Source organism: Miscanthus floridulus, chromosome 8 (assembly GCF_019320115.1).
Source record: "Miscanthus floridulus cultivar M001 chromosome 8, ASM1932011v1, whole genome shotgun sequence".
Lineage (NCBI taxonomy): Eukaryota > Viridiplantae > Streptophyta > Magnoliopsida > Poales > Poaceae > Miscanthus > Miscanthus floridulus.
In genome coordinates, this window is record NC_089587.1 from 32,160,808 (window position 1) to 32,303,835 (window position 143,028).

Here is a 143,028-nt window from a genome sequence, read left to right on the forward strand (position 1 = left end):
ACGAGAGACTGGAGTACAAATTAGCAAGACCTTGCCAGATTTCAAACTCGGTGACACCACCATCCGCCCCCTGAATGATAAGTGAAGAGCGAATGGGAAAACTTCCAAGACAAATTTAAAGATTCAATCATGGTAGTGTGGTAGTGCCTAATAGGAGCATCAGAAAATACAGTAACCAACTTGAATGTCTAAAAGATAGGTGTGCCTAAATGAAGTAAACAATATGCTTTAGTATATGAATCTTTTTAGATAATCAGATGTTTTTAGATAGAAATGGAATTAGAAGTTGCTTTCTGATAACTAATCAGTTTGATACTTGTGCACATTGAAACAACAAAACATACCTCTATAGCGTTCTTGCAAGATGCAGAGGAATTCTTTTGGGCCTGAACGAGAGCCAGAAGAGCACGGTATGCTTCAACTGCTTCCATAGGCGATGACTGAGCAACCTTCAACTTTGCCTTTACCCTAAGTAAAGATCCTTGATCCAACTTTGCAGTCTCATCTAAGGCAGCGTCTGTTGCGACTTCTGCTTCCGAAAATCTCTGTTGTGCAGAAAGAACCAATGCTAGCAGCCTCCAGCCTTTCGAAACTGACCCACCAGTTGCTTCTATAAACTCCTTGGCGCATCTCAGGGCAGCATTCATGTTCCTTTGCTCAGCATATTCAACTCCCATGTCAAATATTAGGTCTGCGTTGTAGCGGTTAAGACTAATCGACTCTGTAAGTGACTTCAAGGTTTCTGTCTGCAATAGAGATCTTTGGTAGTCTGATGAAACAACCTTGGACTTATTACCTAGACAAGTCCCTAAGAAATGGAGGCCGACACTCTTCAGATGAGAATCCGATGATTCAGCAAGTGCGATTACTCTTCTTGCATATTCAACACCCTCAGAAGAAATATGGTGGTCCTTACTGCATATCTTAGCAGCTAATAATAAGGCAAGGATGTCATTTGGATTCTCAAGCTTGTTTAAAGATTTCCTCAGAAAATTCAGCGCGATATCTTTCTGACCAGCTACATAGTAGCAAAGTGCTAGTGTGGCCCATCTCTCGGTGCGAGGATATATTCCAGGTAAAACCTCTTCAAGTTGTTTTGCAAGAACCAGTGGTTCACCACAAAGAGACAAGACATAGGTTAAATGTTCCATCACTGAAGGATCCCAATGGGTCTTGCCCTGGTACCAATTCCTAAGTACTATCATCAAAAGTAGAAGAGCCTCTTCCACATTATTCTTTGGAACAAAACAACCTTCAACTTGCTGAGCCATGCTGGGAGGGCTCCAATCTATATTGCTGTACAACAGAAAAGATGCATATCTCTTTTGAATCCTAGTCCGACATTCATCATCAAGATTCCATGGACTAAGAAGAGCCCGTCGGTAAGAAGCTAATGCTTCCTGGTGGGAGCCAGCATGTTTCCAGGCTTCAGGAAGAAGTTCTACGGATTTATTGACAGTTTCCTGTAACTTTTGCTCGATATCAGGAGTACCATTCTGGAAAATACTTTCAACAGAATCAAGTACACTTTTGCACTGGTTAGCAGCTTCTGCTCGTTCCACAAGTTTTTGCATTAGTCATCAAAGAGTTCATAAGAAGCATAAGAAAGAAGTTGTCCAATGATATGTAGTGATTTGTACCTGTCGATTTCCCTAGCTTTTGAAGGGACAGTGATTTCAAGTAAATGGCTTCAAGAACAAGGCTAGCAGGATTATTTTGCGAGACAGAACTTGGTAACTCTGATTTTGTCCGCCCTTTCTTCGATGGAGTCTTATCAGAGAGGGATGGCTGAAACTGCTGAATTGCAGCTTGAAGGTCAATTCCGTCAAATACACGAAGGGCAACTTCCACATTTCCTTTCTGAAATTCCAATCTTCCGAGGAGAGCTCTTGCTTCCTATTATCAATATACATTTGGATAAACTCAACCTCAGGAAACAAAGAAACATCATAGTATAAAAACTGGGATACACTGAAGAATCTTCATAGGTTAGAGAGCACACCTAGTACTAAATCAATCATGATAGTACAAATTTGCATGAAAGCAATGGTGAAAAATTCTTGAATTATTTTTAGCATATTGTACATGTCATTTATCACCTTACAAAATTTGAGTGTGAAACGCAATTCAAATGTGGATAAAAAAAAATTCTCATTAGGGGAAGTTAAGTAAACTTTTGATTCGAGTGTCAAATGAAAAAGTGAATAGTCCGATGTAGTAAAATGGACAGTTCCTTTTTTTTTTTTTTGCTAAAATAGGAATATATTGAATGCTTCTTTTTTGTATATTTAATTTGTGTTCTACACCTTTGTATTCAATTATATTTTTATTTCATTTTTATATCATATTTTGCATAAAAAGGTTATTTGAATTGCAACTTTGATCTCCTACATGTATTTTGGCTTCAACAAACTTATACATCCAAGTTATTGTGTCTTTCCCCTGGCACTTGGGTAATTAATTTATCAACATGTAGTGTGAATTTGCTTTATTTTTTCCCTGACACTTCTTTTGTTGGGAAAAGTCATGAGAATAAATGGTGGCAATCGATGAGGGGAACTAATATGAGAATTTGATTTTTAAATCCTATCCCTTGTTTGTTTCATGAAGGAAAATAAGAAGGGGAGTTTGAGAAGGCATTCATATCATCTATTTGGTGTATGGATTTTGAGTAGGAAACTACAAGAAAAGGTCATGGTAAACGGTGATGATGCATTCAAGGTCCACTAGAATCACATTTCGCCCTCAACCACCACGTCTACCACTGGAAAGTAATCGATGAGAATCTCCCATTCCCATCGCACCAAAACTTCGGCTCTCACAAAACAAACAAAAGAATTCTAAATTGGTACCTCTAAACTCCAATTCCATCGTCCTTTCAATTACCAAACCAAACCTAACAATTCCATTGAAATTTAGCATGGTTGCTTGTAAATTTATCAGAACAAAGGCAACCATTTCAGTCATAGTATAGGTTTTTAATTTCTGATGTTTACCACTAGCTTATACGATCCAGCTTATAAGTGTGGAAGAAGAGTAGTTGAGATAAACTGATTGAAAACAGCTTATAAGATTATTATGTAAGGACTATATAAAGCTCGCCTATATAACAAATTGGTGATCGTAGTGATAGCAACATTTATGACCTCCAACGCCGACAAATTTTGTTTGCGGTTCGCGTCATCCACACTTCATCTTGTACAGAAGAAACGCCTTGGTGATCAGCTTCAGACCAACCAAACATGACAGACCAAAATTAAATTAAAAAAAAAAAGTGTCAGATTTCTGACCTCATAATTAAGGGAGAGTCCCTCGGGGTGAGACGACTCAGCGCCCGCCGCTGGGACGACGCTGCCTCCGCTCGCCTTCACCGGCCCGTCCTCTGGCGCAGTCACCTCTGCCTCTGCCTCTGCCGATGGATCCGACACTGCCTCCGCCGGTGATGTAGCCTCTGCGGGGGGCACCTCGCCTCCATCATCGGGATCCGAAGCCATGTCTCCTGTCGAGTAGAGAGGCGTTCTGTTTTGGCGTCAGACTCAAATGGGGAGAGAGAGGAGAGATGGGCGGAGCATCATCCATGAATGGTTTGTTCTTGACATACAGGCGTTCTCACCGCATGCAGTACTCTATTTTTAGGAGTTTGCTAAAACTTTAATTCTTTCCTATATTTGAAATTATTAGATGTTCCTTTTGTACCTATTTGCATTTGTATTTTTCACCATTAATGTCGATAATATACTTGTATATAATTTATAAGACTAATATGTTATTAAAGCCATGAAACTTTGACATACGACAGGCAAGCTTAGAGCACGCCCAATACAGCATATATCCACGGTGGTCTTAGATAAAAGTTTAGTTCCATATAGATTAAAAGCTCAAAGACAACCAAACTCACATTGGAAAACACAACTAGCTTTTTTACTTCTCTCCACCCATCACCTTTTTCTTTCTTCTACTCTCTCACATATCCCTTTCTATCAATGTCTTTAGCACAGAGCACCAGTGATCTGCAGCTGACAATCTGCAAGCCACTACTTTACCTCCACCTCTACTATGGCATCTAGTTGGCTGGTTGAGGCTACAAGCTATATCACCGCGTTGGGGCGCCGGTTTTAATTGACTGGTGACTAGTATAAAAGGTCACAATGGAAGAGATGAGTGCAATTTTGTTAGTTGTACCTTGTACGTATAGTCCTTTTCACAATACCTAGCACAATGAATTGATAATAAAGGCTCCGTTCGGCAGGACTTATTGCTGCTGCGGTTGATTTGTAAAGCTGATTTATTGTGAGAGAAAAACAATGTTCCATGGCTAAAAAAGAAGAACTGATTCTATCCAATTTATGGAGAACCGAATTAATAAACCAAAAGAGTAAAGTAGCATAAACCTCTTGTTCGGTGAATATGTGTCCATATGACCCAAAAAAAAATCTTTACGCATTACATGACATCCTTAAGGTGATGCCCTCGAACTCGATGCTCAATGAACCACAACAGCGCCGGGTGCACCGTGTTGCCCTTGAGCTGCGTCGTGCTGTTGTTGGTGAGCTCCAGCAGCCCCAACGGCCGGCGTGATGATGACTGCCGTCCAGCGAGAGGGGCGCGCCAGTGGAAGCCCGAGTAGACGAACTGATCATCTCCAGCGCTGAGGACGATGAACTGCTCATCCCTCTGTTCTTCCTCCCTTCCGGCATGATGCCATGGCGGCGTCTCCGACTTCCACGAGCAGAGCGGCGGCCTACAACGAAGAGGGTCAAGCAGCTCCGAGGCAGAACAGGAGAAGGCGGGCCCAATAGCAGCCGCGCTAGGGCCCAAGAGGAGGGTCGATCCCAAGCGTTAGCCTTACCACACCAGGCCCTAGCTATCTCGCTCGGTCCCCACCCGTATCGAGCCAGTGTCTTGCTGTCCGTCCGCATCAAGAACCGCCGCCGCTGACCGACTGCCACGACGCTGCCGCGCAGCGCAGGGGCATGGGCGCATAATAAAGGATGGATTGGGGGATGGTGGTGGCGAGCAGGTGAGCGGCGCTGACGCTGGTGCGGCCATGGACAGGAGTGATCTCGAAGGAGAGAGTGCAGGAGTTAGGAATTCTGCTATTTAATCGCGGTGAGATCGTCGTTGTATCTTCATTTCCTGATGACATTCAGTGGAATTTAGCGACCAGGCTTAGTGACTTGCCTCTTCATTTCCTGACGTGACTCTCTTCATTTCCGGACGACTGTGCCATCCAGCCGGAGCGGCGCAATTTGGAAGAATTAATGTGGGGAGAAGCAAAGAGACATGATATATGGTTTCAATTGGCGGAGGAAGTGAAGCATACATGTACTGTGGATACTGGATACAGATGGATGGGGATGGTTAGGCTGCCGTGGGACCTGTAGTGGTGGGACCCTCGATGACGTGGCTTCACGAAATCGCAGGAAAATATGCTAGTGGGGTTCTCTTATTTAGGTATAGTAGATTTCTTTTCACGATGCTTCTTCACAAAAGATGGTCTTCTTTGATTTAGCTAAACAGTGAGAACATGATAGTCAATTGGTAGTTCTTTGGCGACGTCTTCACACCGAGACCTTAGTGTTGAGAGAGAGACAATTTTTTTTTTCTTTTGTAGAACCCTTGAGCCTCGTGATTATATTCATGTACTGATGTACATATAACTGCGAGAGTCCTTGTGAGAACCAACAGAGAAATGAAGAACACCATATCAACATTTCTGTGGCACTCTGAATGGAAAAAAAATATCAATGTTGTTTGGGAAAATACACTGTTAAAAAGTATAAAAATACTAAAATGAGGAAAGAAAATGCATTAATGTCAAGAGAAAAGTAAGTAAAAGTAGGATTAGTGGAGAACCAGCTGATGTGTTCTTGATGCTTGACGATGAGCAGAAAACTACAGTGTGGACCGTGGAGTAAAAGGAAAGTTGTGTGTGTACATAGAGTTATAATGCAGAGATCCAAGGTAATGGTGACTTTGATTTTGATGAAGAATTTAACTAAAATCGATAACACCACCTTGCAGTAGTAAGACTTTTTGTGAACTAAACTTTCTTCTTTGCATGGAAAGAGAATATATGTTCGCAAACATAAACTTGGCGTTTCATACTTACTTTATGCAAATCTGCAAATTTGTCCATTTTTCCGTGAATTAAGTCCCTGGTCAGATTCTGTCACGCACAGCATTCTCCAAAATGTTACGTTAAAAAAATGGGTTTTTTTGGAAAGGCGCCATTACAATTCTTGAAGATTGAAAATATACCATTACAATTCGTCTAATCGCAAGCGTGCCATTATAATTTTGCGATACTTCAAAATCTGCCATTGTGTACGCCCGACGAACACTTGGGCCCGCTTGCAGGTCCGCGTGGCATACGGCGGGCCGTATTCGTCCGTCGGCCGTCTTCATGTAAACGGCGATGTGAACATCGCCGTCTCAACCCCTCTCTCTCTCTCGCGTGCTCCCTGTCTCTTTCCTCGGCCAAAAACCCTAGGGTGCGCTCCCGGCGGTGACTTCGGCAGTGGCGGCGGCGACCACCCGACGACGACATAGCAGGCCAAGGCGACGGCGCAAGGGGGCGACTCGACCGCAGGCAAGGATGAGCTCGAGCTCCACCGCTGCTGGCACTCGAAGGATGCAGTACCCCCTACTGGTCTGTCCCGAATGCCATGTTCCTCTAATCAGAATCGTGAGCAAGCAAGAGCGCTCGAAGGATGTCCCATTTGTCAAGTGCCCGAACAACATAAAGGTAGGCTTTGTTGTGCTAATTGAATCTTCATTGTTTGGTTTCTATTTGACTGATTTAGGGTGCGCAGGGTGATCCAACAACTTGTGGCTGGATCCGTTCGGAGGAGCAGTACGAGGCCTGGTTTCTAAATCAACAAAAGGAGCAGCAGATGCAGGTCCAGTTGCCCCTTCGTCATCAAGTTGGGGATGGTATTGGTGATTTCAAGCAACAGCTCCGTGAGATGAGGCAAACACTGGACATTGTTGTTCAAGACATTTGGAAACTGAAAGCGCAAATTGGAGACATGCATTCTGTTGTTCCTAGTCTAGTTAGTAATGCAACACAGGACATGGGTAATAAGAAAATGCAGATTGTGTTAGATGTATCTGTTGTAGTAGGTGTCTTTGTTGGTGTACTAGTAGGTGTAGTTGTTGCCCAGATGATGAAGTGACTGTAATGAAATTGATCAGCATTGTGCTATGTTTTTTATGAAATTATGTAAGAATTCCAGCAGCATCTTGTCTTGATTTTGGATGAGGAGAACAAGGGCTAGCAACATTCAGAGTAAAGTAGATCAACAACAGCAACTTAGAAAGTTGGCAAGTTCAAATGCCTCAATACATAGTAGAGTTTACTAGCTAAGCAACAGAAGTGCCACATTACATATTAGTAGTTCATAATCATTACAGAATGATCATAAAATGGCTATAGAGTTCACAAAAGATGTCCCATGCTGTCCATCAAGCATTGCAGATTGTGGCTACTTAGTACCACTTGCTTGTGGAGCAACAAAGACCAGCTGCCTGATGCTGCTAACAACAGTTGTTGGTGGTGCAGCTGTTGCCTTCTGTAGCTTTTTTTTATAGGTGTCTTCTTCTTCTTCTTAGGATTAGTCTTCTTCTGAGTCTTCTTCTTCTTCACCTGGGAAGGTCCAGCGACATCTTCAGTTGTCCTCTTCCTGCAGTGGAATCACAGGAGTAGATTGATGATAGGAAAAGAAAATTTGGAGAAAAATGGCAACACACAAGTAGTTTGAATACCTTTTTGAAGACCCTTGTCCTATTTCTCCATCCTCCCCTAGTTCTGGGAACTTGCAGGTCTTGGGAAAGTGCCCAAAACCACCACATCTCTTGCACTTGACCTTCTTTTGAGTGGCCCTCTTCTCCAAACTCCCTCTAATTCTGGCAACCCTTGGTCTGCCTGCACCTCTGCCTAGTAATGAAGCGTACACTTTGAAGCCAAGGTCGACAATAGGCCACTGTGACCTGTCTGGGATAGGCTCAACCCTATCTTGGTAGGCTGCCTTAAATCTAGCAACAGAATAGTAGTCGTGTACATAATCCTGAATCCTTATCCCTCTGTTTGAAAGTATCCAGGCCAAAGCATGCTTGCAGGGCTTTCCAGTCACCTACCATGGATTTGATCTATTGCTAACTTCATACCTGACCAAGCCTTTGAATACTTCAGCTTGATGCCATAATCATCTTCCAACTTCTCCTTGCAATCCTTTGCACGTTTTGTTGGATTTTTCTTGAGCCAATCTCCCAACCTGTCTGCACACCAATCCTGTGATGCCATCTTTCCTACTACCAGTTTTGTAGTTGGACAGTCGTGATCTGATGGAAGTACTTTGATCTGCACATAGAAAACAAGTCAGGTCAAGCAAATAGAAATGTACATAGAAAACAAGTCAGGTCAAGCAAATAGAAATGCACAAATGAACTAGTGCATGGTCAGTTACCTGTATTGTCTTTTTATCATGTAGCCTAGATGCATGTATGCGCCAAGGACATCGCTCGGCCTTGCACCTTGCAATATACCTTGTTAGGTCAGTTTTGGTACCATCTAACTCAAAGCCTTTAGTCACAGCGTAATGCCTGATAGCTTTCCTGAATGAAACAATATCAGGAAATAACTCCCCCTTCTCAATCTTGGGGTGCTCTGGGTCATGGATCACATGGATCTCTTCAGGGTCTGCATTATTGACCTCTGTCTCAGTAGGAAAAGCATGAGCATCATCATTAACAGCATCATGAGAAACATGTGGAGGTGAATTACTATGAGGTTGTGAACTGCTATGTGGCTGTGTTGGTGGTATTGGCATATACATTCCCTCATCATCATAACCCACATACTCTTCATCATTATCAAACATATCGGGCTCCCTGTCAGGCTCAACTTCAGCCTCCATGGGAACCTTTGGTGCATCATCTGCCTTAGATGATGGCTGGTTAACATTACTGTCAGTAGGGATTGCATTGCCAATGTCGGGAGGAATCACACATAAAGGTTCTAATGCATCAAACTGATCAACAGAGGCAACAGATTGATCAAACACTCCTACAACAATCTGGCAACGCATCTGATCCTTATACATCTCAAATATGTCATTCATCTGGAACTGGTTTTCTAGTCTGACATCTTCACACACCCTTTTGTCATAGTACCAAGCAGTTGGGCACTAAGTACGAGACCATTTGACAGCATTGCGCAAGATGGTCATCAGTAACTCAAATGAAAACGAGCCTATCTCCACATCCCACTTAATCACAAAGCCCTTTGTGTAAGCTTTCCTACCCAAAGAGTCTATCGTACAGAATGCTTCCACTTTAATCTCTAGGGAAAATAGTGGAACCCTAGCATCAACCAAATCACATCAAAATGTGCACATCTCCAGCGACAATGCATAAATCGAGGCCTAATCTACTCATCTCTATGCTCAGCAAGGAGAGAAAAAGTACCTTTCGTCGCCGTCCACCATCGGCGACCCGCGCGGGGGCGCGTCCGCCATTGACGCGCACGCTACTCCATTGCTTTCCTTCGACTGGCCCCCTTGCGCCGTCTCCTTGGCCTGCTGCGCCGTCGTCGGGATCGTCGCCGTCACCACCGCCGAAATCGCCGCCGCCACCACAGCCTAGGATTCTTGCTCGGGGAGAGAGACAGGGAAAGTGAGAGTGAGAGAGAGGTGGAGACGGTGGCGTTCACCGCGCCGTTTAGATGAAGACGGGCGACAAACGGATACGGTCGACCGTATGCCACGAATGCCTGCAAGCGGGCCCAAGCGTTCGTCGGGCGTATACGATGACATATTTCAAAGTATCGCAAAATTATAATGGCACGCTTGCGATTAGACGAATTGTAATGGTATATTTCCAATCTTCAAGAATTGTAATGGCACCTTTCCAAAAAACCCTAAAAAATTAACAAACATAGAGGAATTGCTAGTCTCACAGAGAGGAGGCACTGCCTGTGTAGTCGGAAATTGGTGTTGCCCTGAACAAATGAGAAATCTATGGCACCAAAATAGATAAGTAGGAACTGGTTAGAACCATGGATGCTTTCATATTTCATCAGACTGAACCATCGGTAAAGAAAAAAGTAGATCTCCTTGCCCTTATTGATCAATAGAATTTGTACGTACTGTTCTTTTGGTTAATCTGTAGCTGTAAAAAAATTCAGACATAGGATGGTGAATCGAGCAGCAAGAGTAACAAAAGAAAAGATGCATACACTCATCCAACGTAAATGAGATGAGAATTTGGGTACCTGTGTGACCCGGAAGAGCCTAATGAAGCACAAACTCTGCGGAGATTCCCTTGTTGGCAAATTGTTGAGCACCTTTGGAGCTATAGCACAATCGTGAAATCATGAAACCTGACAACTAATGAAGCATAAACTCTGCAGAGATTCCCTTGTTAGCAAATCGTCGAGCACCTTTAGAGCTATAGCGCAATCGTGAAATCATGAACCCTGACAATTGCAAATATGAACCTTAGGGATAGGAGAAAGTAGGAGATGCTAAAAATTAGAACGGACACTTGCCTGGCCACTTGCCTGAATGGAGGGTGATGGCAGAGATGAGAACGTGAGGATTTTAACGCGAAGGCAGTGGCGGCGGATGAAGCAGTTTCTTCCGCATCTTGCGACTGGATCGGATAAATGCCGGCATCATGCGATTGGATCGGATGAATGCTGCAGTCCGTTGCAGGAGCATTTGTGGGTCAGGTAAGTGGAAGGAATGGTGGGGAGGAGATCAGACGGAAGCAGGAAAGGAGAAGAGGGAGAAGCAGGCGAGTTGGCCGATGGTGTTCTCCTCGAGAGTTTCTGCGCCGCCGGGAAGGAGAAAAGGCCGACCCATGGTGTTGTGTTGGCGTGGACAGATGGTGACGTGGCCGCCGGGAAGGAAAATATGCTAACGAGGATCTCCCTATCTAGGCACAGGAGATACAAACGTAAATCTTTTACGGGTTCGAGAAAAAAAAAATTACTTACAGTTACAAAATTTTGACTGAGAAAGACAAAACAACCTACATTTTGTAATGTTCGAGGGCGTAAAATTAATCGATTGGTTATTGTGAGGAACAAATAATTAAGAAGACTATTTTGAAGGCAAACAAGGTAGAAACAACATATTTGTTTCGGCTGAATTGGCTTATAAGTCAAAAGTACTGCTGGTTGGTTTGATGTGAGAGAAAAATAATGTTCAAGCTATGTATTATAAGCCAGATACGAGTAATCCAGCCGAAACGAACAGGCTGAAAGTTCTTTTCTTTTTGCAATTATGTGTTTTGGCAATTTGCATGGCTCGAGGATATATATGTCCTGCCCATATATTACGCTTGCACCGAACCTACCGTGTGTTTGGCTGGCTTAAAGCCAGCCGGCTGGCTCCATTCGTTCTCCGGTCCACACTCCACAGGGATATCCTTTGCCAGAATGCTAGTTGCCATCCTTCAGAAGTTCGGATCATCTGAAAGGAGATCGACGAAATGATTAAGGGCTTGTTCGTTTTGGCCCGGAACGCCCGGATCGTGGCCTGATCCGCCCGGATCGAATAGGCCCGGTTCGAAGCCAGGCCGGATAAGAATGGCCGTTCGGTTAGATACAGCCCGGAATGCAAACTGGTCAATCCGGGCCTTTTCCCCCCTCTTTGGCCCGAAACGGAGACGAACCCTCCTATCTGCGGAACCTATCCTGGCAACGGTGTGGCACGCGATTCGCGACGGTGCGGCACGAGGCGACGGCGCGGGGCATCGCGAGGGGACACGACGGCGCGGCACGAGGCGATGGCGACCGCTTCCCATCGAATGTCTGCGCTCTCCGCCGCCTTCTCGCCGGTAACACATCGGCCTCGTCTTCCTTGCCCCATTCTCTCCCCGGCGCTAGGGTTCTCGTCGGCGCTAGGGTTCTTGCTTGCCTGCGCTCGATCTGTCCCTAGGTGAATGAATGGCTTGCTCGCCCGGTCGGTCTGGTCTTGCGAAGAAAGGCGCCACTCTTTGCCTCCAGTGACCAAATTGCTCGTCGGTCTCTTTGGTTAGATGCATACTTAAAGCTGGATCAGAAAAAGGAAGAACGAGAGATATGCATGCTTTTCGTTCGTTTGCTTTGGGCAGATGGACTCCTTTGCGGTGCATCTCAAGTTTGTAAAATACTGGAGTCTGGATTATCACATGAGTGATTTACCTGGTTGGAGGATTGCTGTTTCACAGGGACATGATCAATGAAAAATATTTAATTCTTCTATATCAGAATCAAAGAAGATGAGAAAACTTTGTAGGTGACTATGGTTTGGTATGTGGTGGTAAATAATAACTAGCTGCAAGGTATGGAGCTCATACTCCTGCAGCTTGGAAATGTATCCTGTCACGAACATTATAACATCCATCAGGGCGTTCGGCTGGTAGCCTTTGGGCTGATTTTGGATGATTTTGGATGATTGAATAGTATTTTGTGAGAGGGAATAAGTTAAAACAAGCTGAAACAAGCGGGAACAAGCCGGAACATGTCTTCTTTTGGAAAAAAAAATATCTGAAGGTCCGTAGATCTTACCTTGTAGTGTACAGGGTAGCTTCTCACTACTTGTTCTCAGTGATTTTTCATGGTTAGCTACCTTATCTCCTTCAGCTGCTGCTGGCATTATTGTCTAAAACCTTTTGTGTCAGTATATTCAGAACTGATCTGCAAGAAATGCTATTTTCTTTTTATTGGCAAGCTTATATCCACTATCCGCCTGTTTAATTTTGGAACTGACTCGTGGTTCTATGGTTTGGATTAATACTTCAGTGAATCATGGTTTTGCGATTTGGATTTATATTTTAGTAGATGTCCCTTTGTATTCATTGCCTCTTATAGTCAGTTGAAGTATTATCTGATTAGCATTGTCTTGATCCAGAAGTCATCTTCGTTAGCATTTTGGAAGCCCTTACTTTTTGTTCTGATTCAATTACTTTTATTTCAATGACCAGGAATAAAAGCTTTTTAACTTACTAAAATGTATAACGTGTGTTACCATGTATCAATTCTGATTTCTGAAACTACTAATCAGAAGAACTGTTAATTTGGATATATCAAGTAGTCTGTATACGTGTGTTAATTTGGATATATCAGAGTATGTATGTATTGCATGCATAGGAATAGGATCAATATACAGCCTTGTCTTGTTATCGGCTATATATACTGGTTGTTGGGTTGTCAGTGTTATTGGCAAGGGTGCCTACCTTTAATTTGTGTGGGGTAATCTGTTTTATGCATAGAGCAGGAGCAATCTGTTCATATCCTAGCTAGATATGACAGCCCTGAACCTCTTGATTAAGACCCGTTGGATGCGTGCAAAGTTGATTAACGCAGGAGCAATTTGTTCAGGGTTCAGTTTCACCACATGGTTTCTTGTTACTTGTATTATTATCTACATGATATTTCTTATTTTTATCAAACTAATAGTTTGTTTGCACCCCCTCTCACCTCTTTCCATTGGTCGGCGATTGCTATATCATAATGTCCAACATTTCCGTTTCAGGTTTTGGAGAACCTAAGGATACTGAGGTAGTACAGGGTGCCCAGAACGTTTGTGTTTCTATCAAGTTGCTGCGTAGAACCCTTGCATTTTAAACATTCAGAGATCTAATAGAAGATTTGTGCCAGATGTGATCTTTTAGAAACAAGAGATTACTACAAGATACAACAAGTAGAAGACCTCTTTCAGAGTTTCAATACCTTGATTTTTGTTTGTTAGATGATCAGTGATTTGGATCGTATAAATTCTTGGGAACTATCGACTGTAACTGTTGTAAGAGTATGTTGCTGCTGATGCACTTTTACACTGGTTGCAGACTTGCAGCTGCCTCTGATGCACTTTTGTCAGTTAAACATCTGGATATGTATACGCATCATATTCTTAGCCCTGGATTCATCCCTGGCTAACTGAACAATCAAATAGGAGCAAAGGGATTGGTTCTGCTAGGGAATTAAATCTGCCCAGAGAACGAGTGAAAACAAGGGGATCAACTAATTCCAAGCCTAGATTGATTCTCTCCTGGATTGATTCCCCAGCTGCCGAACGAGGCCTAAGCAGATTGGAAGAAAAAGAACGGAGGAGGAGGAGGAGAGGCAGTTTGGTGGTTCCCACCAGAGGAATGCAGGGGTCTCCCACAGACGAACGCAGGTTTTGCACTTTTGCAGGCCGAGGCCCGTTCCAGTCCGTTAAGCATTGCAAGGCTGCTTAAGCCCGCATCACTTGAAGCAGGAGCCCACAATGTCCATAAGGCCTATTTTTGCATGTGGGCCGAGCAGGTTGGCCCGCACATGCTTGCATTCCTATTGAGATGGCACAAAATCTCGGTCATCAACCTTGGACCACGTACGGCGCACCTAGCTAACGTTGTTCCCTCGGACCCTGCCGGGCGCGGCGCCGGCCGGCCATGCATAAGGCTTTTTGAATATTCGTATATTTACCTTAATACACGTGTGTTCAGGTGGATGATGGTGAAACTGAACTAACTTCCACTCGAATTCACCTAAATAGGTATAGGTTGATGTGATCTAAACCAGACCTAGTGCATTCCGGCCTCCGTCATTCCTTCCAGGATGACGGCGACAGCGTGCTGCGGCAAGTCTGGAGCGCTACCTGCGAGACAAGCGCAACGTAACAAAAACGCATATGCACACACAGCAGCACGCGGCGCGGCAGCTCCAGCGCTTGATCTGGATCGTCGTCGTGCTCGTGCACGGCACGCGCGCGACGATGCTCTGTGTGGACCTGTGGTACAGTACGTGCATGCAGGCACCAAGCTAGCTGCATGCCATGATGATGCACAGGAGCACCAAGTACTGGTCCAAAAGCGGCTCTCCGTCCGATCGTCGGACGTGACAGCACGCGCCCCAGCAACATGCAAAGCTGACGGGTCTTCTTAATCTGTGTACTCCCCGTCCCATATACAGGCCCTTTTCGGTTTAGTTCATATTCGGTGTTTTTTTAAATAGTATTTTTTGTCACCACATTTTAGTTGAAACAGTATTTTTCAGTAAAAATTCAGCAAACCCGAACGAGAGTCGATTTAGGACTTACGCACTTACCAAGGAGAGAGAAGAAAGTCCTTTATACCCCTATATGGTCTCTCATGTTCCCTGTCGCCTTTCCATCCCCATCGAGATTCCATCCGGCGTTGGGGCTTCGCACCGCACCGCCGATGGCGCTCGCCTCCACGACGCGTATCGCTGCGGCGTCGGACTGCTTCCCCGGCTCCGTCGGCTACTCCAAGGCCAAGCTCGGATGGCGGCGCTACGGCTCGGAGAACGGGATAAGGGCAGCGAGAGGTTGTGGGCGGGCCACCGGGCGATCGCACGGCAGGCACTAGGGTCGCGAGCAGGCTGCCACCGAGCTCTCTCGCACGGAAGAGATCAGGCGTTCATCAGCGAGGACAAGGGATACGCGCGCCATCGAATCTCCGGTGTAGAGGTCGTGCCCGCTCTCGTCGACGGCCTCGCCTAGCGCGGGGCCCCTCCTAGCGCCGGTGGGCTCGTCCGCCCTCGCCCTCGCTGGAGGCCTCTCTAGCGCGCCACAGGGACTCCCCTAGATCCAGCACGGTCTCTGCACCCACTACGCCAGCCCCACAGTCACATCACCAACGCAGGAGAAGGAGGGCGACGACGACGGAGAAGAGGAGGGAAGGCGTCGGAGGAGGAGAGGAGGAGGGCGGAGGCATGGGTGCGTAAAGGCCTGACCGAGGAGGGTGGGAGTAAGTGGATGGATGGATGGGGCTCTACGTAGGTTGTAGGGTTGAAAGGTCCTAATATGGCTAGAGGGGGGTGAATAGCCTATTTAAAAAACTACAAATCAACTAGAGCAATTTGATTAGTATGACAAATAGCAAAATACAAACTTGCTCTAGTTCTACAAGGGTTGTAAGCCATCTATCCAACAATTCTAGTTGCAATGATTACTAGACACACAACTTGCAAAATTACTACTCAATAAGAACTCTCAATCTTGCTACTCTAAAGAGCTTCACTAGATGAACTTAAAATAACAAAGCAAGCTCTCAATTCTAATTACTCTAAAGAGCTTGCCACAACTAGTTTGCAAGAATATAAATGAGTGAGTAGGGTGATTATACCGCCATATAGAAGAGTGAACTAATTACAAGATGAATACTAAATCAATCACCGGGAGAATACCAAAGGGCAAGAGACAACCAATTTTTCTCCCGAGGTTCACGTGCTTGCCAGCACGCTAGTCCCCATTGTGTCGACCAACACTTGGTGGTTCGGTGGCTAAGAGGTGTTTCACAAACCTCGTCCACATAATTGGACACCGCAAGAACCTACCCACAAGTGATGTAACTTAATGACACGAGCAATCCACTAGAGTTACCTTTTGGCTCTCCACCGGGGAAAGCACAAGACCCCTCACAATCACCACGATCGGAGCCAGAGACAATCACCAACCTCCGCTCAACGATCCTCGCTGCTCCAAGCCATCTAGGTGGCGGCAACCACCAAGAGAAACAAGTTAATCCCGCTACGAAACACGAATACCAAGTGCCTCTAGATGCAATCACTCAAGCAATGCACTTGGATTCTCTCCCAATCTCACAATGATGATGAAACAATAATAGAGATGAGTGGGAGGGCTTTGGCTAAGCTCACAAGGTTGCTATGTCAATGTGAATGGCCAAGAGAGTGAGCTTGAGCCGGCCATGGGGCTTAAATAGAAGCCCCACGAAATAGAGCCGTTGGGCTACTCACTGCACTGAACATGGGGCGATCGGATGCTCTGATCATATCGACCGGGCGCTGAACCCTAGTGTCCGGTCATGCGATGTGTGCCATGTGTCCCCTCTCTTCAAATACTGAGCGCCCGATCCCAACGGTTAAGTGATGACCAGACGCGCTGCTGTGAAGTGACCAGACGTTGGATCCCCAGCGTCCGGTCATTTCCAGTAAGCATCCATTCGTGGAAATCCACGACCGGACATGTCCGGTCATGCTTGACCGGACTCACCCGGTGTCCGGTCACTCAACATTTCCTCTATGCGCCTCACGTTAGCATACGTTAGCACTGACCGAACGCACCCAGCCAACATCCGGTCACTCTTCGCACCAGTGTCCGGTCATAAGACCAAGACGCGTGCTCACTGCTGCTACTGATCGGACTCTGAACCCAGCGTCCGGTCACTGCTCCACCAGCGTCCGGTCACTCCGTGAACCCCTATCTTTTCTGTATAGGGCACCGGAGGCACCGTCGGACTGTCTGTACTCTATGGGTGGACACTCCGTCGGTGAAGTTTCTAACCCTTGCTCAAATGTGCCAACCACCAAGTGTATCACCTTATGCACATGTGTTAGCGTATTTTCACAAGCATTTTCAAGGGTGTTAGCACTCCACTAGATCCTAAATGCATATGCAATGAGTTAGAGCATCTAGTGGCACATTGATAACCGCATTTCAATACAAGTTTCACCCCTCTTAATAGTACGGCTATCTAACCTAAATGTGATCACACTCGCTAAGTATCTTGATCACCGAAACAAAATGACTCCTACTATTTATACCTTTGCCTTAAGCCTTTTATTTTTCTCTTTCTTCTTTTTCAAGTTCAAGCATTTGATCATCACCATGCCATCACCATCGTCATGATCTTCGCCATTGCTTCATCACTTGGAGTAGTGCTACCTATCTCATAATCACTTTAATAAACTAGGTTAGCACTTAGGGTTTTATCAATTAACCAAAACCAAACTAGAGCTTTCAATCTCCCCCTTTTTGGTAATTGATGACAACCCTTTCACAAAGATATGAGTTGAAATTTAATTGAATTCATGTTGCTTGCCCAAGCATATTTACCATGTGTAAAGGATATGGACAAGTTTCATAAATCCCAAATGGTAGCAATTGCTCCCACTACATATGTGCTAAGAGTTTGGATTGTAGCTTACACTTCTGCTTAGATAGAAAATATAGGAGACAATGTCTACCAAATGATGCTAAGGTATAAGAGATAGACCTTTGAAGCGTGATACCAATCGGAGTGCACCAATATACCTTCCTTAGCACCATTAGTAACTAGACATACACAAAAACTAGAATACCCCAAGAGATCAACATTACAAGCAAGGGTCTAGTTTTCATAGAATGAACATAAGTCTAGTTACTTTAGCCTGTGCATGCTTGTTTTTTATTTCATCATTCAAGCCTATAACTAGCATCACCACACAAGCATGAATATTTAAATTTAGAACTTGTGCCATGCAAGTAAATATATGAAATGCACATTTAAATGCAACATACAAGTTTATGAGCTTGCTCCCCCTACTTATGTGCATTTTTTATTTTTTCCTCTTACAATGTCATTTCATTTGTTTGCTTCTCCTATCTTACTATCTTTGTGAATTTCTCTCCCCCTTTGTCAACAATTAGCACAAAAAGGTGAGCTCAAATTATAGATAGGTTGGGGTGAAACCATGTGAAATGAGGATCATTTTTCTAATTTGGTTCAATCAAGATTACTTGCAAAAGATATTTAACTCGGTTTAATCCAAGGACAAGCTTTTTTATACCTCCAAATAAGGGTTATCTTGTACCATGTTGAGTTAAACACTTGTAGCTTATTTTCTAGATCAAACACTAGGTTTACAAGCCCACAAACATGTCATATGCTACCACTAGATCATTTCAAACATACAAGCAATAGTGGTACCATACAAGCATCAAATTCATTTGATTTTAACGAATGAGCCTAGAACATGATAAGAAAGACTAGATGCACTAAACAAGTCCTTAGCAATAGATGGATGACATGTCAATCAACTTTACCTTGCTTTACTCGAAGGAGAGGCATGTCATATAAGTGGGGGTGCATCAATACATATTGGAGAATGTAACACCCTAAAATTTGAATTCTTTTTAAAATAGTAAATTTGATTTAAATATGCAATTATATGTGCAATTCAAATTAGGAAATAATATTTCTTTTATGAAATTAAAAGAAAATACAAGAATAGAAACATGTTGATGCATTCATGCTATTGCATATTTATTTCTGTGACGGGTGGTTTTGTTCAAATGCTAAAAGATTTAAAAAAAATCCTTCCATCTCCTCTCCTTTCTCTCATTTGGCCCGCTGGCCCCTCTTTTTTTTTCTCTTCTTTCCGCGGCCCAGCACCAGTCCCAGCCCAGCTTGCCTCCCCTTTTTCCCACTCGGCCCAGCTACGCGCCAGCAGCCCAACCGCGCCAGCCCAGCCGCACGCTCCGCGCCGGCCCAGCTACGCGCGGCCCAGCAACTGCCGTCGCCGCGCGCCTTCGCCCCGCGCCCAGCCGCTGACTGCCCGGACCCGCTTGTCGGCGCCGTCTTCACCGTGCGGCTCGGCAACCGCCCACGCCTGGCGCTGCAGCAACCGCCGCCACGACGCGCGTCGTGGGAGCGTCCTCCCCGCTCCCCGGCCGCTACAAATAGGAGCCGAGCCCCCCCCCCCCTCACGCGCCCCCTGCTGCCCCCGCTCCATTTTCGCCTCATTCCCGGCCACAACTGCCACACGGAGGAGCTCCGAGGATTGCCGTCCGCCGTCCGCGTCGCCGTCTTCCCTGAGCCACCGTCGACTCCATCCTTCCCCACTGTGAGCTTCACCGTGGTCCCCTCTCTCTTCCCATGCAGTTCATTTCACGTTTCGTGGCTTATAGCGCCCAATCCGCGAGCGCCGTGAGCTCCATGCCGCCGGCCATGGCGCCCGCGCCCCGGTTTTTCCCTCCGGTCGTCTTCTCGACCTGTGCGCGACCCCCTTCTTCCCCCCGAGCTCTCGGGTGCCCTCGGTTTCCCATTTGGCGGACCCTAGCCCCCCTAACCGAGCTCGCCGGCGTGATCTTTACCGCCGGCCATGGCTAGCCTCGCCGGTGTTACTGTTCCGGCCGGCCGAGCCCCCCAGGCCGATCCTAGCCGTCCCTCGTGTGATCAACGGCCAGGAATAGAAGATACCCCTTAACGGGTAGATTTGCTAAAGAGCCCTCCTAGTTTCACCGAATTGAACCCGCAGTCCAAGGCGTATTTCCTCGAGTACGCATTCTCGTTTTGAAAGCGTAAAGTTCACTGTTTAAGTCAAAAGTACGCTTTCAGTATTTACAGAAATGCCATTCGAACTGTTTCGCTTATAAAATTGTCGTTTTAGCTCCGAATTGATCCATTCAAATCGCGTTAGCTTCGTAATTTCATAAGCTACATGTTGGAGCTACTGTTAGTCAAGTTTGGAACTTTTTAATTTCATGATTAGATTTAATTAAATATAGGACTACTGGAAAACCCGTTTTAATCATAACTTTCACATTTTAGCTCCGTTTTTCGTGAACTTCGCGTTGACGTGATCGTAGCGAAACGTAGATTAGTTTTACAAACATTTTATCTTGATTCAATACTGTTGGTGTACTGTTCTAATGATAGGAATGTTTGACTTGCATGAATACTTTTGGAATGTTGTATGTTGCCGTGTTGGTCGCGTTCAGACGGTGAGGAAAACGTTGGAGACCAAGAACTCTTCAACGACCAGCAGGACCAGCACGAGTTTGTGAACCAAGGCAAGTATGACATGGGCCTTCCTTGATGTCCTATTTCACTCTAATCGATTACTCATTTGCATGTGTCTAATATTGATACCCGTAAGGACATCCTAATGATTGTTATCCTGTTTCTTGTCTCCTATGGGTTAAATGCATATGGGTAGATTGCTAGTGCTCTAACTGAACTTGATATACATATTGATGAATGATACTATGGAACAAAGTGAGTAACATGAATTATAACAACTGTTCCATAGGGCGAAGTTGCAAATGACCTTTGTTCATGTTGCTCCCGGCCCTCCATAAGGACTTATCTGTCGGCAAAAGCTGGGACTGACAGTGCAACCGGGAGAGTCATATGGCTCTGACTTTAGCTCAGTAATAGGACCTTTCCTAGCTGGTTAGAGGTTACCTTTTTGGCGCAAATGGGGCTTGCCACTTTGGGTATAGGGCTGCCTCTGTTCTTATGAGTATAGCCGCGATGGATTTGTGCCATAGGAAAGGGGGGTCCCTACATCTACCTGCCAAGGAAACCTAGCGGCCCTAACCTGTTAGGGAAACCTATGAAATGGCTTCATAATGTACCCTGCCCGCTCACCTTGGAAGTGACATGGGAGTAATTAACCCGGGCATAAGGGGATCACGACTCGCGGTGAATGTGCACCACCTCTGCAGAGGGTAACAAACTGTTATAACAGCCATGCTCATGGTTACGAGTGGCCCGGAAAACTCACAGAATAACTGTTTAACTGTTGATGATCATTTAAAGTTGTTCAACGATGATATATGGTACACCTGACCTTGATATTTGTTCTTATGGGAATTAAATGGGAGCTTAAGCATATCTTGATAATACTTGAGAATAAAAGTTTGACCAATTAAAATGCTAACTGCAGTAAACCAGAGTCTATCCTTTTTGAGCTTCATAACCCCATGTTAGCTTGCTAAGTACGGAATGTACTTACACTTGTTTATCTTCTTTACTTGGATAAAAATCCCGGATGGGTAACAGATGACAACGGGTATGAGGATTTTCCGGAGGATTATTAGGCTTGTGGTCAACCAGTTGACCTTCCCTGTGATGACGGCCACGAGAGTTTATTATCTTTTTATTATTCCGCTGTGATGTATAAGACTAAGTTATATTATAACTCTGATGTATGAGACACCGTGATGATACTATTGTAATTTGTCAGCTTGTGTGTGATTGTTTCTTGGGCACACACGAGTTTTGTGCATTCAATTTTATCCTTAAAATTAGGTGTGACAAATTGGTATCAGAGCCGTGTTGACTGTAGGACGCAAGCCTAGTTAGAAAATGGTCGTTTTAGCAGCTTTGCTCCTCTGGTTTCTTGCTTACTGACTTATCCTTGTTACTTTATTAAAACACGTTTATGCTTTTCATACCTTAATCTATTATTTAAAATTGTTGATTCTAATTTCTATATCACTTTAAATCTATAGATGTCTCATAATCCGAAGACTGCTCGACTCAGCACCGCCGGCTATCGTGCCATGTTCACCCCGCGTGCCCCACCAGCGGAGAGGGAGATTGTGATCATCTCCGACGACGAGGAGATGGCTACACCGACGCCTACACCTACTCCTACACCAGTCGCCATGCCCGTCTATCCTATGGTGGCTACACCTGAGGAGTCGACAGCTACTTCCCCTACACCTGCACCCTCCCCAGCTGCCCCCGTGGAGGACGATGAGATTGGCTGGAAGTGCAAGTACTATTTCAAGCCAGCTCCAGAGACAGCTTACTATCACACTCTCCTCACCCATGTGCTAGACGACTACTTCCCCGACTTGCACGCCTCCATCAGCTACCACTGCGTCGAGTACAAGCACCCACTGGAGGCTACCTTCTGGAAGGTAGAGCTGGTGGTCACCACATGGAATGATATCATCAATGGACATGAGGTGGAGACTGTCCACAGTGCCCCTGCCAGGAGAGCCCATGCTTTGGATGGCATGGAGGATGCAGCACAGAATGCCTACATCCACTACCATGGTCGTCGCTTCGAGGCCATGAGGGAGGATCGCTTCAGGTTCCTTCCTCGAAATGATCATGAGGGTGTTTGGCAGGTTTTGGCTCCACCAGAGAATGACCCAACTCTGGAGGCAACGGTGCAGCATGTCCACGCTATGCAGGGAGTGGATGATGAGGTCAAAGGAGAACTACGTGCATCTCAGAGAGCGCAGAGACGTCTTCAGAAACAAGTGGATGAACTTTGAGCACAACTGGGACAGCCTTCCATCTACAAGAAGAAGCGCCGTTCCTTCACCATGATTGACACCGCTCTATAGGTGTTAGGTGCCTTGATCTAGATTATCATGTCGTTAGTTCGTGTCCTTATTTAGTCTTGTTGGTCTTGTGAACTTGGTTGATTAGATGTTTGATTTGTGAACTTGGTGGATTTGGTATTTTGCTTGATTGCTGGAAGTTTGTGGGCATGTCCACAAGTTCCTTAGATTGGAATTTTAAATTTAGAATGAAATCTTAATGCAGAAGTATCATTTTATCTCATCTCTGCTGTGCTGATTTCTAGAGCAGCCTGTGTTCTTTATTTGGTAACTCGAAATCTGGGATGATAAAAATTCTGAAATTTTTGTGGAGATAATTAGACCTCTGTATATTTCAAGTGTCTTTGGAATCACGTCAATAGCTATTCCGGTTTGAGAGATCTAATTGGCACAAGTTGATGTTCCTGCGCTGTCTGGAACTCAGAACAGTATCGGTTTAGCTCTATTTTTGGCTATGTGTGAGTTCGAATCTGTAAAAGTGGTCTAAATGAAAGTTGTAGCTGATGTCCTAAGCTTTCTAACGAATCTTGGTGCACCTCTGTTGGATCTCGGAAACTTGAGTTATAACAGTTTTACTGAACTGCTGAAATTGAATCTTGCCCAGAAAATTTTCAGCATTGTTTCTTATCTCTTGTAAGCTCTCTATAATTGAAAAAAAAAATCTCTAAATTTTGCACATTTGTTGGAAAACAGATGGCCGCAAGAGGAGGAAGAGGCAGAGGCCGTGGTCGTGGGCGTGATGCTCTTATGAATCCACCACCGCCACCTGTGACCATGGAGCAGATTTTAGGAATACAAGCGCAGCTGATGCAAGCTATGATGCAGCGCTTGGACAATGAACCTACAAGAGGTCCACCAACTGTCCAGGTTAGAGATAAGCGTGGAGAGTTTATGAAAGGTTGTCCACCGGTGTTCACACATGCCACAGACCCTATGGAGGCCGATGATTGGTTGCGTGCTGTGGAGAAACAACTGAACATAGCACAATGCAACGACCTGGAGAAGGTGTTGTACGCTTCCGGGCAACTCCAAGGAGTTGCTCAGGATTGGTGGGAATCATTCCAGTTTGGACGTCCCAACAATGCTCCTGATATCACTTGGCAGGAATTTAAGGACAGTTTCTGATCATACCATATTCCTGATGGACTAGTGGAACTGAAGCAGGAAGAATTCAGATCTCTCAAGCAAGGATCAATGACTGTGGCGGAATATCAGGACAAGTTCGCACAATTATCTCGCTACGCTCCTAATGATGTGGCAGATGACAAGGATAAGCAACGCCGTTTCCTCAAGGGACTCTATGATGGACTGTAGCTCTAGCTGATGTCTAATACTTATCCTAACTTCCAGTCTTTGGTGAATCGCGCAATCGTGATTGATGATAAGCGCAAGGAGATGGAAGCTAAGAAGAGAAGGCTCTAAGGGCAAGCTTCTAGAAGCAACACTCGCCCACGTGCTTATCCCCAGCAAGGATTCCAGCAGAGGAATCAAGGACCAACTCATCAGGGAAACCGTGGTCAGTATCCTCAGCGGAACCAGTTCCAGCAACGCCCTCAGTATCAGCAACAGTTTGGAAATCAGCGTCCTCCGCAACAGACTAGCAATCCTGCAACACGCCAGGGAGTGCCTAATAATGCTCCTGTGAAGAGTGGTGCACCCAACAATCCCAATGCCTGTTACTGATGTGGAGAAGTAGTTCACTATGCTCATCAGTGTCCTAAGAAGCAGAACCAACAAGCACCTCAGAACCAGGCCAACAATCAGAAGTTCAACGCTCGACCACCTCTCACAGCGAAGGTGAACTATGTGTCATCTGATGCGGCTGAGGAGACGCCTGAGGTCATGTTGGGTACGTTCAGTGTCAACTCTATTTCTGCTACCGTACTTTTTGATTCTGGTGCTTCGCATTCTTTTATCTCTCAAGCTTTTGTTAGAATGCATAGCATACCTTTGTGTGCCATAAAAACCCAATATTAGTGAATTCCCCGGGAGGTAGTATGCCCGCTTCTTATTGGAGCCCCTCAACTAGCATTTCCTTAAGGGGGGTAGACTTCAAGGTGAAGCCTATTGTGTTGAGAACAGTGGGAATTGACCTTATCCTAGGAATGGATTGGATGAAACAACACCGGGTAGTGATTCAGTGTCAGGAGAAATATGTGGTTGTGACATCACTCAATGGGGATAGAATCTGTGTAGAAGTAGTAGTGCAAGCTCAGCCTACAGCCACAGTGAATCAGCTAGATGGTGAAGTCAATGAACAAGATCGTGTCATGGAGGAATTCCCGGATGTCTTCCCCGATGACTTGTCAGGTATGCCACCTAACCGAGACATTGAATTCATTATTGAATTATTACCTAGAACTACACCAATAGCTAAACGTCCATATAGAATGGGAGTTAATGAATTAGAAGAGCTTAAGAAACAACTAAAAGAGTTGTAAGAAAAAGGTTTCATATGCCCTAGTTCTTCCCCGTGGGGGGCACCCATGATCTTTGTGGATAAGAAGGATGGTAGTCAATGGATGTGTGTGGATTACCGCTCACTTAATGAGGTTACCATCAAGAATAAATACCCTTTGCCTAGGATAGATGATTTATTTGATCAGTTGAGAGGAGCTCATGTGTTCTCCAAGATTGATCTCCGATCTGGTTATCATCAGCTTAAGATTCGGAACTCGGATATACCCAAGACAGCATTCACTACATGGTATGGATTATATGAGTACACCGTTATGTCTTTTGGATTGACCAATGCACCTGCATACTTCATGTATTTGATGAATAAGGTGTTCATAGAGTTTCTAGATAAATTTGTGGTAGTGTTCATAGATGACATACTAATATTCTCCAAGACTGAAGAAGAACATGCGGAACACATAAGGATGGTCTTGCAAAAGCTTAGAGAGCATAAGTTGTACGCTAAGTAGAGCAAGTGTGAGTTTTGGTTAAAGGAAGTCTCTTTTCTGGGTCATGTTGTCTCCAATGGTGGTATAGCAGTGGATCCAGGCAAAGTGCAAGATGTACTGAATTGGAAACCACCAACTACTGTAAGTGAGATTCATAGCTTTTTGGGATTGGCTGGTTATTACTGAAGGTTCATTGAAGGCTTTTCCAAGCTAGCCAAGCCTATGATAGCTTTGTTGGAAAAGAATGCTAAGTATGTATGGTCAGATAAATGCCAGGCAAACTTTGAAGAGCTAAAGAAGAGATTGACTACAGCTCCAGTATTAGTTTTGCCCGACTTAAACAAGAACTTCTCTATATATTGTGATGCATCCTGTTTGGGTCTTGGATGTGTGCTTATGCAAGAAGGAAGAGTGGTTGCATATGCATCCAGACAACTAAGGAAGCATGAGTTGAATTATCCTACTCATGACTTGGAGTTGGCAGCTGTGGTTCATGCTTTGAAGATCTGGAGACATTATCTGATTGGACATAAGAGTGATATCTATACTGATCATAAGAGTTTGAAGTATATCTTCACCCAATCAGATCTGAATTTAAGACAACATCATTGGTTAGAATTGATCAAAGACTATGATTTGGAAGTACATTATCACCCGGAAAAGGCAAACGTCGTAGCTGATGCACTTAGCAGAAAGAGCTATGCCAATGGAATTCAGACAACACCTATGCCAGCAGAGTTGTGTGCTGAAATGGAGTATCTCAACTTGAGCCTGGTCACTAATGCCATGGAATTGGTGATAGAGCCTACATTGGAACAGGAGATACGCAAAGGACAATTGGAGGATGAAAAACTTAAAGAGATAGCAGAGAATGTAGTGCTTGGAAAGGCACCCGGATTTAGAATGGATGAGAATGGAACTCTTTGGTTCGGGAAAAGGATATGTGTACCGAAAGTGAAAGGTATCCGAGATGCAATTCTGCAAGAGGCCCATGAGTCTGCTTATTCTATACATCCCAGAAGTACCAAGATGTACTTGGATCTCAAAGAAAAGTATTGGTGGTATGGTTTGAAGAGAGATGTGGCAGAATATGTGGCTTTGTGTGACACTTGTCAAAGAGTGAAAGCTGAGCATCAAAGACCTGCAGGGTTACTACAACCAATGAAGATCCCTGAATGAAAATGGGAAGAAGTTGGCATGGATTTTATTGTAGGATTGCCCCGCACTCAAAGAGGTTATAATTCAATATGGGTAATAGTGGATCGACTCACCAAGGTCGCTCACTTTTTACCAGTCAAGACTACATATAATGGTGCAAGATTAGCAGAGTTATACATGGAACGAATAGTGTGCTTACATGGTGTTCCCAAGAAAATTGTGTCGGATAGAGGCACCCAATTTACATCGTAATTCTGGCATAAAGTACATAGATCTTTGGGAACAAAGTTGAATTTTAGTTCTGCTTACCACCCGCAAACCGATGGACAGATTGAAAGGATCAACCAGATTTTGGAAGATATATTGAGAGCCTGTGCACTCTAGTATGGTGATAGTTGGGATAAGAGTCTACCTTACGCAGAGTTCTCGTACAACAACAGTTATCAAAAGAGCCTCAAGATGGCACCTTTCGAGGTGTTGTATGGACGTAAGTGTAGAACGCCTTTGTTCTAGAATTAGACTGGAGAAACCCAAGTGTTTGGTCCCAATGTCCTTAGAGACGTGGAAGAACAAGTAAGAATGATTAGAGACAATTTGAGAGTGGCTCAGTCTCGACAGAAGAGTTACGCTGATACCCGCAGAAGAGAGCTAACTTTTGAGATTGGTGATTATGTGTACCTGAAAGTGTCACCAATGAGGAGTGTGAGAAGATTCAATATGAAGGGAAAGTTAGCCCCAAGGTATATAGGACCTTTTAAGATCCTAGAGAGACGTAGAGAAGTAGCTTATCAGTTGGAATTGCCTGAGAGCTTGTCCGGTGTGCACGACGTGTTCCATGTTTCCCAGTTGAAAAAGTGTCTGAGGGTACCAGAAGAACAAATTCCTTTGGAAGAACTTGTTGTCAAGGAAGATCTTACTTATGAAGAGTACCCGATAAAGATCTTGGAAACTGCCGAAAGAGTTACGAGAAGCCGAACAGTAAAGATGTGCAAGGTACAGTGAAATCGTTATACAGAGGATGAAGCTACTTGGGAAAGAGAAGAGGATCTGAGAAAGACTTATCTCCAACTGTTTGAGTAAGCAATCACCCGAATCTCGAGGTCGAGATTCATCTTAAGGGGGGTAGAATTGTAACACCCTAAAATTTGAATTCTTTTTAAAATAGTAAATTTGATTTAAATATGCAATTATATGTGCAATTCAAATTAGGAAATAATATTTGTTTTATGAAATTAAAAGAAAATACAAGAATAGAAACATGTTGATGCATTCATGCTATTGCATATTTATTTTTGTGACGGGTGGTTTTCTTCAAATGCTAAAAGATTAAAAAAAATTCCTTCCATCTCCTCTCCTTCCTCTCATTCGGCCCGCTGGCCTCTCTTTTTTTTCTCTTCTTTCCGTGGCCCAGCACCAGTCCCAGCCCAGCTCGCCTCCCCTTTTTCCCGCTCGGCCTAGCTACGCGCCAGCAGCCCAACCGCGCCAGCCCAGCCGCGCGCTCTGCGCTGGCCCAGCTACGCGCGGCCCAACAACTACCGTCGCCGCGCGCCTTCGCCTCGCGCCCAGCCGCTGACTGCCCGGGCCCGCTTGTTGGTGCCGTCTTCACCGCGCGGCTCGGCAACCGCCCGCGCCTAGCGCTGCAGCAACCGCCGCCATGACGCGCGTCGTGGGAGCGTCCTCCCCGCTCCCCGGCCGCTACAAATAGGAGCCGAGCCCCCCCCCCTCACGCGCCCCCTGCTGCCCCCCGCTCCATTTTCGCCTCATTCCTGGCCGCAACTGCCGCATGGAGGAGCTCCGAGGATTGTCGTCCGCCGTCCGCGTCGCCGTCTTCCCTGAGCCACCGTTGACTCCATCCTTCCCCGCTGTGAGCTTCACCGTGGTCCCCTCTCTCTTCCCATGCAGTTCATTTCGCGTTTCGTGGCTTATAGCGCCCAATCCGTGAGCGCTGTGAGCTCCATGCCGCCGGCCATGGCGCCCGCGCCCTGGTTTTTCCCTCCGGCCGTCTTCTCGACCTGTGCGTGACCCCCTTCTTCCCCCCGAGCTCTCGGGTGCCCTCGATTTCCCATTTGGCGGACCCTAGCCCCCCTAACCGAGCTCGCCGGCGTGATCTTTGCCGCCGGCCATGGCTAGCCTCGCCGGTGTTACTGTTCCGGCCGGCCGAACCCCCCTAGGCCGATCCTAGCCGTCCCTCGCGTGATCAACGGCCAGGAATAGAAGATACCCCTTCGTGGGTAGATTTGCTAAAGAGCCCTCCTAGTTTCACCGAATTGAACCCGTAGTCCAAGGCGTATTTCCTCGAGTACGCATTCTCGTTTTGAAAGCGTAAAGTTCACTGTTTAAGTCAAAAGTACGCTTTCAGTATTTACAGAAATGCCATTCGAACTGTTTCGCTTATAAAATTGTCGTTTTAGCTCCGAATTGATCCATTCAAATCGCGTTAGCTTCGTAATTTCATAAGCTACATGTTGGAGCTACTGTTAGTCAAGTTTGGAACTTTTTAATTTCATGATTAGATTTAATTAAATATAGGACTATTGGAAAACCCGTTTTAATCATAACTTTCACATTTTAGCTCCGTTTTTCGTGAACTTCGCGTTGACGTGATCGTAGCGAAACGTAGATTAGTTTTACAAACATTTTATCTTGATTCAATACTGTTGGTGTACTGTTCTAATGATAGGAATGTTTGACTTGCATGAATGCTTTTGGAATGTTGTATGTTGCCGTGTTGGTCGCGTTCAGACGGTGAGGAAAACGTTGGAGACCAAGAACTCTTCGATGACCAGCAGGACCAGCACGAGTTTGTGAACCAAGGCAAGTATGACATGGGCCTTCCTTGATGTCCTATTTCACTCTAATCGATTACTCATTTGCATGTGTCTAATATTGATACCCGTAAGGACATCCTAGTGATTGTTATCCTGTTTCTTGTCTCCTATGGGTTAAATGCATATGGGTAGATTGCTAGTGCTCTAACTGAACTTGATATACATATTGATGAATGATACTATGGAACAAAGTGAGTAACATGAATTATAACAACTGTTCCATGGGGTGAAGTTGCAAATGACCTTTGTTCATGTTGCTCCCGGCCCTCCATAAGGACTTATCTGTCGGCAAAAGCTAGGACTGACAGTGCAACCGGAAGAGTCATATGGCTCTGACTTTAGCTCAGTAATAGGACCTTTCCTAGCTGGTTAGAGGTTACCTTTTTGGCGCAAATGGGGCTTGCCACTTTGGGTATAGGGCTGCCTCTGTTCTTATGAGTATAGCCGTGATGGATTTGTGCCATAGGAAAGGGGGGTCCCTACATCTGCCTGCCAAGGAAACCTAGCGGCCCTAACCTGTTAGGGAAACCTATGAAATGGCTTCATAATGTACCCTGCCTGCTCACCTTGGAAGTGACATGGGAGTAATTAACCCGGGCATAAGGGGATCACGACTCACGGTGAATGTGCACCACCTCTGCAGAGGGTAACAAACTGTTATAACAGCCGTGCTCACGGTTATGAGCGGCCCAGAAAACTCACAGAATAACTATTTAACTATTGATGATCATTTAAAGTTGTTCAACGATGATATATGGTACACCTGACCTTGATATTTGTTCTTATGGGAATTAAATGGGAGCTTAAGCATATCTTGATAATACTTGAGAATAAAAGTTTGACCAATTAAAATGCTAACTGCAGTAAACCAGAGTCTGTCCTTTTTGAGCTTCATAACCCCATGTTAGCTTGCTAAGTACGGAATGTACTTACACTTGTTTATCTTCTTTATTTGGATAAAAATCTCGGATGGGTAACAGATGACAACGGGTATTAGGATTTCCCGGAGGATTATTAGGCTTGTGGTCAACCAGTTGACCTTCCCTGTGATGACGGCCATGAGAGTTTATTATCTTTTTATTATTCTGCTGTGATGTATAAGACTAAGTTATATTATAACTCTAATGTATGAGACACCGTGATGATACTATTATAATTTGTCAGCTTGTGTGTGTGATTGTTTCCTGGGCACACATGAGTTTTGTGCATTCAATTTTATCCTTAAAATTGGGTGTGACAGAGAAGTTAAGTATGTTCAATTCATTCCTTAGCTTGCAAAACCTCTTTTCATCAAGTGGCTTGGTGAAGATATCGGCAAGTTGATCTTCGGTGCCCACACTCTCAATACAAATGTCCCCTTTTTATTGATGATCTCTTATGAAATAATGGCGGACATTAATATGTTTTGTTCTTGAATGTTGAACCGGGTTGTTGGTGAGCTTTATGGCACTCTCATTATCACATAGCAATGGCATTTGCTTGAATTTAATTCCAAAGTCACTCAAAGTAACCTTCATCCAAAGTAATTGAGCACAACAACTACCGGCCAAAATGTACTCTGCTTCGGCGGTTAAAAGTGCTACACTATTTTGCTTCTTTGATGACTAAGACACAAGTGATCTTCCCAATAGTTAACATGTGCCCAATGTGTTTTTTTTCTCAACTTTGCATCCTGCATAATCGGAGTCCGAATATTCAATCAACTCAAACCTTGCTCCTTTGGGATACCACAATCCAATATTTTGTGTATGCTTCAAGTACCTCAATATTCTTTTTATTGCTTTTAAATGACTTTCTCTTGGTGAGGCTTGGAATCTAGTACATATGCATACACTAAACATCACATCCGGTCTTGATGCGGTCACATAGAGTAGGCTTCCAATCATAGACCGATACATCTTTTGATCCACCATATTGCCACTAGCATCACTATCCAAGCTTCCACTTGTCCCCATTGGTGTACTAATAGCTTTACTATCATCCATTTCAAACTTCTTGAGCATGTCCTTGATATACTTGCCTTGACTCATAAATGTGCCATTCTTCATTTGCTTGATTTGAAGACTAAAGAAGTAGCTAAGCTCTCCAATCATGGACATCTCAAACTCACTTGCCATCATCTTGCCAAACTCCTCACAAAAATCTTGATTTGTTGACCCAAAAATGATATCATCAACATAGATTTAGATTACAAACAAGTCATTTCCAAGCTTCTTGGTGAAGAGAATGGTATCAACCTTTCCCATCTTGAATCCCTTAGAGAGTAGGAAATCTCTCAATCTCTCATACCATGCTCTAGGTGCTTGTCTTAATCCATACAAAGCCTTTCTCAACTTGTAAACATGGTTGGGTTTCTTTTCATCTTCAAAACCGGGAGGTTGCTCAACATACACAAGCTCATTGATGTACCCATTGAGCAATGCACTCTTCACATTCATTTGGTATAACCTGGTGTTGTGGGCAGAAGCATAGGCTAATAAGATTCTAATTGCTTCCAATCTTGCAACCGGGGCATATGTTTCTCTAAAGTCAAGACCTTCAACTTGAGTATAACCTTGAGCCACTAATCTTGCTTTATTCCTTATTACTATCCCATCTTGATCTTTCTTGTTCCAAAAGATCCACTTGGTTCCAATCACATTATGATCCTTAGGTCTCTCAACTAACTCCCATACGTGATTTCTTGTAAAGTTGTTTAGCTTTTCATGCATAGCATTGACCCAATCAACATCCTTCAAAGCTTCATCTATCTTCTTAGGTTTAATGGATGACACAAATGAGAAATGCTCACAAAATGAAGCTAATCTTGATCTAGTTTGCACACATCTTGAAATATCACCAATGATAGTGTCCAAGGGATGATCTCTTGCAACATTGGTTGGTTGAAGCACTTGTACTTGATTGCTTGTATTTGATAGATCACTTGGTTGAGATGATGAACGAGCCACTTGTTGTTGATCTTGCACTTTGTCATCACTAGTTCTTGCTTGAACTTGATCATGAGAACCACTAGCTTGCACATTTAAGTTAGAGAGCACTTGATTCTTGTCATCTCCAACATCAATCACCTCTCTAGGCCTTATATCACCAATGTCCATGTTCTTCATTGCATTGACCAATTAAGTGCCTCTTACATAATCTAGATTCTCATCTTCCTCTTGGGAACCATTTGTTTCATCAAACTCCACATCATGAACCTCCTCGAGAGTACCACTAGCCAAATTCCAAACTCTATAAGCCTTGCTAGAAGTGGAGTAACCAAGCAACAAACTTTCATCATATTTCTTTTCAAACTTGCTCAATCTAGTGCCTTTCTTCAATATGTATCATTTACAACCAAAAACCTGAAAGTATGCTATGTTGGGCTTTCTTCCATTCAAAAGCTCATAAGGTGTCTTCTCCATCATGGGGTGACAATAGAGTCGGTTGCTATAATAGCAAGCCGTGTTGATTGCTTTGGTCCAAAATGAATGACTCACATTGTACTCACTCAACATTGATCTTGCCATATCAATCAAAGTTCTATTCTTCCTTTCAACTAAGTCATTTGATTGAGGAGTGTACTTGGCCGAGAATTAATGTCTAATTCCAAATTCATCACATAACTCATCAATTCTAGTGTTCTTGAATTCACTACCATTGTCACTTCTAACTTTCTTGATGGTTGTTTCAAACTCATTGTGAATGCCCTTGATAAATGATTTAAATGTTGCAAACACATCACTCTTATCAATAAGAAAGAATACCCATGTGTATCTAGTGAAATCATCCACAATCATAAATCCATATTTGTTTCCACCAATGCTTGTGTATGTGGTTGGTCTAAATAAGTCTATGTGCATCAACTCAAATGCCTTAGATGTGCTCATCATACTCTTCTTAGGATGTGTGTTACCAACTTATTTTATAGCTTAGCATGCACTACATAGCTTATCTTTCTCAAATGTGACATCTTTCAAGCCTCTAACTAAGTCATGCTTAATCAACTTATTCAATTGTTTCATTCCAACATGACCAAGCCTTCTATGCCATAACCAACCCATGCTAGACTTAGTGATCAAACATGTTGTCAATTGAGCTTCTCTAACATTAAAATCAACCAAGTATAGATTTTTATATCTAAATCCTTTAAATATCAAGTTAAAGCCATCTACACTTATAATCTCTACATCATCCACACTAAATATGCACTTGAAACCAAGATCACATAATTAAGCTACCGACAAAAGGTTGAAGTTCAAGCTCTCTACTAGTAGCACATTGAAAATGCTCAAGTCATTGGATATTACAATCTTACCAAGCCTTTTGACCTTGCCTTTTCCATTGTCACCAAATGTGATACTATCAACCCCATTGCTCTTGTTTTCATTGATTGAATTGAATATTCTTGGATCACCGATCATGTGTTGTGTGCACCCACTATCAAACACCCAATGCCTTCCTCCGGCTTTATAATTAACCTATAAAAGAAGATCAATTCTTTTTCGGTACCCAAACTTGCTTGGGTCCTTGAAGGTTAGTTACCAAGGTCTTTGGTACCCAAATGGCCTTCTTCTTTGGGCCCACAATTGGTGTACCAATGAACTTAGCCTTCACACCATTGGCACCCTTAACAAGCACGTAACAAGAATCAAATTTAATTGAGGATACAATAGGTAGCTTGTTCTTGTTAATCTTGCAATATTGCTCTACATGCCCAACTTCCTTGCATCCATTACAAAACCGATCATTGCCCTTCACAAAGTTAACTTTGGGAGTGACAAAGGCCGCCTTGCCTTTCTTGAGGGTATAGCCTAATCCCTCTTTGTTGAGAGAAAACCTTTGGCTACCCAAGCACTTTAGCAAGCGGGCATCTCCATTATAGGCATTGCCTAAGGCACGAGTGAGCTCATTCACCTCCTTCTTGAGGGTCTCATTTTTCACCATTAATGAGGCATCACAAATGAGACCATCACTCAAAGATGAAGTAGAAGTAGTAGTGCTACAAGAAGTGTTAGTAGGAGCAACTATAATAGGCTTATAAAAAGATTCATCAATAAGATCACATGTTAGTCCCATGTCACATGATACAATCACTTGCTCCTTCTTGGCTTCCTCTTTGACTTGCTCGATGAGAGAGGAGTGAGCTTTCTCAAGCTTAGAGTGAGCTTTGCCAAGCTTCTCATGGGCTTCCATTAGCCTCTCATGAGTGGCATTGAGCTCATCAAGGGATTGCTCAAGAAATTTGACTTTCTTGTTCAATTCCTTGCACTCCTTTCTCTTCATTTCAAAGCAAGTATGCACTTGCTCACACATGTCCATGAGCTCCTCCTTAGAGTACTCATCATCATCATCACTCCTACAAGCATCACTTTTACATTCATCATCATCATCACTAACATTATATTTTACCTTGGTAGGTTTTGCCATGAGGCATGTCGAAGGAGTGTCGAAGATGGAGGGCTTGTTGTTGATGGCGATGCTTGCTAGTGCTTTCTTGATAGATTTCTTGCCATCATCACTAGAGTCATCACTATTCAAAGAGCCATCACTATCCCAAGTGACCACATAGCCTCCACCCTTCTTCTTTTGGAAGGTTATTCTCTTCTCCTTCTTCTCCTTTTCTTTCTTAGCCTTCTTGTGCTTCTTCTTCTCATCCTTATTATTATCACTATTGCAGGGACAATTTGCTACAATATGATCATGACTCTTGCAATTGTAGCTTATTCTCACATATTCTTTACTTTTGGTGTGATCTCTTCTTTTTCTTGCATCATAGCCCTTCTTCTTCATGAATTTTTCCATCTTGCATACAAAGATGGCCATAGCTTCATCATCAATATCACTAAGATCATCATCATCACTTGATTCTTTCTTGGACTTGCCCTTGTTCTTGGATGATGATGAGCTAGCCTTGAATGCTATACTCTTCTTCTTTTCTTCTTCTTCCATCTTGTCATCCTTGTCATCTCCTCCCTTTCCACACGGTATGTCTCTTGGGTCATGACATCACCTAGTACTTGGTTAGGGGTAATCTCCTTCAATCCTCCTCTTATGATAAGCAATCTCAACATCTCAAATCTTAGAGGTAAGCACATCAAGAACCAATGAGAGACATCATCATCCTTGATCTTCTCTCCCAAGGCCTTCAAGTCATTTACAATCACTTGCAACTGATGGAACATTTCCAGAATGCTCTCATCTTCCTTCATCTTGAAGCTTGTCAACTTATCCTTGAGAATGTACAACTTAGCACTCTTCACCACCGGTGTACCCTTATATGTTTCCTCTAATCTCCTCCACACCTCATTTGCTCTTTTACAATCCTTGATTTGCTCAAACACCTTGGAATCAATGGCATTGTATATGGTGTTGAGAGCCATTATATTGCATTGCTTGTTGGTCTTGTCTTAGTTGGTGGGGTCATTAGGATCAATGATAGCATAGTCATTCTTGGTCACCTCCCATACTTGATCATTGATTGAACCAAGATACATCCTCATCTTTCTCTTCCAATAATCATAGCATGTGCCATTAAAGAACGGTGGTTTGCCCCCCACATGGTTGAACACAACTTGAGCCATAATTTGATACCAAGGTTGTTAAGCCTTCAATCAAATGGTGACCATGGCTCCGATACCACTTGAAAGGTCCTAATATGACTAGAGGGGGGGGTGAATATCCTATTTAAAAATCTACAAATCAACTAGAGCAATTTGATTAGTATGACAAATAGCGAAATGTAAACTTGCTCTAGCTCTACAAGGGTTGCAAGCCACCTATCCAACAATTCTAGTTGCAATGATTACTAGGCACACAACTTGCAAAGTTACTACTCACTAAGAACTCTCAATCTTGCTACTCTAAAGAGCTCCACTAGATGAACTTAAAATAATAAAGCAAGCTCTCAATTTTAATTACTCTAAAGGGCTTGCCACAACTAGTTTGCAAGAATATAAATGAGTGAGTAGGGTGATTATACCGCCATATAGAAGAGTGAACCAATTACAAGATGAATACTAAATCAATCATCGGGAGAATACCAAAGGGCAAGAGACAACCAATTTTTCTCCCGAGGTTCACGTGCTTGCCGGCACGCTAGTCCCCGTTGTGTCGACCAACACTTGGTGGTTCAGCGGCTAAGAGTTGTTGCACAAACCTCGTCCATACAATTGGACACCACAAAAAACTACCCACACGTGAGGTAACTCAATGACACGAGCAATTCACTAGAGTTACCTTTTGGCTCTCCACCGGGGAAAGCACAAGACCCCTCACAATCACCACGATCGGAGCCAAAGACAATCACCAACCTCCGCTCAACGATCATCACTGCTCCAAGCCGTCTAGGTGGCGGCAACCACCAAGAGAAACAAGTTAATCCCGCTACGAAACACGAATACCAAGTGCCCCTAGATGCAATCACTCAAGCAATGCACTTGGATTCTCTCCCAATCTCACAATGATGATGAAACAATGATAGAGATGAGTGGGAGGGCTTTGGCTAAGCTCACAAGGTTGCTATGTGAAAGCTCTAGTTTGGTTTTGGTAAATTAATGAAACCCTAAGTGCTAACCTAGTTTATCAAGTGATCATGAGATAGGTAGCACACTCCAAGTGATGAAGCAAATGAAGATCATAGCATGATGATGTTGATATCATAATGATGATCAAGTGCTTGGACTTGGAAAGAAGAAAGAGAAAAATAAAAATCTCAAGGCAAAGGTATAAACCATAGGAGCTATTTTATTTTGGTGATCAAGACACTTAGAGAGTGTGATCACATTTAGGTTTGATAGCCATACTATTAAGAGGGGTGAAACTCGTATCGGAATACGGTTATCAAAGTGCCACTAGATGCTCTAACTCACTGCATATGCATTTAGGATCTAGTGGAATGCTAACACCCTTGAAAAAGTTTGTGAAAATATGCTAACACATGTGCACAAGGTGATACACTTGGTGGTTGGCACATTTGAACAAGGGTGAAGTAGTTAGAGGTGAAATAGAGTTGGTCGCAATGACGCTGGCATCGGTCTACTGACCGGACGCTGAAGGGCTGCGTCCGGTCGAGTGGTCGGTCTACATAGTGCTTAGGGTTAAACACCGAACGCTGGGCTGTGTCCGGTCAAGCATGACCGGACGCGTCCGATTGGCAAAAATAGGATTTGGACCCTTACTGGAAATGACCGGACGCTGAGGGTCCAGCGTCCGATCAACTCTGTCGGAGCGTCCGGCCAACTTTTCGACCGTTGGAATCTGACGAACACTATTGAACATAGATGACACGTGGCTACCATCGGGCGACCGGACGCTGTGGAGCAACGTCTGGTCAGTAGGACTAGAGCGTCTGATCACCCCGATCAGTGCCCAGTGAAGGGGTACAACGGTTCTATTTCGTGGGAGCTTCTATTTAAGTCCCATGGTCGGTTCAAGCTCACACTCTTGGCCATTTGCATTGACATAGCAACCTTGTGAGCTTAGCCAAAGCCCTACCACTCATCTCCATCATTGATTCATCATCGTAGTGAGATTGGGAGTGATCCAAGTGCATTGCTTGAGTGATTGCATCTAGAGGCACTTGGTATTCGTGTTTCGCTGCGGGATTTGCTTGTTACTCTTGGTGGTTGCCGCCACCTAGATGGCTTGGAGCAGTGAGGATCATTGAGCGGAGGTGGTGATTATCTTCGGCTCCGATCGTGGTGATTGTGAGGGGTTCTTAACCTTTCCCCAACGGAGCACCAAAAGGTACTCTAGTGGATTGCTCGTGGCTTGTGTGATCCTCATCTTGTGTTGGTTGTGCGGCACCCTATTGAGGGTTTGGCGTGTGATGCCAATTAGCGCATGAACCTCCAAGTAAGTGAATTGCCACAACGAGGACTAGCTTGCCGGCAAGCAAGTGAACCTCGGTAAAAAATCATTGTGTTCATCCTTTGATTCTGAGGTGATTGGTCTTCATTGTTATCCACACTTGTGATTGATTGGTTCATACATCTATATGGCGGTATAATCTTCTTGCCTACTCTTGATATTACCGCAAACTAGTTGTCAAGCTCTTTAGTGTAACTAGTTGTGAGAGCTTGTTAGTTTGGTTAGTGTAGCTCTTTAGTTAGCATTTGAGAGCACACTAACTTAGTGTAGTGATATAGCTATTGTGTGGATATACTCAATCTAAACTAGAATTATGGTAGGTGGCTTGCATTTTGATAGGCTAGCACAAAACTCGCTTCGCCTCATAATTGTCTAATCCTTTTGTTAAGTGTTGTTGTAGAAATTTTATTAGGCTATTCATCCCCCTCTAGCCATTAGGACCTTTCACTATGTCAATGCGAATGGCCAAGAGGGTGAGCTTGAGCCGATTATGGGGCTTAAATAGAAGCCCCCACGAAATAGAGCCATTGCGCTACTCACTGCACTGAACACGGGGTGATCGGACGCTCAGATCATATCGACCGGATGCTGAACCCCAGCGTCCGATCGTGCGATGTGTGCCACGTGTCCCCTCTCTTCAAATACTGAGCGCCCAATCCTAACAGTTAAGCGATGACCGGATGCGCTGCTGCAAAGTGACCGGACGCTGGACCCCCAAAGTTCGGTCGTTTCCAGTAAGCATCCATTCGCGGAAGTTTCACCCCTCTTAATAGTACGGCTATCTAACCTAAATGTGATCACACTCGCTAAGTGTCTTGATCACCGAAACAAAATGACTCCTACTATTTATACCTTTGCCTTGAGCCTTTTGTTTTTCTCTTTCTTCTTTTCCTAGTTCAAGCATTTGATCATCACCATGCCATCACCATTGTCATGATCTTCACCATTGCTTCATCACTTGGAGTAGTGCTACCTATCTCATAATCACTTTGATAAACTAGGTTAGCACTTAGGGTTTTATCAATTAACCAAAACCAAACTAGAGCTTTCAAGGGTGCAGTTGGTGGGACAGTCACATAGAACGATAGTTTATCTGGGACACGATTCAAATGCCTCCACGACTCTTTTTTCTGTACGGAGGGAGCAATGTTGCGTCCTGTTTGTTTGGTTTATAAGTTGTATTTTTTAGTTAACTAGGTAGCGTGTTCGTATGCTACTACGGGATAACTAACAATTTATACTAAAAATACACGGATCACACGATAAGATAACAATACTGTTAAATTAAATACCAATGTTAAAGTGCATTTAATTCAAAAAGCAAAGTTTAAGAATTTAACATAGTCACAGAGTGCGCGGCGTTGTAAGCTCACAAACTCTAGAGCTTCCAGAGATTAGATCGAATCCAACCTAAAGCCTCGGAACCCTGCATCTTTTCCTAGACGGGCTTTACTTCGGATGCACCGGTAGCAATATCAACGATCTTCAGTCGATGGACCAAGTCGTATGGATCCCCATACAATGACTTAGACATATAGATTTTGTTCTCCTTGTACTTGGATACACTTGTTGCACTAAAGCTTTCATTGAAATGTTTAGACACGAACAGTGTCTGATCACCGATGTCCCTCACCCTAGACCACTCCGGCATAAGGTCGTGGATGTTGCACTTGTAGATCGTGCTGCTATAGGTGAAGCTCTGTGTCTTATGGAACGTGCTCACCATGGCACCCACAATGTGCAGCTCACCGTTTGATTCTAGGTAGTTGCGGTGGCAGAGCCCTGCATGTGGCGACAGCGATGGCAGCAGCGTCGCGGTTAGAGTAGCGCCGATGGCGTTGCTGCTGTAGATGGAGATTTCTCCAGTGCAATCGATCGCCAAGAACATGTCTTGGCAGTGGACAATGGACCCCACGAAGAACTCTAGTTTGGTGCCGAGTAATGTCCATGCGCTGTCGACTCCAACCCGGTAGAACGCGACCTCCGTGGAGCACCCAAGCATGTCCATGGCCACGCACTCGCGGCCGACGACGTCAGGCGGCACCGAGAGCACGATCTCATGGAAAAACACGTCCCTTATATCTTCTAGCTTGATGGCTTTGCCTGCGGCATCCGCGTCCCGTGGCCGTTGGTGGGATGGAGAACCCACTGGCCGTGGACCCTAGACACACGTTCTGATGAGGACGTCGCCGCGACGTGTTCACCTGCTGGCGGGAGCTCAACGCGGGGGGCACGGGCACCGGCGAATGGATTCAGCAGCGTCACGGATGCTGCCTCGTCCATGAGCGCCATCCACCCACACCAGGAGCCGCACGCCACCTTGTCGTGCACGTCGGGCAACGTCTTGGACAAGACCTTCTTCTCCGGGACGCAGTAGAAACCGACGTGGTCCGAGTCGGGGTCGAACGGGAGCAGCAGGAGCGGCCCGAAGGTCGTGAACGGGACGGCGGCGCGCCATGGGGAGCAAGCGGATCGGAAGAACGCCGCGTTGTGGCCTGATGCGAGACGCTACCCGATGGACTCGAGGAGATCCTCTGGTAGGCCGGATCTCCAGTCAGGGAGAGGTAGGGACTTCTTGGGATTAGAAGGCTGAGGCATGGAAGACAGATGACATCAATTATGGTTCACGCAAGAAATAGCTAGCGAGGACGATGGAACACGTAAGCGTGAAACCAAATGAAAGAAGAAAAAAGCTATCCCTTTTACAAATGCAAAGAGGTAAAATAATTAAATATAGGCGGATTTGGCAAGGTTCTCAGAAGTGCAAAGATGTTCCTTTTGTCTTAATTCTCTTTCCTTCTGTGTTAATTCTTTTTCCTTTTGCTTCTTGCGATGTATGCTGGTGCATGCAAACATGCAATGTGTATATGGATAGTATAATAATTTTCTACTTTCTATTTCGCCGTGATTTCTCTATCACATGACAGGTAATATTCAATCAAGGAGAATAGCACGATCAATCAGTAATTAAGATGTCGTGGGATCGCAGACGTGGGCAGACGGACGAATCAAAACAAATGCCGTACCAAAAAATATTCACACTTTATTCTTTTTAGTTGCAAGGAGATAAAATATATTTTTTTCTCACAATAAATTAACTAACAATACTTTTAATTATGGCTTATCAGTCAAACGAACAGGACGTTGGACGACCGACTGTGTAGCTTTGTGGGATCGATTCTACGTTCCTCACCAAGGAATTACTACGAGCGCCACGGCATGCATCGGTATGGTTGAACGCTCGATGTTAGCTAGGCAATGGCAACTTTCGGCCGGTGTCCTCTTGTCTTGAATGAAGAATACTACAGTAATATTGAAATGTTTGCCGTCCATCGGTCCATGGGCACCTGATGTGAAAGGTGGTTGTGCAAACTGCAAAGAGATACATAGTGCATCCGTATGGTTCGCATATAGAAATATCAATTAGCCACTTCACAATCATCGTCCGTAGGCATATATATGGATGCAAACAGTTAAATTGTGACATATACACTCCTACATCTGTTTTCCTAATAAAAAATGTACGGTGTTTTGGTTAATTTGCACCTAAGTCGAATTTCTTTAATTATGGATCAAGTTTGTAGAAAAATAATCCACCAACCAACACCTAAATCAAATTAGTCAGTTTCATGCATTAAACAATTTTTCCTAAAGTCGTACATACGTTCTCCCTACGTTTTCACCTTCCGATCTCTATTCATGGGCTGTCCAATTTCTTTACAACCACTGCAGCGAAAAGGCGCATGCAGTAGAAGTAAAACTTCTGCGTACGCAGGTGCCGCCGCAAAAAAGAAAAGAAAAGAAATAGGAGATGCTAGCGTCCGGACGTCCGGGCAGATGCGCGCCTCCGGACACCCGCACAGCCTGCCCCCTTGCGTGAATTTTTTCCGTCCCGCACGCGCACCCCGTCCCGTCGCAACGTCCGCGTGTCTGAGGACTCGCCTCGCACTCGCAGCCCGTTCTATCCATCTTGATTCGAGGCCGTTCGCCCCACCCCACACTCGCGCTCTGCCCACAACGTGCCCCGATCGCGCCCTGTCCATGGAACACCGACGCGCCGCACGCCCTGTCCGCTGGCCCATAGCTCACCGCGCCCCGTTCCCTGGTGCCCACGCCGTGCTACCATAACTCCCCACGGCCCCTGACTCTCTTAACAACATGAGAGACGCGTAACATGAAACACTTGAATGCAACGTACGTATACAGCAGATGAAATATATGAAACATACACTTGCAACATATGTGAAAAACGTAGCATGTGTTTGGTTCTGGGATTAGGAGGGATGGGTTGAACCCAACCCTGTTTTTAGGATTGGGTTGGACCCATTTTTTGTTTGGTTAGGGGGTTAGGTTCATCCCATGTTTTTTGTTTTGTTGTAGTGCTGGGTTTGTATGGGATGGGACACAGACACGTGGGGCCCGCACGTCATCCTCTCACCCTTTCTTCTTCGTTGGACTCTTCTCTCCCCTCTGATGCGTATGCGGAGCGCGCCTCCTCCGCACCCGTGGCTCACGCGGAGGCCGATCCCCCGGTCGGCGAGGACGCCGCCGCTGCTCCCCGTACCCTTGCTTCGCCCTCTCGCTTGCCGTGCCCTCGCGTAGATGCGGACATCGGTGCTGCTCCCTATTCCCTCGCTCCCCCTTCTTCGGTGCTCGCCAGGCCACCGGTGGCCCTCCGTCCACGCCCGCGAGGCCGCCGGCGCACCTCCCTCCGCGGGCGCGACACCACTCCCTCGGCCGGCGAGGACGCCAGACGCCGCTCCCTCCACACCCGCGAGGACGCACCGCTCACCGTGTCGGCGTGGACGCCGGCGCCGCTCCCCGTGCCTTCGCTCAACCACAAAAGTGGGTCGGCTCCCGTTTCTCCGATTTGGAGGGGCAAGCTGAACCTGCATCTAGCTAGAACATTCCCTCCATGGGACAGCCCCAACCTAGTACCATCTGAACCAAACACTTCAAAAAAACGGGTCTAACCTGCTCCAACCCACTCCAACCTCCCAACCAAACACACGCATAAGAAACATCCAGATAAAACACTTACAACTTATAATATAAAAATACTTACTGCAACATAAGACTCAAACAGTTGAAACACTTGGAAAATATTGTTGCAACATATGTGTCAAACATATGCAACTCCAGATTAGAACGTTTGCAACACATGTCTGGAACAGATGAAACATTTTGAACAAACCTCTGAAATACTTTCAACATGCCTCTAAAACATTTGCAACATGTGCAACATCCCCGATCTACTTTTGCAATATCCATATAAAACAATTGCAACATACCTCTGAAACATTTGAAACATACGCTTGTAATATGTGTTTTCATCGCAACATCTCCTTGCTGAGGTCGTGCATCACAATGGCCTCAACGTCGACAGCGGCCATGACCTTCTGGTGGAGAACGGCGGCGTCGGCAGCACCTCGTCGCGCGGGGGACGGGGCACAAGGCACGGTGTGCAGCAGTGGGTGCACGGTGCACAACGAACTAGAGCGGACGCGGCGGGGGATGGAGCGCGGCGCTGGATGGGGGAGCCACGTGTAGTGAGATGTGGTGCACGGCGGGGAAGACGGCAGCAGCGAGCGCACCATGCAGCAGCACGCGATGGATGAGAGCGATGGGGAGACATTTTTTTAGAGAGATGGGAGGACGCAAAGAGCAAGTAAGCCTGTTGGACCGGTATGCGCAGGCCTGGAAAGCAGCATCCAAACTGACATATGCCTGCTCCTAAGCATTACCGAAAAGAAATCGAATATATTTGACGTGTTCTAACTTTTAATTTCTCTATCTACGTATACAAATATATATGCATATACACAGACTGACATGCGCCCGCTCCTGAGCATTACCGAAAAGAAATCGAATATATTTGACGTGTTCTAACTTTTGATTTCTCTATCTACGTATACAAATATATATGCATATACACTTTTAAGCGATTAATAATCGGTTCGTGTCGGCGAAAGGACCGCTATATATATATATATATATATATATATATAGAACTACTATCCTGTAGCTGGCTACAGAATAACTTATTCTGTAGCCACTTTAAGTTACGATAATTACTATGTTATTTTACGAGATTATAGTAACTCCTTACTAAGTGGTTTAATATAACGTTATGGTAAATATCCCCATGTGTTATAGTAACCCAACTATCGTAAATATGTATTTATATTATGGTAAATTAGTATATAAAATTATAGTAAATGGAGGTGGCTACAGAATAACTTATTTTGTAGCCGGCTACTGAATAGCCTCTCCCTATATATATATATATATATATATATATATATATATATATATATAGAACTACTATCCTGTAGCTGGCTACAGAATAACTTATTCTGTAGCCACTTTGAGTTACGATAATTACTATGTTATTTTACGAGATTATAGTAACTCCTTACTAAGTGGTTTAATATAACGTTATGGTAAATATCCCCATGTGTTATAGTAACCCAACTATCGTAAATATGTATTTATATTATGGTAAATCAGTATATAAAATTATAGTAAATGGAGGTGGCTACATAATAACTTATTTGGTAGCCGGCTACTGAATAGCCTCTCCCTATATATATATATATATATATATATATATATATATATATATATATATATATATATATATATATATATAGAACTACTATCCTGTAGCTGGCTACAAAATAACTTATTAGGTAGCCACTTTGAGTTACGATAATTACTATGTTAATTTACTAAGTGGTTTATTATAACGTTACGGTAAATATCTCCATGTGTTATAGTAACCCAACTATCGTAAATATGTATTAACATTATCGTAAATTAGTGTATAAAATTATGGTAAATGGAGGTGGCTACAGAATAACTTATTTTGTAGCCGGCTACTGAATAGTCTCTCCCTATATATATATATATATTAGAACTACTATCCTGTAGCTGGCTACAGAATAACTTATTCTGTAGCCACTTTGAGTTATGATAATTACTATGTTAATTTACGAGATTATAGTAACTCCCTGTCGAAAAAACGGAAGCTACGTAAACTAAAGATCACTAGACCGTGAAATTTGTCCAACATACATAGACCATCGACGTAGTACTGATCATGCAGTTCTCTCTCTTTTTTTTTTTTTTTTTTTGAGGGAAATGCAGTTCTCTACTAAGTGAGCCTCCGTTGTTCCCCAAAAAAAAAAAAAAAAAATTGAGACTCCGTCGGGCTCACCGGCCCCAAATGTGGAAGCAGACTGCAATGCTTCATCCAGCAGTCCAATGGCCCACGAAAAGGCCCAGATCTGATACGCGACGCGATGGGTCTTCTTGACATGTTTCCCTTTTTTTCAGTGTCAAATCAGAAGCAAATTTAGGTGTATGCTTGTTAAAAAGTATTTAGAAATTTATAACTAAGTTATACATGATTCAATAAGTACGAAATTTTTACCACAGTTCAAGCATACAATAATTAGGCCACCATAAAAATTTCAACACAATTGGACTATAGAAAACTACAGCTATGAATTAATTACAGAAAAATATAGATCTAAAGCTACATAAAAAAATGTACTAAAGCATATCATATTATATGTTCACTATGTATATCTACTCATGTGGAGTCCAAAAAAATTGTACTTTTTATTTTTATATTTTTCTATGATTTACTTTGATTTTTCAAAGATTCAGCCGAAATAAAAAAAAAGATAAAACCACCCTTGAAAATCGCTTATAACCGATCAGGGAGGTAAAACGAACGGTTTTAAAAGTTGAAGGAGATGGTTTACTCGGTTTTAGAGTTCAGTAAGAAAAAATAGGCTTTCACAAAAGTTGATGAGATAATGTGGACTTTTTTCAATCAGATACTAGGAAGAAGAAGTGGGCCTCCGTCGGGCTCACGGGTCCGCAACTGGAAGCAGACTGCAATCGTATGTGCAGCCCATCCACAAAGCCAGACTTCATCAAGCCCATCCATATATGCCGGGACGGATTGTTGCGTACTCCCGAACTAGCCCCGTCTCAACCGAGCGGCGGTTTCCACTTTCCATTGGCGGACAAAGGCCCACAAAGAGGCTCAGATCTGAGAGCCGTGTGGGCTAAGCCCACCTCTAAGGGCTTCACGTTGGTTCATTGGGCCTCTGCTGATTTATTGGCTGTGTGGTTTGGTGGTGTTCTAGTTCTAGTATCACATTTTTTGGGCTAATACAAATCTTCCAAGCTTCTGTGCAAGTGCAACTCCTTTTTCTTTACTACACAAAAAAAAATCTCTCCAATGTTAGCATTTGTAATGTCGCTAAGCATGTGTGTTTGGGTCAATACTCAATACATTATGCATCCCATTCGTGCAAGCTTTGCTGCATTATTATATATGGTTATTGATAATCAGAACAGGGCCTCGTGTGGTGTGGATGGATGAGACGACCTGACGACGTTTATTTGGTGCACATTGTGGAAGTGATACCTTCAGTCGAAGACGAAGAGAAGAATATTATTTGCAAAGTAATGTGTCGCGCTACAAGTGGATGAATCGTGTGCTGTGTGCGTGACTCGTGTAGTTGGTAGTCTTTTGGTATACGATGTGTCTCTATTGGAGATTGTTTGAAAAATTCAAAAGTTTGAATATCAGAATATATGAATTTAAAATAAATATTTAAGACTCTAAACAACATTAAATAAAAAACTTGTTAACCATAGACTTGTAAATTGGGTCGGGCATTACAACTTTGGTATTACCACGTAAACTTTGAAAGCGGTTTGCAAATTCAAAATTTGGAATTTTAAAATCTAAAAAATTAAAACACATATTTAATTTGAGACTCTAAACAACTTCAAATAAAGAATATTTCAACTAGAAGGTTGTAGATTGTAATGATGACTACAACTTTGGTATACTAGTATGTTGCGCGCGCCTTTGCGCGCGTCGCAAGTTAGGCGGAAGTGTATCCATCGAGCTAATATGTACATATGTTATATAGAGAAGCTGGAACGTTGGTTTGAATGACAACGTCAAGAATATTCAGTTAATATTGTGCTAAACTATTATACAACCGAGAAAGGTATCTAAATGGGAAAAGAAAGTTTCTACTTTTGCCAATGGTAAACACACGAGAACAGTTTTGCTGGATTGCTTCGCGGATGTCTTCTGAAAATATATTGCAACTTTGCTTCCTTTCATCTTCAATATAAATGCGTATGCTAGCTGCATTTTCCTTCAACGTAGCATTATGACCTGTAGGGTACGGGATAGAAAGAGGAGAAAAGACAATTAGGTACACACAGAAGGCGCACATAAGCAACTCGTTTTATTTTGCACCACGCGAGGAATACACAATGCTCACAAGGTGGCTAAACAAAATAAGCAATGGACTTTACTCAAGAAAGAATTGATTTGTTGCTGCTACGGCGTAAGAAAATGATAGGCCATATTATGTAGCAGATGCAACATCATCACCTAATTTGGCAGCCCTAGCTGGTACCGAAAGCACTGCACAAGCAATCCATGTATAGAGGACTAATCTATATAACCTACAATCTACTACAAGAAATCGTGCCAGCTAAAAGTAGCAAGCTTAAATTATCCGTAGCTACTTTTGAACACATTACCCATCAATAACTATTCAAGATGTTTAATTCTGTTTTTTCTCAGAGGCATTCAATCTATGTATGGAGAAAGTAGTCAAAGGAAGGAAGAGGTACAGAATGTATAATACATGCATAGTTAAGTCCTTTGCGTCTTCGATTTGGCAAAGCACTCCTTGTGCCATATAGTGATGTGCACTGGAAATCAAATAAACCGAAACATGAATGAACATGGGAACTGAAATAGCAGCTGAAGAGATAGAAACTTGAAAAGAAGAGCAGTAGACGCTAAAAACGGAGAAAACACCATATGGTTACAAATTGCAATGACGAAGAAAACTATCAAGATAGATGGAGCAGATTGCAGGAGAATGCAATGGCGAAGAAACCCATGAAGCTAGATGGACCAGGATTCCAGGGGAACAGGACCAAAAACATGGAAGGAAAAAAGAAAGATAAAAGATAGATCTGCAACAACCTAAAACAAATTAATGGAAACACCATAACCTTGATCGAGGTCCAAGGTAGGAGCAAAAAAAATAGCATCAATGCAGAGAAAACTTTGAAATCTATGTTAGTTATTTCATGAAGGTACGTATGGCTCAAAAAGTTAGGACCATAAACATAGCATGGAAAATCCGAGACAGTTTGACATCCTTCATGAAACCCCCTAGAGAATCACAGAAGGTCATCGTTGGGGTTGGTTATATATTGGAGCATCTCCGAGAGAGCTATTTAAAACCACACTAAAAATCTGAGACAGTTTGACATCCTTGCTTCCAATCTTTTTGCGCTCGATAAAATCCGAGGCAGAGGCAGAGCCCTCTTTTTTCTTTTCTTAGCAAACTGAAAAGATCGTAGAAAAATAGTTTGGCGCAAAAAGAAAAAAGAAGAGGCAGGTGCTTTGATGACACACGAAACCTCTTTGGCATCAACACAACATTCTATACACATAAAACGTAAGCAGATGATTTCTCTATAGCCAAGGCGGCCATTGTCAAGTAGTTATAAATAGAGAATGTATGTATTAAAATACTAAATAAACAGGCTAAGAATGAAGTACATAAATAGACTAAGAAACTTGCCTTGGGATGAGTACATGGCCGTATCATAGAAGAAGTGAGATATAGTTTGTAGCAATTCTTTGAAACCAAAGCTGGTGCAAAAATAATTAGCTACATGCTGGCAAGTATATATTTTCTTTGGTACACAGAAACAGAAGAGGGGACGAAGAAACAATAACAAAGAATTTTAGCTAATATGGGGACGACATTAGGAAATCAATTTAACAATTTGAACATATTATTCATGCAAAGCACACCAAATGAAAAGATTTGTTTTGTCATGCACTCTTGTAAACAAGAAAAACTCAATGCTGCTAAGGAATAAACATAGATATAAAGGGTATTCTGCATACAGGGAAAAACACACATATAGCAGCAAACTACTAACCATAGGGGTTTTGCTAAACATGAAAACACAGTGGACTGATACGACATAGGTGGAAGAAGTACAATAAGAATTGCTCACCACCACTTTAGCAGTCCCAAAATCATGTCTTCCTTGTGGGAGTCACAAGTCTGAGGTACCAAAACCAGTCAAATAAATATCATTGAACTGAATTTGAAGAAAACGATAATTAGTAAAATGATGATCCAGTCTTTTGTTCATGGCACATATACATCATCCATTGTCCAAAGCCAATTAATTTGAGGGAAACGAAATAATAACCCCAAAGCATAAATAGGAAATATGGTACTCAATAGAACTTAACTGTGAAAGGTCACCATTTACATCTGCGCTATGATTGCACTGAATACAACTGAACTGTGAAAACTCACCATTTAAATGAAGCACCATTATGGCATTATTTGTAGAGAAGGAACAAAAATATGCTACAGCTACTCCACGCCGTAACAAATGAGAGCGAATTTGACTAGGCTAACTCTGTTAATGCACCACGAAAGGCAACTCGTAGACTGTATAGATATGTGCCATGCGAAATTTCTACTGCAACAAATTAAGTGCATCCACCTCAGGCTAAACATAGAAATCATAGTTATTTAATTGATCTAATCCTAGGAAAGTGGCCCGAACATTTAATCCCTTAAGATAGTATGGAATGCACAACGATTCCACTTCAAATATGTAAGCATGCATACTTATTTAAACCTAGTATCTAGTGATTATGCAACCACATTGTTAAAGCATGTAACAAAAATTTAGGTAGCTTGAACATACAACAAAAAGCGTATGAACCATTTGTCTGAATTACCAATAAAGCATAGTCGACAACAGAGCCAACCTGGAGACACCAACATATCTCCACAATGGGAGTAAGCACCCTTTGCTGCGAAAGGGCGCACTTTGAAACATAAATGGACCGCAGCCACCGCGTCCGCACCGATGGTCGCCGCGTCCGGATCGAGAGGGCGAGGGAGAGAGCGCTGGGGAGAGAGAGGGCGATGGGGAGAGAGAGAAGAACGACGGGAAGAGACGAGATCTTTCCAGATGGGTTGAGAAGGAGAAGCTGAAGCTGGAGTATATATTTGATTGAGTGGATTTAGATGGGAAGCCGGAGCAGGTAAAGAGAAGCTAAGTAAAAGCCAGCTAAGGTCAGGAGAAGCAGGAGCAGCAGCTTCGCACGAAAGCAGGTTCGACACACCAACAGGCTGAACCAATATTCAGACACCACCAATACAGTAGGTTTGGCCAATTTTGTTGGATCAAACTGAAAGCTATAGTAAATCACTGTAAAGACAGATATGCAGAAGTAATTCAACCGTACCTGATAATTCAATTACCAATCAGAATAGATGGAAGCCACATCCATGCACATTGCCCTGGTCTGTTGGCTCCCACTACAAATCGAATAGGTGTGTAGATGATCAGTCCTTTAAATGGTTGGGCAAGTTAGTAAAAAAATTCATAGAAGCTCATATAAGGATAATTGACATAGCTGAGCCAATACTCCCTCCATAACTAAGCTAACCATGACATACATCTGACCTTTCATTATGACATTTAGGGAAACAAAATGTCGAATTTGAAGTACAGAAAATCTAATGCCGAATTGGCTCTTGGTTGGTACCAGTAAATCAGATACGATAAAATTTCGCATGGCACTACTAATAACTTGATTGATGAAAGCACATATATAAAATTAGGCGGTCAATAAAATACAATATTGATGTGCGGAACAAATGTGGCTCATAGGATATCCCTAATTCAATATCTTTGTAGTAGTTGAGGGGTCATTACCATAAGTATTACTTGCCCATGGGAAGCTAAAGCCAAATGACAGGAATAAATATTCTTTTCGGAACATTGCATATCAAGAAACTTTAACTCTGAATTTTGTGAGGAAAAATGCATGGCCATATAAACAGTTGCGTGTCCCCCAAATCTGACTAAATAAATTGGTTTCAATTCAAGAGCTAATGGATTCTTCTTAACGAAACGATACAGAGCTTTTCTGCGCTGTTTTGAGAAAAAAAAGAGCTAACTGATTGAGCTTTGGAATGGAAGCCATCAATTCGTGTAATCAGTAACCCATTTTATTCATAAATTTTTCTATGAGAACTCTTGAATCCTCTCTTTTTCTAATCACAGAAACACAGGAAAGGGAGATGGAGGGGAAAGTAGCTAGGGGCATCAGACAGAGACCTAGATTCAGAAGGGTTGCATTCATGGGACTGCTTGAATCATAGCTGTAGTTCCCCTCGCCAATTTGCTGCCTTGTTTGAGTGATGTGAGAAACATGAGCGTCAAAGTTTAGACATGGTAAAATGACAGGAAATTTATAAGGAAAAATATTTATTGAGTTTCTATTTTTTAATACCCAAACAACTCAACGGAGATACTACATGAAATAGAGGAGCAATATGAATTGGAGGTTACCTTGTTTGCTAAATGTGAACTGAAGCACTCCAATTATACTTTTCCCAGTCACATTTGTTGGCCATAAAAAACAAAAGGAACTATTAGGCTAGGTAAAATTACGGATAGAAAGACTAATGGAATTAGGGATCAATATGATATATCATGTGCAACTAAATAAAATATCATGGTCGTGAGAGTGCTAACACATACGAGAGAGAAATCCATAAGCTTAGTTGAGTTGGTCTACTTTCATTGGTGTAGGTCTATATCAAGGCATACAAAACTTCACATTGTTGTTGAAGAGGCAGCCCTGATGCCAGAACTTCTGCGTGGTTCCTATTCCGAAGCAGGTAGCAAAAACACTGCTCCATATTTCTTCAAGGCTAACCAAGAACTCTAAATCAAAAGGACAACAAAAGAAACAAAGTTAGCTCAAACTGTCGAAGACCGAGATTCACTATTGGAAGTAAATTGACATGAAGAAGCATGCCTACCTCGTATCCCTAGCGAGTAGGCAAGCCAGATAGTATTTAATGAAAACACATAGGACATGGTTGGTACCATATAAGTGTAAGATGAAGGCCTTATCTAGAAAAGAAAGGAAAATAATGAAAACACATAGGACAAAATACTTTTCCATCATAAACTGAAGGCAACAAAATATATGTTGACGTACATAAATTAGAAAGGCGCAACATGTAATCTATTTGCCCTAAGATATTTTTGGGTTGTAGGCAGCGCCACCAAGTAAAGGAACACTCTATATAAAGGGCCTTATGAAATAAGAGGCAGTCTACAACCAAGCCATAGTAGTAGAGTATTTGGACGTAGCTGGTCAATAGAAGTAGGTAGTAACCATTGTTAAGAGAAGAAAACCTCTAGAATTTCATGGTATCTTTAAAAAAAATTATTTCGTCCTATTATCTTGTATTAAATACATCTACAAACATCAATGCATAATGGTTAAAAATATTTTATACTAACCGCACACCCCTTAACCATGGACTTTTTTTAATGAATAGTGTGGTCTTTGAATGTTGTCTCAGAAAAGGTCTGAGCGCCTGGAACATTTTAGTATAAATTTGGTAAAAATAAATAAATACAGGTTGGCTGGCTAAGTAGTAAACTAAATGTGGAATTGAAACAAAATGAATAGAGAACCTGTATAAATAAAATATGTCCAAGGGAACTGCGTACCTCCTGATAGTTGCTCAAATCATTGCGTCGACACTTCGTAGCTTCATTCCTGAGCGGAACCGGGAGCTAGGGTTTCCTGTAGCAAAGATAGGTAGGGTTTGTAGAAAAAATAGATAGGGTTTTTAGCAAGCCAAGGAGAGGAGGAGCAAGAGAGAGAGCGGCTTCACCTGGAGCTCTCGAGCCTGAAGCCGTCGCGTGAGGTTTGGTCGTGCCGGTGCGCCGCCAGCAGCCTCTGCGCCTGGACCCAGCCCGCGCCAGCGGCCTCCACGTCGGGCGCCAGGGGGGCGCTCGCCCCACACTGCGCCGGGGTCCGCCCCGCCCGCACCTGCCGCCAGCGCGGGGCCCGCCCTAGCTTGCGCAGCTCCGTGGGCATCCTCGGCCTGCGGCCTTGAGAGAGACAGCGTCGAGATCAAGAGAGGAAGGGTGAATAGAGGAGTGGGGAAGGGGAGGAAGGATGAATAGAGGAGCAGGGAAGGGGAGGCGGGGGCGCGACTGCGGCGGCGTGGTGCGGGAGGAGCGGCGGAAGACGGGGAAGGAGAGGCGTCGAGGTCAGGGAGGGAGCCGGTGCGGGGAAAAGCGTGGGAAGAAGAGGAAGCAGAAGCCTAGATATATATCTGTTTCAATGGATCCAGATCGGTCAGAAACCTAAAGCTGGCGGATTCTGAAGAAGCTACCCCAAATCATAGGGAGGTGAATAAAAGCAGCATGGAGCAGGTAGAAGCTAGGAACAGTAGAATCCGATTGAGCAGATCTGGTCCATCGAACCCGAGATCCAACGGTAGGTTTTTTTTGGGTGACGTGGACGGTGGTTCCTTCGAGAAACCACCGCGGGCTTGTATAGGTAAACACCATGGCAATATCCGAGGTTGTTTGAAAATTTTAAATTTCAAAATATGAGAACTTAAAATAACAATTTTTTTTACTCTAAACAGTTTTGTATAAAAAACTTATCTGGGTAAAGGGCTACAATTTTGCTATTAAGTCTGTCTCTATCCGAGTTCATATGAAAATGTTACGAATTATTTTTGGATGCAACTATTTCTAGAGGCGGGCATCTTGAGATGTACTCCCTCCGTTCCAAATTATAAGCCACTTTGACTTTTTTGGTACATTTATTTTGCTACGCATCTAGATATAATAATATGTTTAGATACATAGCAAAATGGATGAACTAAAAAAGTCAAAGCGACTTATAGTTTGGAACGGAGGGAGTATTAATCAACTTCTAGAGACAGATGTTTAGAATGGCCGCCTATATTAATAGAGACCCTCTGAAAATCAATTTACAGAGATAGGCGTTCTAAGGCAACCACTTCTATAAAATCAATAATTAACAGAGACGGTCGTCTTAGTACACCTGTCTCCGTAAATGATTTTCGGAGGCGTGTCTTTGCTTGGAGGCCACATAGCATTTACAGAGGCAGTCACTAGATGTGCCCGCCTCTGTTAATGAGAGAGGATGTCTTCTAAAATTAATTTTGTGGTTATGAAGACAACATAAACATATGCAATGTCTTAGTCTTTGGTTATCCTATACCGACCAGCTGTGTTTGGCAAATGTTTTTTTGGTTTATTACTTATTGTGTTGTATGTAGTCGCCTTACACCTCATGATTCTAGTAGAGGCACAGGAGGTGAGAAAAATTATGTTTGTTTGCTCTATCAGCTTGTGCAAACCTGTACTTCCTAATACGATCGAATTTGGCATGCGAGCTAATGTTACATTGTGCCTGTTTTAACCATTGTGCAAGTCTAAGTCTTTATAAGCGTTTTGGTAGGGAACCAAACATAGTTGTTCGGCTGATGGTTTCTGAAGCTGATAAGTAGGCTGATGCTGATTTATTGTGAGAGAAAAATACTATACCATGGTTGATAAGTTCAAGCGAACAGGGCGATAGACAAATTGTACTACTAAGTCTAGATATGGGTTAATGCAGGTAAACAAGCAAAACCCTTGTAGTTTTGTACTCCCTCCCGTCCAAATTGTGGGAAATTCTAGTTTTTCTGGATACATCGTTTTAAATATATATCTCGACATAATGTGTAACTAGTTGCATAAAAAAAAATTTACCTAGTAGAAAAGATAAAATAACATAATTATGGGTGCTAACACGAGCCAATGGTTTCGCCACAGAAATAAAATAAACATTAAGCATATATTGGTCGGTCAAAGAACAGTTCCAAAATAAAGAAAAAGAATCGTTCAGCCGATATCGTGGCAACTAGCCCTGGTCTTCTTTTCGTCAGAAACTGAGATTGGCTGGTTACGTCACGGCCTTTGCATCACCTGGGGAATAAGAATTCCATCATCATCAGACGTTGACACGAATGAGTGCCCGATGGACACGACAAGCATCTCCAATCACACGTGGCGAATTATTCCTGCGGCGACCAAGCCAGCCGCAACGATCGGATGCCGTGCCGACCAACACAGCAGAGAACGTCTGCACGGTGACCGCATCCGCGCCGTCCGATAGTGATCCGACGGCTGCCGCTGTTCGCTCGGCACTGTCGCCGTCGTCTCAGGCCGCAGTAAAGCGCGGTCAAGATATTCGGTTTCCATTATTCCCACCACACCACAGCAGCCCGTGACTCCGTGAGCACTGAGCAGAGGCATCAGGCCCGGCCAGCTATAGCTGGCCCAGTCGCGCGGTCAGCGGTCGCCCGTGTAATATAATCCATCTATATGCATGATGGGGGCTCGGTCTCATCGTCGTCAATCTCGTCTGGTCTGTCATGCATGGAGACCGCACCATCTCCATGGCGCCACTCAGGAAACGCACTGCATTTCCATGGCAACTTCCAGAGCCGCACACTCACACATATATACTGGGTGCGGCTTATCTGCAGCCATCTTTCTGCGTTTGCTTTTTAACTTCACTAATGACTACTAAAAAATGATGATTTTTGACCATCCTTTTTTACTTTCAGAGATAGGCCAAAATTTGTACGTATCATAAAAAAAACCCAACGATTTTGAGAACGCCTCGTTAAAAATCTATTCGTAGAAGAAGGTTGACTCTAAAAATATTCTGATTTACGAAGACAGATCCGACTCTGTAATAAGATCAGATGGAAAATTATAGAAATCATAACTATCTCTTGATCGCCTCGCCTCCCCTCTTTAATTCACCACCAACGCCCACCTTTGCATTTCTCTCAGTCACACCGCTATTGTCTATCTCCATGGTGGCATGTCACCACTCAGCATAGCATCGGCAACTAGATTGTACTCCCCACGTCCTCAGCTGCCCCAACCGACCAACACCTAGTGGATCTGCAGAGGTTGTGAGTCACTTAGATCTATCCCGCCATTTAAGTGATTGTGAACTCTCGACTGTGTGCCAGTGGCCAGTAGATCGCATGCGTTGTCGTCCGCCCGCCCGTCCCTTCCTCAACTCCTCTACACACGATGTACGTGGATCCCCGTTGAGATTTTCACAGCCGCATCGTTTCGGTCCATGTGAGAGCGTGGCTGGTGGCCGGTGTATCTCTCCAATATGCGTCAGTGGATGTGGATCTCGCCTGCACGCCCTTGGATCCATTAAGTAGGACCCATATGGTAAGATTTAGCTCCCTCCCTCTCTCTCCTTCTTCGTTCTCTCCTCTCTCTCTCTCTCTCTCTCTCACACACTCACTCTCAAAGTACTCCTAGTTCATATCCGTAGAGCGTAGATGCAAGACACATCTTCGGCTTATTCGATGTGGCAAACTAGGGCCACCTCGATGTTGCTGAGGGCCCAGTAGACTAAGAGAAAGAGGATGATGGTTCCTGGAGTTGATGTGCCAGGGAGGATGTAGGGCCAACACATTGGGGAGAGGAATAGGGATTTCTTGGTAGCTAGGGCTGACACGTGGATGCGACAATGGAGGAAGAGGATGAGCTGTAGTGCCGAGCGAACACTAAACCAACTTGCCTTTTTAGAGATGGTTGTAGATGTTTTGTAGAGGTGGCTGGACTAAGCTTAGATTGCTAGAAATAAGATTTTTACGGACGGGTGGCAACATAGCAACCGCTTCTAGAAATCGTTTTCCAGGATTCATAAAATCGGACAAAATAGAAAAAGTTAATCTAGGAAGCCCCCCACTAGACAACCACAGGCCCTGACCACTGCACTCCACCCAAAGTCACATGTGACTAAAGGGCACAATATTCCCCTCATATTCACTTTACCCAATTTTGAAATGAGTATTCGGGGCCCTAAAGGAATTCCAATGAAAAAGGTTTTGACTGCAAAGTTGTAGATATCGTCAAGTACTACAACTTTGGTTTTCGTCGTTTCTCCATCCGGGGTTGTTTGAAAATTTTGAATTTCAAATTTAAGAAATTCAAACATAATTTTCCTAGGATAAATGATTTCAAATGAAAAGGTTGTCAACTACAAGTTGTATAACTCTTTGAAATTTACAACTTGGGCTTTTGTCATTTCTCCATCTGAGATCGTTTGAAAAATTTTAATTTCAACATGTGAGGACTTCAAACTAAATTTTGGACCATAGATTATTTTAAATGAAAGCTATCAACTGCGATGTTTTATACCTTTTTGATATATGTATAACTTTGGTTTTGGTCATTTCTCCATCCGAGGTCGTTTGAAAATTTTGAATTTCAAAATATGAGAACTCCAAACAGAATTTGCTAGATCCAAATGATTTCAATTGAAAAAGTTGTCAACTACTTCCTCTATTCCAAATTATAAGTCGCTTTGGCTTTTCTAACAGATTCATAAGTTTAACTATGTATCTAGATGCATAGTGAATGGAGGAAGTACAAAGTTGATATCTCGACGATACATACAACTTAAAGTTTATCTTCATCCGACTCCATTTGAAAAAGTTTTGAATTTTTCTGTATTGCATCTATTTTTAGAGATGGCTCCAACCGTCTCTAGAAATCCATTTGCAGAGACGGCTGGATCTAAACCACCTCTAAAAATAGGGTCATTTGTAGAGATGGCTGAAAATACCACCTCTATACAAATTCATTTCTAGAGGTGGCTTATTTCAGAAACAATTTTTAGAGGAGATTGTAGATTGAGGCGTCTTTATTCAAAAAAGAAGGCGTCTTTACAAATGGTTTTGTAGCAGTTGAAGAAAAGGATTGCCAACCTCATTTTTAATGATTAATAGAAACGGCCATCTTAGCACACTGCCTTTGCTCATTTTTTTTCTACATATAATTGTGTGCTAGCTCTATATTTGCATTATGCCCGTTTGTGTTAATCTTCTTTTCGGTCATGTTTAAATCTTTTGGTTTCAATTGCGCACTAGGATCCTTGGTTGTAATAGCTAGTGTGTCCTGTGTATAGATTTGTACTATTCAATATAAATCCATATGAGTTGTTACATGCTGATAGTAAAGGCTTAAAAAGTTTTAATTTAGGACAAACCTAGGTGGACTGATATTGTGATCAAAGCAAGTGCAATTTTGTGACATGCACATTAATTAATCGATGTAACTTAATTTATTTTCTATGTCTACTACTAGTTAAATGCACAAGCATATACTATATGAACTCTACCAACATTCTATGAGCCACAGAGACATTACACCCTCACCTTTATAAACAAGTTCGAGATTTATATCGAGGATCAGTCAAAGTTAGGATTTATGTTGATTATTTATAGACAAAAGTGAATAATTTTTATGCAAATTAAAGGATTGGTATTTTAGATTATCATCTATAATGGCTAACATGAGTAATTTAGAATGCATACTCATCAGGGTCGCTTTTTATAATTGCAGAGGGGGTATTTTTTTTAGAAAATGAAGAAATAGATCTAATATATAATGACTATTATTATTGGAAGCTACCAACAAATATTTCTGATTTTTAAAGAAATTTTTATAATGCTATTCGTACAGTACTCATTGCTGAACCATTTCCTAGGAAAATTACTTTTCAATCGTTCAGTCTATATATGTAGTCCGCTTAATTAAGTTCAAACTTCAAAGGACTCCGCAGAGACTTTTAAAAACAAAGCAAATAAAAGGACGATCGGTGTTCACTATTCATTAGTATATTTTAATTAGAAGAAAGGGGGAGATAAAGTGCTAAATTCTCATGGAATACAATTGACCACTGCAAGCTAGTCTAGTCTACTACTACAACAGTACAAGAAAACCCGACCCGTACGTTAGCAGCCCATATATATATCATCGAGCGCGCACGAGGAACACAACGAACAAGCCGGAGACAGGACGCGCCGCCGCCGCTACAAGAGAAGCACGCTGACTGATCGGCATTAACCGGACGGCTGCCATGGAGATGCCGCCGCCTCCTCCTCCTCCTTTTGGCGGCCCCGCCGCCCCCGGTGGAGGCAAGCCTGACAGGAAGACGGTGGAGCGCAACCGCCGGAATCAGATGAACGCCCTCTATTCCCGCCTCGACACACTCGTCCGTGCCGGCAGCTCGCCGTCGTCTGCAGCCGCAGTTAGTGCTCATTCATCATCCTACATATATATATCATCACCCATGCATGCATCTTTACGTACCAGTAGTTAATTAATAATTATATATTCGAATGAAATTCATGAAAGAAATGAGATCTCTTGCTCAAAAAAAGAAATGAAATCTCATGCATGATGGTATATGATCGTCGTACCTGATCGATGGATGTGTGTGCCTTTGTGTCGATATCAGGCGGTGCAGCGTAGGCCACCGGCGATGACTCGGCCGGACAGGCTGGAGGAAGCGGCGGCCTACATCAGGCAGACGACGGAGAGAGTGGAGAGGCTCAAGGAGAGGAAGCGGGAGCTGATGACGTCCGCAAGGGCTCCGTCGTCCCAGGGCTCCGGCTCCGGCTCCGGCTCCTCCTCTGCCGCTGGGGCCGCGGAGGTGGAGGTGCAGCACCTCGGGTCCGGCCTGCACGCCATCCTCGTCACCGGCGAGCCACCGAGCGAGGGGGCGTCGTTCCACCGCGCGGTGCGCGCCGTGGAGGAGGCCGGTGGCGAGGTTCAGAACGCCCACTTCTCTGTTGTCGGCGCTAGGGCCATCTACACCATCCACACGCTGGTAAGTCGTCCTCGATCATCGTCAATTAAATTTTTACGCATATGCATGCAGTTAACTCATTGAATCGAAACGTTATATTGCATTGTTCTTTCAATCTACGCATAGGCATGATTTCTTGTTTGATTTTGCAAACTTTCTTTCGAGCAAATGATTTTTGCTTCATGATGAATCGCTTATCCAGTATGATATGACCTTACATTGCAGGTCGCAGATCAGGGTGGCATTGAGAGGGTGGTACAGAGGTTAAAGGCAGTACTGCGTGGAGACGCATGATCTTATGCGACAAATAATAACAAATTTGGGCTAATGCATGCTTGGTCAACAGTAAAGTATTTAGGGCATTTCCTACTAACTTTGTGTGAATGGCAGATGCAAAGCTGGGGAACTGCTTCAGTGGTGGCGCGTTGGCTAACTGCCAGTCAACGCGCGCTGTCTTGGAGCAAATGCATAAACCTGCTCTCTGCTGCTGGGTGCTTGAGGCAGATAAAATAATAATATTGCTACTCCAAATGCCTTTTGATCTTTGACTTTGACAAGGTAAAAGATCGTTTTTTTCTTAATTCTTATGGATTACTGCCTTCATCAGCTTACGATCACGCTGGAGAGTGTAAACGTGTAACACGTGAGGCAGTGAAAATTGTGCGACATTTACAGAGATCTTTAAATATTTATTTGTGTATACATGATGCAATGGTGAATGAATATCTGATCATCATACCTTATGTCACGGTTGTACACTACTACAAAACCACCTGTACCAGTGTGTAACACTTTATAGATGTTGATGAAAATGTTTGCTCTGACGATTCCCAGAGAACTGATACAGGTTTGTGAAACCAAACTAAATACGTAACTAATTTGTTGGAAACTGCGCAGAAGCAACACAAGATTGTTAGGCCCACGGAAATAAGTTGACCACGTGGTAAATAGTTGTCCTTTGATTTAACGAAGTCTCGAGCTTGTTCGTTTGTTGGTTTTAGCCAGGGCTTATCAGCCAGTTAACAGTTTTTCTCTCACAACAAAGCAGCACCAGTCGGGCTTATCAGCCCAGAAACACCGACCAGCGAACAGGCTAGATATTTGAACCAACCTGCAATATTTCGTTCACCTTATTAACTCTACTTGATGGGCGTGCAAAACCATACACTGCCACGAAATAGAATATCTTGGCGGCCAATATTTTCCTTCAGGAGCAAAATTGAAACTCAAGAATACATCATTATTACCTTTGGGCCGGGGTTGTGGAAGCCTTCATGGAAATGCATTTCCTTAGTGCTAACCCAAACCTCCAAAGTATTTCCACCTTTTCTTGAGTGCTAGAACAAACTGCCAAGGTAATTTAATATTTCCTTGAGTGTTATTACAAACCGCCAAAGTAATTCCTTATTTCCTTGAATATTATTACAAACCGAAAAGGTAATACATATTTCCTTGGATGAAATTGGAAACCGCCAAGGAAGTGCTAGTTTCCTTATATGCAAATCCTCAAGTAATTTGCTGCAGCCACAAAGAAAAAAAGTTCATTTTATAATTATTCCTCTTAACCACTAATATAATGGACTTTTGTAGGCTTGTTAGTTAGACATTATATTTTATACAAATGCTCCATTAACATGTTTGTCGAATGAAATACGGGTTTTTCTCGGTACATTAATCCAACAAAAGATACATTTTGAGTTGTTATGCATTAGAGAATGCGTATTAGCACTTAGTTTGAGATGTCTACACTACTAGAAATGCAATTTTCCTTATCAGCGAAAAAACAAACAGAAAAATTACCGCACCGACAGAAAAATATTTTTCTGATGGCGTACCGTCAGAAACCTACCGATCAAGACAAAGTTTATATCAAATTTGTAGAGTTCGAGGAGATCTACATCTTTGTGTTTGATGGCCTTTTCATTTGAAATTATTTAGAGTCCAAAAATTATATTTTAAGTTATCATAGTTTTGAAATTCATTTTTTTTTAATTTTTTCAAATGACCCCCCCCCCTCTCCTGTGTGTGTCCTTGGTGGTAGGTAGAAATACCATAGGGTCATCAGCCCTCAAGAAAATATATACCCTTAGTAGTTGTCATATTTCCTTGACGTTATGAAAAACATGACTTCGTCTTTGTTTCCTTGGCGTCTAAACTCCTAAGAAAATCATTTGTGGCGGCTGCCTCCAAGGTAATTGAATTTTCCTTGCTCTCTAATCTTAGAGGTCCTTCCTTGAGGGTTGCTCGATAGAATAATTTCTTTGACGGTTTTCATGGCTTTCTTGATGTTTTTTGGCCCTCAAGAATATTATGTTTTCTAGTAGTGATAACTTGGTACAAACAGAACTCCAAATGTCATGTCATTAACTACTCAAATTAATTTCAAGTGCTCTATATATTTTTTTAATCTATATCAAGTCAATTAAAAAGTGTAAAGAGCTGAGTGAAGTTACACAAATATTTAATAAGTCTACGAAATCCAATCGGCATGAACATACATAGAAAGTTTACACGCAAGCTAGGTTTTGATATAAGTGAAACACTAGTACAATATTGATTTTAGGGGAGACAACTTATTTATTTACAGAAATGGTCTAAAATTGTCCATGTCTCCTAAAATATCCAGTCAACTTTAGAGGTGTGCACTCTATTTACAGAGACAGTCTAAAATCAATCGTCTCTATAAACCTATTTGTAGAGGCAGGCCACTTAATAGGACCCTCTTTAGGATTGGAGCCTATTTTCATAGGCAAGCCCCTTAAGAGGCCCAAAAAATAGGCCTGAAAGCCCAGCAGACCAAGGGCCAACCTCACATACATAAACACAACACTAGGGTTTGCGTTGTCATTCTCTCACCCTCTCTTCTCTCTCTTCATCGCTCTCTCTCACTCTCACCCCTCTTGACTATCTTCTCTCAACACTGAGGGCGCGACGACGCGCGCGGTGGTCTGGACGATGAAAATATGATATGCATCAACATGAAATGCAACATACATTAATGTTGAATGTATTCATTCTATGCATTTGTGCTGGTTTCTTATATGCTTTTTCTTGCAAAAAAAAAGTTCCAAAACATATTTATGTATCAATTATAATGTTTTTTTTGGAATTTTCTTTATTTTTTTAAATATATTTTCTCATTTCCTAGACCTAAATCTACTTTTCTAGAGTATCTAGAGATATTTTCATAGGTTCTAAATATATTGTTGGACTTGTCGTATTCCTATCTATCACTAGATTTTTTTATGAAAATTTTTAAAGCTTAGAGATATTTTTTATGGGTTCAAAATCTTATCAAGTACTTACTCTTTTATAACTAAAAAAAAGGATAAAACTGACTTCAAAACCACACCAAACTAGGGCAAGAAGTACTTTGTCTGGTTCTAAAAATTAGGATATAGAATATTTAGTTTTGGGTAAAATTGGACTACGACGGTAGTTCTTCGGTACCTTGAGTGGACGGCCCCAATTATAGTTCCATGTTCTGACTTCAGAGTTGTTTCCTTTCTTATATACTGCCATCGTTCTAAATTATAAGATGTTTTGGCTTGTCTATATTTATAATTTTCTATGCACTTAGGGCAGGTACATTGCTACACGTCAGCTATCTCGTACGTCGTCTCATGCAGTGCCACGTATAATTTTTGGTGATGCGGAGGAAAGAGAGAGGGGAGAGAGAAGGAGGTCGTTGTTTCGCGAAACAATCACCTCATGAGCTAAAATTTAGGACAATGAGACAACTATTCTACCATTGTATGAGTTGTTGTTGCCATGCAACTCACAACTTTATTTTTATTCTATGCATAAATTAAGGAATTATGAGCTACCATGAGACAACTTAAAAAACAATCATTGTATATGTTGTCTATTAAGTCGTATTAAAATTACATGGGAGACCACCTACGAGACAAGACCCTTAGATGTACACTATGTCTAGATATATAACCCTAAAATCAAACGTATCTTAAAAAAACTAACACGTCTTGTAATTTGAAACGGAGAGAGTAAGTTACTCTGCAAAGCGGTGAATTGATAACTATGCTATTACATGGACCCAAATATCTGACGAGACCAGTCTGGCCCAAACGCTCTTGAGCTTGGTTTTTTCCACGAGCGAGTTTCTGGGCCTAGGCTTGACTTGTGGGTTGGTAACACACGTGCCATATTAGGGTACGGCCGGTACCTGGAACCGGCATGCGGACTACTACGCCTGCCTGTTTCTTTCTGACCTCTCTTGTCTCTTATATATGCATGCACAGACTGCATAGAGTTGCCTTTGCCTGTACGTACGTAGTAGTCAACTTGAACTGCAAATGTGCATTGATCAACCACTCTAGGGGAACGGGTTACGTTTCCTTGAGGATCGGAGGACATACATGCTAGCTAAATTCGCGCGTTGCTTCAAAAGTTTCAAGGTGCAAGACTATGACGACAGCACGCTACTGAGTACTAAGCACGAAGCTGCTCGATCAGTACAGTGTACTTGTCATCGAAAGGGTGTGCTAGCCAGCGTTTTGTTGACTCCCAACTCTCAATTTTTCTCCTCGCACGTATTTAAAAGCCAAAAAGATGGCCAGCTCCTCCGAACGAACCAGTGGCCACGTCACCCAAAATGTGCCCTTCCGTTGGATCTCGATCTGTGTGGCCACGATTTGCTGAATCAGCTTCCAGCGAAATCAGCTTATTGCATGAATCTTGTTTACTTTCTGCTCCTCCTCTGTAGACATCTGCTCCTCCTCTGTAGAAATTTTTTGAATCTAGCTTCCGCTCCACATTTTACTGCCCAGATATTTACATCGGCACCTCGGCTTCTGCCCGATCCGGCCTCACCAACCTTCTCTTCCGCACGTCTTCCTACTCTTCGATCCCTCTCTCCCGACGCCGTCGGTGCCACGCCTCGAGCGGCCCGACCACGTCGGTCGCCGGCCCTCGGCGCCGCGGTGCCCAGCCTCCTCCTCCTCCACGCTCCTCTCCCTCCCGAGACCCGACGCGAGCAAGGCGGCCGTGTTCTCCTCGCCGGCGTTGTGCCGTCCACGACGCCACTCCCCTCGTCAGCTCCGCGACCGCGTTCTCCTCGTCGGTGTCGTGCGGTCCGCGACGCTAGCCGAGATTGTGTTGCCGCTTCCGCCGTTCCCCTTCGTTCCCCTTTTTGGCTGACGTGCTACGCCCTTTGCCGGAGTCGTCGGGTCCCAGAAGGACGGCCGGCTCAGTTGCGGCCACAACCCTAATAGTAATTCCGCCGTCCTTCCCCTCACCCTTTCTTCTTGGTTCGTCGCCAGGTTCAGTTCTTCTCAGGTTAGGTCTCCCATTTTCCCTTCCGGTTTACTCCTCATTCATTTCCTTGTTCTAGATCTGGATGATTTCTTCTTCCAATTAGCGATTAGTTCGCTCATTCGAATTCTTGTTTTGTTGATGGTGATGTGCTACAGGTGGCCCTAGGTGCTTGTGGTGGAAGTCGTGAGGGGCCGCGCGCGCGCTGTCCTGCTCTGCGTTTCTCACTCCGGCCAGAATCGGAACAGCGGTTCAATGGTTGAACGAGCTGCCCTGCATCTCTGACTCCTTTTCTTATTGTTTTCCTATCCCGTTCCTGAGCTATGTGCCGTGCCTGGAGGAGCTGCATGCTCTTTCTTTTTCCTTTTTACGTTTGTGTTCTTCCTGATTGATCTTGTATATTCTATCAGAGTTTGGGTTTTTCGATGTGCTCCTTCAAATTGATTTTTTGCCGCATTTGGGTACTGTTCTCGTAGTCATGAATAGTTCAGATTGGTTCCTATGTTTCTTTATACTTGATTCGTCAAAATAATTCATTGTACATTTTTAATTACATATTAGATTGATCTGTTGGCTCATCAGTGTTGCTTCATTGTGAACTGCACCAAGGCATTGCAAAATGCTATATCATGGTCCCTGCCCTTCTCCCAAACCAATAGGTGCAGGTGCAGGTGCTAGGTGATATGTCACAGGCATCAGGTCAAATATTATTGTTTCTTATCCACGCCATCATGCTCCATATATATGCCCTTTACCTAGACACAGATTCATATGCATGGATATAATTCTAAAATCATAGATTTGGTGGTTCATACAGTTTATTTTTCTGCATTGCTATATGCATGGATATAATTCTAAAATTATAGATTTGGTGGTTCATACAGTTTATTTTTCTGCATTGCTATTTGCTCATATGTGATTATTACAGATATGGTCTGTTGATGGTTTAGCGATTGTTTGACCATGTTCCTTTTGTTATTTTTTTACAGGGTTCAGGTTTGCGGACACAAATAGTTCCAACAGCCTTGTCTTTTCAACAGATTCTCGTTTCAGAGCATTAGCGCCAGGCTTGTATTTTGCCTTCACTTTTTTTTCTCTCTTCCTACATAATATATTTGTGCTGTATGAATGAAACACCTAGGAGCTTATTAGCTTGACACATGCATAGATTTGGATGACAGGCCCAGAACCAAGAGTCCAAAGGAGTAGGTACGTCGCCAACTCACCATTGAGCCTAAACGTTTGTTTTATTGCTTGCAACTGCCCTCGTTATTTGTCTAAAACAATAGCCAAAGAACTATAAATATAGCACCAAAAGATAGCTGGACGACATTTTGTGTACACCGGCTTAGAGATCAGCTACCGTGTATAGCTTTTTCACTATAAAATACTTATCCCAATTAAATCTTAAGAATGTTTTGTTTTCTGATAGTAGGTACCTTAGTTTTCTTTGACATTTTCATATCACCTCATCGAGTGCTTGGTACAACAAAGAGGAATAGAGCGACCTCAAAGTACACTAGAATTAAAATTACAGTGTGGTTCTCTTTGTCAGATTCGTATCCTTTATGTCGTAGGATTGTAAAATTCACCTCTCCCTACTCTATATGCACAGTGGTAAACCATGTGTTTCATCATCAAAGATACCCAGTTTAGTACACCTTATAACATTCAAGCTACAGTTCGTTTAACATATGAGTTGTGCTTTCGGCTCACTTAACACCATCCAAACCGAGTTGCATGGTTCTGGTGCAATGGTTTTTACTCAACATTTAGGCTACACTTCCTTTGGAAATGTTGGAAGCAAAAATTAGTACCATGTACAGGCCTTATAATGATATATGATATGCATGGATCTGTTGGAGAGCTTGTGCGTAGGTGCGTACCAATCAGTTCTTTTGAGGAAACATATAAGTTGATGACTTTCTTGTACTTTTGTCCAATCTGTAATTTTCTATGTATATGGCCAGATACTCCTACAACATGATCAGGTGGTGATCTACAATATCTGATGATTACATCATAAATTATGTTTAACTTTTACAGCAATGATCTCGGGAGATCTTTCCTTCTTGTGTTTTTCTTTTTCTAGAATTGAGCCTATTTTCGGTGAGTTCCGTTCTTAATGTTTGACTGATTTGGTGTGTTCAAGTTTTATTAGAGTCAAATTGGGTTTGAACCCATTCCTGGTGAATTTTGGACAGCCTCCGTTTGTACACTGCATACTATTGTGCTTTTGAAACAATGGTTTTCACATACACAGCAATAGCAAAAGCAGCACTCTTCTAATTTTCAGAGCCGTGACTCCTTCCCAGCAACAGTTACCTACTCATTGTCCTTATCTAATTTTCCCACCTTTTATTGGTTTGTTTTTTTTGGTGAATTTGAGAGTTGTTTAGTCAGCAGGCTTATGTACTGTTCCGAAACTTATTGAGAAGCAAAAGTTGCCAGGCTGTTTTGGTTTCTTAGTCTAGCTGCAATGCAGCGTGTGCTGTTCCTCCGACCGCCAGATAGCTGCTGACTGAGTTTGGACAACAAGTTCAATCCGCTGAACCTGGTAGCTGCATCTCCTTTCAGTGTTTTAGTCATCGGGAGTAGTAGGATTTCGGTGGCTGCAATCTACCAGGAAAACATCAGTTGTAGCTAGGCCAATATTATCTATGCACTCCATAGCTTGTGTAACAAATTTATACTATTCTGGAATTCCGAATACAGGTATCTTATATTTGCATTTGCTTTTTTCAGCTCCTAATTCCCATGACTCTAGACAAAGGAAGTTATCAGTCATGGTTGATCCTATCCGTTTTACCTTGAATCGTTGCATCCATTGTAAAATGCTTATCTACTTTTACCTGTTTAAAACTGAAAGCTGAGTGCTGATCAGGTACTTCTTTGCATCCATCTAGAATCCACTGTTCTCTATTTTCATACATAAAAATAAATGTATTGTCTTCTATCTCCTGCTTGTTTCAAAGTTCTGCTATACACATATTAGAGGTTCATACTATGATAGTATAAGTCTTGAATTTCCATCGGTAGTTCTACATTTGCCTACCACATTAACAAGCAATTTATCCATTGCAAGCTTGGGATCAAAAGAACAAAATCAATGATGCTTTGTACATTCATTAAAATATTGTGTTTCTTGTGCTTACTCACACTTAAATTTGAAGCTCCCTCTTCATGACACTGCTTAACTGCTAATGTCGATTTATTGTACAGAGTATTGCTTCATCTGGTTGATCTGCTATTTTTTTATAATGCCTCTTCTGAGAAGATTACATTTTAAGTTTACATAAGCTAGCCTTGTATCTTGCTTCCAGTAATTTGTTAACATGGTGGTACACTCTATTTTTTCAGAGAAACAAGAGGCAGTGAGGAAGCTGATGGAGACCTCAGGTATCTATGAATCTTTTTTCTAGATCTCTGAATGTCTTCCCTCCTAATGCTACAGCTGTCATATCCTCCATTGATTATTATATGCCTTTAATACGTTGGGGCTAAAGAGAATTCAGGGTGTAGTTTTTTTAGAGCAAGGTGGTGCTGGAGGTTTTGTCGGTATCAAATTGAAAAATCCTGAAATGAAACGTGTGTGTGCTTCTATGGAATAATTGCATTATGGTTCTACCTCTGCTTTCTATTAGGTAACTAAAGGTACCTGTACAGATAAAAAGCGGTATGCATTTCCATCAATTTTGTACCATTAAATGGTGCATTAACAACTGTGTTCCCTGGACTAAATATAGTGGCCTGATCCTATCCATGGCTGCTGATATGCAGGTTCTTTCCCTTATCAGGATCTCGGGTTGATGATATTTGTAGCTCATTCTAAGGTATCCTGTTTCTTTGATGTTAGGTTCTCATAGTACATGCTCATTTCTTTTTATTAATCTTACATATAGCGCCATGATCCTTTTCATGGACAAGTGCTCTGCCAATTTGAGTTTTTCAATGGTTCTTCCACAAACATACCATGTCACAACTCTTTGACTGCCTCATCCAATAAGAGATTGAGAAATGTATCATGATCCGTGTTAGGATTCGATTCCTATATTTTTTTAGATTCAACGCTTTTCCTTGTGTTCTATTTTTTAGATTTAAGAGGAATATATATCAACTGAGTTTAGGATAATAGGTGCATTTAACTATGCCCAGCTTTACCCACTGTTAACATGATTTCACCATGATATGATATTTTATTACAATCCAGGTTTACCGTACACACATTATTCTTCAATTTAGTTTGCAAACAAATAATAGGAGTCCTATTTTTTGCATTTCAGTATTGGCAGCCATTCATCAATAATTTAACGTACCCACTGATCACAGCTTGCTAAGAGAACTTCCTATTTACATCAGCACCATCATGCATCGCCTATCACCAGACCTTCACCAGCACCACCACACATCAGCAGCGCTACTACCACCGAAGACAACTATTTGTGTACACCGGCTTAGAGATCAGCTACCATGTATAGCTTTTCCACAATAAAATACTTATCCCTGTAATATATTTCAATAGACCTGTATAACCTCTGAACGTTCTACCGCGCGAGCGCGCGGAATCGCGCGCCAATCGACTAGTAGGCATTAAACGCCAAGAGCTAGTTTGAATTAAATCATTCTCCACAGGGATTGAAGAGATTGTCGGTGCCAAGCTTGCGGACAAGAGAAGGGGCGTCGATTGAGGGGGAGAGGACTAGGACTCTAGGAGGCATGCGCTAGCGAAGGGAGGCCTGCCGATGGGGTGCTAGGGGAGCCACGCCAATGAGAGGAGAGAGGAGACAAAGCACGGCGGACAGGATAGGGCCGTGGGAGGCACGCAGATGGAGAGGGGGGGGGGGGGGGAGATGCGCTTGCAGGGAGGGGGGGTGGCAACATAATCTGAGACCTGGCATTGACAAAGTCAGGAGACGAGGGAACACGCCGAGTAAAAAGAGAAAACAAAGAAAAGTATCAAAATATATCCTCTCCGCTGACAAATGAGTCCCACGTGCAAGGAGAGTTATTGGAGATAGAGTTTTCACCCTATTGCAGGATGGCTCCCTCAAACCTTGAAAAGGCACTTGAGGTTCTCTAATATCTTTTCTTAGGCAAAATCGTCAGCAAAGTACTGTCCTTCTACTAGATACGTTCGATTTTCATTCCCCGTCTTTCATGAGAAGCTCCATGACTGAAAGGGTGAAGGTAATAAAAAGCCTCATAACTCAAAATGTCAAGTGAAATTTAACTCAATGGCAGCATTGTTCAGACAAAACTATTTTCCCAGCATTTCATCAACAAAAACAAGGTGATTGAAATAGTAAAGATATGAACAATCATAACCCTTCAATACGATGTCGGATGAAGATAATTTTTATATATAAATTGTAGACCTTGATGAGATCTATAACTTTATAGTTTTATTTTTTTTTTCTTTTGAGGACAGTAAGATGCTCGAAAAAATAATATAAAATTTCAGCACCATACTAATCGTCTACTAGTGCTTGCCGCATTAGAGCACTAATATATTATTTATATGGAGTTAAATAAAAATACTTTTTATACCAAAGTCGTAGCTCTTAACGAGATCTACAACCTTGTAGTTTTGAGTTTTTTCATTTGAGGACGTTAAGATGCTCAAAAAATAATATAAAATTTCGGCGCCTCCCGAAAATAGAAAACCGCTTTTGAAACCAGCCGAGGACCAAATTTATCCGATTTTGATAGTTGGAGGATGTTTCTTAACCGGTTTCATAGTTGAAGGTTGAAAATCGAACTTCGGCGCGAGTTGAGGGTTGAAAAGTGTACTTATCCCTTTAATCTATCCTGGCCCAACTACAAACGCTGTTTGGTTGCCTAGATCAACACACGCTAATTCGCTGAAGGCATTTTTCAGCTAGCATAGGGCGCGCGTCGCACGATCGGAGCCCCTCATGCGAAACATGGATTGTTTTCATATCCAGCGAGCCAGGCCTAGCAGTCGCTTTTGCACCCTCTTGGCCAGATCTGACCCCTAGTCCGGCCAACCAATCAAACGATTTTTGCATCCGTAGAGCCTGGACTGACCGGATGCAACAAACCAATCACGCTCTAATGAACTGGATGCTAGATAAACTAAAATCGCCAAAAGGAAAGTACGCGGAAAAGAATCTATACAAATGCTTGAGGCTTCATTCTGCTCAAAGGGGCTTGAGCCAGAGTATGCCGTAGAAAGGAATTAGGAAAGCATTACATTTCCTAGTTTCCATTTGTTTGCACGACGCACATTGCCCTCTTTTTTCTTTTCTTAGCAAACTGAAAAGATCGTAGAAAAATAGTTTGGCGCAAAAAGAAAAAAGAAGAGGCAGGTGCTTTGATGACACACGAAACCTCTTTGGCATCAACACAACATTCTATACACATAAAACGTAAGCAGATGATTTCTCTATAGCCAAGGCGGCCATTGTCAAGTAGTTATAAATAGAGAATGTATGTATTAAAATACTAAATAAACAGGCTAAGAATGAAGTACATAAATAGACTAAGAAACTTGCCTTGGGATGAGTACATGGCCGTATCATAGAAGAAGTGAGATATAGTTTGTAGCAATTCTTTGAAACCAAAGCTGGTGCAAAAATAATTAGCTACATGCTGGCAAGTATATATTTTCTTTGGTACACAGAAACAGAAGAGGGGACGAAGAAACAATAACAAAGAATTTTAGCTAATATGGGGACGACATTAGGAAATCAATTTAACAATTTGAACATATTATTCATGCAAAGCACACCAAATGAAAAGATTTGTTTTGTCATGCACTCTTGTAAACAAGAAAAACTCAATGCTGCTAAGGAATAAACATAGATATAAAGGGTATTCTGCATACAGGGAAAAACACACATATAGCAGCAAACTACTAACCATAGGGGTTTTGCTAAACATGAAAACACAGTGGACTGATACGACATAGGTGGAAGAAGTACAATAAGAATTGCTCACCACCACTTTAGCAGTCCCAAAATCATGTCTTCCTTGTGGGAGTCACAAGTCTGAGGTACCAAAACCAGTCAAATAAATATCATTGAACTGAATTTGAAGAAAACGATAATTAGTAAAATGATGATCCAGTCTTTTGTTCATGGCACATATACATCATCCATTGTCCAAAGCCAATTAATTTGAGGGAAACGAAATAATAACCCCAAAGCATAAATAGGAAATATGGTACTCAATAGAACTTAACTGTGAAAGGTCACCATTTACATCTGCGCTATGATTGCACTGAATACAACTGAACTGTGAAAACTCACCATTTAAATGAAGCACCATTATGGCATTATTTGTAGAGAAGGAACAAAAATATGCTACAGCTACTCCACGCCGTAACAAATGAGAGCGAATTTGACTAGGCTAACTCTGTTAATGCACCACGAAAGGCAACTCGTAGACTGTATAGATATGTGCCATGCGAAATTTCTACTGCAACAAATTAAGTGCATCCACCTCAGGCTAAACATAGAAATCATAGTTATTTAATTGATCTAATCCTAGGAAAGTGGCCCGAACATTTAATCCCTTAAGATAGTATGGAATGCACAACGATTCCACTTCAAATATGTAAGCATGCATACTTATTTAAACCTAGTATCTAGTGATTATGCAACCACATTGTTAAAGCATGTAACAAAAATTTAGGTAGCTTGAACATACAACAAAAAGCGTATGAACCATTTGTCTGAATTACCAATAAAGCATAGTCGACAACAGAGCCAACCTGGAGACACCAACATATCTCCACAATGGGAGTAAGCACCCTTTGCTGCGAAAGGGCGCACTTTGAAACATAAATGGACCGCAGCCACCGCGTCCGCACCGATGGTCGCCGCGTCCGGATCGAGAGGGCGAGGGAGAGAGCGCTGGGGAGAGAGAGGGCGATGGGGAGAGAGAGAAGAACGGTGGGAAGAGACGAGATCTTTCCAGATGGGTTGAGAAGGAGAAGCTGAAGCTGGAGTATATATTTGATTGAGTGGATTTAGATGGGAAGCCGGAGCAGGTAAAGAGAAGCTAAGTAAAAGCCAGCTAAGGTCAGGAGAAGCAGGAGCAGCAGCTTCGCACGAAAGCAGGTTCGACACACCAACAGGCTGAACCAATATTCAGACACCACCAATACAGTAGGTTTGGCCAATTTTGTTGGATCAAACTGAAAGCTATAGTAAATCACTGTAAAGACAGATATGCAGAAGTAATTCAACCGTACCTGATAATTCAATTACCAATCAGAATAGATGGAAGCCACATCCATGCACATTGCCCTGGTCTGTTGGCTCCCACTACAAATCGAATAGGTGTGTAGATGATCAGTCCTTTAAATGGTTGGGCAAGTTAGTAAAAAAATTCATAGAAGCTCATATAAGGATAATTGACATAGCTGAGCCAATACTCTCTCCATAACTAAGCTAACCATGACATACATCTGACCTTTCATTATGACATTTAGGGAAACAAAATGTCGAATTTGAAGTACAGAAAATCTAATGCCGAATTGGCTCTTGGTTGGTACCAGTAAATCAGATACGATAAAATTTCGCATGGCACTACTAATAACTTGATTGATGAAAGCACATATATAAAATTAGGCGGTCAATAAAATACAATATTGATGTGCGGAACAAATGTGGCTCATAGGATATCCCTAATTCAATATCTTTGTAGTAGTTGAGGGGTCATTACCATAAGTATTACTTGCCCATGGGAAGCTAAAGCCAAATGACAGGAATAAATATTCTTTTCGGAACATTGCATATCAAGAAACTTTAACTCTGAATTTTGTGAGGAAAAATGCATGGCCATATAAACAGTTGCGTGTCCCCCAAATCTGACTAAATAAATTGGTTTCAATTCAAGAGCTAATGGATTCTTCTTAACGAAACGATACAGAGCTTTTCTGCGCTGTTTTGAGAAAAAAAAGAGCTAACTGATTGAGCTTTGGAATGGAAGCCATCAATTCGTGTAATCAGTAACCCATTTTATTCATAAATTTTTCTATGAGAACTCTTGAATCCTCTCTTTTTCTAATCACAGAAACACAGGAAAGGGAGATGGAGGGGAAAGTAGCTAGGGGCATCAGACAGAGACCTAGATTCAGAAGGGTTGCATTCATGGGACTGCTTGAATCATAGCTGTAGTTCCCCTCGCCAATTTGCTGCCTTGTTTGAGTGATGTGAGAAACATGAGCGTCAAAGTTTAGACATGGTAAAATGACAGGAAATTTATAAGGAAAAATATTTATTGAGTTTCTATTTTTTAATACCCAAACAACTCAACGGAGATACTACATGAAATAGAGGAGCAATATGAATTGGAGGTTACCTTGTTTGCTAAATGTGAACTGAAGCACTCCAATTATACTTTTCCCAGTCACATTTGTTGGCCATAAAAAACAAAAGGAACTATTAGGCTAGGTAAAATTACGGATAGAAAGACTAATGGAATTAGGGATCAATATGATATATCATGTGCAACTAAATAAAATATCATGGTCGTGAGAGTGCTAACACATACGAGAGAGAAATCCATAAGCTTAGTTGAGTTGGTCTACTTTCATTGGTGTAGGTCTATATCAAGGCATACAAAACTTCACATTGTTGTTGAAGAGGCAGCCCTGATGCCAGAACTTCTGCGTGGTTCCTATTCCGAAGCAGGTAGCAAAAACACTGCTCCATATTTCTTCAAGGCTAACCAAGAACTCTAAATCAAAAGGACAACAAAAGAAACAAAGTTAGCTCAAACTGTCGAAGACCGAGATTCACTATTGGAAGTAAATTGACATGAAGAAGCATGCCTACCTCGTATCCCTAGCGAGTAGGCAAGCCAGATAGTATTTAATGAAAACACATAGGACATGGTTGGTACCATATAAGTGTAAGATGAAGGCCTTATCTAGAAAAGAAAGGAAAATAATGAAAACACATAGGACAAAATACTTTTCCATCATAAACTGAAGGCAACAAAATATATGTTGACGTACATAAATTAGAAAGGCGCAACATGTAATCTATTTGCCCTAAGATATTTTTGGGTTGTAGGCAGCGCCACCAAGTAAAGGAACACTCTATATAAAGGGCCTTATGAAATAAGAGGCAGTCTACAACCAAGCCATAGTAGTAGAGTATTTGGACGTAGCTGGTCAATAGAAGTAGGTAGTAACCATTGTTAAGAGAAGAAAACCTCTAGAATTTCATGGTATCTTTAAAAAAAATTATTTCGTCCTATTATCTTGTATTAAATACATCTACAAACATCAATGCATAATGGTTAAAAATATTTTATACTAACCGCACACCCCTTAACCATGGACTTTTTTTAATGAATAGTGTGGTCTTTGAATGTTGTCTCAGAAAAGGTCTGAGCGCCTGGAACATTTTAGTATAAATTTGGTAAAAATAAATAAATACAGGTTGGCTGGCTAAGTAGTAAACTAAATGTGGAATTGAAACAAAATGAATAGAGAACCTGTATAAATAAAATATGTCCAAGGGAACTGCGTACCTCCTGATAGTTGCTCAAATCATTGCGTCGACACTTCGTAGCTTCATTCCTGAGCGGAACCGGGAGCTAGGGTTTCCTGTAGCAAAGATAGGTAGGGTTTGTAGAAAAAATAGATAGGGTTTTTAGCAAGCCAAGGAGAGGAGGAGCAAGAGAGAGAGCGGCTTCACCTGGAGCTCTCGAGCCTGAAGCCGTCGCGTGAGGTTTGGTCGTGCCGGTGCGCCGCCAGCAGCCTCTGCGCCTGGACCCAGCCCGCGCCAGCGGCCTCCACGTCGGGCGCCAGGGGGGCGCTCGCCCCACACTGCGCCGGGGTCCGCCCCGCCCGCACCTGCCGCCAGCGCGGGGCCCGCCCTAGCTTGCGCAGCTCCGTGGGCATCCTCGGCCTGCGGCCTTGAGAGAGACAGCGTCGAGATCAAGAGAGGAAGGGTGAATAGAGGAGTGGGGAAGGGGAGGAAGGATGAATAGAGGAGCAGGGAAGGGGAGGCGGGGGCGCGACTGCGGCGGCGTGGTGCGGGAGGAGCGGCGGAAGACGGGGAAGGAGAGGCGTCGAGGTCAGGGAGGGAGCCGGTGCGGGGAAAAGCGTGGGAAGAAGAGGAAGCAGAAGCCTAGATATATATCTGTTTCAATGGATCCAGATCGATCAGAAACCTAAAGCTGGCGGATTCTGAAGAAGCTACCCCAAATCATAGGGAGGTGAATAAAAGCAGCATGGAGCAGGTAGAAGCTAGGAACAGTAGAATCCGATTGAGCAGATCTGGTCCATCGAACCCGAGATCCAACGGTAGGTTTTTTTTGGGTGACGTGGACGGTGGTTCCTTCGAGAAACCACCGCGGGCTTGTATAGGTAAACACCATGGCAATATCCGAGGTTGTTTGAAAATTTTAAATTTCAAAATATGAGAACTTAAAATAACAATTTTTTTTACTCTAAACAATTTTGTATAAAAAACTTATCTGGGTAAAGGGCTACAATTTTGCTATTAAGTCTGTCTCTATCCGAGTTCATATGAAAATGTTACGAATTATTTTTGGATGCAACTATTTCTAGAGGCGGGCATCTTGAGATGTACTCCCTCCGTTCCAAATTATAAGCCACTTTGACTTTTTTGGTACATTTATTTTGCTACGCATCTAGATATAATAATATGTTTAGATACATAGCAAAATGGATGAACTAAAAAAGTCAAAGCGACTTATAGTTTAGAACGGAGGGAGTATTAATCAACTTCTAGAGACAGATGTTTAGAATGGCCGCCTATATTAATAGAGACCCTCTGAAAATCAATTTACAGAGATAGGCGTTCTAAGGCAACCACTTCTATAAAATCAATAATTAACAGAGACGGTCGTCTTAGTACACCTGTCTCCGTAAATGATTTTCGGAGGCGTGTCTTTGCTTGGAGGCCACATAGCATTTACAGAGGCAGTCACTAGATGTGCCCGCCTCTGTTAATGAGAGAGGATGTCTTCTAAAATTAATTTTGTGGTTATGAAGACAACATAAACATATGCAATGTCTTAGTCTTTGGTTATCCTATACCGACCAGCTGTGTTTGGCAAATGTTTTTTTGGTTTATTACTTATTGTGTTGTATGTAGTCGCCTTACACCTCATGATTCTAGTAGAGGCACAGGAGGTGAGAAAAATTATGTTTGTTTGCTCTATCAGCTTGTGCAAACCTGTACTTCCTAATACGATCGAATTTGGCATGCGAGCTAATGTTACATTGTGCCTGTTTTAACCATTGTGCAAGTCTAAGTCTTTATAAGCGTTTTGGTAGGGAACCAAACATAGTTGTTCGGCTGATGGTTTCTGAAGCTGATAAGTAGGCTGATGCTGATTTATTGTGAGAGAAAAATACTATACCATGGTTGATAAGTTCAAGCGAACAGGGCGATAGACAAATTGTACTACTAAGTCTAGATATGGGTTAATGCAGGTAAACAAGCAAAACCCTTGTAGTTTTGTACTCCCTCCCGTCCAAATTGTGGGAAATTCTAGTTTTTCTGGATACATCGTTTTAAATATATATCTCGACATAATGTGTAACTAGTTGCATAAAAAAAAATTTACCTAGTAGAAAAGATAAAATAACATAATTATGGGTGCTAACACGAGCCAATGGTTTCGCCACAGAAATAAAATAAACATTAAGCATATATTGGTCGGTCAAAGAACAGTTCCAAAATAAAGAAAAAGAATCGTTCAGCCGATATCGTGGCAACTAGCCCTGGTCTTCTTTTCGTCAGAAACTGAGATTGGCTGGTTACGTCACGGCCTTTGCATCACCTGGGGAATAAGAATTCCATCATCATCAGACGTTGACACGAATGAGTGCCCGATGGACACGACAAGCATCTCCAATCACACGTGGCGAATTATTCCTGCGGCGACCAAGCCAGCCGCAACGATCGGATGCCGTGCCGACCAACACAGCAGAGAACGTCTGCACGGTGACCGCATCCGCGCCGTCCGATAGTGATCCGACGGCTGCCGCTGTTCGCTCGGCACTGTCGCCGTCGTCTCAGGCCGCAGTAAAGCGCGGTCAAGATATTCGGTTTCCATTATTCCCACCACACCACAGCAGCCCGTGACTCCGTGAGCACTGAGCAGAGGCATCAGGCCCGGCCAGCTATAGCTGGCCCAGTCGCGCGGTCAGCGGTCGCCCGTGTAATATAATCCATCTATATGCATGATGGGGGCTCGGTCTCATCGTCGTCAATCTCGTCTGGTCTGTCATGCATGGAGACCGCACCATCTCCATGGCGCCACTCAGGAAACGCACTGCATTTCCATGGCAACTTCCAGAGCCGCACACTCACACATATATACTGGGTGCGGCTTATCTGCAGCCATCTTTCTGCGTTTGCTTTTTAACTTCACTAATGACTACTAAAAAATGATGATTTTTGACCATCCTTTTTTACTTTCAGAGATAGGCCAAAATTTGTACGTATCATAAAAAAAACCCAACGATTTTGAGAACGCCTCGTTAAAAATCTATTCGTAGAAGAAGGTTGACTCTAAAAATATTCTGATTTACGAAGACAGATCCGACTCTGTAATAAGATCAGATGGAAAATTATAGAAATCATAACTATCTCTTGATCGCCTCGCCTCCCCTCTTTAATTCACCACCAACGCCCACCTTTGCATTTCTCTCAGTCACACCGCTATTGTCTATCTCCATGGTGGCATGTCACCACTCAGCATAGCATCGGCAACTAGATTGTACTCCCCACGTCCTCAGCTGCCCCAACCGACCAACACCTAGTGGATCTGCAGAGGTTGTGAGTCACTTAGATCTATCCCGCCATTTAAGTGATTGTGAACTCTCGACTGTGTGCCAGTGGCCAGTAGATCGCATGCGTTGTCGTCCGCCCGCCCGTCCCTTCCTCAACTCCTCTACACACGATGTACGTGGATCCCCGTTGAGATTTTCACAGCCGCATCGTTTCGGTCCATGTGAGAGCGTGGCTGGTGGCCGGTGTATCTCTCCAATATGCGTCAGTGGATGTGGATCTCGCCTGCACGCCCTTGGATCCATTAAGTAGGACCCATATGGTAAGATTTAGCTCCCTCCCTCTCTCTCCTTCTTCGTTCTCTCCTCTCTCTCTCTCTCTCTCTCTCTCTCACACTCACTCTCAAAGTACTCCTAGTTCATATCCGTAGAGCGTAGATGCAAGACACATCTTCGGCTTATTCGATGTGGCAAACTAGGGCCACCTCGATGTTGCTGAGGGCCCAGTAGACTAAGAGAAAGAGGATGATGGTTCCTGGAGTTGATGTGCCAGGGAGGATGTAGGGCCAACACATTGGGGAGAGGAATAGGGATTTCTTGGTAGCTAGGGCTGACACGTGGATGCGACAATGGAGGAAGAGGATGAGCTGTAGTGCCGAGCGAACACTAAACCAACTTGCCTTTTTAGAGATGGTTGTAGATGTTTTGTAGAGGTGGCTGGACTAAGCTTAGATTGCTAGAAATAAGATTTTTACGGACGGGTGGCAACATAGCAACCGCTTCTAGAAATCGTTTTCCAGGATTCATAAAATCGGACAAAATAGAAAAAGTTAATCTAGGAAGCCCCCCACTAGACAACCACAGGCCCTGACCACTGCACTCCACCCAAAGTCACATGTGACTAAAGGGCACAATATTCCCCTCATATTCACTTTACCCAATTTTGAAATGAGTATTCGGGGCCCTAAAGGAATTCCAATGAAAAAGGTTTTGACTGCAAAGTTGTAGATATCGTCAAGTACTACAACTTTGGTTTTCGTCGTTTCTCCATCCGGGGTTGTTTGAAAATTTTGAATTTCAAATTTAAGAAATTCAAACATAATTTTCCTAGGATAAATGATTTCAAATGAAAAGGTTGTCAACTACAAGTTGTATAACTCTTTGAAATTTACAACTTGGGCTTTTGTCATTTCTCCATCTGAGATCGTTTGAAAAATTTTAATTTCAACATGTGAGGACTTCAAACTAAATTTTGGACCATAGATTATTTTAAATGAAAGCTATCAACTGCGATGTTTTATACCTTTTTGATATATGTATAACTTTGGTTTTGGTCATTTCTCCATCCGAGGTCGTTTGAAAATTTTGAATTTCAAAATATGAGAACTCCAAACAGAATTTGCTAGATCCAAATGATTTCAATTGAAAAAGTTGTCAACTACTTCCTCTATTCCAAATTATAAGTCGCTTTGGCTTTTCTAACAGATTCATAAGTTTAACTATGTATCTAGATGCATAGTGAATGGAGGAAGTACAAAGTTGATATCTCGACGATACATACAACTTAAAGTTTATCTTCATCCGACTCCATTTGAAAAAGTTTTGAATTTTTCTGTATTGCATCTATTTTTAGAGATGGCTCCAACCGTCTCTAGAAATCCATTTGCAGAGACGGCTGGATCTAAACCACCTCTAAAAATAGGGTCATTTGTAGAGATGGCTGAAAATACCACCTCTATACAAATTCATTTCTAGAGGTGGCTTATTTCAGAAACAATTTTTAGAGGAGATTGTAGATTGAGGCGTCTTTATTCAAAAAAGAAGGCGTCTTTACAAATGGTTTTGTAGCAGTTGAAGAAAAGGATTGCCAACCTCATTTTTAATGATTAATAGAAACGGCCATCTTAGCACACTGCCTTTGCTCATTTTTTTTCTACATATAATTGTGTGCTAGCTCTATATTTGCATTATGCCCGTTTGTGTTAATCTTCTTTTCGGTCATGTTTAAATCTTTTGGTTTCAATTGCGCACTAGGATCCTTGGTTGTAATAGCTAGTGTGTCCTGTGTATAGATTTGTACTATTCAATATAAATCCATATGAGTTGTTACATGCTGATAGTAAAGGCTTAAAAAGTTTTAATTTAGGACAAACCTAGGTGGACTGATATTGTGATCAAAGCAAGTGCAATTTTGTGACATGCACATTAATTAATCGATGTAACTTAATTTATTTTCTATGTCTACTACTAGTTAAATGCACAAGCATATACTATATGAACTCTACCAACATTCTATGAGCCACAGAGACATTACACCCTCACCTTTATAAACAAGTTCGAGATTTATATCGAGGATCAGTCAAAGTTAGGATTTATGTTGATTATTTATAGACAAAAGTGAATAATTTTTATGCAAATTAAAGGATTGGTATTTTAGATTATCATCTATAATGGCTAACATGAGTAATTTAGAATGCATACTCATCAGGGTCGCTTTTTATAATTGCAGAGGGGGTATTTTTTTTAGAAAATGAAGAAATAGATCTAATATATAATGACTATTATTATTGGAAGCTACCAACAAATATTTCTGATTTTTAAAGAAATTTTTATAATGCTATTCGTACAGTACTCATTGCTGAACCATTTCCTAGGAAAATTACTTTTCAATCGTTCAGTCTATATATGTAGTCCGCTTAATTAAGTTCAAACTTCAAAGGACTCCGCAGAGACTTTTAAAAACAAAGCAAATAAAAGGACGATCGGTGTTCACTATTCATTAGTATATTTTAATTAGAAGAAAGGGGGAGATAAAGTGCTAAATTCTCATGGAATACAATTGACCACTGCAAGCTAGTCTAGTCTACTACTACAACAGTACAAGAAAACCCGACCCGTACGTTAGCAGCCCATATATATATCATCGAGCGCGCACGAGGAACACAACGAACAAGCCGGAGACAGGACGCGCCGCCGCCGCTACAAGAGAAGCACGCTGACTGATCGGCATTAACCGGACGGCTGCCATGGAGATGCCGCCGCCTCCTCCTCCTCCTTTTGGCGGCCCCGCCGCCCCCGGTGGAGGCAAGCCTGACAGGAAGACGGTGGAGCGCAACCGCCGGAATCAGATGAACGCCCTCTATTCCCGCCTCGACACACTCGTCCGTGCCGGCAGCTCGCCGTCGTCTGCAGCCGCAGTTAGTGCTCATTCATCATCCTACATATATATCATCACCCATGCATGCATCTTTACGTACCAGTAGTTAATTAATAATTATATATTCGAATGAAATTCATGAAAGAAATGAGATCTCTTGCTCAAAAAAAGAAATGAAATCTCATGCATGATGGTATATGATCGTCGTACCTGATCGATGGATGTGTGTGCCTTTGTGTCGATATCAGGCGGTGCAGCGTAGGCCACCGGCGATGACTCGGCCGGACAGGCTGGAGGAAGCGGCGGCCTACATCAGGCAGACGACGGAGAGAGTGGAGAGGCTCAAGGAGAGGAAGCGGGAGCTGATGACGTCCGCAAGGGCTCCGTCGTCCCAGGGCTCCGGCTCCGGCTCCGGCTCCTCCTCTGCCGCTGGGGCCGCGGAGGTGGAGGTGCAGCACCTCGGGTCCGGCCTGCACGCCATCCTCGTCACCGGCGAGCCACCGAGCGAGGGGGCGTCGTTCCACCGCGCGGTGCGCGCCGTGGAGGAGGCCGGTGGCGAGGTTCAGAACGCCCACTTCTCTGTTGTCGGCGCTAGGGCCATCTACACCATCCACACGCTGGTAAGTCGTCCTCGATCATCGTCAATTAAATTTTTACGCATATGCATGCAGTTAACTCATTGAATCGAAACGTTATATTGCATTGTTCTTTCAATCTACGCATAGGCATGATTTCTTGTTTGATTTTGCAAACTTTCTTTCGAGCAAATGATTTTTGCTTCATGATGAATCGCTTATCCAGTATGATATGACCTTACATTGCAGGTCGCAGATCAGGGTGGCATTGAGAGGGTGGTACAGAGGTTAAAGGCAGTACTGCGTGGAGACGCATGATCTTATGCGACAAATAATAACAAATTTGGGCTAATGCATGCTTGGTCAACAGTAAAGTATTTAGGGCATTTCCTACTAACTTTGTGTGAATGGCAGATGCAAAGCTGGGGAACTGCTTCAGTGGTGGCGCGTTGGCTAACTGCCAGTCAACGCGCGCTGTCTTGGAGCAAATGCATAAACCTGCTCTCTGCTGCTGGGTGCTTGAGGCAGATAAAATAATAATATTGCTACTCCAAATGCCTTTTGATCTTTGACTTTGACAAGGTAAAAGATCGTTTTTTTCTTAATTCTTATGGATTACTGCCTTCATCAGCTTACGATCACGCTGGAGAGTGTAAACGTGTAACACGTGAGGCAGTGAAAATTGTGCGACATTTACAGAGATCTTTAAATATTTATTTGTGTATACATGATGCAATGGTGAATGAATATCTGATCATCATACCTTATGTCACGGTTGTACACTACTACAAAACCACCTGTACCAGTGTGTAACACTTTATAGATGTTGATGAAAATGTTTGCTCTGACGATTCCCAGAGAACTGATACAGGTTTGTGAAACCAAACTAAATACGTAACTAATTTGTTGGAAACTGCGCAGAAGCAACACAAGATTGTTAGGCCCACGGAAATAAGTTGACCACGTGGTAAATAGTTGTCCTTTGATTTAACGAAGTCTCGAGCTTGTTCGTTTGTTGGTTTTAGCCAGGGCTTATCAGCCAGTTAACAGTTTTTCTCTCACAACAAAGCAGCACCAGTCGGGCTTATCAGCCCAGAAACACCGACCAGCGAACAGGCTAGATATTTGAACCAACCTGCAATATTTCGTTCACCTTATTAACTCTACTTGATGGGCGTGCAAAACCATACACTGCCACGAAATAGAATATCTTGGCGGCCAATATTTTCCTTCAGGAGCAAAATTGAAACTCAAGAATACATCATTATTACCTTTGGGCCGGGGTTGTGGAAGCCTTCATGGAAATGCATTTCCTTAGTGCTAACCCAAACCTCCAAAGTATTTCCACCTTTTCTTGAGTGCTAGAACAAACTGCCAAGGTAATTTAATATTTCCTTGAGTGTTATTACAAACCGCCAAAGTAATTCCTTATTTCCTTGAATATTATTACAAACCGAAAAGGTAATACATATTTCCTTGGATGAAATTGGAAACCGCCAAGGAAGTGCTAGTTTCCTTATATGCAAATCCTCAAGTAATTTGCTGCAGCCACAAAGAAAAAAAGTTCATTTTATAATTATTCCTCTTAACCACTAATATAATGGACTTTTGTAGGCTTGTTAGTTAGACATTATATTTTATACAAATGCTCCATTAACATGTTTGTCGAATGAAATACGGGTTTTTCTCGGTACATTAATCCAACAAAAGATACATTTTGAGTTGTTATGCATTAGAGAATGCGTATTAGCACTTAGTTTGAGATGTCTACACTACTAGAAATGCGATTTTCCTTATCAGCGAAAAAACAAACAGAAAAATTACCGCACCGACAGAAAAATATTTTTCTGATGGCGTACCGTCAGAAACCTACCGATCAAGACAAAGTTTATATCAAATTTGTAGAGTTCGAGGAGATCTACATCTTTGTGTTTGATGGCCTTTTCATTTGAAATTATTTAGAGTCCAAAAATTATATTTTAAGTTATCATAGTTTTGAAATTCATTTTTTTTTTAATTTTTTCAAATGACCCCCCCCCCCCCCTCTCCTGTGTGTGTCCTTGGTGGTAGGTAGAAATACCATAGGGTCATCAGCCCTCAAGAAAATATATACCCTTAGTAGTTGTCATATTTCCTTGACGTTATGAAAAACATGACTTCGTCTTTGTTTCCTTGGCGTCTAAACTCCTAAGAAAATCATTTGTGGCGGCTGCCTCCAAGGTAATTGAATTTTCCTTGCTCTCTAATCTTAGAGGTCCTTCCTTGAGGGTTGCTCGATAGAATAATTTCTTTGACGGTTTTCATGGCTTTCTTGATGTTTTTTGGCCCTCAAGAATATTATGTTTTCTAGTAGTGATAACTTGGTACAAACAGAACTCCAAATGTCATGTCATTAACTACTCAAATTAATTTCAAGTGCTCTATATATTTTTTTAATCTATATCAAGTCAATTAAAAAGTGTAAAGAGCTGAGTGAAGTTACACAAATATTTAATAAGTCTACGAAATCCAATCGGCATGAACATACATAGAAAGTTTACACGCAAGCTAGGTTTTGATATAAGTGAAACACTAGTACAATATTGATTTTAGGGGAGACAACTTATTTATTTACAGAAATGGTCTAAAATTGTCCATGTCTCCTAAAATATCCAGTCAACTTTAGAGGTGTGCACTCTATTTACAGAGACAGTCTAAAATCAATCGTCTCTATAAACCTATTTGTAGAGGCAGGCCACTTAATAGGACCCTCTTTAGGATTGGAGCCTATTTTCATAGGCAAGCCCCTTAAGAGGCCCAAAAAATAGGCCTGAAAGCCCAGCAGACCAAGGGCCAACCTCACATACATAAACACAACACTAGGGTTTGCGTTGTCATTCTCTCACCCTCTCTTCTCTCTCTTCATCGCTCTCTCTCACTCTCACCCCTCTTGACTATCTTCTCTCAACACTGAGGGCGCGACGGCGCGCGCGGTGGTCTGGACGATGAAAATATGATATGCATCAACATGAAATGCAACATACATTAATGTTGAATGTATTCATTCTATGCATTTGTGCTGGTTTCTTATATGCTTTTTCTTGCAAAAAAAAAGTTCCAAAACATATTTATGTATCAATTATAATGTTTTTTTTGGAATTTTCTTTATTTTTTTAAATATATTTTCTCATTTCCTAGACCTAAATCTACTTTTCTAGAGTATCTAGAGATATTTTCATAGGTTCTAAATATATTGTTGGACTTGTCGTATTCCTATCTATCACTAGATTTTTTTATGAAAATTTTTAAAGCTTAGAGATATTTTTTATGGGTTCAAAATCTTATCAAGTACTTACTCTTTTATAACTAAAAAAAAGGATAAAACTGACTTCAAAACCACACCAAACTAGGGCAAGAAGTACTTTGTCTGGTTCTAAAAATTAGGATATAGAATATTTAGTTTTGGGTAAAATTGGACTACGACGGTAGTTCTTCGGTACCTTGAGTGGACGGCCCCAATTATAGTTCCATGTTCTGACTTCAGAGTTGTTTCCTTTCTTATATACTGCCATCGTTCTAAATTATAAGATGTTTTGGCTTGTCTATATTTATAATTTTCTATGCACTTAGGGCAGGTACATTGCTACACGTCAGCTATCTCGTACGTCGTCTCATGCAGTGCCACGTATAATTTTTGGTGATGCGGAGGAAAGAGAGAGGGGAGAGAGAAGGAGGTCGTTGTTTCGCGAAACAATCACCTCATGAGCTAAAATTTAGGACAATGAGACAACTATTCTACCATTGTATGAGTTGTTGTTGCCATGCAACTCACAACTTTATTTTTATTCTATGCATAAATTAAGGAATTATGAGCTACCATGAGACAACTTAAAAAACAATCATTGTATATGTTGTCTATTAAGTCGTATTAAAATTACATGGGAGACCACCTACGAGACAAGACCCTTAGATGTACACTATGTCTAGATATATAACCCTAAAATCAAACGTATCTTAAAAAAACTAACACGTCTTGTAATTTGAAACGGAGAGAGTAAGTTACTCTGCAAAGCGGTGAATTGATAACTATGCTATTACATGGACCCAAATATCTGACGAGACCAGTCTGGCCCAAACGCTCTTGAGCTTGGTTTTTTCCACGAGCGAGTTTCTGGGCCTAGGCTTGACTTGTGGGTTGGTAACACACGTGCCATATTAGGGTACGGCCGGTACCTGGAACCGGCATGCGGACTACTACGCCTGCCTGTTTCTTTCTGACCTCTCTTGTCTCTTATATATGCATGCACAGACTGCATAGAGTTGCCTTTGCCTGTACGTACGTAGTAGTCAACTTGAACTGCAAATGTGCATTGATCAACCACTCTAGGGGAACGGGTTACGTTTCCTTGAGGATCGGAGGACATACATGCTAGCTAAATTCGCGCGTTGCTTCAAAAGTTTCAAGGTGCAAGACTATGACGACAGCACGCTACTGAGTACTAAGCACGAAGCTGCTCGATCAGTACAGTGTACTTGTCATCGAAAGGGTGTGCTAGCCAGCGTTTTGTTGACTCCCAACTCTCAATTTTTCTCCTCGCACGTATTTAAAAGCCAAAAAGATGGCCAGCTCCTCCGAACGAACCAGTGGCCACGTCACCCAAAATGTGCCCTTCCGTTGGATCTCGATCTGTGTGGCCACGATTTGCTGAATCAGCTTCCAGCGAAATCAGCTTATTGCATGAATCTTGTTTACTTTCTGCTCCTCCTCTGTAGACATCTGCTCCTCCTCTGTAGAAATTTTTTGAATCTAGCTTCCGCTCCACATTTTACTGCCCAGATATTTACATCGGCACCTCGGCTTCTGCCCGATCCGGCCTCACCAACCTTCTCTTCCGCACGTCTTCCTACTCTTCGATCCCTCTCTCCCGACGCCGTCGGTGCCACGCCTCGAGCGGCCCGACCACGTCGGTCGCCGGCCCTCGGCGCCGCGGTGCCCAGCCTCCTCCTCCTCCACGCTCCTCTCCCTCCCGAGACCCGACGCGAGCAAGGCGGCCGTGTTCTCCTCGCCGGCGTTGTGCCGTCCACGACGCCACTCCCCTCGTCAGCTCCGCGACCGCGTTCTCCTCGTCGGTGTCGTGCGGTCCGCGACGCTAGCCGAGATTGTGTTGCCGCTTCCGCCGTTCCCCTTCGTTCCCCTTTTTGGCTGACGTGCTACGCCCTTTGCCGGAGTCGTCGGGTCCCAGAAGGACGGCCGGCTCAGTTGCGGCCACAACCCTAATAGTAATTCCGCCGTCCTTCCCCTCACCCTTTCTTCTTGGTTCGTCGCCAGGTTCAGTTCTTCTCAGGTTAGGTCTCCCATTTTCCCTTCCGGTTTACTCCTCATTCATTTCCTTGTTCTAGATCTGGATGATTTCTTCTTCCAATTAGCGATTAGTTCGCTCATTCGAATTCTTGTTTTGTTGATGGTGATGTGCTACAGGTGGCCCTAGGTGCTTGTGGTGGAAGTCGTGAGGGGCCGCGCGCGCGCTGTCCTGCTCTGCGTTTCTCACTCCGGCCAGAATCGGAACAGCGGTTCAATGGTTGAACGAGCTGCCCTGCATCTCTGACTCCTTTTCTTATTGTTTTCCTATCCCGTTCCTGAGCTATGTGCCGTGCCTGGAGGAGCTGCATGCTCTTTCTTTTTCCTTTTTACGTTTGTGTTCTTCCTGATTGATCTTGTATATTCTATCAGAGTTTGGGTTTTTCGATGTGCTCCTTCAAATTGATTTTTTGCCGCATTTGGGTACTGTTCTCGTAGTCATGAATAGTTCAGATTGGTTCCTATGTTTCTTTATACTTGATTCGTCAAAATAATTCATTGTACATTTTTAATTACATATTAGATTGATCTGTTGGCTCATCAGTGTTGCTTCATTGTGAACTGCACCAAGGCATTGCAAAATGCTATATCATGGTCCCTGCCCTTCTCCCAAACCAATAGGTGCAGGTGCAGGTGCTAGGTGATATGTCACAGGCATCAGGTCAAATATTATTGTTTCTTATCCACGCCATCATGCTCCATATATATGCCCTTTACCTAGACACAGATTCATATGCATGGATATAATTCTAAAATCATAGATTTGGTGGTTCATACAGTTTATTTTTCTGCATTGCTATATGCATGGATATAATTCTAAAATTATAGATTTGGTGGTTCATACAGTTTATTTTTCTGCATTGCTATTTGCTCATATGTGATTATTACAGATATGGTCTGTTGATGGTTTAGCGATTGTTTGACCATGTTCCTTTTGTTATTTTTTTACAGGGTTCAGGTTTGCGGACACAAATAGTTCCAACAGCCTTGTCTTTTCAACAGATTCTCGTTTCAGAGCATTAGCGCCAGGCTTGTATTTTGCCTTCACTTTTTTTTCTCTCTTCCTACATAATATATTTGTGCTGTATGAATGAAACACCTAGGAGCTTATTAGCTTGACACATGCATAGATTTGGATGACAGGCCCAGAACCAAGAGTCCAAAGGAGTAGGTACGTCGCCAACTCACCATTGAGCCTAAACGTTTGTTTTATTGCTTGCAACTGCCCTCGTTATTTGTCTAAAACAATAGCCAAAGAACTATAAATATAGCACCAAAAGATAGCTGGACGACATTTTGTGTACACCGGCTTAGAGATCAGCTACCGTGTATAGCTTTTTCACTATAAAATACTTATCCCAATTAAATCTTAAGAATGTTTTGTTTTCTGATAGTAGGTACCTTAGTTTTCTTTGACATTTTCATATCACCTCATCGAGTGCTTGGTACAACAAAGAGGAATAGAGCGACCTCAAAGTACACTAGAATTAAAATTACAGTGTGGTTCTCTTTGTCAGATTCGTATCCTTTATGTCGTAGGATTGTAAAATTCACCTCTCCCTACTCTATATGCACAGTGGTAAACCATGTGTTTCATCATCAAAGATACCCAGTTTAGTACACCTTATAACATTCAAGCTACAGTTCGTTTAACATATGAGTTGTGCTTTCGGCTCACTTAACACCATCCAAACCGAGTTGCATGGTTCTGGTGCAATGGTTTTTACTCAACATTTAGGCTACACTTCCTTTGGAAATGTTGGAAGCAAAAATTAGTACCATGTACAGGCCTTATAATGATATATGATATGCATGGATCTGTTGGAGAGCTTGTGCGTAGGTGCGTACCAATCAGTTCTTTTGAGGAAACATATAAGTTGATGACTTTCTTGTACTTTTGTCCAATCTGTAATTTTCTATGTATATGGCCAGATACTCCTACAACATGATCAGGTGGTGATCTACAATATCTGATGATTACATCATAAATTATGTTTAACTTTTACAGCAATGATCTCGGGAGATCTTTCCTTCTTGTGTTTTTCTTTTTCTAGAATTGAGCCTATTTTCGGTGAGTTCCGTTCTTAATGTTTGACTGATTTGGTGTGTTCAAGTTTTATTAGAGTCAAATTGGGTTTGAACCCATTCCTGGTGAATTTTGGACAGCCTCCGTTTGTACACTGCATACTATTGTGCTTTTGAAACAATGGTTTTCACATACACAGCAATAGCAAAAGCAGCACTCTTCTAATTTTCAGAGCCGTGACTCCTTCCCAGCAACAGTTACCTACTCATTGTCCTTATCTAATTTTCCCACCTTTTATTGGTTTGTTTTTTTTGGTGAATTTGAGAGTTGTTTAGTCAGCAGGCTTATGTACTGTTCCGAAACTTATTGAGAAGCAAAAGTTGCCAGGCTGTTTTGGTTTCTCAGTCTAGCTGCAATGCAGCGTGTGCTGTTCCTCCGACCGCCAGATAGCTGCTGACTGAGTTTGGACAACAAGTTCAATCCGCTGAACCTGGTAGCTGCATCTCCTTTCAGTGTTTTAGTCATCGGGAGTAGTAGGATTTCGGTGGCTGCAATCTACCAGGAAAACATCAGTTGTAGCTAGGCCAATATTATCTATGCACTCCATAGCTTGTGTAACAAATTTATACTATTCTGGAATTCCGAATACAGGTATCTTATATTTGCATTTGCTTTTTTCAGTTCCTAATTCCCATGACTCTAGACAAAGGAAGTTATCAGTCATGGTTGATCCTATCCGTTTTACCTTGAATCGTTGCATCCATTGTAAAATGCTTATCTACTTTTACCTGTTTAAAACTGAAAGCTGAGTGCTGATCAGGTACTTCTTTGCATCCATCTAGAATCCACTGTTCTCTATTTTCATACATAAAAATAAATGTATTGTCTTCTATCTCCTGCTTGTTTCAAAGTTCTGCTATACACATATTAGAGGTTCATACTATGATAGTATAAGTCTTGAATTTCCATCGGTAGTTCTACATTTGCCTACCACATTAACAAGCAATTTATCCATTGCAAGCTTGGGATCAAAAGAACAAAATCAATGATGCTTTGTACATTCATTAAAATATTGTGTTTCTTGTGCTTACTCACACTTAAATTTGAAGCTCCCTCTTCATGACACTGCTTAACTGCTAATGTCGATTTATTGTACAGAGTATTGCTTCATCTGGTTGATCTGCTATTTTTTTATAATGCCTCTTCTGAGAAGATTACATTTTAAGTTTACATAAGCTAGCCTTGTATCTTGCTTCCAGTAATTTGTTAACATGGCGGTACACTCTATTTTTTCAGAGAAACAAGAGGCAGTGAGGAAGCTGATGGAGACCTCAGGTATCTATGAATCTTTTTTCTAGATCTCTGAATGTCTTCCCTCCTAATGCTACAGCTGTCATATCCTCCATTGATTATTATATGCCTTTAATACGTTGGGGCTAAAGAGAATTCAGGGTGTAGTTTTTTTAGAGCAAGGTGGTGCTGGAGGTTTTGTCGGTATCAAATTGAAAAATCCTGAAATGAAACGTGTGTGTGCTTCTATGGAATAATTGCATTATGGTTCTACCTCTGCTTTCTATTAGGTAACTAAAGGTACCTGTACAGATAAAAAGCGGTATGCATTTCCATCAATTTTGTACCATTAAATGGTGCATTAACAACTGTGTTCCCTGGACTAAATATAGTGGCCTGATCCTATCCATGGCTGCTGATATGCAGGTTCTTTCCCTTATCAGGATCTCGGGTTGATGATATTTGTAGCTCATTCTAAGGTATCCTGTTTCTTTGATGTTAGGTTCTCATAGTACATGCTCATTTCTTTTTATTAATCTTACATATAGCGCCATGATCCTTTTCATGGACAAGTGCTCTGCCAATTTGAGTTTTTCAATGGTTCTTCCACAAACATACCATGTCACAACTCTTTGACTGCCTCATCCAATAAGAGATTGAGAAATGTATCATGATCCGTGTTAGGATTCGATTCCTATATTTTTTTAGATTCAACGCTTTTCCTTGTGTTCTATTTTTTAGATTTAAGAGGAATATATATCAACTGAGTTTAGGATAATAGGTGCATTTAACTATGCCCAGCTTTACCCACTGTTAACATGATTTCACCATGATATGATATTTTATTACAATCCAGGTTTACCGTACACACATTATTCTTCAATTTAGTTTGCAAACAAATAATAGGAGTCCTATTTTTTGCATTTCAGTATTGGCAGCCATTCATCAATAATTTAACGTACCCACTGATCACAGCTTGCTAAGAGAACTTCCTATTTACATCAGCACCATCATGCATCGCCTATCACCAGACCTTCACCAGCACCACCACACATCAGCAGCGCTACTACCACCGAAGACAACTATTTGTGTACACCGGCTTAGAGATCAGCTACCATGTATAGCTTTTCCACAATAAAATACTTATCCCTGTAATATATTTCAATAGACCTGTATAACCTCTGAACGTTCTACCGCGCGAGCGCGCGGAATCGCGCGCCAATCGACTAGTAGGCATTAAACGCCAAGAGCTAGTTTGAATTAAATCATTCTCCACAGGGATTGAAGAGATTGTCGGTGCCAAGCTTGCGGACAAGAGAAGGGGCGTCGATTGAGGGGGAGAGGACTAGGACTCTAGGAGGCATGCGCTAGCGAAGGGAGGCCTGCCGATGGGGTGCTAGGGGAGCCGCGCCAATGAGAGGAGAGAGGAGACAAAGCACGGCGGACAGGATAGGGCCGTGGGAGGCACGCCGATGGAGAGGGGGGGGGGAGATGCGCTTGCAGGGAGTGGGGGTGGCAACATAATCTGAGACCTGGCATTGACAAAGTCAGGAGACGAGGGAACACGCCGAGTAAAAAGAGAAAACAAAGAAAAGTATCAAAATATATCCTCTCCGCTGACAAATGAGTCCCACGTGCAAGGAGAGTTATTGGAGATAGAGTTTTCACCCTATTGCAGGATGGCTCCCTCAAACCTTGAAAAGGCACTTGAGGTTCTCTAATATCTTTTCTTAGGCAAAATCGTCAGCAAAGTACTGTCCTTCTACTAGATACGTTCGATTTTCATTCCCCGTCTTTCATGAGAAGCTCCATGACTGAAAGGGTGAAGGTAATAAAAAGCCTCATAACTCAAAATGTCAAGTGAAATTTAACTCAATGGCAGCATTGTTCAGACAAAACTATTTTCCCAGCATTTCATCAACAAAAACAAGGTGATTGAAATAGTAAAGATATGAACAATCATAACCCTTCAATACGATGTCGGATGAAGATAATTTTTATATATAAATTGTAGACCTTGATGAGATCTATAACTTTATAGTTTTATTTTTTTTTTCTTTTGAGGACAGTAAGATGCTCGAAAAAATAATATAAAATTTCAGCACCATACTAATCGTCTACTAGTGCTTGCCGCATTAGAGCACTAATATATTATTTATATGGAGTTAAATAAAAATACTTTTTATACCAAAGTCGTAGCTCTTAACGAGATCTACAACCTTGTAGTTTTGAGTTTTTTCATTTGAGGACGTTAAGATGCTCAAAAAATAATATAAAATTTCGGCGCCTCCCGAAAATAGAAAACCGCTTTTGAAACCAGCCGAGGACCAAATTTGTCCGATTTTGATAGTTGGAGGATGTTTCTTAACCGGTTTCATAGTTGAAGGTTGAAAATCGAACTTCGGCGTGAGTTGAGGGTTGAAAAGTGTACTTATCCCTTTAATCTATCCTGGCCCAACTACAAACGCTGTTTGGTTGCCTAGATCAACACACGCTAATTCGCTGAAGGCATTTTTCAGCTAGCATAGGGCGCGCGTCGCACGATCGGAGCCCCTCATGCGAAACATGGATTGTTTTCATATCCAGCGAGCCAGGCCTAGCAGTCGCTTTTGCACCCTCTTGGCCAGATCTGACCCCTAGTCCGGCCAACCAATCAAACGATTTTTGCATCCGTAGAGCCTGGACTGACCGGATGCAACAAACCAATCACGCTCTAATGAACTGGATGCTAGATAAACTAAAATCGCCAAAAGGAAAGTACGCGGAAAAGAATCTATACAAATGCTTGAGGCTTCATTCTGCTCAAAGGGGCTTGAGCCAGAGTATGCCGTAGAAAGGAATTAGGAAAGCATTACATTTCCTAGTTTCCATTTGTTTGCACGACGCACATTGCTCTAAATTTTATTTGTAATCTGAAATAGGTTTTCCGAATTTGGATACAAGTGTTGTGCACCATGCATAGATCCAAATCCAAAACTTCTTTTTCCTTTGCACCGAAATCCAAATACCCATCACTATTTGTCGGAGTTCTTGGACGACTTGCACTACATGCCTCCTTTGAATGCCACAGCTACCAAAATGGGCTCATAATAACCAACAGGACTACAAGACCCACCTACCACCGACAAACTACACCCCATCCGTTGGATCACCAACATGAACTTCAGCTGAAATAAGCTGCCCTTCAGGCGTTCACCGCTTCACCCCACTCACCGAAGGAACTGCACCGTTCAAAACTGGCGGCCACAGAGCAGCAGCAGCTAACTCCCGTCTGTCCCCGTCCCTGTAAACTCTGTGTCAGGCTCCGGCAGATCCACGAGAGATCACATGGCATCTCAATCCCTTTCTCAGGGCCAATCCAATCACCTTTCACGCAAGTACAGCTGCTGCTGGACTCGCTGCGTCCTTGTGCTTGGGCACCGTTTGGAGGATGAAATTTTTGGCGAAATATTACTGTAATATTTTCGTTGTTATTTGATAAATAGTGTCCAATTATAGTCTAATTAGACTTAAAAGATTCGTCTCGTGGATTTCGTCTAAACTGTGTAATTAGTTTTATTTTTTATTTATATTTAATACTTCATACATGCGTCCAAAGATTCGATGTGACGGAGAATCTTGAAAAATTTGGCGTCTTGAGGTGCAACTAAGGGCCAGTTTGGTTGCCGAAATTTTTGACAAAACGACACTGTAGCGTTTTCGTTGTTATTTGGTAATTAGTGTCCAATCATAGTTTAATTAGGCTTAAAAAATTCGTCTCGTTGATTTCGTCTAAACTGTGTAATTAGTTTTATTTTTTATTTATATTTAATGCTTCATGCATACGTCCAAAAATTCGATATGATGGAGAATCTTGAAAAATTTGGCATTTTGGGAGGGAACTAAATAGGGCCTAAACAGGGCCCAACCCTCCCTGATTGCAAGGCAATCTGGTGTCAAATCAATTTGACTTCTCATCCAGTTGTGCTTTCATCTGCAACTACTGCAAATGTTTCTGAAGTTCTCACGTAAACAGGAGCAGGAGCTTGCAAATTGTTCCCATGTATACTGGCGGTCATTTCTGAGTTCTGCATATGAGTAGGTGGATGAATGCGGCAGCAGTGCACTGCTAAAGCATATACGCACTAAAAGCTAGGCAGATGCAATCAGAATAATGAACAGAAACGCAGAGGACTAGACACCACTATTCTGACAGAGTATATATATTTGACCATGCAGCAATAAAACTGCAGTGAAAGTCGGTTCGAAACAAATTACCAGGTGCACCTCTGAAGGTACTAGACTAGAGACAAAATCTGTCCAAATCTTGTGCATTCCAGTTGGACCACAAAAAAACTTCAGCTGCTCCACAGTATCAGAAGAAACTCAAGTTGGATGAGATCTCTCATGTTTCAGTTTCAGCTGGACCAGGGAAGCACACTCGTGTTTCCATTAATAAGTTTGATAGATTCAGTATTCTAATTAAGAGATAAGATCATCGGATCCAGCTCGAGGTATAGTATAGGTAAGTCAATAAGTGCACCAGAGTAGGTGGCAGGCGCCGATTCCAATTAAATCTTCAGGATTGCAAGGAAGAGTTCACACGCTGTCCAAAGAATCCTTTCCAAGATCCAGAGAAGCTGATCTAAGCTACCACAACTTTAGTTTCCTTTCAATTTTTTGGCACAAGATTTTGAAGAAAAATATTTGTGTTAAAAATACTCACAATGTAAGGGACTCATTGTGCAAGCCGAGAGCGATGCCTCGACAAGCTGGACAAACCAAGATCATTAAATGGTGGCCAACCACCTAAGCAGTGTGATGAACATGTACAGAACTTTGCGTGCATTAGCATAATTGTAACTGTACAACACCCCTCACTCATGTGTATATATATGAGCCCGAAAGGAGCTGAGTTCAACAACACAAGCATCTCAAGCTTCTCGGCCAGTTCAGCCACATATTCAGTTTTGTCTGTAGACGATTTTTTGAGAGCAAGATGAGCAGCAGCAGGGTTCTTCTTGTCAGTGCTGTCCTGGTGGGGCTCGTCACCCTGAGCTCATGCAGGAGCCTGGGAGAGTTGTCTGAGCAGAAGACCTACTCTTCTGCTCCCAGCTGTAATAATTTGCTCCCACTCTACTCCTTTTGTCCAACATACATTTATCTGATCAGCTTTCTTAGCAGTAGTACAACCTTTTCAATACTGTGAAATGCTGTATTGTACATACTTCACGCCTCCTGGATGCCAATATTTTAGCTAACGCAGCATACAACACCTGCTAGATAATGCAATTACACAAAAGATTAGTCTCTCAAATATAAACAGCATGCTTTCTGAACATCAGAGTTATGCAAAGCGAAACAGGTAGCAAATTCATGCATCCCTTGAAATAACAGTTGCTGAACTATATCTTATTACCAGATGGTGGCTCCCCAACTCCTACGTATGGGTCAGGAGGAGGCCACGAGCCAACGCCAACACCATCATACGGCTCAACACCAACACCATCTTACGGCACAACACCAAGCACCCCAAGTACACCTGCTTATGGGGTCCCTGAAATTCCGAAGCATGGATTTGTTGGATCCTGCGAGTAAGATCCCACATTACATGTTAACTATCAAATATCACAAAGCAATTAAGCAAATATTCTCAAACTGACGTTTTGGTATTGAAACTGCAGCTACTGGAAGAGCCACCCAGACATGATCGTTGCAGTTGTTGGATCCCTTGGCAACATTGGCAAGACTTTTGGTGCTGCCTGCAGCTTGATCGTGGGCAAGAAGCTTGAGAATCTGCATGATGCACTCTCAAACACCAGAACTGATGGTGTTGGTGCCCTGCTACGTGAGGGAGCAGCTGCTTACCTCAACTCCATTGTCAACAAGAAGTTTCCTTTCACCACACAGCAGGTGAAGGATTGCATTGTTGTGGCTGTGACCTCTGATGGTGCTGCTTCTGCCCAGGCTGGGATCTTCAAGAAGGCAAATGAATACCACTACTAGGACATGGATATCTCCTGCCTAGACTATTTCTCTCAATTGATACTACCCGTCATTTCTTCCCCTTGATGAATTTTCCTGTGTTTTTTTTATCTGTCATGTAATATCGCCTTAAGATATGTTGATGAATGTCTTGTATTTTGTTGGATTGTCATGTAATATCATGTCTAATATATATTGATCAAATATTTGTAGTTTCTTTGGTTCTTCATGCAACACTTATAAGGTATGCTGGATATATAGTTGTAAACATTTTTGCTGTATTTCATTATTAGTTGTAATGGATAGTTGTAAAGAACTCAGGACAGATCAGCATAGCAGGGAAAGCAAGCTTGAACTTTGAACAAAAAAAAAACAGTCCTCCAGTATTTCATTAGATGTTCATGACTGCTAACTCTTTTGCTGTCTATAAATCGATAAAGAAATACTAGTTACAATTTTCACCGTCTTAAACTCCATACAGAAAGGCCTTAAATATCTCACTGAAAAAAAGGGTTAGCACTAATGACAGGTTTCGTCTAGTGGATCATGGTGGATGATGAAGTAACTATACTCACATTTCTCCAATGACATAGGAGTTCTGTTGTATGGGTCCAATCTTTGTCTATCTTTAAAACAAAGATACGCAGATCTCCTGTGAGCTAGTTTTTTTTTTTTAAAAAAAAATCTCCTGTGTTCGAGAAAAAAGAGTAACTTACAAACATTGAGAGTCTCCATTTTGAAACAAAGGATGATCATGCAATTATTAAAAAGGCCTGAAACACGTTAGCTAATAAAAGTTGAGAAAAATTGCACTGTGGGTGCTTATACTTGTCCATGGTGCATGAGGACTAACTATTCAACATCTCAAGTCACATGGGGATGATTCAGTTCAAAGTTGCTTTATCACAAATGGCACATATAAATTTCGCTAACTGACTTAATGCACATTTTGCAGATTAATGTAATGATTGATAGTTAGCATTTAGCAAAGAAATAACTGAACGCTCTTATAGGACAAACCAACAATTAATTATATATAAGCCTGTCCGAAATCTAGGGAAGCTCTAAGGTACCATATCATCAGTTTCTTTTTCTGCAAAATATTTGTAGAAAAGGATTTGGATTAAAATACTCAGTGTAAGCTCTTTATTGTGCTAGTTGAGAGAGCAATCAGATCACCACCCCAGCAAGATGAACAAACCAAGATCAATTAATGACGGCCAACCACTAACAGTGTTGTCTGTGCAGAAAGTGACCAACTAGTAAATATTTATAGTTTTGCTGTACGTTGTGATCGGAGGTGGCCTAGCACTCAATGACACATGATTTATACTGGTTCAGGCAACGTGCCCTACGTCCAGTCGGGGTCGGTCGGTGACTTTATTCCTGAGCCCAGGTGCTCGAAGTCTGTAGTGGGGGTACAAACGAGAAGGAGGAAGAAGAGGGTGTACAAAAGGTTCGGTTGACTCTGACCGGAAGGGTCGCGGTCGGAACTGGGTGGCCCTGCGGTTGGGAGTGTTGGTGTCTATCTAGTAAGTCTGAGCTTGAAGAAGTCGACCCCCCTGGTTGGAGGGAGCGCATCCCCTTTTATAGATGAAGGGGATGGCTTTTTACAGGTGAGATGGAGAGAGTACAGATATTTCTAAGCCTTGCTGCCTACGGTGACAAAAACTGGATAATGGTTGACGCTCTCCAATACTGTCGATGTTGCTGTAGGATGTCAGATGTGCACGAGGGTCGAGCTATCTTCTTCAGGAAGGATGGATGCCGGTACCTGCAAAATACTTTTTAATGCCTAGTGGCATGCGACGGGCCGCGCTATGTTCACCCGGTATGGCGAATCCTGGAGCCCATACCGCGATCGATGTCCAGAGACACGCGGAGGGTTTGCCATATGGGAGGTTCTAGCGGACCCTACAATACTTTGTGTCAGGGTGGCTGCAGAGCACTGTTTCGTGCAGGGTATGGTCTCTGGTACAGTGGTTTTGACTTATGAGCCATGCCTTGCCTTTCTCCGCACGTCTTCTGGTCCCTTCCGGACGGGGCCCCCGGTCGGATGGCTCCAGTCGGCCCTTAGTGCGCCGGTCGGAGAAGAGCGGTGAGCAGGCTTCTTGCGAGCCCCGATCACGGGGTCGGAGTAGGAAGCAGTGTTTTGGGCCAGGCCTTCTGATTGGAGAGACCGTTTGGAGACGGCTGGTGCCTAAAGCGAGTGCTCCGGTCGGAGAGGTGGGCCGAAGAAGCTGACGAGCGGGCACCTGTTCTTAAGGTAGACCTTCCGGTCGACGACCGGACTACCCTTCTGGCCTGCTGTGACTACCCTTCTGGCCTGCTGTGTTTTAGTTTTTTGGGTCGGCCCATGAAATATACGTTGTTTTCCTGGGCCGAGCCCGGGCGTGGAAGTCGGTCCTCGAGGGACCCCAGGTTTATGAACCCGACAGGAGCCCCCGAGCCCCCGGGCGATTTGAGCCGAATCGTTCGAGGGATTTTTGTCTTGTTGGCGGGTGCGCGCGAGCGCACCCGTGGGTGTAGCCCCCGAGCCCCCGGGTGGTTCGGGTAGAACCGGCTAGGGGGTTCTTTGTGTTGTGTCTGTGGGTGCGCGTGTTTTGAGTTTTAAGACGTGATTTTGTATAACCATGGCGTCGTTGTGCAGCCGAGGTGTTTTTAATTGCGGGGATTGGATTGAGACAGAACTTATTGATCTCGGTGTCGGTGCGCGCCAGGGATCGGGCGAGGAAGTCTAGTTTTGGATGTAACAGAGTTCGATCTTTGGCGTCGGTGCGCGTCGTGGGATCGGGTAAGGTGGAGTCACGAGTAGACCCAGGCGTCGGTGCTCGCCGTGGATCGAGAGAGTTAGTTTTAGTTAGTGAAGTCGTCTGAAGCTGTTACGCGAGTTTAGGAGTCGCGGTCCCAGGAGCCATAGCTGGATGTCGCCGATCCTGTCGGCGTGAGTTTAGGAGTCACGGTCCCAAGAGCCGTAGCCAGATGTCCCCTATCCCGTCGACGCGAGTTCGGAGTCGCGGTCCCATGGCATTTAAGCCCCCGAGCCCTGTCGGGCCTTCGTGGGGGCTGTGAGTTGTTTTGCGCTACCCCATCCGGTTCCTCACAATTGGATGGGCTGAGTTTCGTCGCCTGTCCCGATCGCTCAGGCTTGAAGACTAGCTCGGTGAGCTCCCTGACGGGTGTGATCGAGTGGAATCCGGGCCCATCATTCGCGACGGGGTCGGCATAGACCTCTTGTGGCATTCCACTACTCCTTTACCTGCAATCCAACAGATGCCTAGGTCGTTCCACAGAGCGACCCGAGTGGCCTGATGGCCTCCCCTCGATGGAGATTCTATGGGCTTGGCGAGAGGTTCAGGATCAAACAAGAAGGTTGAGATGACCCAGTTTGCCAGACCGGGCAAAGGCCACACAGTGCTCATCTACGGTTTTCTCCCCTAGCTCTGTTCGGTTGCTCATATCGAATGAGGCAAGCCACCGCTTCGTGGCGCAACACGGAGCATTCTGGTGCATTTCGCTGCATGTGCGATGCTTAGTTCCTGAGCCCCCGGGCGGTTCATGCCCTAACCGTCCGAGGGTTTCAGGCGTATGGAATGAAATGCGTGTATGGATGTATGAATGTTTTATGAAATGCGCGTATGGATGTATGAATGTTTTATGAAATGCGCGTATGGATGTATGAATGTTTTAAATTGAAATAGAGGGGCTTTGATAGTGTTTTACCTTGAAGACTGGAGAGACGGGGTTCGTCGGGCTCTAGTAGAAAAACGTCTGTCTGGGACCTGCGCTTGTCAATCATGGGTTAGCCCTCGTGTGAACAGTTATGTATTTAATGAACACATGCTTACCTTGATGACCTGAGAGACGGGGTTCAGAGAGCTTCAGTCAGAAATGTCCGACCAGGACCCATGCTCGTCATTCGAGACGGAGTCGGCATGGCCCGCATGGGGCGCCCCTTCACTTCCTACCTGTATCTCAGGTGCTTATCCTGAGTGAATCGATCGACTCAGGAGGTCGGTTGATCTCTCCTAGGTGACTCGATCGACTCAGGGAGGTCTAGTTGTCTCTCAGCGGAGATTTCATGTGGTGGCGCCTGCCCAACTAGAGTGACGGAGTTCGAAGAGCTCCAGTCGGAAACATCCGACCGGTACCTGCGCTCGTCAATCGTGGGTTAGCCCTTGCGTGAACAGTTATGTATTTAATGAACATATGCTTACCTTGATGACCTGAGAGACGGGGTTCGGAGAGCTTCAGTCAAAAATGTCCGTCCGGGACCCGTGCTCGTCATTTGAGACGGAGTTGGCATGGCCCGCATGGGGTGCCCCTTCGCTTCCTACCTGTATCTCATGTGCTTATCCTGAGTGAATCGATCGACTCAGGAGGTCGGTTGGTCTATCCCGACAGAGATTTCGCTATTGGGTCTCTCTAGGTCTGGCCTGGGGTGACAGGGAGTTGTCCGCGTGCGGTGGCGCTTCGGTTTTCGTGCCCAGCGCACAATTGTGGTTGATCGTGCGGTAGTGGTGGGCCATGGCCAGGCCACGTCCCGCCTGATCAAGAGCCGTTTCATCGTGCTGGGCATGTCCCATTGGTCAGGGGGCATCCCATCTGCATTAAATGGGAAAGAGAGAAATTCTCGCTCTGCCGTTCTGCCTTTCCCGATTGGCGCGTCCTTCCCCAACCGCCGTCCCTTTTCCTTTAAGTAGGAGCAGGGAGAGGTTTTTGTTTCATTCTTTTGCCTGTTCTTCTTCTTCTGTTGCCCCCTTTCTTTTCTTGCCATGAGTGTTCTTGAGAGCCGCGATAGTCTCTAGGAAGGAGAAGGGAGAGGGTGAGAGCAGAAGAGAAGAACTTACTGATTCTTTTTGCAATCCAGAGTGAGGATGTCGGACTGGAAGTCATCCACCATGAGGAAGTCGGTGCTGGAGGCCTTTGTCCAGAAGGGGTTTCTGCCGCCGCAGGAGGTGGCGCACTGGAGGGTCCTCGAAAAGGAGGAGTTCTCGCAACCTCGTTTCGACAAGCTAGTTTCATTCCTTACCTTCCATGAGCGAGGTTTGGGATACCCCGTGTAAGGGTTCCCACGCAGGCTTCTCAACGAGTGGGGCCTGGAGCTGCAGCATCTCAATCCGACAGGGGTGCTGCACCTCATCGGATTCGTTACTATTTGCGAGGCTTTTCTTGGGATGGAGCCGCACGTGGATTTCTTCCGATGGCTCTTCTCCTCGAGAGCCTTGACGGCGGGGGACTCGGCTGAGATCGTGCCGGTGGGAGGATTCGCCCTATAGAGGAAGCCGAGCATGGGAGACTCGTATCCTGGGTACCTCCCCTACGACTCCAATCGGGGGTGGCATGGGGAGTGGTTCTACATCAGGAATCCAGCGGTGGCGCCATTCCCGGTGTTCACCGGTAGGAGGCCAGAGAAAAAAGAAAGTTGGACGTGGGGCTGCGCCAAAAAGGAGAAGCACAAGGTGGGGGTCATCGAGGCGGAGCTCCAGGAGCTCGTGAAGAGCGGTCTCAATGGGGTGCGGGTGTTTTACACATTGTACCACCATTGGGTCATGCCGTTGGCGGAGAGGGTGCGACCGATGTGGATGTACGACGGCCTCACGGACCTGGACCGCACGTCATCAGAGGATCTACCGAACGACGAGGTCTGGAGTCACATTGGCCAGGTGCTGTAGCTGAGGCCTAAGGAGAGGGTCAAAGGGAGGCCCATACCTTTCAACTCTTTGATCATGTCCCACTTGGTTTGTTCCCTTCTCTAATCCTTGCATTTTTCTCTGCTTTTCCTATTTCTTGATTGGGGGTCATACGTTCTGCAGGGGCTCGGAAAGTACAAGTCCTGACTGCACCTTCCCAAGGGACCGGAGGGCTAGGCCCAGCAAGCCGCTCAGAAGGAAGCGACAGACGCCCAGAAGAAGAAAAGAACTAAGGAGGTTCGGCGGAAGGAAGAGAAGAAGAAGGAGGTCGCCCGGCGCATGAGGGCCAGGGAACGTAGAAGCGACGTTGAGTCGAAACTCGCGTCGGATGACCCTCCTATAGATTTGGACGACATGGTCTTCTCTGATGAGGAGGAGAGTTGGGAGGTCGTTGTGACCTTGGCAGAGCGTCGTGGCCCTGCAGCGACGTCCGCTGGTGGTGAGCAGGAGGCCGCGTGGCATGCGGTGGTTCCTATGTCGAGGAAGCGCGCAGTGAGTGCGGACGTCGTTGGTGAGCGGGCAGTGAAGCGGCCGCGGTCACCGCGCCCCTTGGCGGTGTTGCCGGTCCCATCGTCGTCTGTGGCGGGCGCGGCCGAGCGAGCCGGGCAGTCCGAGGAGCGAACGGGCGCTTATGCAGCGACGGAACTGGTGCCAACGACGGACTGGTAGCCGAAGGAGGCCTTGCCTGTCGTGGCTACAGTCGAGCAGTCTAGGCGGTCTGAGGGGTAGACTGATGCCCGATCAATACATGACTTGCAGTCGGAGGATGCCCCGCCCGCTGCTCCGGTCGGGGAGTCCCGAGCTGGGGGTCGCAGCAACCCACAGGCCGAGCAGGAGCCGGTCGGGATGACTCCAACCCCGTTTGAAGCGAGGGGGTGTGGGTCATAGCCTAGGAGCGGTCCTTGGCCCATAGGTCCATGGTCGTTGGAGCCTGCCTTCCGCGTCGTGCCGCTCGCCACCCGGTATGTTTCCTTGCTTCTTCGATTCTTGCTGGTCGAGTCTTTGTGGAGTGTGGCTTACCCCGATTTTTGTCAACGGCCGGGGGACGCTAGGGTTGAGCATCGCCCTGGCCCCCGTGCAGGAGGTTTGGAGGCCCACTCTGCAGCGCATTGCGGCGAGCGAGGGGGGCAATAGGGTGGTAGCGGCGAACCCTTCCCTCCTATGGGTGGTGTCCCCCAGGGCGGCTGCTGGTAACGTGACAACGGTGGCGACATTGTTGGCGGCGATCCCGATGCCGGTGGCAGAGGTAACCCTCGTGGCCCCTCCTCCACCAATCGTGGTGGAGGAGATGAGGGAGGGTGAGCTCCCCACCACGCTGGGTGGAGGGCTGCATGCCCCATCCCTGCCATTGGAGCCAAAGTCACAGGAGGGAAGCGCGGCCAGAATGGAGTTGGGACGCCAGGCGACGTCTCATGCGAACGTGGTGGTGGAGATCCTGTCTGACAACGAGGCGGATACAGTGGTGGAACTAGTTGTGTCACCGTGGGAGTTGGTGGTGGTCCGGTCAGAGGCTGGGCCCTCCGGTGGTTCATCAGAGGGTGACCTAGAGTGGCCCTTCCCCGAGGACCCGTCGAAGACGAGGTTCATCCTCCAGGATTCTCGGGAGCGCCAGCTCTAGGAAATTTTTGGCGGACAAGGGCATGCCGTGGTGTCCGAGCTGTCCATGAAGCTAGAGAGCCCCCAGAAGCAGGCTCAGTTTGCTTGGCAGCTGGTTGAGGTCAACCTGCAACTTGCCGTAGAGGTGAGTTTTTGGTACTTCTCCTTGCCCTTTGAATCTTTCGTCGGTTGTTTTTATAACGCCTGTTTTTCATAGGAAATAAGGAAGGTGTCGTCCCGCAAGTCGCACTTCCTCCGGGCGGAACATGCTCGGATGGCTGAGCTAGAGCATCGGGCGGAGTCCATTTGCCGCGAGTCCCAAATCTGGACGGCCGAGGCGGCCGCGGTGCAGGCAGAGGGGCAGCGTGCGGTGGAATGGGCGACTGCTGCCGAGCATGGGCTCGAGGCGGCGAAGGCCCGCCATGAGGAGATCGAGGCGGGGCTGTGGATGTCCCTGGCCAATACTGAGGCGGTGCTTCAAGAGGCCTTGGTGGCCCTTGAGCCGGAGCGTGCCACCCTAGAGAGGGCACGGAAGGCCCTAGAGGTGGAGCAGAGGGCCCGGTCGGAGGCAGATCAGGAAGTGCTCGTGCTCCGGAGCTAGGTGATGGGGATGGAAGACGTGAGTACCCAGCTACATGAGTAGGTGGCCCGGCAGGTAGAGGATTTCTCCACCCTTGAGGCCTCTCGCACTGGTGCATACCCTTTTGTTCTCTAGTGGTGTTGATTCCTTTTCCCCAGCCTATTTCTGAGCTTGTTGCCCTTCTCGCAGAGCTAGGAGAAAAGGTGAAGGCGCTGGAGCGAGACCTAGAGACGACCAAGGCAAACTTCAGCCGAAATGTCGAGGAGCTAGCCAAGTCCCATGAAGAGCGACGTGCTCTCGAGGGGGAGCTTGGTCAGATTCGCAACGCTGCCCAGCTCGTCATCTCGGAAGTCTTTGGGTCGGCACCAAGTACCAGCGCGCCCACGGTTTAGCTGGTAGAGGTCCTGGACGCAGTCAAGGACCTTGTCAGGAGCTGGCTTTTTTATGGAGCATCTGGGGTGTTGACCTCGGTGGCGACGTACCACCCGAACCTGGACTTCGCCACTATCTGTGGTGGGTATGCTGAAGGTCTGAGTATGGAGGACATCCAATCCATCAGGGTGAGCTTGCTGCCGCACGCGCGGTCGATGTCAGAGCAAGTCTCCACTGAGTGGGTGATGGATGTTCGCCATCAAGACATGGCCCGAAGCATGCGTGGAGAGAATGCTTCCAAGCCTGCGGATGGCCCAGAGCCTGGTTTGGGGGGAAATGTCGCCTCGGCCTCGGTCGAGCCGAACGTCGTGCCGCTAGGGGGTGAGCAGCCTACGCCTTCATCGGTCGCGCCGCCAGCAGATGCCGCGAGGTCGGTTTAATACCTTTTTTTAAATGCTAGTAGTTAGTAAATGTAAGGAGTTTAAGTTCGTGGGGGAGGAACCCCTGTGTAAAACGTTCATGTGTTTAAATGACTGCAATCGGTTTGGGTTGCTCCGTTCGGGGAAGCTTGTTCCCTTTTGTTCCTTAGTTCTTCCTTAGCATAATTTTGTTTTAAATTTCTTTCTATCTCATACCTACCTGTTTGTTTCGTAGGTCGCAACTTTGTGAGCCTAGGGCATGTCCCGCGAGGCTTGGCCGGTCGTCACCGTAGGAAAAGGCGGGGTGCGATCAGTCGGAATGTTCTAAAGCAAAGTTATGTATGGTAAAACAAAGGAACGAACTACCCTTTTGTTTAGGTAGGAAGGAGTTTCTTCATACAAAACCAAAAGAGTACTTAAGGTAAAAACAAAAACAAAGGGGTAGTAGAGCCTCCTAGTGGAGCCCCCGAGCGCCCCGAGCCAAAAAGTGTTCGGGTCGGGGTGCTCTTACAGGAGCGTTCGCTAAGTAAAGGTAAGACTGAAACTTAGGAAGAGAAGAAGAGACATAGCTGTTCCAAGGTCATCGGAGAGGTCGTCATCGTTGTTGTCCTTCAGTTGGATCCCTTCATGCTCCAGTCATCTAGATCCTTGTTCGCTGCGCCCCTTCTTCGGTCACAGCCTCCTTGCCCTTTTCTTCCCTTGGCCTACCGGCCTACCTCAGCAGGCGCCTGAGGAGCTGGCAGTCCTTATAGAGATGGTTGATGGGGTAGTTGTGGTTGGTGCATGGGCTCTCCATGAGCTCATGAAAGTGGCTTGGAGGGTCTTGCTGGGGCTGCGTGCCCATGTGATTGGCCGCGGCGACCGATGCGAAGTTAGCCGGTTGGCGGTGATCATTTCTGTTCTTTTTTCCCCTCTGTGTGGAGGGGCCCTCGTCTTGATCCTGGCGCCTGGCCTTACCTTTGTCGTGGCCCCCATTGAAGCGCGGCAGAAAAGGCGCTTACTGGGGGTGTTGGACAAAGGTCCGTGGTTCCAAACTGTCAGGGCTGGGACTCCGGTCGATGCTGCGCGCGTCTTGGTTCGGCCCGAGCCACGTGTAGATAGGCGGTCGGCACGGGGCGGTCATCAAGTCAAGATGAGGAGCGGTTGTGGCTTCTTGTGCCACAATCAGTGGTTGAGACGATGACAGGGTGTAGTGCCCCATCTGCTGTGTCCCTGTTCCTCGAACAGGGAGTGAGGTTGTGGGTCGGCGTCGCGATATGGAGTACTCCGCCTGTTGAATGGCGGCGGTCTCCAATAGTGCCCGGAGGCTCTAGTGGATAGCCCGTCCGCGAGGGTCGTTCGGCTCAGGCAAGTCACGCAGGAGCATTGCCACGATGGCAACGTTCTGACTGGCCTGAGCAAACTATGGGGGTTGGTCCCCCGAACTAGAGCGTTGCGCTGGGGCTGACGGGCGCGACCCCGAGCGCCGCTCACAAGTCTATGCGCACGGGGCGCCATGTGGTGCGCTAAGCGCGTTGGTGCAGTTGCTGGCTGATGCGGCCACTGTCGTCGTAGATCCTCCCCGTGCTCACATGTGAGCTCGGGGGTCCCCGCGTGAGGACCCAGCGGGGCGTGGGTCCGGAAGGACTCCGTTACCCCTAGCGGTTGTTCTGGGGCGTCCGCTGCAGCGTATTCCCGGGACCAACGGTGGCTAGGTGCCACATCGCCAATGCTGGAGCCGTCGCTCCCGACGTCGTTGTTGGGTACCATAGAACGGGGTACCCCAAGTGAACATCAAAGGGGTCACTTAAGTCCCATCAAAAAACAAAGCTAGAAGGTAAGTTGTGGGCCCCTCACCTACCACGTCCGAGCCCACCAGGCTCTCCACCTCGCCTCGAGCCTCGCGTAGGAGGTCTCGGCATCCTGACGCAATCTCTGCCTCGCGCGAGGCTCTTCACAGAAGGCCTCGGCAGGGAGTGCAATCTCCGCCTCGCGCGAGGCCTCTCACGGAAGGCCTCGGCAAGGAGTCCGATCTCCATCTCATGCGAGGCTCCACTCTCCATCTCACGCGAGCCTCATTCTCCGTATCGCGCGAGGCCAGCTTATCCATAGTCCGTCGCCCCTGCCTTGACCGACCCTCCTGACAGCACGTCATGTCCCATTAATACTTCAACCACTCCCGCAATCTCAGCCAGATGATGGCTCGACACCACAGAATGGCCGATGGGACCTGAGGTCGCATCGGCCCCATACCGGCTGAGACAGAGCATGGCGGGGATTATCGGTCACTGTATCCTAATGTTGTGCCCACGATCAGCGCCCACACTGCACTATGCCCCATGATCCCCGCCTCGAAAACAACGCGACATGGACAGCCTGGCCCAGTTCGTCACCGCCTCCAAGCTAGCACCCCGGATCAACCGCTTTCTCCGGGCCTCAGCACTATGCACCAGGGTCTCGGCTACCTTAGGATTCGTTTCTACTGAGACCCCCCACTGCGGTGCAGCCTCGGCACTGACCGAGCCTCGGCCTCACGCGCCGCCAATCCACAGCGATCCACGTCCTGGCCACCGCGCTTGCTCCGAGGCAGCCTAGGAGCTCCCATGATGCACAGGGTCGGACATGACCAGTACGTCGCCCCAGTGCTCCAAGGACAGACCACTCTGACAACCATGCCACCATAGGAATAGGCCACAGGGTTCAGATAGACCGCCCCTGTTGGCACGACGCCGTATAGTCAGCACATGTACTGTCCTTGTCCTCCCTTCAACTATAAAAGGAGAGGACTTGGGCCACTTAGAAGGGGACTCATGGGGGAGAACACCTTGTAATACACATGCATACACATCCTAGCCGCCTGAGAGCAACGTCTCAAGCAGCCCACATGACACCTCGCCGAGACCTGGGATTAGCTCCCTCTCTCACCGTGCTTGTAACTCCCTACTACTAGCACTTCGGTGCAAGGAATACAAGATCGATCTCTCAGACTGGACGTAGGGCATCGATTGCCTGAACCAGTATAAACCTTATGTCTCTTTGCATCACCATCCGAGATTAGGGGCACGCAGTTCACATTTACTGGTTGGTTGAGGACCTTCTGGTCCAAAACACTAACAGTTGGCGTGCCAGGTAGGGGACTCTGTGTGTCAGTTTCATCATCCCAGCAAGTTCCGAATGGCAGACCCCGTACGACCATTGCGTCTCAGCACGGTGGTTTGGTTTGGGAGCCTAGAGTTCATGTCTCTAGGGCATGAGTACGACATGGTACTCCTTACTCCTCAGGCCCCACCAATCGGCGACGAAGTCATGCACCGGTAGCCTAGGCGTAGGCGGCGCTCGGGCGGCCGCTCTCGCCGCGCTCGCCAGGCACGACGAGAGCAAGACCACCCCGACGCTATGCGAATCCAGGGCGGCACGCCTGAAAGCTCTAGTTTGGTTTTGGTTAATTGATGAAACCCTAAGTGCTAACCTAGTTTATCAAAGTGATTATGAGATAGGTAGCACTACTCCAAGTGATGAAGCAATGACGAAGATCATGACAATGGTGATAGCATGGTGATGATCAAATGCTTGAACTTGGAAAAGAAGAAAGAGAAAAACAAAAGGCTCAAGGCAAAGGTATAAAATGTAGGAGCCATTTTGTTTTAGTGATCAAGACACTTAGTGAGTGTGATCATATTTAGGATAGATAGCTGTACTATTAAGAGGAGTGAAACTCATATCGGAATGCGGTTATCAAAGTGCCACTAGATGCTCTAACTCATTGCATATGCATTTAGGATCTAGTGGAGTGCTAACACCCTTGATAATATTTGTGAAAATATGCTAACACATGTGCACAAGGTGTTTGTAGGGTTGAGATGGATTCGGCGCTTTTGGGAAAATGAAATGTCTATTTTCTATTGCGCCGGAAGCAAAATTCTTGGTGGTTGGCACATTTGAGTAAGGGTGAAGAAGTTAGAGTTGAAATGGAGTTGGTCGAAATGATGCTGGCGTCGGTCTACTGACCGGACGCTGGGTCACTCAGCGACCGGACGCTGAAGGGCTGCGTCCGGTCGAGCTGTCAGACGGCACAGTCACTAGGGTTGAGCACCGGACGCTGGTCTGCGTCCGGTCAAGGTGGACCGGACGCGTCCGGTCGAAAAAACATGCCTCGGGGAGCTTACTGGAAACGACCGGACGCTGGGGCTTCAGCGTCCGGTCAACTTCATAGCCGTTGAAATCTGACGAACAGCGTTTGAAGCTGGTGACGCGTGGCGTCCATCGGGTGACCGGACGCTGAGGGCCAGCGTCTGGTCAGTATGACCGGAGCGTCCGGTCAGAGCGCGTTTTGCCCAGTGAAGAGGTACAACGGCTCTATTTGATGGGGGCTCTATTTATAGCCCCATGGCCGGCTCAAAGGATAACTCTTGCACATTTTCATTGACATAGCATCCTTGTGAGCTTAGCCAAAGCCCTCCCACTCATCTCCATCATTGATCCATCATCATTGTGAGATTGGGAGAGAATCCAAGTGCATTGCTTGAGTGATTGCATCTAGAGGCACTTGGTATTCGTGTTGCGCTGTGGATTTCGCTTGTTTCTCTTGGTGGTTGCCACCACCTAGACGGTTGGAGCAGCGGTGGAGGATCGGCACGAGTTGGTGATTGTTCGTGGCCGTCTCCGGTGATTGTAAGGGGAGTTGTACCTTCCCTGGCGGAGTGCCGAAAGGTAACTCTAGTAAATTGCTCGTGTCATTGAGTTACCTCACTTGTGGGTCGGTTCTTGCGGTGTCCAATCGTGTGGACGAGGTTTGTGAAACACCTCTTAGCCACCGAACCACCAAGTGTTGGTCGACACAACGGGGACGTAGCGTGTTGGCAAGCACGTGAACCTCGGGAGAAAATCGATTGTCTCTCTTCTTTGGCATTCTCCCGGTGATTGGCTATATATTCATCTTGTGATTGGTTCATCCCCTACACGTCGGTATAATCACTCTACTCACTCATTTACATTCTTGCAAACTAGTTGATACAAGCTCTTTAGTGTAATTAGAATTGAGAGCTTGCTTTATTATTTACATTCATCTAGTTGAGCTCTTTAGAGTAGCAAGGTTGACAGCTCTTAGTGAGTAATTACATAGCAAGTTTGTGTGCCTAAGTATTCATTGCAACTAGAATTGTTGGATAGGTGGCTTGCAACCCTTGTAGAGCTAGAGCAAGTTTGCATTACGCTATTTATCATACTAATCAAATTGCTCTAGTTGATTTGTAGATTTTTAAATAGGCTATTCACCCCCCCTCTAGCCATATTAGGACCTTTCAACGCCGCTCCCCGCCGATATCCTATGACCAGCTGTTGGCACAGGGTCTCTAGCTAGGGACCTGTCTAGCCTGAGCCTGGACAAAGGAAAATCGCCAGTGGCACATGGCGATGCCCAGTCATCAAGCTCCGCTCCACCACTCCCTGAGGAGTCAATCCTGGCAGAGCAAAGTCCAGCGACGGCACCATCCCCATACCCCTTTGGGTTGAGAAATGTCGCCGCCTCTTATGCTTACGCTTACGCTGTCGCTCACAAGGATCCCTCAGAACGCCGCCAGCGCTTCACTCTCGACCTGAGCACCCACGCCGACTCCTCGGAGGAGGACGAGGCATGGCCCGAAGTGGATTTCTTCAGACTCCATGACCCTAGGGCTATGCGCCAGTTCTTGTCCGCAAGCGACTACTGCTTAGGCTACTCCAACTCCGACGATGAGGGCACCTACGACCCCACTCGCGAGTGTTTCCACATCGGGCTCAGGATGCCGAGGGTGGGTGAGGAGGATGAGGGAGCAGGTAGCCATTCCCCGCTTCGCTCAGGTACAGGCACCGCCACACCTTCGCGCATTGTCCTGCCGGCAGCACGGAACGAGAACCTCGCTCCTATGCGACCTTAATGCTTGGACCTAGAATAGCTCCGTGAGCTCTAGGCTAAGGTCGAACAAGACCGACTTCTTCTATAGTAGCTTTGAGACTCTCTCGAACAGGAACAGCGAGGTCGCGGCGAAGGTGGAGGAGCCCGATGGAGGGCCCATGATGTGCATCACCGCATCCATGATGATGAAGGCAGTGAGCAACCCCCAGTCTTTAATCGTGCTAGCCAGAATGTTGCGGCTGCGGTAATGTTGGTCCGCGCAATGCCCGAGCCTTCTACCACGGAGGGGCGGTGGGTCCGTGGCGAGCTCCGGGATCTCCTAGAGATCGCCGTGGTATAGTAGGCCGAAAGTTCCGCCTCCCAATGGCATGGGGGCGCCTCAAACTTGCATGCAGCCCCGCCTCAGCAGGATAGGGAAGCCTCGATTTGTCCCGAGCCCGCTCGAGCACTGATAGCCCATAGGGCCCCCGTGCTTCTAGATCGCCTTGGCAATCGACGCGAGGCGTAGGGAGACCATGAGGTGGTCAGCAGGCGACGACACCACGACAACGAAGGGCCCGCTCGGGGTTACCACCCGCACCGAGGTGGCTGCAATGACAGCGAGGAGGACCGCAGTCCTTCTCCTGAACCGCTAGGCCCTCGGGTCTTCAGCAGGGCCATCTGCGCTGCCCTTTTCCTGGCCCGGTTTCGGCAACCAGCCAATCTTGCAAAATATTACGGCGAGACTAACCCCAAACTCTGGCTTGCCGATTACCGCCTGGCCTGCCAGCTAGGTGGCACAGACGATGACCTGCTCATCATCCGCAACCTCCCCTTGCTCTTGTCAGACTCAGCGCGAGCCTGGCTCGAGCACCTTCCTCCCTCACAAATCCACGACTAGCGCGACTTGGTTAGGATCTTTGTTGGGAACTTCTAAGGCACATACGTGCGCCCTAGGAACTCCTAGGACCTAAAAAGCTATCGCCAGAAGTCGGATGAGTCTCTCCGAGACTTCATCCGGCGCTTCTCCAAACAGTGCACCGAGTTGCCCAGTGTCGGCGACTCGGAGATCGTCCAGGCTTTCCTCTCCGGCACCACCTACCGGGACTTGGTCCGAGAACTAGGCCAGAACGTGCCGCGCTCGGCCGCCGTGCTCCTCGACATCACCACCAACTTCGCCTCAGGTGAAGAGGCTATTGGAGCCATCTTCCCCGACAGCGTCACCAAGGGTAAGCGGAGGGACGAGGCCCCCGAGGCCTCGGCCTCCCACCTCCCCAAGGGAAAGAAAAAGGGGCGCCTGGGGAAGCAGGAGGTCCTAGAGGCTGATCTGGTCACGGCCGCAGAACGCAAGAATCCCTGAGGCCCCAAAGGCCCTAGGCCTTTCGACGACATGCTTAAGAAACCCTGCTCTTACCACCAAGGCCTGGTCAAGCACGCCCTCGAAGATTGCTCCATGCTGTGGCGTTACTATGCCAGGCTCGGGCTCCCCGACGACGACGCCAAGCAGAAGGGCGCCGGCGACCGGGACGATGACAAGGACGACGATTTCCCCAAGGTACGCAACGCCTTCATGATCTTCGGTGGACCCTCAGCGTGCCTTACGGTGTGGCAGCGCAAGAGGGAACACCGAGAGGTCTTCTCGATCAAGGTGGCCACCCCTCGGTACCTCGACTGGTCTCGAGAGGTGATCACCTTTGATCGAGATGACCACCCTGACCATGTCCTGAACCCCGGGCAGTACCCACTGGTTGTCGACCCGATCATCGGCAACACCCGACTCTCTAAGGTGTTGATGGATGGAGGCAGCGGCCTCAATATCCTCTACGTCAATACCCTGGAGCTCTTGGAGATTGACCGGTCGAGGCTCCGAGGCAACATCGCACCCTTCCATGGCATCGTGCCAGGGAAGCGCACACGACCCCTCGGGCGCATCGACCTTCCCGTCTGCTTCGGCACCCCCTCCAACTACCACAAGGAAGTCCTTACCTTCAAGGTAGTCAGGTTCGGGGGAGCCTACCACGCCATCCTGGGGTGGCCGTGCTACACCAAGTTCATGGCAGTCCCCAACTATACCTACCTCAAGCTCAAGATGCTGGGCCCCAGCGGTATCATTACGATTGAGTCCACGTACGAACATGCATACGACTGCGACGTCAAGTACATCGAGTATGCCAAGGCTCTTGCAGAAGCCGAGACCCTCATCGCCCACCTCGACCAACTCAGTGGTGAGGCACCTGACTCCAAGCATCGTGCAGGGGCATTCGAGCCCATGGAGGCCATCAAACTCATACCGGTCGACCCCGCCTGCCCCGACGACTGAGCGCTGAGGATCAGCGCCACCCTCGACATCAAATAGGAAGCCATGCTCGTTGACTTCCTCCGTGCGAACGCCGACATATTTGCATGGAGCCCCTCGGACATGCCGGGCATACTGAGGGAGGTCGCCGAGCATGCCCTGGACATCCAGGCCGGATCTAGACCGGCAAGGCAATGCCTACGCCGCTTCGACGAGGAAAAGCGTAGGGCCATCGATGAGGAGATACAGAAACTCTTGGTGGCCGGGTTCATCAAGGAAGTGTCCCACCCAGAGTGGTTGGCTAACCCCGTGTTAGTCAAGAAGAAAAATGGGAAATGGAGGATGTGTGTAGACAACACCGGTTTGAACAAAGCCTGTCCAAAAGTCCCCTTCCTATTACCCCAAATCGATCAAATTGTTGATTCCACTACAGGGTGCGAGACCCTGTCTTTCCTTGATGCGTATTCTGGTTACCATCAAATCAAGATGAAAGAGTCAGACCAGCTCGCGACTTCTTTCATCACACCATTCGACATGTACTGCTACGTGACTATGCCTTTCGGCCTTAGAAACACAGGTGCCACATACCAGCGGTGCATGACCCAGGTCTTTGGCGACAACATTGGGTGGACCGTCGAGGCCTACGTAGACGACATCGTGGTCAAGACCAGAAAAGCCAAGGATCTCGTCGACGACTTGAGGACAACCTTCAAATGCCTTAGAGAGAAGGGCATCGAGCTCAATCCTGAGAAGTGTGTGTTTGGGGTCCCTCAAGGCATGCTCTTGGGGTTCATAGTCTCAGAACGTGGCATTGAAGCCAACCCAGAGAAAGTCTCGGCCATAACCAGCATGGGACCAATCAGAGACCTCAAGGGAGTACAGAGGGTCATGGGATGCATTGTGGCCCTGAGCCGCTTCATCTTGCGCCTCGGTGAAAAAGGTTTGCCTCTGTACCAACTCTTGAGAAAATCCGAGCGTTTTTCTTGGACCCCCGAGGCCGAAGAAGCCCTCGACAGACTCAAAACACTGCTCACAAATCCTCCCATCCTGGTACCCCTGGCTAGGGACGAGGCCCTCTTACTCTACGTCGCTGCAACGACCCAAGTGGTCAGCGCTGTCGTAGTGTTAGAGAGGCAGGAAGAGGGGCATGCTCTACCCACCCAATGTCCTATTTATTTCATCAGCGAGGTGCTCTCCGAGACCAAAGCATGCTACCCCCACATCCAGAAGCTGGTCTACGCCGTGGTCCTGGCCCAGCGCAAATTGCGTCACTACTTCGAGTCTCACCCAGTGACTGTGGTATCATCTTTCCCCCTAGGGGAGATAGTTCATAACCGGGAGGCCTCAAGCAGGATAGCCAAGTGGGCCGTCGAGCTTATGGGAGAAACCTTGACTTTTGCGCCTCAAAAAGCGATCAAGTCTTAGGTCTTGGCCGATTTCGTGGCTGAATGGACAGACACCCAACTACCACCTGCTCAAATTCAGACGGAATGCTAGACCCTATACTTCGATGGATCCCTGATAAAGACTGGGGCAGGCACAGGTCTGCTCTTCATCTCGCCCCTTGGAGTACACATGCGCTACATGGTGCGGCTCCACTTCGCCACCTCCAACAACATGGCCGAGTACGAGGCTCTCATCAACGGCTTGCAAGTCGCCATCGAACTTGGGGCACGGTGTCTCGACATCCGAGGCGACTCGCAGCTCATCGTGGATCAAGTGATGAAGGAGTCAAATTGCGTCGACCCCAAAATGGAGGCTTACTACAAATTGGTACATCACCTAGAAGACAAGTTCGACGGCCTCAAACTAAACCACGTCGCGCAGAAGTACAACAAGGCCGCCGACAAGCTGGCAAAGATGGCCTCAGCACGGGCCCCTGTTCCCCCGAACGTCTTCGCCAGAGACCTCCACAAACCATCCATTGACTACACCTCGACGACAGAAGAGGGCCCACCTGTGGGACCCATGGCAAAGCTCAACGCCCCCTCTGCTGTCGAGACCCCCTCAACCGAGCCCGAGGTCATGGAAGTCAACACCGAGCCTCCGCAGACTGATCAGGACGTGGATTGGCGAATCCCGTTCCTCGATTGGCTTGATCGGGGGGAGCTTCCTGGCGACAGGACTAAAGCACGACGGCTTGCATGCCAAGCCAAGACCTATGTCCTCTACAATGATGAATTGTATAGGCGAAGTCCCTCAGGTGTCCTCCAACGATGTATCACTACCGAGACGGGCCGAGCCCTGCTTTGGGACTTGCACGCAGGTGCTTGCGGGCACCACGCGGCGCCTTGGACGCTCGTGGGGAACGCTTTCCGCCAAGGGTTCTACTGGCCGATGGTGGTCGCCGACGCTACCAAGCTAGTACGCTCCTGTGAAGGATGCCAGTACTATACTCGACAGACATATCTCCTGGCCCTAGCCCTACAAACCATCCCCATCACGTGGCCGTTCACCATGTGGGGGCTCAACATGGTCGGGCCTCTGCAAAAGGCCCCCAAGGGCTACACCCATCTACTGGTATCAATCGACAAGTTCTCCAAATGGATCGAGGCTCGTCCGATCAATCGAATCAAATCCGAGCAGGCAGTGCTGTTCTTCACTGACATTATCCACAGATTTGGGGTCCCCAACACCATCATCACCGACAACAGGACACAGTTCATCGGCAAAAAGTTCCTGACGTTTTGCGATGACCACCACATCCATGTGGCCTGGTCAGCCGTAGGACACCCAAGGACCAACGGCCAAGTAGAGCGTGCCAACGGCATGATCCTACAAGGCCTCAAGCCAAGGATTCACAACCGGTTGAAAAAGTTTAGCAAGAAATGGCTCGCCAAACTCCCATCGGTCATCTGGAGCCTGAGGAACACTCCAAGCCAAGCCACGGGGTTCACACCTTTCTTCCTGGTCTATGGGGCCAAGGCCATCCTCCCCACTGACTTGGAATATGGTTCCCCAAGGCTACAAGCCTATAATGAACAAAGTAACCGCACCACCCAAGAGGACACCCTCGATCAACTGGAGGAAGCCCGAGACGTCATGCTACTACACTCGGCCAAATACCAGCAGAGCCTACGGCGCTATCAAGCCCGACGCGTCCGAGGCTGAGACTTGAAGGTAGGCGACCTGGTGTTGAGGCTAGCACAGAGCAACAAGGGCCACCACAAGCTGACCCCGCCATGGGAAGGACCGTACATCATCGCCCAAGTACTGAAGCCCGGGACCTACAAGCTGGGCAACGAGAAGGGTGAAGTCTTCACCAACGCTTGGAACATAGAACAGCTACGTCGCTTTTATCCCTGAATTTCCAAGCATTGTATATGTTGTTTCTCGAAATACAATTAAAAAGCGTTCTTTAGTTGGTCTAATTTTTCGAGAAACCCCCCGAGCCCATCGTAGGTCTCAGCAATACAGTAACACGGCAAGGGAGACTCGGCTCTGCCTCGGCAGAACCAAGCCTCCCTTGGGGGCTAGATGGGGGACTCCCCCTAGGTCCCACGCACCATTCTTTAGTCATTTTTCGCAAAAATTCCTACACCAAGACTCTAGCATGCTCTAGCGAATCGGTTGTAAAAACCCCTCGGGCCAAAGTCTGTTTCCTAAGCAAGAGGCCGGTAGAGTCGCGAGACAGCCTACGCCTCCGGGCTACAGCACTCCCTCACTACCTCTCGCCCAAGGGACGGCTTAGGCCCTAAGGGGGTGTTTTGCAAATGAAATCTGATCAGGAGCAACAGAGGGCAGAGGCTCGGAAACATGAGAAAAACAACTAAGAAACACAAATACTTCAAAAATAAAGGCCTCGATGGCCACAAGCATTACGATACAAAAATAACTCCTACTCTATTTTTACATAGCCCCTAGGGCCCAGATCAAGGCTTAGGGCCTTCAGCACCAGCAGATGGTAGGGGAGGAACCACCTCCTCTTCGAAGAGCATCGCCAGCGCCGTGCCAGGGCCTTCCGCCGCCTCCATCAGCTTCGTGACCGCCGCGTTGGCCTCCTCCTCATCATCAGGCAGGACATACCAATCACTGATGGCTGGGAGGTCGACGCCAACGTAGTGAGAGGAGATGACAGCCAACGCCCGCTTGACACCCGTGTGCAGCGCTCCCTCGGAGCCGCTCGTGCATCTGGCTGCTCAGCGCAATCAAACGGCTCCCAAGGGAGCTGCCTGACTAAACACCTTCGACCTCCAAGGCCTCGCAGGCGGAAAGGGCAGCATGTTTTAGTGCCTTGTGCTCCTCGATCTTGGTCTCGAGCACCGTCTACACCACGCTGGAAGCCTTGGCTGCCCGAGCAACCTCTGCCTCTGACTCTACACCACAGAAAACAGAATGAGGTCGAGCGAGGGAAAAACAACCTAAGTTAAGGGCGGAAGCCCACAGAACTCACCCTTGGCCTTCTGCTCCCAGCATCGGGTCTCGACCTGACAGGCCTCAGCTTTCTCCTTCCAGCGCAGGGCCTCGGCCTGGGAAGCTTCGGCCTCCTCCTTCAAGCACTGGGCCTCAACCCGAGAAGCCTTGGCCCCCTAGAAGCTTCACTCCCTAGCTCTGCGTCACATAAGGGAGTTAGGGAGCGAACATAAGGAAAAGAAAACAAAATGAGGGGGCTAAAACTCACCCTTAATCGTCCTCCTCCAAACCACAGCCTCGGTTCGCGAGGCCTCAGCTGCAGCAAGGGCCTCATCCAAGGCACCTTTTGTCAGCTAGTGCGCCCTCTGTTCCGCCCCCAGCTGCCCTGCGAGAGCCGCGGCTGAGGCCGTAGCTTCAACGGCTCAGCCCCTGAAGGCATCCCGATCGCTGACCGCATGGGTGAGCTCCTCCTCCAACTCCTTGACCCGCACCACCAAAGGGGCGAGCTGCGTCTGGGCTGTGGCCGCCTCGACCTTCGCGTTGGCACAACGAAGGCGGAGGTCCTCTACCTCCGCGCTCCGCGCCGATAGGAGCTCGTTGGCACCGGCAAGAAGGCCCTTCTGCCGCTGAAGCTGGTCCTAGACGCCCCTCTCCCATCGGAGAAAGACCAACTTCCCAAGGGACCGGGTCTCAAGCTCCTGGGGAAGCAGAACTGGGGTCATTGATTGCAACAAAACTAGAAAAGGACAACGTCGCGCGAGAAAGGAAAACGTGAACCTGGGCGACTCTGGGTAGGTCGTCGGCCACCACGGATAGGGCCATCCGTAGCGACTGCTCCGCTAGCTGGCGGTATTGCTTGAAGGTGCCCCAGCGCCCGCCCTCAGCTGCGTCCTCGAGGGCGAATAGAGGCTCCCCCTCAGGGTCGTCCTGTCTCCGCCATAGTACCCACGGGTGATCCCACCCGTGAGGCTCGGGTCGTGCCCGCATGAGGGCCGAGCTTCCCTCATCCAAGATTGGCGCCGGCTGTTCCACGGCACTGGCATCCTCGGCGTCGACCACCTCCCGCGCCCGGGAAGTATCGTCGGAGGAGATTGGATAGACCTCCACCTCCCGAGCGCTCTCTCGCAACAACGACGGCCCCTGAACCAAGGGTGCCACCGAGGCCTCCGCCGCCTTCATCTCCGCCTCCTGGACAGATGGCCTTGCCGCCATCACAACGGCCTTGGTGATCTCAGGGGCTCCGGCCTCCGAGATTATGGTCTCAACGGTCTCAGGGGCTCCGGCCTCCGCCATCGTGGCCTCGGTGGACGCAGAAACACCGACCACGGCCACTACAGTCTCGGCGGTCTTGGGCGCCCTGGCCTCCATCACCTCAGCCTCGGAGACCCCGGGGGCCTCGGCAACCAAGGGTACGCTGGCCCCATTTGACTCGTGAGCCTCGCCCTCACGGGGTGGAAGCACTCCCTCCCTCGTTTGTGAAGGGGTCGCCTTGGCAGCCCCTCCTTGGGCGGCCGGCTCCTTCGGGTCGACCCTCGCCGATGTCGCGCCACGTTGGATAGTGGCTTGTGCCTCTACCACCCAGTGGGCGGAGGAGCCGGGGCTCACCTTGAGCGCCTTAAGGGGCGCCAAGGGAAGCTCATCCGTAGGCCGCTTCTGACTAAGGAAAAATAACCTACAGGGTCAGCGTGAGACCAAAAGGCGAACGGAAGGCACTATGACCCTGCCAAAAATACACTTACCTTGAACGGGGCGGCAACCACTTCGCCACGGCAAACCTCGTCCGCAACGGCGGAGGCGGCGGCAGAGGCATCGCCTCCATGTCCATCGGCGCCGGTCGGTCCTCAATGGACCCTGGCGCCCCTTTAGTCCTCTGCGGGGGCAGTGGCGTCGCCTCCACCGCCACTTGTTCCACCACAGCCACCAAGCCCACCGGGCTGACAGCGCGTTTTCCCAATGCCCGTGCCTCAGGCGTGTCGGCCTCGGCCCCGGAGCGGGCAACCGCTGACCTCGGGTTCGCTTCTCCTCCTCCTCTCGGGAGTGCCGAGCTGCTTGCCAATGCCCCGGGCACCACCTCCACTACGTCAGGAAGGTGGTCTAGGGGACCTCGCCCCCATCATCCCCATCCGAGGCCTCCGTCGATAGCGACGACGATGGGGATTCCTCCAACGGGAGACCATCCTTCCGTTGTTGACGGCGGCGCTTATCTAGCTCCTCGTGCGCAAGGATTTGCTTCATGCGCTTCACCGCCTTGGCGTCTTTCTGCTTTTTCTGTGTGTCGGTGTGCGCACGGTTGATCGCCCGCCGCCTCGCGTCCTCGGGAACGGGCGGCGGAGAGGAGCGCACATCCCTCATCCCCTATAGGAACGATGGACACGCATAAGGGAACAAGGGGTAAGGGGAGACTGAGGAGGCTCGGAGGCTACAGCGGCACATGACTTACCAGCGAGAGGAACCCCCGCGATGGCCGCATCATGATAGGGGTCAAGTTGCTGCCCCTCAGCTTTGCCTCTACCGTCTCCCCCACCCGACAAAGAATTTCCTCGTCAGAAAGGGCAGAGGAGGACATCCGGATGCCCTCAATGGGCTCACCCGGCTTCATCTCGAACAGCCGCCGCCGCCGAGCCATCAGCAGCAGCACCCTCCAGCGGCCATGACCATAGCCATGGTGAGACCGTGGCCCCATAGCCTCGCCAGCCCCTCCAGAAGTGGCTACAGCTTGGGCTGGTCGTCCTTCGGGACGTCGTACTTCCATCTCTCTAGGCAACTCCCCACAATCCGCCCAGTGTAGGGGGGAAGTCCTCTATCATCGTTGCGAAGGTAAAACCAACTCATGTACCACCGGTGATTGGATGACGTGAGTTGGGCCGGGATGTAGTGGTGCAGGCGGTCCTGGCGCACTTGGAGAGTGCAGCCGCTAGCCCTTGTCGCCTTCCTCATCCCCGACATGCCCGTCGGCTTGGTAGTGTGCCCCGCCCGAAATAGGTGGAGCCACAACTCCCAATGGGGAGCAATCCCCAAATACCCCTCGTAGACGACAACAAAGATAGCCACCTGAGCGATGGAGTTGGGATTGAAGTTGTGGAGCTCCACGCCGTAGTAGTGTGGGAGCGCCCACATGAACCGATCCACCAGGACGCCGAGGCCGTGTTCATGAAAGGAGACGAAGCTCACAACGTAGCCGTCGTGAGGCCTCGGCTCTGGCTCATCGTACGGAGCAATCCACTCTGGCCTGGTGGGGTCCATCACCGGGCGAAGGAGTCCACCGTGGACAAGCGACTGAAGCATCTCCTCGGTGACGTCCGACGGATCCCAAGGGTCCGCCTCGACAACGACAATGTCGCCGGCCATAAGTATGATGGAGGAATCGGGTGCGGCGGTGAGTTTTTCTCTCTCTCCCATGCTATCGCTTTTTTCTCGCTTTCTCCCTAGGCTCGCTCTTCTCCCCTCTTCTTCCCGGCACCCGCTGCTCTTGCAATGGCTCGACGGAGGCAGTGCTAATGCAGGCAAGGTAAGACGAGGAGGGGCGAGACTCTTCGGGTATTTATGCAGGGAGGAGGCAAAATGAACGGGCAACGAAATCGGGGAAGTTCCCCCCCCCCCGATCTAGCGCAGTTAACCACGAGCCGATTTCACCGGCCCACGCGCCCATGTTTTCCTCATTAAATGCGAGAACAGTTACGTCCCATCCACCACGTCACGCTCGGCCACTACGGTAGCAGGCGTCGTTTCGCCTCCCTAGGAAACCGCCTCAAAAGGCGCGCCACCCGTTGCCGAGCCAATGGGGAAGATATTCCCCTCGGCCTATTCCTTTCATATGAAGGAACCAGGCTCTGAGCCTATTATGGTCCAGGGGTTCGAAGGCTGGGCCCTAAGGGGTTTCGACAGCCGCCCTAGGATAACAGAGTTAGGGACGACCATGGGCGAGCCTATACGGGGCCAAGACCCAAGCAAGCAAAACGCTTGGGACGCCCAAAGTCATGTCCGAGACCGGTAGGAAGGTCTCTGAATGGGATCCCACCGTAGGGAGGCACCGAGCCACCGAGGCCCAGCGAATGGCCTCGGCACCCACTAGAGAAATCCTCTGGTACTCTTGGAGTGTGTCTCTAGACCGCTAGCCGTCCCCTAGCGAATGGGGTTCGGGCCTCCACTCGGACTACCCGATAACAGCTCACCGAAAGTGCCACCGCTCGTGCCCACCGAGGGTAGCGAGGCATATTCCACCCCTCCTTCTGAGCGAAAAGGAAGCATGAGGGTCGTATAAAAAGTCAGGGGAACCCCCGATGGCCTTCTAGCTCTATGCAGAGGCTAAGGGGCTCTTCCTGCAACCTTGCTGAGACCCAGCGACCCCGGCTCGCACTCGAAGGGGCTCGGCAAAACAAACCCTCCTTCCGAGCGAAAAGGAAGTGTGAGGGTCATACAAAAAGACAGGGGAGCTCCTGATGGCCCTCTCGCCCTATGCAGAGGCTAGGGGGCTCTTCCTGTAGATACACCGAGACCCCATGACCCAGGCTCGTGCCCAAAGGGGCCTTGACAAACAAACCCTCACGCGCGAGGGGCGTATAAAAAGCCAGGGGAACTCCCGACGGCCCTCTCGCTCCGCGCAAAGGCTAGGGGCTCTTCATGCAACCTTGCCGAGACCAGCGGCTCTGGCTCGCACTAGAATGGGCTCGGCAAACAAACCCTCCATATGAACGAAAAGGATATGTGAGGGTCAGATGAAAAAGCCAGGGGACCCCTGACCGCCCTCCTGCTCCTGGCAGAGGCTCGGGGGCTCCTCCTGCACCCAAGACAAAGACAAACGGTCCAAGTCCACGCTGGAAGTTTTGTTACAAATACGATAAAGGGCACCGAGCCCGTTACGGTCCAGGGGTTCGAAGGCTGGGCCTCTAAAGGTTTCGACAGCCGCCCTAGGGCAACAGAGTCAGGGATGACCTTGGGGCGAGCCTACGAATGGCCAAGGCCCGAGTGAACAATCACTCGGGACGCCCTAAGTCATGTCCAAGACCAGTAGGGAAGTCTCCGAATGGGATCCCACCGTAGGGAGGCACCGAGCCACTAAGGCCCAGCGAACGGCCTCGGCACCCACTAGAGAAACCCTCTGGTACTCTTGGAGTGCGTCTCTGGACCGCTAGCCATCCCCTAGTGAACGGGGTACGGGCCTCCACTCAGACTCACCTACTAACAGCTCACCGGAAGTGCCCATGCTCGTGCCCATCGAGGGTAGCCTGGCACATTCCACCCCTCCTTCCGAGCAAAAAGGAAGCATGAGGGTCGTATCAAAAGCCAGGGGGACCCCTGACGGACCTCTCGCTCCGTGCGGAGGCTAGAGGGCTTTTCTTGCAGCCTCGCCGAGACCCCCGCGACCCGAACTTGCGCTTATGGGCTCGGCAAATGCGATAAAAACTCCTCGCTCAAACGTGAAAATGGAAAAAGCCCCTGGAGGAGTAACTCCACTCCTCCAGGGCCTCGGGGGCTACACCCGACGGGTGCGCTCACGCGCACCCACCAAAACCTCAAGAAACAAAACCCAATACCTACGGGAGCGGGTATAAACCAAGCCTCGGCAAACCCTCAGGGAGAGTGCACGCACTCCCCCGGAGGCTCAGGGGCTACTGTCGGGTACCGTAGAACAGGGTACCCCGAGCGAACATCAAAGGGGTCACTTAAGTCCCATCAAAAAACAAAGCTAGAAGGTAAGCCGTGGGCCCCTCACCCGCCACATTCGAGCCCACCAGGCTCTCCGCCTTGCCTCGAGCCTCGCGTAGGAGGTCTCGATGTCCTGACGCAATCTCCGCCTTGCGCGAGGCTCTTCATGGAAGGCCTCGGCAGGGAGTGCAATCTCCGCCTCGCACGAGGCCTCTCACGGAAGGCCTCGGTAAGGAGTCCGATCTCCGTCTCACGTGAGGCTTCACTCTCCGTCTCGCGCGAGGCCTCATTCTCCGTATCACGCGAGGCCAACTTATCCATAGTCCGTCGCCCCCGCCTCGACCGACCCTCCTAACAGCACGTCATGTCCCATTAATACTTCAACCACTCCCGCAATCTCAGTCGGACGATGGCTCGACACCACAGAATGGCCGATGGGACCTAAGGTCGCATCGGCCCCATACTGGCTGAGACAGGGCACGGCAGGGATTACCGGTCATTGTATCCTAACGCTGTGCCCACGATCAGCGCCCACACTGCACTATGCCCCGCGATCCCCGCCTCGAAAACAACGCGACATGGACGGCCTGGCCCGGTTCGTCACCGCCTCCAAGCTAGCACCCCGGATCAACTGCTTTCTCTGGGCCTCAGCACTATGCACCAGGGTCTCGGCTACCTCGAGATTTGTGTCTACCGAGACCCCCCACTACGGTGTAGCCTTGGCACTAACCGAGCCTCGGCCTCACGCGCCGCCAATCCACAGTGATCCGCGTCCTGGCCGCCGCGCTTGCTCCGAGGCAGCCTAGGAGCTCCCATGACGCACAGGGTCGGACATGACTAGCATGTCGCCCCAGTGCTCCAAGGACGGACCACTCCGACAACCACACCGCCACAGGAACATGCCACAGGGTTCGAACACACTGCCCCTGTTGGCACAACGCCGTATAGTCAGCACATGTACTGTCCTTGTCCTCCCTTCAACTATAAAAGGAGAGGACTTGGGCCACTTAGAAGGGGACTCATGGGGGAGAACACCTTGTAATACACACGCATACACATCCCAGCCGCCTGAGAGCAACGTCTCAAGCAGCCCACATGACACCTCGCCGAGACCTGGGATTAGCTCCCTCTCTCACCGTGCTTGTAACTCCCTACTACTAGCACTTCGGTGCAAGGAATACAAGATCGATCTCTCAGACTGGACGTAGGGCATCGATTGCCTGAACCAGTATAAACCTTGTGTCTCTTTGCATCACCATCCAGGATTAGGGGCACGCAGTTCACATTTACTGGTTGGTTGAGGACCCCCTGGTCTGAAACACCGACAATCGTCATCCATGATGTCGAGGAAACAGGTGGGAGCATAGCTGGCCATCCCCACGAACTTAGACGTGAGAGGGTGCAGTGCCAGCACCTTTTGGAGTCCCCGGGCGTAAGCATCCACGGAAGACGTGAGGCCATAGGGGAACTGGCTGTATGGCGGAGCGGGGTTTGAGCAGAGAGTTTTCTTGGAAAGAAGCGCAGATGCCGCGCCGTTGAAGTCGCGCGTCTCGGAGTCAATGGAGGACGTTCCTCCGACGGGTGCTAGGTCGCGAGCCTCCTCGCGGAGGTGGATCACGCCGAGGCGGTCGGCAATGAAGTCCAGGCTCCCGAAGCGGAAGGCCTGGGCTGGCTCGAAGACGGGTGAAACCCGCATCCCGGCGGGCGAGAGTGCGGGGAACTCTAGCGAGCCGAAACGAATCGTATCGTCCGAGCCCGTCACGGCGGGGGTGGCAGAAAAATGGGCCATCCGATTATCAAAAAAAGTGTTGAACGTACAACGTCTTCCCCACGGACGGCGCCAACTGTCGGTGCAGAAAGTGACCAACTAGTAAATATTTGTAGTTTTGTTGTACGTTGTGATCAGAGCTGGCCTAGCACTCAATGACACAGTATTTATACTGGTTCAGGCAACGTGCCCTACGTCTAGTCGGGGTCGGTCGGTGACTTTATTCATGAGCCCAGGTGCTCGAAGTCTATAGTGGGGGTACAAACGAGAAGGAGGAAGAAGGGGGTGTACAAGAGGTTCGGTTGACTCCGACCGGAAGGGTCACGGTCGGAACTGGGTGGCCCTGCGGTTGGGAGTGTTGGTGTCTATCTAGTAAGTCTAAGCTTGAAGAAGTCGATCTCCCCTGGTTGGAGGGAGCGCATCCCCTTTTATAGATGAAGGGGATGGCTTTTTACAGATGAGAGGGAGAGAGTACAGATATTTCTAAGCCTTGCTGCCTACAGTGATGAAAACTGGATAATGGTTGACGCTCTCCAATACTGTCGATGTTGCTATAGGATGTTAGATGTGCACGGGGGTCGAGCTATCTTCTTCAGGAAGGATGGACGCCGGTACCTACAAAATACCTTTTGATGCCTAGTGGCATGCGACGGGCCGCGCTATGTTCACCCGGTATGGCGAATCTTGGAGCCCATACCGCGATCGATGTCCAGAGACACGCAGAGGGCTTGCCATATGGGAGGTTCTAGTGGACCCTACAATACTTTGTGTCAGGGTGGCTGCAGAGCACTGTTTCGTGCAGGGTATGGTCCCTGGTACAGTGGTTTTGACTTGTGAGCCATGCCTTGCCTTTCTCCGCACGTCTTCTGGTCCCTTCCGGACGGGCCCCCCGGTCGGATGGCTCCAGTCGGCCCTCGGTGTGCCGGTCGGAGAAGAGCGGTGAGCAGGCTTCCTGCGAGCCCCGGTCGTGGGGTCGGAGTAGGAAGCAGTGTTTTGGGCCAGGCCTTCCGATTGGAGAGACCGTTTGGAGACGGCTGGTGCCTGAAGCGAGTGCTCCGGTCGGAGAGATGGGCCGAAGAAGCTGACGAGCGGGCGCCTGTTCTTAAGGTAGACCTTCCGGTCGACGACCGGACTACCCTTCTGGCCTGCTGTGTTTTAGTTTTTTGGGCCGGCCCATAAAATATACGTTGTTTTCCTGGGCCGAGCCCAGATGTGGAAGCCGGTCCTCGAGAAACCCCGGGTTTATGAATCCGACAAGTGTAATAAGCAATGGAACTGTAGATCACTGCTCGTATTATATAAATATGCCCGAAAGGAACTCAATTCATCAATTCAAGCTTCTCGGCCATATTTAGTCTTGTCTGTACTCTGTAGATGTTGAGAGCAAAGTTGAGCAGCAAAGTTCTTGATCAGTTCTGTTCTGGTGGGGTTTGTCACCAGCTCATACATTTTGTCTGAGCAGAATACCTATTCTTCTGCTCCGAACTGTATATTCTGACCTTGTTCCCTTCGTGCAGCATATATTTATTTGATCAGCCTTTTTTAGTATGCAAGCGGTAGAGTCTTACCGCATGTGACCGGAAGGTATTGGGTTCGAGTCGCGGTCTCCTCGTATTGCACAGGCGAGGGTAAGACTTGCCACTGACACCCTTCCCCAGACCCCGCACAAAGCGGGAGCTCCTTTTTTAGTAGGAACAATACATCCTTTTAATATTGCCAAATGTTGTATTGTACTGCGCAAATATTGCTAGCGCTATATAGTATATACAAGATAAATTATGTTGAACATAAACTGCAAGCTTTCTCAGCAATTAGTATTATCCAAGCAGAGCAAGTAGCAACAAATACCTCATGCACCCTTGGAAATAACAGCTGCTAAATTATGTATCTTATTACCAGATGGTGGCTCCCAGGGTCAGGAGGTGGCTACAAGCCAACACCGACACCATCTTACTGCTTTACACCAAGTACCCCAAGCACATCTTCCTATGGGGTCCCAGAAATTCCGAAGCACAGATTTGTTGGGTCCTGCGAGTAAGAGCCCATATGAGTATACATTCAAATTTGTATGTATTCATTATCACAAAGCCAATATGCTAAAATGATTGTTTACTTTGTTCTGCCATCAAAATTGCAGCTACTGGAAAAGCCACCTGGACACGATCATTGCAGTCGTTGGATCCCTTGGCAAGACATTTGGTGCTGCCTGCAGTTTGATCATTGGCAAGAAGCTTGAGAATCTCCATGATGCACTCTGAAACACCGGAACTCATGGTGTCGGTGCTCTTCTACGTGAGGGAGCAGCTCAGTACCTCAATTCCATTGTGAACAAGAAGTTTCCTTTTACCACCCAGCAGGTGGAGGGTTGCATTGTGGTGGCCGTGACCTTAGATGGTGCTGCTTCCTCCTAGGCTGGGACTTTCAAGGCAAACGAATGCCACTACTTAGACCTGTCTCCTGCCTAAATTGTTTTCTTCAATTGATGTTATCCTTCGTTTCTAATCCTTGATGAATTTCATGTTTTCTATTTTCGGTTCGTAGTGTAATATCACCTCTGAAGGGCGGACCTGGTGCAAGCGGTAGAGTCTTATCGCCTGTGACCGGAAGGTCCCGGATTCGAGTCGCAGTCTCATCGCATTGCACAGGCGAGGGTAAGGCTTGCCACTAACACTCTTCCACAGACCCCACACAGAGCGGGAGCTCTCTGCACTGGGTACGCCCTTTTTAGTGTAATATCACCTCTAAAACATGTTGATGAATTTCTTATAATTTGTTGGATTGTAATGTAAAATAAGCACCTAATATATATTGATATTTTTTTTCTTGTACTACCACTGTCTGAGATATGCTGGATGTTGTAAACTCTTTGCTGTAATCAGGGCTCGAATTGAAACTTCTTCCTAGTTACCACGGTTAAGTATACAGTAATCAGAACAGCATAGCAGGGTAAGTAAGTTTGATCAGAAGAACAGTCCTGCCCCAGTTTTTATAATACTAGATTTTCGTGACAACTGACTGTTTTGTTGTCTATACACTGATAAAGAATTAGCATAGATCAGCAATGAACCTATTAATAAGTCAACAATATAATCATCACTTCAAATAACATTTTTTTAACAGATATTAACCGGTCATGCGAGTTGGGGAATCACGATTGTGTCTTACTAGTCAGTTGCAAGTGGTGGCAGGTCACAGGAGCCATTACCAGCCTATCAGCCAATATACAGCGGTTAGCTAATTCACCAAGCAGCAAAGGCCCTTATGTCAAATGAATATATTAATCTGCTGCTCTGTTTTCTTCAAACGTCTTTGAAATTAAACTCAGTACCAAGTTACTAGAGGCAAAATATTTCAAGCAAACAACAACAACAGCAACAAAGCATTTAAGTTCCAAACAGATTGGGATAGGCTAGAGTTGAAACCCAACAGAAGCAATCAAGGTTTAGGCACGTGAATAGCTGTCTTCCAAGCACTTCTATCTAAGGCTAAGTCTTTGGGTATATTCCATCCTTCCAAGTCTCCTTTTATTGTCTCTACCCAAGTCAACTTCGGTCTTCCTCTACCTCTCTTCACGTTACTATCCTGGCTTAGGATTCCACTACGCACCGGTGCCTCTGGAGGTCTCCGTTGGGCATGTCCAAACCATCTCAACCGGTGTTGGACAAGCTTTTCTTCAATTGGTGCTACCCCTAATCTATCACGTATATCATCGTTCCGAACTCGATCCCTTCTTGTATAACCGCAAATCCAACGCAACATACGTATTTCCGCGACACTTATCTGTTGAACATGTTGTCTTTTAGTAGGTCAATATTCTGCACCATACAACATAGTAGGTCTAATCACCTTCCTATAAAACTTGCCTTTTAACTTATGTGGTATCCTTTTATCACATAGGACACCAGATGTTTGCCGCCACTTCATCCACCCTGCTTTGATTCTATGGCTAACATCTTCATCAATATCCCCGTATCTCTGTAGCATTGATCCTAAATATCGAAAGGTATCCTTCCTAGGCACTACTTGACCTTCCAAACTAATATCTTTCTCCTCCCGAGTAGTAGTGCCGAAGTCACATCTCATATACTCAGTTTTAGTTCTACTGAGTCTAAAACCTTTGGACTCCAAAGTCTCCTGCCATAACTCCAGTTTCTGATTCACTCATGTCCGGCTTTCATCAAATAGCACTACATCGTCCGCAAAAAGCATACACCAAGGGATGTCCCCTTGTATGTCCCTTGTGACCTCATCCATCACTAAGGCAAACAAATAAGGGCTCAAAGCTGACCCTTGATGTAGTCCTATCCCAATCGGAAAGTCATCCGTGTCTCTATCACTTGTTCGAACTCTAGTCACAACATTGTTGTACATGTCCTTAATGAGCTCGACGTACTTCGTTGGAACTTTATTTTTGTCCAAAGCCCACCACATACTATTCCTTGGTATTTTATCATAAGCCTTCTCCAAGTCAATAAAAACCATGCGTATGTCCTTCTTCTTCTCCCTATACCGATCCATAACTTGTCTTATTAAGAAAATAGCTTCTATGGTTGACCTTCCGGACATGAAACCAAATTGGTTCATAGAGACCCGCGTTATTGCTCTCAAGCGATGCTCGATAACTCTCTCCCATAGCTTTATAGTATGGCTCATCAACTTTATTCCCCGGTAATTAGTACAATTTTGAATATCCCCTTTATTCTTGTAGATCGGTACCAATATACTTCTCCTCCAGTCATCAGACATCTTGTTCGATCGAAAAATATGGTTGAACAGCTTGGTTAGTCATACTATAGCTATGTCCCCGAGGTATCTCCACACCTCGATTGGGATACCATCCGGTTCCATCGTCTTACCTCCTTTCATCCTTTTCAACGTCTCTCTGACCTCAGATTCTTGGATTCTCCGCACAAAGCACCTACTGGTGTCATCAAAAGAGTCATCCAACTGAAAGGTTATGTCCATATTCTCACCATTGAACAATTTATTAAAATACTCTTGCCATCGATGTCGGATCTCATCCTCCTTCACCAAGAGATGCTCTTTTTCATCCTTAATGCACTTAACTTGGTTGAAGTCCTTTGTCTTTCTCTCACGAACCCTAGCCATCCTATAAATGTCCTTCTCTCATTCCTTCGTACTCAAATGTTGGTAAAGATCCTCTTACGCTCTACCCTTTGCCACACTTACAGCTCGTTTTGCAGTCTTCTTTGCCACCTTGTACTTCTCTATGTTGTCCACACTCCTGTCATGGTACAAGCGTCTATAGCATTCTTTGTTCTCCTTAATAGCCCTTTAGACTTCCTTATTCCACCACCAAGTATCTTTAGCCTCGCCTCCACTTTCTTTGGTTACTCCACACACCTCTGAGGCCACCTTCCGAATGTTGGTTGTCATATTCTCCCACATGTTGTTTATGTCCTCTTCTTCCTTCTAAGAGCCCTCTTTGATAACCTTTTCCCTGAATACCTCTGACGTCTCCCCTTTCAGTTTTCACCACTTTATTCTTTCAATCTTAGCTTGTTTATCCCTACGGGCACGCACCTGAAAACGAAAGTCTGCCACCAAAAGTTTATGTTGAGAAACAACACACTCTCCTGGTATCACCTTGCAACCCAAGCATGCTCGTTTGTCCTTTCTTCTTGTGAGGATAAAGTCAATCTGGCTAAAGTGTTGTCCACTACTGAAGGTCACTAGATGAGATTCTCTCTTTCTAAAGAAAGTGTTGGCTATCATCAGGTCAAAAGCTACCGCGAAGTCCAGAACTTTCTCCCCTACTGATTCCTACTACCATACCAAAATCTTCATGAACTGCCTCGAAACTTGCGCTTGTAGTACCTACATGCCCATTAAGATCTCCTCCTATAAAAAGCTTCTCACTACTAGGTACAGCTCTAATCAGGCCATCTAAATCTTCCTAGAAGTATCTCTTAGCACTCTCGTCGAGGCCTACTTGGGGGGGCATACGCACTAATTACGTTCTAGACCATATCACCAATGACAAGCTTGACTAAGATAATACTATATCCTTGCCTTCTCACTCCCACCACACCATTCTTGAGGCTCTTATCAATCAAAACTCCTACTCCATTTCTATTCGCGATAGTCCCTGTGTACCAAAGCTTGAAACATGTATTGTCCACCTCCTTCGCCTTCTGACCCTTCCATTTAGTCTCTTGAACGCATAATATATTTACACGTCACCTAGTCGCGGTATCAACTAATTCTCTTAACTTACCTGTAAGTGATCCTACATTCCAACTACCTAAACGGATTCTAGTTGGTTCGACTAGCTTCCTTACCCTTCGCACCCGTCGACTCAGATGTGAAAACCCTTACTCATTTTTCACTACACCCGGGCGTCGATGTAGCACGCCACTAAAGAAGCGATGACCCGATCCTTATTCACTTGACACCATGCTCAGATCACGGCACGGCGCGTCACCATAGGGGTGCCGACCCGGCCCTTGCCCATTTAACACCATACCCGGGTTCCGATATGGTGCGTCGCTAAGAGGGTTACGCCCCAACGATTTTCTTTTGGGTTTCATCTCCATTAGAATGGCTAGATTTAACGTTGGCTCGCCACGCCTATCATAACCCTCCTCCTTTACTAGGGCTTGAGACCTGCTATGTTGATGCTGAAGAACTCAGTTCTACTTCTAAGCCTCTACGGCTCTACCAGCCATTCTAGTATATCCTGAATTATTGTACAGAAGTATGTTTCAATTAATTATATTAAAGGCAAAAACAAATTGGTTAAAAGCATTTAAGAAAAAAAAATGCACTATGGGTGCTTGTTCATAGTGTATGAGGCCTAACTACTCCATAAGTCACATGGGATGATTCAGCGTCACATTTTGCAGATGAATCATGAATGTAAGGATTGTTAGTTAACAATGAAATGAGTGAATGCACTTATATGCAGGATATTTCAGGATATAGAGCATGGTTGTTGGTTAGGACTACTTCATACTATTTATCAGAACCAAGCAATACAAGATGTTGTACATCCCTTGAAAGTCCTAGAGGAAGTGCTCTACTGAGTAGTGACCGAGTATTTGATTAACCAGGTTTTTTCTAATAAATACATCCCTTGAAATACAAGATGTCATACATAGTGAGGTTTTTAATATGTTCTACACTTAGCCAAATCAGACTGAAGATTCAGACATTAATCGCTATCACATGATATGCCAATCTGTGGAAGTTCAAAGGAAGCCTGGAATCCCAGATTTGCACATTTTATTGCTTTCCAAAAGAAAAATAGTACAAGTACAACAATAATGAGTGTAATCAACACATTTTCTTGCTTTCCATAATTTGCACTAACAAGTAGTAAAGAGAAATACAATCATACCAGAAACTATGAGTGGAAGTTGTGAACTATAAGCTGTGAGCAGAAGTTTTACACAAGGTCTTGCTCTAACTTTCCGCTATTGTAGATCATGGTCAAAAGTTGATCTTCAAACAATCAACAAATTACTAGGTTCACTATGGTATGCAAGCCAGTTGGGCCTCAGTCCTAATGATTCATATGGGACTCAAACCATTGGAAAATTTCAGTATTCTTCAGGCTGGTGAACTCATGGTACGCATAGGCAACATTGAGCTCCTCGGTGACATGCCTCTCCAGACCGAACCCCTCAGGCAACACCTTGGCCACCTCAGCCGCCTCCTTCCACGGTGTTCTCCTCGCGTCCTTCTTGAGGAACCCCTTCTCATCCACGAATCCCTTCCGGCGAAGCACGTCCACCAGCGCGTCGGCGAAGGCCCGGGTCAGCCCCGGTACCCTCCCCGCCAGGAACTCCGCGCTCACGGCGAAGTCATCGCACCGGATCTCCCGCACGTCGACGTGCTTCTCCCTGAGCCTGCCCATGCTGTCCGCAACCAACTGCGCCCTCTCGGTGTCCTTGGGCATGTGCACGAACAGCGCTGGCGGATACCCGGTGGGGATCTCGGGCATGGCCCCGTACACGCCCTCCGCGATCATGACGACGCCGCTGCTGAACTTAACCCTGGCCGCGAGCGCAGAGAGGAAGTACCCGCCCGAGGACGCGCCGATGCCGACGAGCGGGAGGCCCGCGAGCTGAGGGTACTTCTCTGTAGTCCACCACTTGATGATGGACTGGACGGCAGCGAGCTCGCTGCCATCCTCCCCGTCCCCGCCGCCGGCGTCGTCGAGGGACCAGCACTCGGCGCGGCTGGAGACGGCGAGGACGGCGTACCCGCGGCTGAGCGCGGCGCGGGTGAAGCGGCGCTCCTCGGGGAGCCCCGTGCAGCGCGGGCAGCCCGGGGAGGCGTCGAAGAAGTCGGTGGCGCGGATGGTGCACCCGGGCGCCGCGAACAACGCGGCTCGCAGCGGCGACGACGGGGGCGGTAGCTGCCACAGCACCTCGTTGCCGTTCCTTCGGGTGACGCGCGCGTCGAGGCGGACTGCGTCGGCGGCGGCGTCAGTGGTCAGCAGCGGCGCCGGGGGAGGGGCGCGCGGAGGGAGCAGCGCGGTGGCGAGGAGGAGCAACGCGCACGTCGAGGCGATCAGCACCGCGGGCCGGAGGGACTGCGGGATCCCGGCGAGGATGGCGTGCATTTCGCGTGTCATTATTAGTCGGCGCCTATGGAGATTGGAAGGATTGGGCAACTGGAGATCAGGAGATCCGAATCCGAGAGAGATTTGGGTGGGGATCGGCGTGTCAAAAGGCCGTGCTACAGTACAGTGATCGCCGTTGACTTGGTTGCAAAAATGAACTAGGCCCATGTACAAATGTGGGCTGCACCTCTAGATCTTATTGGGCTTTCTGTTGCTTCCCTTCATCCATCATCCGGCCTGGTAAGAAGACCAGTGCTGCTGCCGCTTCATTCATCCTCATCTTGTCTGGTCTCTTGGATGCAAGCCGCAAAGGTTCGGCGGCGCGCCGCGTGCCCGTGCCGTGCCGTCGTTGCCGTCGGCGTGTGGGCTTAGGCTTCTTGCCTTCCCCGTCGCCATCCTTCTCCTTCCGGCGAACGCTCGTTGTGAGGTCCCCACTTCGTCACCTTCGCTTCCTCCCGGAAAAGGCGGCTTCGGTCAGCCATCTCAGGTAGCTCACCACGATCCCCAAGTTCCCAACCACCAAATCCCCGCTTCCGGTTGGGGATGGTTGAACTATTGCCCGATTCGCTTTAGTTTGTTGCTGCGTATTCATTGCTACTCACCGTATTGCTAGTTTGCATCACATCCACTCCGCTGTATGGTCGGATGTCCGTTACATGGCAGATTGTTGTTGCTAATGCTTTTTGCCGTTGTGCTAAGGACTGCACTAACTTATTGGCAGGGAAAAAAAGGAATGCACAATTTTTTCCCTCGAAGTATGAAATACGCTTACTATTATGAAGGATTGTTGGCATTTTACCTTTTATTCGAAACCCTGAAATGCACCCTTGTCCCGATTTCTCCCTGTACCTTGCCGTATGCCCTATGTTCACATACCTTACAAGAGGTTTGGGTTGTGCAAACCATGTCTAATAAGGCAGGAAGGGAGAGAGAACATAGAAGAGGCTTTTACCTGTGTGCCATTATAAAAGTTTGTAATTATCCACAAACCATTAAAAAGTTTGAGCGGTCACCGGTGCCATTGGTCGAAACTTTTTTGCCCTCTACGCCATTCCGTCCACGTTGGATGCTAACGGTGTCAAACTGAGCTACGAAAATACTTAAATACCCTCAGACTAGAGAAGGGAGCTGAAATTTCATTTTCCTCCCGTGCCACTCGCTGGATGAGTGTTTTGGCGCCAAATTGAGGATGGAGCAGGAGAGCATTCGGTTGGACGAGGAGCGTCGTGCCCATCATCCCCGAAAGCGAGTACTTGTACTACCTGATAAAAAATGAAAACTGCATATAGAACTTTAGCATAAGACATCACAACAAAAAATTGTAGCTAAGGGACAAAATACGTCACAATAATCTTTTTTAGTGTTTACTTATATAGTGTTAGCAGGAACTTGCATTGCATGTACGAAGCATATATATATATATATATATATATATATATATATATATATATATATATATATATATATATATTTCTCAAAATATGTAATGGAGCTCAAACTCATTTAAGAAAGAGAGCCTACCAGACAGGCGACCACTATACATGGCGTCGTCTATATTTATCTGCAGGAGTTGTTGATCACAGACTAACAATACAAGAAGCTAGCTAGTAACCAGAATGTATAAGCATTCACGTATTTGCCCTATAAAGAAAAGAGGCAGGATGCATGAACTAATCGCCTACGTACGTGAGGTGTGCCAGAAGAAACAGGCTAGCAAGTTGCATGTGTGTATCATGTACGTATATATAGGTATGCGACAAGCTAATAGAAGTATGTACACGTATATGCAAGTAGCAGCAGTAAGCTTCTTCAATCACCAGGAAGGCGTATGTGCACCTGTGCAAGCCGGCCGGCCGGCCGTAGAGACGACGCGTTCGTCAACTTCTTCATCATCAATGCAACAACTCCTTAAATTCAAAAAAAATGCAACTGCTCCTTCGCCCATAACGCCTAAGTGTCCATGGATCATCGAACGCGTCGCGTTATGTGACGAAAAGGACCTGAGTCTGCGGCGACCAAAGCCGCATCTGGAGGGCAGCTAGCGCTACACAGGCTGGCGAGAAGGGGCACTGACCGGCACCGCGCCTCCCGCTACAAAGGAGGTGCCCGCTGCGAGTGTCGAGTACGTGAAACCAGCATCCATATGGCGCCGAGATCGAAGTCGCTGGCCAAAAGCAGCACCATCAGCGGCATGTGCGCACCATGGCGATGAAGCAGCCGAGGTTGCGCAGCGTGCAGAAGCGGCCGTGGGGCTCCCGTTCTCCGCATCCTTGAAGATGGCGCGCCGCCTGTCAGTGACTCCAGCATCAGTGCATCACCACCCCGACGAACGCGATCCAAGCCTTGGACAGGCGCCTACTCGATGACGACGCCGACGGCGGAGGCTGACGATGGGGGTAGGGAAGGGTGTCCACGGCGAATCGTCACCGAGGCGTCGCACATCCCACCAGAGCGCCCGTAGAACTACTGCGACTGCACCATGAAGCCGCATCCACGCGTGCGCCAGGTGCTGTCGTCGCGGACGCAGACGCCGGGGCTGATCCTCTCGGCAAAGGCACCGGCGCGGCCACGGAGGTCCTGCGGCACCACGGTAAAGGCGTTCTACGAACAGGAGCCCAAGCAGAGCACGGCGTCGGAGCCGAGGACGACGCAAGCGCGGGCGCCTCCACGCGGCGAGGTACGGTGCGGTCATGGGAGCCGATGTCGACGCGGGCGCTGCTGTCCGGTGAAGCCATGGAAGAAGATGACCTTGAAGCCACGCGCCCGCACCGCCCTACGCGACTCGGCTGCCCGCTGCCCGCTGCAGAGGAGCCGTCAGGCTCTGCAGCTGCCGCTCCCGATGAGGGCCTGCTGAGGATAGGGTTGCCGGCTATAAACAAGATGGGGGCATTCTGGACATTTTAACTAGCCGGACCCACATGTCAGGATGGTCAAACCGTTGAAAACTAACAAAATATGACGGGAATGGCATCGAGGGTAAAAAAGTTCCGACCAGTGGCACTTATAACCGCCCAAACTTTTTAATGGCTTATGGGTAATTATAAACTTTTTATAATGGTACACAGGTAAATGCCTCAGCATAGAAACTCAATTTGTGCCCAGTATCATAAATTCTGCAAGTCAGATATGAGGTTTTAACTTTTTTTGTGTGTGAAAATTACCTGTAAGAGCGGTATTTTATCGATGTGCAATTCTAACAACTGTGCTTACTTTAGCAATGATGGAAATCCCTGAAAGCATTATGGTAACACTGATTCTTTTCAATTTCAGCCTGATTTTTCTTTTCAAAACTGCACTTGTTCTTTTAACATGCATATTTTGCCTGCAATCCTTCATTGAAATCTGGTTTTCTTCGTTGCTATTACATTTAGAGAAGATGGATCCAGAAGACTCTAGTGAGTATGAGGACGAAGAAGAAGAAGACGATGACTTGATGCTATTCATCTTGCCAGCACTATATCTAGCATCTACTGGAAATGGAACTCTGGATCAAACATCGATGGTTAGTGATGGTACTGCAATTGAAACTCCAAGTCAAGTATCAAAGTTTAATGATGCTGAATGGATTTGTAAAGTGCTTGAAGATGACCGAGGCCAAGGCTATGATAAACTTCGTGTGGAGCCTCATATTCTCCTAGAACTTTCGCGCTATCTGAGGTCAAATGATCTTTTGAGAAATACCAGAGGTGTTTCTGTAGAAGAGAAAATTGGCATGTTTATTTACATGCTATCTCGAAATGCTAGTTTTCAGAAACTAAATGACAGATTCAAGTACAGTACAGAAACTATTCACAGACATATCAAGGCATGCTTTGATGCAGTCACACCAATGACTGCTGAATTCGTCAAGACACCTTTAACTCAAGCCCACCAGAAAATATCATCTGATACACGTTACTGGCCTTACTTTGAGGTCAGTGTAACTTTTGGTCATATACATTTGGATTTTCTGCCCTTTTCTGTTACCTTGAGGATTTATTTTCCCTTGCAGAACTGTATTGGAGCAATTGATGGAATTCATGTCCCTATGACAATATCAGACAGTGAAGCAGCTCCATACCGAAATAGACATGAATCCCTTACCCAAAACGTGATGCTTGCTTGTGATTTTGATTTGAACTTCATCTATGTTTCTAGTAGCCGAGAAGGGTCTGCATCTGATGCAGCAGTCTTATACTCTGCTATAGAATCTGGATTTGAAGTCCCAAGAGGAAAGTACTACCTGGTTGACGGGGGTTATGCAAACACGCCATCTTTTCTTGCTCCTTATGATGAAGTCCCATACCATACTGAAGAGCAAGATGAGAGCAATTTCGAACCAATAGACTACAGAGAGCTTTTCAATCTTCGTCATGCACAGCTGCACAGACATATTAAGCGCGCTGTAGGCCTACTGAAGATGCGATTTCCAATTCTAAATGTCGCAACATCATACCGAAAAGACACTCAACTGAAAATTCCTTCAGCAGCAGTTGTTCTACATAACATAATTCAGAGACAAGGAGGTAATGAAGAGTTGTTATGTGAGCAAACAATCCCATTTGCTTCCCATAAAACAGTGAATCTTCCTAGTGGTGATGATACATATGGTTACGATGTTTCAGCTTTGAACAGTGAATGTGACATGGGTAATGCTTTGAGAGATGGTATTGCACTGAGGATGTGGGCAGATTATGAAAGTAGCATGTGTCTGATTTCAGAATAGAACAGGCTAGCCTAAAAGAATATTGAGGCAAGTAGAAGAATGCTTACTTTCAAGCTGCACTTAGGTGTTGGTCGTTACATGCTGCATATGCTTTTTTATGACATCCAGATCCTTGCTCCTGATGCATTTGCTGATGTGATTATTCAAGTTTTGAACTGTGAATTAAGACTTCTATGGCTTCTGGTTCAAAACGAAAGTAGTTATGCTTTGTTGCTTACCGAGTTGATTCCCACCTTTAAGTTGGCTGCTTCATATCCTGCATCTGTTAACTAAACTAGGTGTCTAAATATATGTAAATGGGAGAGCTTTATTAGGAGATGCAGTTGCTGTCGTACCTATAATCCATAATCAGGTGCTTGTATTAGGATTCTATGTTGGTACGGAAATCTAGTTTTCTTGTGCCATACAGAGCAACCATTTTCTCCATTTTGTGAATTACGTACTATTTTGTTTGAAAGTTCAGGTATCCTGCTGTTTTTCTTTCTTTGGCCAAGTCGGAAGTTAGGCTTAGTTCGGTTGAGTTCAGTTCCTGTCTGTGTGTAGTTCAAGTTATTTTATTTTCTACAGAGGTATTAATAGTGTTTCTTTTCTTTTTGCTGATCATGTAGTAAAAGGGTGTTTAGTTGGGTGAATTTTGGATTTTGGATTTTGGACTACTGTAGCACTTCCGTTTTTATTTGGCAATTAGTGTTCAATCATAGTCTAATTAGACTTAAAACGTTCGTCTCGCGATTTTCAACCAAACTGTGCAAATAGTTTTTATTTTTGTCTACATTTAATGCTCTATGCACATATCGTAAGATTCGATGTGATGAGTATTGTAGCACTTTTTTGGAATTTGGCCTGTCAACTAAACACGGGCTAAGACAACGGAATTAATCCCTGTTTGGAACAGTATGTGTAAAGTTGTTCATTTGTCTGTCAATTTGTCAACGCTTTGCTACACGGAGTGATCCTTTGCTTTTCTCATTGTTGGTGCACTTTTTCTCCAGCGTCTGAAAAGTGGACCATCCATTTTATGTAGCCACTTCGCCTGCAAAGCATAAAAGGGCATCATGGCACCCTTCTGGAAGATAGAAGCGACTCGACTTCAAATTGCTGGAATGGCACATTTCCTACACGCCACGTGAAGAAATCCACTACCCCAGCTAGGAAAACTCACGAGTCTTGACGGCCACCTATGGCACGGCAGTCGGTTGGTGGAGTCTAGGTTCACGAGTTCCCTCATGTCTGCTCCTTCGCTTCACCACTCCAATTACCCTTGGGTTCACTAGATGGAGGTGTACTAGTACCACTTGTCAAAATAGAAGACTATGACCTCTGTGACGCCATGGAATTTATCCTACCAAAACAAACCATGCATAGGGAACAGACCATTTTCTTTAAACAGACATTGGAACTTAGACTAGAACTTGTAGGTGTTAATATCTTAGGACCATCCGTGGCGTAGATCAGTGGGGTTTCATTAGGTTTTTCGTAGAAATGGTGTGTACGGAGAGGGACAAAGAGGGAGAGGGAGAGTTAGGGTTAGGCACAGACCATCGGTAGGCATTGAGGAGGCGGATCCGGCCATCACAGGTTCGTCGGTGAATATCTACGCACGGGCAGCGACGGTTGGTGTAGCGGTGGAGACCGGCGGTGGTGGCAAAGGCAGTGGCGCTTCCCGCCGCTGGCAGTGCCTCCCTCACGATCGGACTAGGGTTAGACGGTGGGGTTGTGGCGGCGACAGTGAACCTCGTATCAAGAGCCGTTTTGCCTCACCCCCTCTTTATAGGCACTGTGCGATGGGGGGCCACTAGCCACTAGATGGCTGAACGTTCCCGATCAGGACGCGGTCAAGGGGTCCGTCTCGACCGTTGGGTCAAGACGGATAAGATCAATTCTAACATTCTCCCCCTTGATCTCAACTCATACTTTAACTTTAAACTTGGACTTTAATCCCTTTCACTTTTATTTGTTCCATCACAGATTAGTGCATAGAGCATGCTTCATTGTCACGGTCAATCGCCAATAGACTAAACAGCTATAATACGCATCTCTGTTCTGAAACAGATTCTTTAACTTTTGGGCCCTTTATTATCCGGAAATCATAGGCTATACCATAAACCCATGTCGACTGTATGTTCTCTAAACACACTGGGTGGTAAGCCTTTTGTACGCGGATCCGCAAGCACTTGCTTGTTACTTTAATACTTTAGTATGATTCCGGACTTTCTCCTTCACAACGTATAACTTTAACATCAATATGTTTGGCACCACACTTGACCCGTTGTTATAGGAGCGAACTAATTAAATGGTTATTGTTGTTGTATACCATTATCAATTCCGAGTGTAAGTTCTTTTAACCATTTCGTCTGTCCTTAAGCCTCATAACAAGCTATACTGTGGGTATGCATCTTTGATGACACCACAACTGTTTCTTTGGAGCTTTTCCACAATAAAACTCCAACTGCGAGTGTTAGCTACTATGTGGGTTTCACTAAATATCTCATCAAAATTTAATATTTGTACCCACAACTATTTGAGAATACTTATTCTTTCTTACTCACCATGAGACCTATAAATCTTTGCACAATTGCAAAACATTCTCAACTCCATTCTAGGGATCTATATCTGGACTGGACTTCTGCCAAAACATTCCGAATACATGAACTATGTCAGGGTAAGTTCTTACTTATATGCACTCATTAAGCTTCCAACAGTTGAAGCATATAGGACGTCCTTTCGATCTCACATTGGTTCTTGGAACACTGAAAGTTCCCAAAACTATTACCCTTGACTATAGGAACATACGCAGGTTTATTCATATATATACTTTATTTCTTTAGAATCTTCTCTAAGTATACACTTGAGATAGTTCTAATACCCCTTTTTCTTTTGTCTCGGTAAGTTCTAATTTTTGGAACGAATGACGCTTTACCAAGATCATTCTCATTGAAACTTGAGGACAAGAACTGCTTCTTCTCCAACAGTAAATTAACACCACTACTAGCGAGCAATGTGCTATCCACGTGCAGGATTAGGGAAATTGATTTCCCATGTTTAAACTTTACATAAATATAATTACCCTCTACATTCTTCTTTAAACCCAAACTTTATTATTGTACTATCAAAATTTAAGTACCAATGTCTTGAAGCTTGCTTTAATCCATAAATGGATTTCTTCAGGCAATATCCCTTACGTTCTTTTTCTTCCACGACAAAACCTTTTAAGTTATGCCATGTAATCTTTTCCATACAAATCCCCGTTGAGGAATGTGTCTTTACATCTTTCTGATGTAACTGTAAATCGTAGTGTATCATTAATGCCATTATGATTCTTAAAGCATTCTCATTATAATCTATTCTTTCTCTTTGTGTAAATCATTTCGCCACAAGTGGCGTTTTATAGCTTTCCATATTCCCTTTGGAGTCACATTTGTCTTGCAGACCCATTACAACCTACTGTTTTGGCTCCATTGGGAATTTCTTCTAAGTCCCAAACATCGTTGGTATTTATCGATTTCATTTCATCTTCCTTTGTTTCTTGCCATTTAGACAAGTGAACGCCTCT

The 143,028-nt window shown here is 45.7% G+C and overlaps 7 protein-coding genes, 5 long non-coding RNA genes and 1 pseudogene across 15 annotated transcripts in view; 9 read left to right on the forward strand and 4 right to left on the reverse strand.

Moving 5' to 3' along the window:
* Positions 1-3,549, reverse strand: part of LOC136471497 (protein NPG1-like) — a 4,341-nt gene extending 792 nt beyond the window's left edge. The window contains exons 1-4 of the mRNA XM_066469227.1: positions 3,291-3,549; positions 1,641-1,896; positions 345-1,549; positions 1-70 (exon numbers count right to left, since the gene is read on the reverse strand). The exon at positions 1-70 is cut by the window's left edge and continues 78 nt beyond it. Coding sequence (XP_066325324.1) covers positions 1-70; positions 345-1,549; positions 1,641-1,896; positions 3,291-3,494 — 1,735 coding nt within the window. The 5' untranslated portion in view covers positions 3,495-3,549. The remainder of the gene's footprint in view (positions 71-344; positions 1,550-1,640; positions 1,897-3,290) is intronic.
* A 3,752-nt stretch (positions 3,550-7,301) lies between these two features.
* Positions 7,302-10,852, reverse strand: LOC136471498 (uncharacterized). The gene is made up of 4 exons (XR_010762051.1): positions 10,562-10,852; positions 10,274-10,477; positions 9,469-10,170; positions 7,302-7,685 (listed from the first exon to the last, which is right to left on the reverse strand). It is a non-coding gene; the product is annotated as an uncharacterized lncRNA (long non-coding RNA).
* A 29,187-nt stretch (positions 10,853-40,039) lies between these two features.
* On the reverse strand, positions 40,040-41,934 carry LOC136468817 (uncharacterized). Its single transcript, XM_066467243.1, has 3 exons — positions 41,868-41,934; positions 40,806-41,096; positions 40,040-40,704 (listed from the first exon to the last, which is right to left on the reverse strand). Exons 1-3 carry the CDS (start codon positions 41,932-41,934, stop codon positions 40,040-40,042), a joined length of 1,023 nt encoding a protein of 340 aa, XP_066323340.1.
* A 17,508-nt stretch (positions 41,935-59,442) lies between these two features.
* On the forward strand, positions 59,443-60,938 carry LOC136471499 (transcription factor bHLH162-like). Its single transcript, XM_066469228.1, has 3 exons — positions 59,443-59,677; positions 59,888-60,259; positions 60,464-60,938. Exons 1-3 carry the CDS (start codon positions 59,507-59,509, stop codon positions 60,530-60,532), a joined length of 612 nt encoding a protein of 203 aa, XP_066325325.1. The 5' UTR covers positions 59,443-59,506; the 3' UTR covers positions 60,533-60,938.
* A 4,104-nt stretch (positions 60,939-65,042) lies between these two features.
* LOC136476121 (uncharacterized) lies at positions 65,043-66,064 on the forward strand. Its single transcript, XR_010763431.1, has 2 exons — positions 65,043-65,533; positions 65,668-66,064. It is a non-coding gene; the product is annotated as an uncharacterized lncRNA (long non-coding RNA).
* A 2,199-nt stretch (positions 66,065-68,263) lies between these two features.
* Positions 68,264-70,089, forward strand: LOC136476122 (uncharacterized). 3 transcript variants are annotated; one of them, XR_010763434.1, is made up of 3 exons: positions 68,264-69,185; positions 69,290-69,342; positions 69,793-70,089. It is a non-coding gene; the product is annotated as an uncharacterized lncRNA (long non-coding RNA). The 3 variants fall into 3 exon arrangements; XR_010763433.1 differs by having other exon boundaries at positions 68,264-69,163; XR_010763432.1 differs by having other exon boundaries at positions 68,264-69,153.
* A 12,129-nt stretch (positions 70,090-82,218) lies between these two features.
* On the forward strand, positions 82,219-83,712 carry LOC136471500 (transcription factor bHLH162-like). Its single transcript, XM_066469229.1, has 3 exons — positions 82,219-82,453; positions 82,662-83,033; positions 83,238-83,712. Exons 1-3 carry the CDS (start codon positions 82,283-82,285, stop codon positions 83,304-83,306), a joined length of 612 nt encoding a protein of 203 aa, XP_066325326.1. The 5' UTR covers positions 82,219-82,282; the 3' UTR covers positions 83,307-83,712.
* Positions 83,713-87,821: 4,109 nt separating this feature from the next.
* LOC136471501 (uncharacterized) lies at positions 87,822-88,843 on the forward strand. The gene is made up of 2 exons (XR_010762052.1): positions 87,822-88,312; positions 88,447-88,843. It is a non-coding gene; the product is annotated as an uncharacterized lncRNA (long non-coding RNA).
* Positions 88,844-91,648: 2,805 nt separating this feature from the next.
* On the forward strand, positions 91,649-92,868 carry LOC136471502 (uncharacterized). The gene is made up of 3 exons (XR_010762053.1): positions 91,649-91,932; positions 92,069-92,121; positions 92,572-92,868. It is a non-coding gene; the product is annotated as an uncharacterized lncRNA (long non-coding RNA).
* A 3,667-nt stretch (positions 92,869-96,535) lies between these two features.
* Positions 96,536-97,833, forward strand: LOC136471503 (protodermal factor 1-like). The gene is made up of 3 exons (XM_066469232.1): positions 96,536-96,738; positions 97,044-97,215; positions 97,306-97,833. Exons 1-3 carry the CDS (start codon positions 96,621-96,623, stop codon positions 97,625-97,627), a joined length of 612 nt encoding a protein of 203 aa, XP_066325329.1. The 5' UTR covers positions 96,536-96,620; the 3' UTR covers positions 97,628-97,833.
* Positions 97,834-116,165: 18,332 nt separating this feature from the next.
* On the forward strand, positions 116,166-128,645 carry LOC136468818 (uncharacterized; annotated as a pseudogene).
* Positions 128,646-133,397: 4,752 nt separating this feature from the next.
* On the reverse strand, positions 133,398-134,898 carry LOC136471504 (uncharacterized). The gene has a single exon (XM_066469233.1). The coding sequence runs from the start codon at positions 134,780-134,782 to the stop codon at positions 133,706-133,708; it is 1,077 nt and encodes a 358-aa protein (XP_066325330.1). The 5' UTR covers positions 134,783-134,898; the 3' UTR covers positions 133,398-133,705.
* A 150-nt stretch (positions 134,899-135,048) lies between these two features.
* Positions 135,049-139,813, forward strand: LOC136471505 (uncharacterized). 2 transcript variants are annotated; one of them, XM_066469235.1, is made up of 3 exons: positions 135,049-135,257; positions 138,142-138,683; positions 138,762-139,813. In XM_066469235.1, the coding sequence occupies exons 2-3, from the start codon at positions 138,147-138,149 to the stop codon at positions 139,473-139,475; spliced, it is 1,251 nt and encodes a 416-aa protein (XP_066325332.1). In that variant the 5' UTR covers positions 135,049-135,257; positions 138,142-138,146; the 3' UTR covers positions 139,476-139,813. The 2 variants fall into 2 exon arrangements, with proteins under 2 accessions (XP_066325332.1, XP_066325331.1); XM_066469234.1 differs by having other exon boundaries at positions 138,147-138,683.
* The last annotated feature ends 3,215 nt before the right edge of the window (positions 139,814-143,028 follow it).

Excerpts from the sequence above, each read along its gene's own strand:
- LOC136471504 (XM_066469233.1), bottom strand. The coding sequence starts at position 134,782 with ATGACACGCGAAATGCACGCCATCCTCGCCGGGATCCCGCAGTCCCTC.
- LOC136468817 (XM_066467243.1), bottom strand. The coding sequence starts at position 41,934 with ATGGACGGCAAACATTTCAATATTACTGTAGTATTCTTCATTCAAGAC. Across the intron at positions 41,097-41,867 it reads CAAGAGGACACCGGCCGAAA|GCCACAACGCGGCGTTCTTC; the intron begins GTTGCCATTGCC and ends GTCTCGCATCAG. Across the intron at positions 40,705-40,805 it reads CGTTGAGCTCCCGCCAGCAG|GCAAAGCCATCAAGCTAGAA; the intron begins GTGAACACGTCG and ends CGGATGCCGCAG.
- LOC136471503 (XM_066469232.1), top strand. The coding sequence starts at position 96,621 with ATGAGCAGCAGCAGGGTTCTTCTTGTCAGTGCTGTCCTGGTGGGGCTC. Across the intron at positions 96,739-97,043 it reads CTACTCTTCTGCTCCCAGCT|ATGGTGGCTCCCCAACTCCT; the intron begins GTAATAATTTGC and ends TCTTATTACCAG. Across the intron at positions 97,216-97,305 it reads GGATTTGTTGGATCCTGCGA|CTACTGGAAGAGCCACCCAG; the intron begins GTAAGATCCCAC and ends TTGAAACTGCAG.
- LOC136471505 (XM_066469235.1), top strand. The coding sequence starts at position 138,147 with ATGGATCCAGAAGACTCTAGTGAGTATGAGGACGAAGAAGAAGAAGAC. Across the intron at positions 138,684-138,761 it reads GTTACTGGCCTTACTTTGAG|AACTGTATTGGAGCAATTGA; the intron begins GTCAGTGTAACT and ends TTTCCCTTGCAG.
- LOC136471500 (XM_066469229.1), top strand. The coding sequence starts at position 82,283 with ATGGAGATGCCGCCGCCTCCTCCTCCTCCTTTTGGCGGCCCCGCCGCC. Across the intron at positions 82,454-82,661 it reads CGCCGTCGTCTGCAGCCGCA|GCGGTGCAGCGTAGGCCACC; the intron begins GTTAGTGCTCAT and ends TGTCGATATCAG. Across the intron at positions 83,034-83,237 it reads TCTACACCATCCACACGCTG|GTCGCAGATCAGGGTGGCAT; the intron begins GTAAGTCGTCCT and ends CTTACATTGCAG.
- LOC136471499 (XM_066469228.1), top strand. The coding sequence starts at position 59,507 with ATGGAGATGCCGCCGCCTCCTCCTCCTCCTTTTGGCGGCCCCGCCGCC. Across the intron at positions 59,678-59,887 it reads CGCCGTCGTCTGCAGCCGCA|GCGGTGCAGCGTAGGCCACC; the intron begins GTTAGTGCTCAT and ends TGTCGATATCAG. Across the intron at positions 60,260-60,463 it reads TCTACACCATCCACACGCTG|GTCGCAGATCAGGGTGGCAT; the intron begins GTAAGTCGTCCT and ends CTTACATTGCAG.